The sequence below is a fragment of the Onychomys torridus genome, chromosome 23 (assembly GCF_903995425.1).
Source record: "Onychomys torridus chromosome 23, mOncTor1.1, whole genome shotgun sequence".
NCBI lineage: Eukaryota > Metazoa > Chordata > Mammalia > Rodentia > Cricetidae > Onychomys > Onychomys torridus.
The window spans coordinates 31,502,077-31,646,255 of record NC_050465.1 but is presented as its reverse complement, the minus strand read 5'-3'; the positions used below and the strand labels follow the sequence as shown (position 1 = coordinate 31,646,255).

Genomic DNA, 144,179 nt, shown 5'->3' with positions numbered 1-144,179 from the left:
TTAAGGGATTATTTTCATTTCCTCCTTATGGACCTCTACCATCTTCATAAAGTTAGTTTTAAGGTCATGTTCTTATGCTTCAGCTGCGTTGGAATGTTCATGTCTTGTTGTTGTAGGTTAACTGGGTTCTGCTGGTGCCATATTGCCCTTTCTGTTATTATGTTCTGACACTGGCATTCAGGCATCTGATTTGGGGTGATTATAGGTCTAGGTACTGATTTCTGAGTTTTCTTTGTTGGATGGGTGTTTTTTCCTTGGTTTCTATTTCCCCTTCAGTCTTCTGGTCTTTATGGCCTGGATTTCTGACAGCTGGCATGACCTCTTATCCAATAGAGAGTCTCTGTCCAATTTGGGGCTAATTTAGCCTTTGGTGAAGCAAAAGGTCTCAGCCTAAGTTGGAAGGCAGGATACAGTGATGAGAAGGGAATTGGGGAGGGCACTGAGTGGGTGAAGGAGGTCTACTAGTGAACCACCTATCTGTGCTTCTGGAAGCAAGTGTGGTCTCTAGTCCAGCAGTGAGTCTTTGCCTGAGTTCATCTATCTGTTTTCCTGCCTTGCTTGGCCTGCACCCATTCTTCAAACTTTTTTGGCCTGCACCAGCTCTTCTGACTGGTGTAGCCTGCAACTGGGAAGTGGAAGTCCACCAGAGATGGGGGCAAAAGCACAGCAGTTTAGTGGCTAGTGGGGCAGGATGGTGAGGGGAAGGCAGTGGAATGTTTTTTTGGCAACCAAATCTAGGATTTAGGGGCATTTGATGGGAGGCAGGTCACTCACCCGTTCTTCTGAGTGGTATGGCTTGCACCTGAGCAGTGGAAGTCCCCTGGAGTTAGAGGCAAGGTCCCCAAATTGTATTTTCCTATTTAATTGTTCTTCATTTTAAGTGATACAAGAACAGTTATTGTCAAAATGAGTCAAATTCCTGTGTCTTAGAATTCAACTGAAATATATGGAATTTCATTGTTTTTGTCACGATAATTTTGGCTTAAAATACTTTAAACATCTCTTTAGTAATATCTTATTTAGATTTACATGCAAAGTAATTATAATCCCTATGAGAAAACATAGGATTTTATATAATCATATGCAGAGGGCAATATTGAAAAACTAAACAACTTTTGATAAAATAACACTTCAACCCCTTGAATTATGTCACAAGACCCACAACTAGAAGACAGTTCTCTGATTCACAGTCATGAAATTTCACTGACAATATATTTCCTGTTCCACTGAAAAAGGCATGCCTATGAAAAGTCCTTAATTTGAAGCTTAAAGTTCTCAAATTTTAAGATAATTTTTTGAAAAGTTATCATATATTTTAATTTAAACTTGAGTTTTCAGCATTTGATTTTTTGTTTAAAAAAACCTGAATAATGTTTACAATAAAAACAGTAAAATTAATTGCAAGGGCAATTTGCATTTTAAGTAATTTATCAAAGAGCAAAAAATAGGCATTATTGGGTGATACTAAAAAAATCACTTTGAAAATAGAGTTTTCTTAAACTTCAAAAACTATAAAATATTTCCTAAAATGCATCTTTGGTTTGCCAGGAAGAAAAATTATAGAAATCACATCAAGTCATAGACATATACAAGAACTTTCAGAGTATGAATCTAGTTTCACAAGAAATAAGGCAGATAACTGACAAATAGGATCTCATGAAATAATCTAAAGAAAAGACAAGTATACAGAATGGGAAAAAGTTTTCAAGCTATACATATGAGAAAGGATTAATATCTAGTTTATGCCAAGAGTTCAAAAGGTAACAAGAAATCAAACAGAATTGACTTATATACAAATAATTTTCAATATATGAAATAAAAATAACTCACTGGCCATCAGAGAATTGCCATTTAAAAATACATTGTGATTCTATCTCATTCCAGTCATAATAGAATTTGGAGGGATAAAAACTTTTAAAAAGTACTGATGAGGGTATAGACAAAGGAAACATTTCCCCCCTTGGATTTTTTTTCTTTAATGAATATACTTTATTTTTTTATTTTACATGCCAACCACAGTTTCTCTTCCCTCCTCTCCCCCATTCCCTCGCCCCATCTCCCTTCTACCCCCTCCCATCCACTCCTCCTCCCTCTCCCTTGGGAATCCACAAAGCATGGCATATCAAGTTGTGGCAGGACCAAGCTCCTCCCCCTGCGTCAAGGCTGAGTGAGGCATCCCATCATAGGGAATAGGTTCCACAAAGCCAGCTCATGCATCAGGGACAGGTCCTGGCCCCATTGCTAGAGGCCAAGCTACACAACTGTAACCCATATGCAGAATTAAACTGCCCTGTTCTTAATTCACAAGTACAGATTGCTGTCCCAGTTTTCTCACTTGTAATAACATGAAGTCATCTATGAAGAATATGATGGCATTCGTCAGGCATCCTTCATCCTTCCCCTTTTAGGGAAATGGTTTTGTTTCCCTGGAGACACATATTAGATGTCATGATGAAAGGTAAGTGAGAAGAAGAAGAGAAGTGGTGTGGGTTGTGATTCACAGGGGTTAATGCAATGTGGGACCCCTTCAGTTAGAGGGAATGATTTTGACTACTCACGCAATAGGATCAGACATTAGCCCCCAACAGTGGAACATCAACAGTTCCACCAACAGCATAAAAACTGGTGCCTAGTATACAAGTTCTGAACTTTCGTTATTTAATGTCCTAAGTAAAGAGTTTATCCTGAAGTACTCAGACTCATACCAACTAGAAACTGGTGTATGAAGAAGGTAGCCTCTTCATACTTGCATTAAAATTAAAAATGAATATAAAAAAATCTAGTAAAATGACAAGGCTACTTTAATAAAATTATAAATGTTTATACATGACAAAAAGCTTTCCCCTCTCCTAGAATAAATGCATTACAAAATGAGATTAGAAACTACTGCAGACAACAATAACTTCATTAAAATGACTTTGTCATTGTCATCACATTTTTAATAAAATAACTTTGCAGGCTACCACGTATCACTTATAGGCACTTTGCTGTATCCTAGCTTTTGTTTGTATGTACAGAGGAGAAGCGGAAGCAGCTATTGGTGCTCTTGTGCTCACTGCTGAGATTCCTGACTCTCACTCCATCAAGCTACAGGGATTCTATAGTACTCTATGTGGACAAGCAGTCTGTATGCACCTTAGAGTTCCATATGTTGCACAAAAATGAATGTTTTAAATTTGCTAACAAAATAGGAGTTATTTATCTTTTTTGTTGTAACCCAAGCCTTTAATGGCTGAGCCACCTCTCCAGCCTTTTGTGAGTTATTTCTAGTGCATCTATGTATTCTTGTCATGAATAAATCTATGCTTCCCTATTGCTAGGGCATTAAACTTTAGATCTTCTCCAGTGAGACAAAGAGGGAAATAAGTATGGTTGCAGCACTTAGAAATTGTAGGCTCAGATATACTAATAAATGAATAGGAGCCAGTTTAAGATGTGACCTAACCCTAGAGACAAGGCAAGTTTTCTCTGATGAGAGAGTGGGTGTGTTCCAAGAATGAAATTAAAGTTAACTCAAGGGTAGTTACCATTGCAGTGCTTAAAGCCTATTACTGACAGGTATTGTGTATCCCTTCTTCCCTCCCATACCATTTCTTCAGGTTATATTAGTTAGTGTACTAATTCCATTTTATCTATATCTCTCTTTAGTGTAATATTTAATGACGCTTTCAAACCAATAGAAACATTGTTATTGATTTTCTGTGATTTGTTCTATTTTTTAGGTTCTTTAATATAAAAAATTATTTTTTATTTTATGTGTATATGGGAGTGCCTGCATATGTGTGATGTGTAACACCATTTCTGGGCAAATACTGACAAACATCCACTCACCCCAGATAGGGTGATTAAAAAATTAATAATATTGAAGTAAGGGATAAGATGAAATAGTCAGCTAGAGAAAAATGATGCAAAAATCTACAATTTCTTTTGAACACCATAACTTATAGGACCTCTTATGATCTTTTATTATTTTTACTTGAACTGTGTGTGTGTGTGTGTGTGTGTGTGTGTGTGTGTGTGTAGATACACATATTCAACAGCACTCATATAAAGATCAGAAGACAACTGAATCAGTTCTCACTTCCTACCTCATGGAATCAGGAGCTCAAACTCATGTCATTGGGACTTCACACCCACTTCAAGACCCCCCCCCCCCCGCCGTGCGCTCCCAGAGATGGAGTTCATGCAGAGATGGAGTTCATGTGAGGTCAGGCACACTTGGCAGCAGTCATGTTTGCTTGCTGAGACACACTAGTTTTGTCTTATATATTTTCAAATGCTGAATATTTTTTATAAAGTTCTGCTCAGAAATATAAAAGAAAAATTGTATCATTATTCTATGTAAGTTAAACTGGAAACATTGAAAACCCTTAGATGCTTTTTAGATTTGCCTGGGGAAACTAAAATTGTAAATGTCATGTAGCTTAACCTAAAGCTATAATGTCACCCTACTTTCCAGTCTTTGTGTAATGAATTTTGACCCTCAGAAACTCTTCCAACCTCATCTATACAGTTTTAACTATCACATCAACAGGAAAAAATATCTTGAAAACTTTAATTCACAACAAAACTTTAAAAGTCATCGATCAGGTTTTGTCCACTGTATGTCCCTTAGAAATGATCTCAGCTACCCTTTGAAGTGTTGGTGGATAGATGTAGGCTGTTTCTGAAGCCACTGTGAGCTTTGCCAAAACAGAGCACGTACCCTTTTCCCCTGGTAACAATTGAACATGAGTGCCCTTGCTGAGACACCTCAATGCAACCTACACATTTTTTTCTTACTAAAGACGCTAATAAAAGGAAGGGGGTTGGGGGGAGTCTGTCAATAGAGTTCAGGATGTCATGACAAAGATGTTTATAGCTATTCTCCTGGTGAGTAGCTAGCAAATAGAAGGCAGCAAAGATATAACTATAGAAGTCCTAAAGGAGAATAGATTATTTTCATTGTTATTGCCTCTGATTTTCTTCTAATTATAAGGGAAATATATATGCATATACATAATTTCTTTAGTTTGATGGAATTTAGTTTCTGATACATTATAAATAAATGGATCATCTATCGAGACCATAATTGGAAAAAATACAGAAACAACTAGCCAAACTAGTGGAAACACATAAACTATGAACCAATAGCTGAGGAGCCCCCATGGTACTGGACTAGGCCCTCTGGACAAGTAAGACAGTTTTTTAGCTTGAACTGTTTAGGGGACCCCCAGGCAGTGAGACTGGGACCTGTCCTTAGTGCATGAGCCTGCTGTTTGGAACCTAGTGCCTATACTGAGAAACTTTGTTCAGCCTTGGTGTAGGGAGGAGGGGCTTGGACCTGCCTCAACTGAATGTACCAGGCTCTGCTGACTCCCGTTGCCTTGGAGGAGGTGGGAATGGGGGGTGTGTTGGGGGAGGACAGGGGAATCCGTGGGTTGATATGTAAAACAAATAGAAAAATCTCTTAATTTAAAAAAACACAAAAAATAAAATAAAATAATAAATGGATCATCAAGTTTCATTTTAATAATTTGTTCATTTATACTTAAATATATACATTTAAAAAGTCAAAAATTTTTTTCCCTGGAAAAATCCAGTATCTTCCCTTTTGTAGTTGGAGTTTTCCTGCCTGGCCCACAGTCAGGACAAATCTCTCTCACCCGCCAGTCCTATAGTTGCTCAGACCCAACCAAGTAAGCACACAGAGACTTATATTATTTACAAACTGTATGGCCATGGCAGGCTTCTTGTTATCTACTTCTTCTATCTTAAATTAACCCATTTCTATAAATCTATACTTTGTCACGTGGCTTGTGGCTTACCAGTTCCTTACATCTTGTCATGGCTGTGGCTGGCAGTCTCTCTCTCCTCAGCCTTCCTGTTCCCAGCCTTCTCCTCTTCCTTGTCCCCCCTACCCTATCCTCCCTGACTGACTACTGGCCAATCAGCACTTTATTTATTTTAACCAATCGGAGCAACACATTTGACATACAGAACATACCACAGCACCCTTTTCTGGTTTTTTGTTTTGTTTTGTTTTTTGAGTAGAATGGAGATTGCTACAGTCTGGGAACAGTAGAAAGAAGGTAGGAGGGACAGCAATGACTGATCTGATCAAAAGGTACTATTAAGATAGATAGGAACAGGAATAGTGCTCTGCCACAGTAGTGACTATAAATGATAATAATGCACAGCACACTTCAAAAATCCAAAGAAGAAAGGATTTGGAATATGTTCACCACAGAAAAATCAAAGATGTTTAAGGGTATAGACACGCCTAACCTCATGACTCATTTGAACATGATACAATATATACATGCATTTAACCTAACACAGTATCCTATTAGTATATATAATTTTTATGATTTTATGTACCATTTTAAAATATTAAGTTAAATTCTAAAATTCATCATAGGAGTGTGGAGATGGGTCATTACATAAATTCCTTGGGCCTGAGTTTGGATCTCTAGCACCTAAGAAATCCAGGAGTGTCAGTGAATGTCTCTAACTCTAGTGAGAAGGTAGAGACAGATGAGTCCTGGAGCTCACTGGCCAGCCAGTCTAGTCATGATGTCAGATTCTATGTTTAGTGAGAGACATCTTTCCAAACTGTAATGTAGATGACATTAAAGTCAACCTCTAGCCTCCACATATACACACACAGGCAAACACACACACACACACACACACACACACACACACACACACACACACACACACGGCAGGGGTGGAAGAAAGGGAGGGGAAATATCACACTTGCTGGTAAATATTTGAGAAATACAGCAGTAAGAAAATGAAATCTGGGCAAGCCTGAAAACCATTTGCCTCACTTCCCACACACCTCTGCTATCTCTGCCACCAGCACAACTGCTGCTTTATGCACAGAGGTTTGGTCTCATGGTGCCATCCAGTGGCAATAATAAGAACTGTTGGATTCATAGTCTGCAGTCTCCACCCCATACTCAGTCCCTAATCAAATTCTTCAAGCTCATTTTAAAGTATATTTAAGTGAATTCTATTATTTTCTATTTGTTTTATAAATAATAAATTTGTTCCTTGTGTTATTATAACTTAAAATCTAGACTAGGCCGGCTAGATCAAGTTATAATCTTATGAGTGAAATTTATTCTCAGTCATACTCAATTTAAGGAAAAATGATCAGCAAGTTATCCATCGTTTAAACACTTCCAGATCTTTCTAAGATGTAATCAAGGAGTAAATATGATCATTTGTGATGTTACTTTAGGGAAAAGCTTGTATACCATGCTCCTGGATGTTCTATTTTAGCTCAGAATCTGGAGCAGCTAGTGAGAGTTAAGGGAAGTCTGAGGCTTTGGGTTGTTTGTGTATTATCTTAAAAGTAATAATTTGAAGGAGTAGTCTTTGCCTCAAAAGGAAAGCTAACTTATTTTATATTTTGGTTTTAGTTTTTGGTTTTTCAAGACAGGGTTTCTCTATGTATTCCTAGCTTTCCCAGAACTCACTCTGTAGGCCTGGCTGACCTACTTAGAGATCTGCCTGCCTCTGCCACTTTAATCCAAGTGCTGGGATTAAAGGTGTGTACCACCACACAGGCTGGGAAAGCTATTTATAATGTCAGTTGTCAATTTTTGAAGCTTGCTCTGGCAATCTGTACATGAAACACCTGTTTCAAGACTCTAATGGTTAACTATAATGGTGACTGCAAGGCAGCTCCTTTTTAATTAATGTGTGACATAAGGATACCAATCCTGCTATGCAAGTTTCTAAAAGATATACTCTTTACCCATTGCTTCTTGCCCATCAGATTGAAAGATCTTAAAGGCAATGTTTACCCACCCAACTTTATTCATCAAACTTTGATACACTATGTTTTTAAAAAGTTTTTCTTTTTTCATTAAGAAAATTTTACACACCAATCAAAGATCCCCCTTTTCCTTCCTCCCATCCCCCCAGCCTCCTCCTCTCAACCTACCCCCCACTCCCATCCACAAGAAGGCAAGGCCTCCCATGGAGAGGCACATTCAGTAGAGGCAAGTCCAGTCCCTTCCCCCTGCACGAGGTGTTGTGTATCCTATCATAGGTAGTGGGCTGCACAAAGCCTGCTCATTCACCAGAGAGGATGGATTCTGTTCCTACCACCAGGGGTCCTCCCAAGCAGATTAAGGTACACAACTGTCTTGCCATTCAAAGGGCCATGTCCAGTCCCATGTAGGCTCCACAGCCATTGATCCAACTTTCATGAGATCCCTCTAGTTTGGTTTAGTTATCTCTGCATGTTTCCCCATTATGTTCCTGATGCAATTGCTCATAGAATCCCTCTTCTCTCTCTTTGACTGGACTCCTGGAGCTCTGTCTAGAGTTTGGCTGTGGATCTCTGGATCTGTTTCCATTAGTCATTGGAGAAAAGTTCTTTGACGACAGTTAGTCTATTCACTGGTCTGATTACTAGGATAAGCCAGTTCAATTCAGGTACCCTCTCCAATATTGATAGTAGCCCAGGCTGGGGACATCCTTGGGAATTCCTGGCAACTTCCTAGCACCAGATTTCTCTCTATCTCCATGATGTCTCTATCTTTCATTGCACTCCCCCTCTCTCCCTGTTTCAGCTCAACCATCCCATTCCCTTATGTTCTCATCCCTATTCCCTATCCTCCATTGCCCACCCCTCATCCCCAGTTTACTCATGGAGATCTCATCTATTTCCCCTTCCCAGGGTGGTCCATGCATTCCCTCTTTGGGTCTTCCCTATTCCTTAGCTTCTCTGGAGTTGTGGGTTGTTGCCTGATTACCCTTTACTTTATATCTAGTATCCACTTATGAGTGAGTACATACCATGTTTGTCCTTCTGAGTCTGGGTTACCTCACTCAGGATAATATTGTCTAGATCCATCCATTTGCCTGCAAATTTCATGATGCCATTGTTTTTCTCTGCTGAGTGGTACTCCATTATGTATATGTACCACATTTTCTTAACCCATTCTTCAGTTGAGGGGCATCTAGGTTGTTTCCAGGTTCTGGCTATTACAAGTAATGCTGCTATGAAGATAGCTGAGCATGTGTCCTTGCGGTATGATTGAGTACTCCTTGGGTATATGCCCAAGAGCTGGGTCTTAAGGTAGATTGATTCCAATTTTCCTAGAAACTACTATACTAATTAAAATTTTTATTTCATTGGATATAACTCTTTCCTGATGCTCTGCTGAGCAAGGCAGAAGCAGTAAAAATTTTCCCATATGTAATTAGGGTGACCCTTATTTGGGGGACACTTTTGAGTCCTCCCATATTAAAGTGAATTCTGGAAAAGCAACGATGAAATTCCTCTTTCTGGGAAAATGATTATAATGTGGTTTTCTGTAGTGTAGCACACCCTGATGAGACAGACCCTGCCCCTCCTAACTATTGTCTCTCGTCCAACTCTGCCATGTGTTGTATTACCCTAAAGTGCCCAGTCTACATGAAGTGAGTGAAGGTCATTAACACTCTTCTTTGCAGTCTTGTATCATAGTCTTTCACCACCACCACCAGCAATTGTCACAATTAGTGCCCTGGGTACCTATTGAACTGTGAGCTCACTGAGGAAGGGAACAGGAGAATGCATTATTCTTCTGCCTCTGTAAATGAACTCTGGTTCTGTATGAACTTCTCCATTCCTGCTGCTTGGGCTGGGCTGAGGTGGATTAAGGAGGAATTATCCTCTAAGGCTGTCAAATGTGATCATCATACAGGCAAAGCAGAACCTCTGAGTATGAACACAATGGCCACGGCAGGCCTTGCATCACCACCCCCACGTTATCTCACCCCTTCCTATCTTCCTATTACACATCAGCTTTCCCCCTCTCTAATTTATAAATCAAATCAAAATCTCTGTCAGTGTTTTTATCTCCTTTGCCTCAGACTACAAACTGTTTATATTCAAATACTTTGCAACCCAATCACCCAGTGGCTGCAAATGGATGTCATTTGTCTTTGTCTTAAATCCAGCCTACCTACTTCACAAAAGATGAGGAAGTACCATGGAAATAAGTTTTTTTAAAAGACCAGTGTGAGTTTTCTTTCTTTTTTCCTTTTTTTTTTCCGGCGGGGGGTTGGGGGAGTTCGAGACAGGGTTTCTCTGCATAGCTTTAGAGCCTGTCCTGCAACTTGCTTTGTAGACCAGGCTGGTCTCGAACTCACAGAGATCCATGTGGTTCTGCCTCCTGAGTGCTAGATTAAAGGCATGCGCCACCACCAGCCAGCTTCAAGGGAAGTTTTCTAACTAGGCACACCTTCAGGTAGGACAGTGTGCCCCTTTGGCAGCATTTTCCATTACAGCATCATGCAGCGTGAGAGACAGTTTTGTCTCTAGTGGTTAATATTTACATCTGGTAAAGTCTGGGTTCTCACAATCAACTCAACAGCCAAATCAATTCATTCTACATTCTGTACTACTCTATCTCTTCCAGGTTTTTCCTTTTATAAGGAAACATAACTTAGAAATTTACTCTTAATGGTTGGCAGTGTTTATCCCTTGTTCTCATGTCCTCTCTTAACTTCTTAAGGTATTGACACAGTTATTAGAAATGAGAGAACTGTGGGCTTCTATGATTCTACTTCATTCCTTGTCTTTAGACTGTTCCCATTAACTCCTGATACCATCTATTTATTAGCATTTCTTCTAGACTCTTGTGATTAAAATCATTCTTTCCAGAACAGTTATGCAAATATATAATGTCAAACTTTATGTGACTGTGATTCTTTGAGGCTGTTTTCAGGGTACATTGGAAAGGCAACATCCTGTTTTTAAGAAGCCTGAATTAACATCAAAGGCTTTAGAGGTTGAATCAGGTCCACTGTATATTTTTAACAACATTCCCTCTGGCTCACTCAGAAAAGAGTCCTCAGGTGGAAGTTTTCTTTTTATAATAGCTATTTTATCTGTGAGAATGTGAATCTAAAGGCAGCCAGCAATACAGATACCACAGTGAAAGCAAGGAGAGCAGGTAGCACATATACTCCTGGGGTCACACCCAGAATTATGCAGTGAACTGTCAACAGGCTTTATCAAAATGGGTCAGGGTCTCCAGGGCCTTGCCACAAGGAGAGCTTGCCTGAGCTATTCTCAAGCCTTGATTCCCCAAAGAAGTCACATGGCTCCTGACACATACATCTTCAACATGTCATGGTCTCACCTAGGTGCTTATGAATGGCAAACTTTCAGCAGGTCAGAGAAACTGAAGAGGAGATACAGAGCAGGCAAACTACTAGACAGACAAATAGACACATGAGGACTCCTATGAGGCCAAAGCTTAGTTGTTTATTTTATTATTCTTTCTGTTGCTTGTTCTACTCTATTCTTTTTCTATTCAGTTCTTTTACCCTGATGTTTCTTTCCCTTTTGTCTTTCTTGATGTCTTCTTTCTAGCTAACTATTTTTTCCTGTATAGCTTATATACCCTAGAAAAAAATTTTCAAACAGTATAAAAATTACAATGTGGTTACATTCTATTAAGTGAATGATTACAATGAATACAAACAAAAACAACATGTTTACCATATCCTTTACATGATTAAACATTTTACGTATTACAGATGAAAAGGAAATTGTGCCCAAATCTCATACATTCATACCCAAGCAACTTGTTATAGATTAACAGAGTGTGAGCAAGCACAGTATTTTTCTCAGCCAGTTCTTTTGCTGTCAGGCTACATTTTGCAGTTACAAAGAAAGGTTCAATCACTTTATTATTTATCTCAAAAGGTAATCTTATTTAAAAAAAAAAAACTTAAAAGAATCACAAATCTAAACTTTTTTCCCCTTTTTTTAAATTATATTTGTGTTTTAATTTTACACATCAGCCATGGGTTCCCCTGTCCTTCCCCCTCCTGCCCCCGCCCCCATCTTCCCCCCAGCCCCCCCCCCTCCATTCCCATCTCCTCCAGGGCCAAGACTCCCCTGGGAATTCATTTAAACCTGGTGGATTCAGTACAGGCAGGTCCAGTCCCCTCCTTCCAGGCTGAGCAAAGTGTCCCTGTGTAAGCCCCAGGTTCCAAACAGCCATGCACTAAGGACAGGTCCAGGTCCCACAGACTGGATGCCTCCCAAACAGATCAAGCTATTCAATTGTCTCACTTATCCAGAAGGCCTGATCCAGCTGGGGGCTCCACAGCCTTTGGTTCACAATTCATGTGCTTCCATTCGTCTGGCCTTTCGTCCCCGTGCTTTTTCCAATCCTGGGCTCAACAATTCATGTTCCCACAGTCCCTCCTCCTTCTCGACAACTGGACACACGGAGCTCCACCTGGGGCCTGGCTGAGGATCTCGGCATCCACTTCCATCAGTCACTGGATGAGAGTTACAGCCTGACCATCAGGGTGTTTGGCCATCTGATCACCAGACTAGGTCAGATCAGGCTTTCTCTCGACCACTGCCAGCAGTCTACAGAGGATGCATCACTGTGGACCTCAGGGGACCTCTCCAGCACTCTGCCCACTCCTGTTCTCAACTCAGAAGAACAAACATGGTATGTACTCACTCATAGGAGGATACTAGATGTAAAACAAAGATGACTAGACTACTACACAACTCCAGGGAGGCTACCTAGAAAACGGGACCCTAGGAAAGACACAGGGATCACCCAATGACAGAGAAATGGATGAGATCTACATGAACAACCTGGATGAGAGTGGGAGAAATGAAGGGCAAGGTTTGAGGGAAGGGAGGCTTGGGGGAGCAGGAGATGCCAGCTGGATCAAGAACAGAAAGGGAGAACAAGGAATGATAGACCATGATGGATGAGGACCAAATCTAAACTTTTATATATGGAAAAACAACCAGTCAGCTCTACTTTAAATCCTCAGGGTGCACACCCACTCATCAACAGTTATATATATATATATATATATATATATATATATATATATATATGTGTGTGTGTGTGTGTGTGTGTGTGTGTGTGTGTGTGTGTGTGTATCAGGAAGCTAAGAGCAGAAATGGGTACAAGGAATTAATCATCATCCTTGATCACCATCCCATCCTAGCAAGAAAGGTATATCAGCCAGCAATAGCCAGGCTGTCACTGCTCTTGTTCTCTGACCTCAATGAATCTCTTGTTCAACTATTAAAGTGTGTCTTTATAAACTGTAAATTGTTCCCCAAGATTTTCTACTTCAAAGCCATTAACAAAAACATCTTCACTTAACCTTACTAACAATTCTTTGTCTAAATTCTAAAGGTGGTGGTTGAATCACTAATCTGCTCCAGCAGCAATGCTTGGAAAAAGCCAATCACTTTTTACCAGTAACACTGCCCAGTGAGGGCCTGGAAACTCCCTGAGAATTTTCATACAACCCACAGATTATGAGGGATGTGGTGACCATGATGAGGTCCTCAGGACATGTAGTGCCTCAGGAGTGGCTTTGCCAACCACCCAGCTGTGTTTCATGAGTTCCACTGCTGCCTGTTGGTACTCTCGCATGACCTCCAATATAAGTGTGCAGAAAATGTTGTGATTAATATATTCTGGCCTTCATGAAAAAGCTGCATTTCATTTGTACTTCCTGATATCCTCCAGGGAAGTCAATAACTCTTTCAACTAATGCATTTGTGATTCATTCTATTAATAATTTTGTTCCATTTATTTGCTTTCTTAGTTTCATTGTTTTCTTGGTACTTTGATTTTGACATTACTGCATTTAAAATGAGTAATTGCCTTGATGTAGTGCAGATCTTTGGCTTATATGATCGAGTTGAATTAGAGATACAACTGTAGATATCAGTGTACCTACTTAAGAGGGTGGTCTTAGAAGAAGATAATAAAAATGAGAAGCTATTTTGGTGTGGGAAGGAATATCATGTCCTACATACTTGCAGAATTGATTATGTAAAAGGATGCTTTAAAAACACAAAATTGAAGGTTTTACAATATCTGAGGAAAACATGTCAGTTTTTAAAAATCTGAATAAACCTGGGGGGGGAAGAAGAGACCCCCTGGGTAAACACTTTTGGTGTATTTTTGTCATGTTTTGAGTCTCTTAACCACCTCATTGTAACAGTCCTTTGAGAACTGACAGTACTGTCACTATAATCTGGATAGTGCTGGTAAATCAAGGATCTGTGGAAGCTGTGATCTGTGTCCTGCAGAGATATGCATGACCCTGATCATGATTACCTTATGAATACAGGGGGAAACATGAAGTAAATCTAGGTTGTCAAACACCCTGTAAGTTGTTCAGGAAATGTTATCAAGTATCAGCTGAATTAAAAAAAGAAATGTTACATGTTAAGTTGCATAAGTCTCATAGCATTGGGGAAGGGGTATCCCATGTACAGTTTCCCTCTTTCATATATCACCCAAATATAATTCTCTTAGGCATAGTTGTTGTCCAGTTCTGATCCATCCCATTTCAACAAGTAAAGCTATGCTGAAACAGAACTGTAACTTACTATAATTTAAACTGTTAATAATACTTTAGAGTCACTTTGTAAAACTTGATATAGTATAACCAACTTATGTAAAGAACATTCTTTATGCACACTGTACATTTTAACTTATTTAAAAGGCTTAACCAAAGCAATAATTCTAGGAACAAAAGAATTTAAGAAACAAAAGAATAGAAAATTGTAAAATGACAGTCTCCTGCTTCACGTCTCTTCATCCAGCATCACTTGCCCTACAGACAACTATGTTTTGCCATTTCTAAATTAAAAATATGTATTATTTTTGTTTATGTGTGCATTCCTATATGAGTTTATGTGCATCACTTTCATGCAAAGATTATATTCTATATCTTTACTGTCTCTTTCTTCTCACCGACCCAGGAAATTAAGGACAAAATATGTATTAACAACATTATGCTATAAATGTAAACACAGGGAAATTTAGAAAAATTTTAATAAGGTCCTCATACATATTGTGATTTATCCATGCTGTTCTCCTGCAAAATCCCTACACATGTGTGTTGTTTCTCACATCTATGTATTAGTGAGAATTGGATATATCTGCTGTGAAATAATCTTTTTGTACACTGTGAAGATGTGTCTGCCAAGGCACCTTCTGATTGGTTTAATAAAGAGCTGAACAGCTAATAGTTAGGCAGGACAGGATAGTCAGGACTTCCAGGCAGAGATAGGAACTCTGGGAAGGAATCAGAGATTCACCAGCCAGACACAGAAGAAATGGATCCATGGTACTGAGCAGAGGTAACAAGCCATGTGGCAGAACATAGATTAATATAAATGGGTTGGTTTAAATTATAAGAACTAGGTGGGAACAAACCTAAGCTAAGGCCAAGCTTTTATAAATAACAAGAAGCCTCCATGTCATTATATGAGAACTGGAAGTCCAAAGAAAGTCTGACTATATATGTCTCCAAAAATTCTTGTTTACAAAGAGAATCTTCATGTTTACCTTTGCTGACATAAATCTATAACCCAAATAAAGCAAATTACTCATTGTTTCCTGTGGTGGGATTGTGTTCCCCAAAATATTGTGCACCCTAATAAATTTATCTGGGGTCAGAGAACAGAACAGCCACTAGATACAGAGCCAAAAATGGTGGCTAGAAAATGGGTCAGAGCAAGCCATAGCAGAAGCTGGGTGGTGGTGGTGCATGCCTTTAATCCCAGCACTTGGGAGGCAGAGATAGGCGGATCTCTGAGTGTTCAAGGATACAGCCAACGTGGAGACACAAGCCTTTAATCCCAGGGAGTGATGGCAGAAAGAGGAAGTTATATAAGGCATGAAGACTAGAAGCATTTGGCTGGTTAAGCTTTTAGGCTTTGGAGCAGCACAGTTCAGCTGAGATCGATTTGGATGAGGTCTCAGAAGCTTGCAGTCTGAGGAAACAAGACCAGCTAAGGAACTGGTGAGGTGGGGAAGCTGTGGCTTATGTGTCTCTCTGATCTTCCAGTATTCATCCCAATAACGGGCCTCAGGTTTGATTTTATTAATAAGACCTGTTAAGATTCCTGTTACAGTCTCCCATGTAACCTACCCACAGAGAAGAGTTTAATTTTCCTCTTGTATTATTTTCTTTTTTAATAGTAACTTTACTTATTTGTTTATTTTGGTTTTCTGAGACAGGGTCTCTCTACATATCCCTGGCTGTCCTGGAACTCACTACATAGACCAATGTCTTAGGGTTTCCATTGTTGTGAAGAGACACCATGACCACAGCAACTCTTTTTTTTTTTTTCATTTTTCTTTATTAAGAAATTTTCTACTCACTCCACATACCATCCACAGATCCCCCCTCCTCCCTCCTCTCTCCTCCCACCCCCCAGCCCTCTTTCCCAAGCCACCCTGAATCCCCACATCCCCCAAATCAAGGTCTCCCATGGGGAGTCAGCAGAGCCCAGCACACTGAACCTAGGCAGGTCCAAGCCCCTTCCCATTGCACCAAGGCTGTGCAAGGCATCACACCACAGGCACAGGATTCCCAGCAGCCTGCCCATAGACCAGGGACAGCTCCCAATCCCCCTGCCTGGGTGCCCCCCAAACAGTTTGAGCCAAACATCTAGCACCTAATGTTCATGGTATGAATTCATGAAAAAGCCACTTGCCTGTGGCCTTTCAGGCCCCAGGTCAGATCCGAGCTACCCTCAGCCAGTTTTGATGGCTCACACCTGTAGGATTTGCTGAAGGAGGTAGAGGCAGGAGGATCCCCAGTTTGAGGCCAACCTAGGAGAAGCTTTGGCTGGGGCCTAGCCACAAACAGTGGTGGGACCATGAAGGCTGTGGCTGCTGCTCCAAGTTGCTGGCTTCTTCTCATCATGTTGGTGACTATGGTGATGCTGCTACCTGGGACAAAGGGCTTACTACTGCTTGTTCAGAGAATTGCCAGGACCATCATGTTACAAGAAAGCACTGGCAAAGGTCAGTTTGGAAAAGTTTGGCAAGACAAATGGTGGGGAGAAATTGCTGTGAAGATTTTCTCTTCTAGGGAAGAATGTTCATGGTTCCAAGAGACAGACATTTTTCAGACTGTGATTGCTCCAAACCACAGAGGAGGCACACAAAAAAAAAAATCTGCAGGGAACCATGACCATACCTAACAGCAACTTTGAAATCTTCAAAAGAATGATGGGACACTACAACGATGATTCCACAAGGACTATGGTAAAGCCATTAAGCTGATTAACACCACAGAAAGATCGACTTTGGACTATAAACTGGTCAGGACAATTTTGAGATGGCTAGCTGAGATGATCTAGCCTGACAGACTACCTGAACAAGGACTTGAAACAAGCCCTGCACTCTCCCATTATGCAGAGACTGGAAAAATGATACAGGACTTGACAATTAACCCCCAAATTTTCTTTTCAGGATCCCCTAAAGATGTCTTCACTCCCAGAAAGCAGGAACTAAGAAAACTATGGCCATATTCCCAAGAGGTGGGGTGGGTGTTTTTTAGTTGTTTAATGAGTTATGGATATTGTCATTGTTTATGATAGTTATAAATTGTTAATTGTTAATGGTCAGGAAAAAAAGCTGAACAAGGAGATTACATTCAGAGATTTTGTTTAAAAAAAAGAAAAAGAAAAAGAAAAAAGAGAATATAGATATGAGGTAGATCACTGAATCTACTCTGAGAAAAAAGATAAATAATAAGATAAATGGGTAGATAATTGAATCTACTCTAAAAAGAAAAAGGGGGAGATATAAAAATGACAAAAGGTAGATTACTGAATCTATTATGTAAAGAAAAAATACTTTTAAAAAGGAACTACTTGTTTCAAATAGGATAAGTAATGAATTTTTTTTGTCTGAGTTTATCAAATGTTATTGGACTGGATATTGTTAATATATATAATGGAGTTTTTATCTGAATCTGTCAAATGTTAATGGACTAGACATCATTAAGGTATACTTGGCTGTATATATTACATATACTTATTAGATAGTTTTTCTTGTATTATTTATAAGCTTTTTTAATTTTAGACAAAAAAGGGGGAAATGTAGTACTGTGTTCCTTGAAATATTGTACACCCTAATAAACTTATCTGGGGTCAGAGACAGAACAGCCACAATATTAAACATAGAGGTTAGGCAGTGGTAGCACACGCCTTTAATCCCAGCACTCAGGAGTCAGAACCAGGTGGATCTCTGTGAGTTCAAGGTCACATTGGAAATATCCAGGCATGGTGACTCACACCTTTAATCCCAGAAAATTAGCCTTTAATCCCAGGTAGTGATGGCAGAAAGCAAAAAGGTATATAAGGCATGAAGACCAGAAACTAGAAGCATTTGGCTGGTTAAGCTTCTAGGCTTTGGAGCAGCAGTTCAGCTGAGATTCATTCCGGATGAGGACTCAGAGGCTTCCAGTCTGAGGAAATAGGATCAGCTGAGGAACTGGCAAGGTGAGGTTGCTGTGGCTTGCTCTGCTGCTCTGATCTTCCAGCGTTCACTCCAATACCTGGCTCAGGTTTGACTTTATTAATAAATACCTGTAAGATTCATGATACATCTTCCATATCCAGAGGGCCTAGTCCAGTCCCATGGGGGCTCCACAGCCACCAGTCCACAGTTCATGGGCTTCCACTAGTGTGGCTGGTCATCTCTGCACTTCTTCCCATCATGATCTCAAGGTCCCTCTCCTGCAGAATCTCTCCTCTCTCTCATCAGTTGGATTTCTGGAGCTGAGCCTGGTGCCTGGCCTCTGCATCTGCCTTCATCAGTCATTGGACAAAGGTTCATGATGACAGCTAGGTTATTTGCTAGGCCGGTCATCAGAGTAGACCAGTCCAGGCACCCTCTAGACCACTGCCAACAGACCAAGGTATGATCATCCTTGTGGGTTCCTGAGAGCCTCCTCAGCATCCTGCCTCTTCTTATTCCCATGATGTCCTCATCTATCATCATATTTTCCTCCCCCTCCCACTCTGTCCGTTCCAGCTTGACCCTCCCATTTCCCTATGTTCTCATCCCCCTCTCCTCGCCCTCTGCCACCCCCCCACCCAGTCCACTTATGTAGATCTCATCTACTTCTCCTTCACAGGATCATCCATGTGTCCTTCCTAGGGTCTTTCCCTGTTAGATAGCCTCTCTGGAGTTGTGGGTTGCAGTCTGGCCATCCCTTTCCTCACATGTAGTATCCACGTATGAGTGAGTACATACCATGTTTGTCCTTCTGAGTCTGAGTTACCTCACTCAAGATGATATTTTCTAGTTCCATCCATTTGCCTGCAAATTTCATGATATCATTGTTTTTTACTGCTGCATAGTACCTTATTGTGTATATGTGCCACATTTTCTTTATCCATTCTTCAGTTGAGGGGCATCTAGGTTGTTTCCAAGTTCTGGCTATTATGAATAATGCTGCTGTGAAGATAGTTGAGCATGTGTCCTTGTGGTAAGAGTGAGTATTGCTTAGGTATATGCCCAAGAGAACCATAGCAACTCTTATAAAAGAAAACATTTAATTGGGGCTTGCTTAAAGTTCAGAGGTTTAGTCCATTGTCATCATGGCAGGAAGCATGGCAGCACATAGGCACACATGGTGCTGGAGAAGGAGCCAAGAGTTCTACATCTGGATACAGTAAGAGAAAGAGACACTAGGCTTGAGGAGCTGAAACCTCAAATCCCGTCCCCAGTGACACACTTCCTCCAGCAAAGACCCACCTATTCCAATAAGGCCACACCTCCTAATTGTACCACTCCTGATGGGCCTATGGGAGTCATTTTAATTCAACCCACTAGAACTAAGCTAACCTCAAACTCACAACCACCTACCTGTCTCTGCCTCCTGAGTATTGGGATCAAGGGTGTGCACTATCATCTCTGACCCTCTTGTATTTCTTGCTAACACATCCCAGGGCATCCCAGCAGGTTTCAAACATGCACTTTGTGTCCACAAAGCTAAGTTTTTGTTTTTGTTTTTTAATTCCTTTCCATTTATTAGATGATCTGGGAGTGGTAACAGATGCCTATGATGCCTACATATAGGAGAGTGAGGCTGGAAAATTACCATGAGAGCCAGGCCAACCTGGACTCCATACATACTAAATTCTAGGCCAGCAAACTACAGCTGCCTGTATCGATAATTGTCTTTAAAATTCCACAGCAGCTTATTAGTGTCTTGTATTTTTTCAGTGAATTAAAACAAGATTCCACCAAAATCTCCTTTTTTAGACAGTTACAAAGGAAACACAAAAATGATAAGGGGGAAAAAAAACTAGAGAATTGATCTTTATAGTGCTTTCAGAGGAGAGAAAAACCAAAGGGAGGGGATCATTCCAATCCATTCAGTAACAATCTCTTTCACAATAAAAATAAAACATCAGCTAAGCATGATGACACACATCTTTAATCCCAGTATTTGAGAGGCAGAGGCAGAGGCAGGTGGATCTCTGTGTTGTCAAGGCTAGCCTGTTTTACACAGTGGGTTCAAGAATAGCCAGAAGTGTATAAAAACAAAAATTAATTAATTAAACACCATGATTATAGATATCAGCCAATGGAAATCAGAAAGCCGTGCCTCTTAAAGATTTTTCACATAAGTGATTACTTTCACTTGACAAGATTTAATGTTGTAGGAAACAAGTAAATTTGGGGTCTCACACCTCTATGTGTCTGCTTCCATGAAGAACTTGAAATAGTTTAAGAGACACTATAATGACATGATCTATCAAGACAATTCACTTCTATCCATGGGCTTGAAGTAAAAAAATAAAAGCAGTGTTTAAATTTTTAAGAAATCCTGTCTTCCTGAAGAAATGCTGTGGGGCCCAGCCTCCACTTGAGTTACACTGTCTGTAGCAATGCTGTCCAACCATTTGTTAGGGCTGGAATACAGAGCGCCACCTCCACCCTACTCTGTCTTAAATCCTGTTCCCCAGCTCCCCTGGTGCTATTCTGAAGGCTGGGGAGCCTTTAGGATGTAAGACCTGGCTGGTGGATGTATATACCACTAGAGACAGGTCTTTCAAGGTCATGCCTTCTCTGGTTTCTGTCTAGTTCTTTTTTCTTCCAGTTGCACAGTATATGAGATCCTTATAAAAAGCTCTCCCCTCCCCAAGTTTATATAAGAGAATGAACAATTGCCTGTGATGGGATTCTTCTTTTATACAGGCCTCCATAACTCCATAATGCATGCCCATCATGATCTCCACCATGCCTCCCCTGATTTGCTGGTGTCTGCCCTCAGAAACCATGAGACAAACTAAATCCTCCCTTATGTCAGGCATTTTGTCACATTGATGGGGAAATTATTAACATACTAGGTTCATGAATCATAAGACACAGCCCCTGAGAACCTTGGTAAGGGCTCCATAACCCCACAGGTAACATTTCCCTCGGTCCATTAGGAGAATCAGAGCTTGAACAAAATGAAATGACAATACCTCCTGCCAAATGCTCTATATAAAGAATTCTCTGGAATATTTTGAAGACGAAGTCTTCAGAGCTCTTGAAGAGAGTGCGGCCCTGCTAACCTGGAAAAAAAATATATACTTTCTCTGAATCTTTAACTCTTTTTTTACATAAACATGTGGTTCACATATGTCCCAATGGTCAAGTATAAACAAAATGAGGAAATTCAACTCAGATTTAAAAAAAAAAAAAGGTGCATATAAAAATGCCAGCTCTGAAGGTCAACACAGCTGTGCTATTTTGAAGTAATCGGTCTGAGCTGATGGAAAGATTTCTTTTAGAAAGCAAAATTCCAAAGTAAGTTTTTGATAATAACAAGTTATTATCAAACTTTCTGGAGAAAATATAAGTGGCTTTTAAAAAATAATTGGCTATAGCTTTCAAATTCCCTAGGTAAATCTATGTACACAGAAAAAAAAATGTCTAATGCAAAAGATAAAGCCCCAGCCCCATTCGGACCTTCACTAGAGGCCAAGGTCAGATGGGTACCTAGAATTCCCCAGCAGCTTGTGAAGAACCACTCCTCCTACCTATTGCTTCACTGTTGCATGGCTTTGAGTAATTTCAGCAATCATAAAAGTGAAACATTGGACTCTGAACTTGCCACACAAATAGTTTTTTTAATTTAGAGAAAACAAGAATTCAATGGAAATTCCACTGGTTGTCTTTAGGGGGAGCCATATACATTGATATGACCAAATATTCCATTTCCAAGTGACCAAAGACAGTCAGAATTCTATGAAATATGTCCCTTGATTGTTAGTGTGTTGATGGTACTTTGGAAAAGGGTAGTAGCATGACTCATTGGGTAGAGGATACAGTTTATGCTTAACACATAATATTCTAATTTCTATTGAATAGACTGATTAATATTTCAGTACTGGGGAAAGTAAATGTTTGTTTTCTTTCCAAAAACAATTGCTTGGCGTTGACTGAGCTTCAGGGATCTTGCATCTGACAATGTGGCCAAGTTTGGTTTCAACATAGTTGAAGTCTTTCATGTGGAAAATTCTCTACTTAGCAATTACATGCAAAGAGAAAACTTGGAATTCATAAGTTGTTCAGTAAATCACCAGTCGTGTAGAGTGCAGTAAGAACAAGAAGAAAGCCTGTGCGTGATTAGTTGTGTACACTAAGGAAATATTCCTCTGAAAATGGCCAATCAAGAGAATCTGTGGGGAGCTTAAAAAAATACAGATAAAAAAAAACTACAGATTTCTACACTGGAATGCACCCATTTAACCCCTTTATCAAGTTCTACGGGACAGCCCAGATAGAGGATTGTTTCTTCTGTGTTAAACATGGACATCACCATCTTGAAGAAAAGCAGCTGTGAGGACCTTAGTGAGACCTTAACATGATCAGGACTGTTAATATTGTCTGGGAAGAGGTGGAACAGGATCAGGAGACTCATGATTAGTCCCTCATGAGATCCTTATGAAAGCCCTTCCTCCCCAAATTTATATAAGAGATGAGCAATCCTTGGGATGGGATTCTTCAGTTGTACAGTTTACTGTGGGTGGGATTCTTCCATTGTATCACTGCCTGTAGGTTGCCTAGGGGACTTTCTACTAGTGTAGTGGCTTATGAGTCCCCTGAGCTTCTATAACTAACCCCAATAAACTCATTGGTTCACTAAACTGAATGTGGGTGGAATTTTCCCTTGGGCCTGCTGATACCCTCTCAATCAGGGGTGAATAAGCATTTCTTTATGTCTCCCTAGGAAAAGTCATGCAGTGAAAACCAACCCCAGCCACTATAATTCAATGTGCTAACCACATGTTTATATATGAAAAGCAAAAATTAACACCCTGTCCCATCCCACCTCCAGTTTCCTCCAGCTCTTAATGTTAAAATGGCTTTCTACAATGATGATGGATTTGAGTTTTTCAAATTGCATCACTGGAATGAGTTGGACATATTATAAAGACATTTCATGGAAAAACATGGCTCAAATTCACCACAAATTTGAAAAAGAAAACATATAGTAGCCCGATACCAAACTGATAGGGGAATGTCTTTCTGTACTCTGCAAATATGTGTTGCTCTGATTGGCTTAGTGGTTAAGAGCACCGACTGCTCTTCCAGAGGTCCTGAGTTCAATTCCCAGCATCCACATGGAGGCTCACGACCATCTGTAATGAGATCTGGTACCCTCTTCTGGCCTACAGGGGCACATGCATGCAGAATACTGTATGCATAATAATAAAATAAATAACTTTTTAAAAAGTAATGTATTTCCTTAAAAATAAATAAATAAATAAAGCCATTTGGCCTATGGCAAGGCAGCTTAGAGGCAGGCAGGAAAGTCAAAAAGAGACATAAATAGAACAAAAACATAAGAGACTATTAAATACAAACAAAAAAAAATAAGGTCAGCCTGTGTGATGTGCGATGTGCAACTTGGAAAAGGTGGATGGAGTCTCAAGGCATTAATTACTCAGGAGTTCAGGAATGTCTTTGGGTAAAAATATTCATTCTTCTCCAGATTTATCATTCAGTGCATCCTAGGGAGAAGGATGCACAGTAAGAGGTTTAGCTTCACAGGCAGCAGACTTGATAAATAAGGGGCTGAGCAGAGTGGCAACTTGGAGGCACATCCACATCTACGTCTTTACCAAAATGCCCAGACTGTAGTGCTTCCTGCTTCAGATTGATGTGAGATGCATGAGAATAGCGGGGGCTCAGAGTTAGCTCTGTGGCTGGCAGGATCAGCATCACATATGAACCTACCACACACACCACACACATCACACCACACACACGCACACACACACACACACACCACACCACACACACACACCACACCACACCACGCACACGCACACGCACACGCACACGCACACGCACACGCACACGCACACACACACCACACCACACACACACACACACACACACACCACACACACCACACCACACCACACCACACCACACACACCACACCACACCACACACACCACACACACCACACCACACACACGCACACACACACACCACACCACACACACACACACACACACACACACACACACACACACACACGTCACTCACATGCAGTCAAATACCTGTGTGTTGTTCAAAGAACTGGAAACCAGCCTTTACTTTCTCTTTACTTGCAGCATCTATTCCATAGCATGTGCATGGCACTACGAAGAGCAGGAGAATTTAACAATCTCTAAAGATTACACTGTTATCAAACAGTATATTTATCAAATGTATCAATAGTATAAGTATTGAATTATACTGTTCAGTATTTAATCTTTATTGGGATATATTTACATAAAATCTTTCATAATTCAAATCACTTATTTACGTCGTGGCTTGAATTTTTTTCCATTGGTTTATTTGGAAGAAAATTTCATTCCACAGGTCACTGGGGCCTCACTGTGATAAGTGTATGCAATTCTAATTCGGCTTATCTTCAGTGCTATCTTTGGGAGAATGGTAACCAAATTCTTTGTTTTCAAATAGTCGGTAGAAGCAAAAAAAAAAAAGTGAATAAAAACAAGAATGTTCTAAACATATGCAATAGCCACATCCAAGCTGAAATCTTTCTAGATATTGGCTTCAACCTCTTACATTATTCAAACTCCATATGCAGTTCTGGCTCGGTAGAGGCAATAGTCCACAGGCTTCAAGTACTACTGGCCAACTTAAAAACTGATCCAGAACAGGCACAATAAGAATATTGTCAGAAGCATTAGGTTCTTCCCATCTTATCTTGGTATCTAGGGAAGCCATTAGCAGGTTTTTTTAAAAAAAAAAAATCACCTTTTCTCAATTCTAGAACAGTTTGTAGCTATGTGGCCTGGCCACTGCTCTGCATAGACATTGGCACTATCCCCTGAACCTGCATCTCACAGGACAGCTTCTCTGACATCACGGAAGCACACAGAGTAACATATTGCTGCATCAGCTGGCAACTGGCACCTGTCAGAGGGTTTCAGGCAGCAAGTGAGGCTGACTGAGCAATTTCACCTTCCAGAAGCAACCTGCCTGACATCAGCTGGATCTCAGGCTCACAGACACTGAGGGCCATTTCCATGTAAACCATTTCACTGCAGCAGGTTCCAATCTGCTCTGCAGAGCATCTCTGTCCTTATCCTTGACTGCCTAAATGGCCGGGAAAGCTTATGGGAAGGTGGTTTCCAAGAGCTGCTGTCCTTACCTCACCCCCCCCCCACCAGCTCTCTTCTGTTCAGCTGATACAGTAAGTGTCCTCTCCTAGTAACCAGGCAACAAACACTAGCATCACACCCTGAGCCTAGTCACTAACATATCAGATGATGTTTAAAGTTCAGCCCTGCCCCACTGGCCTTCTCTGCTGAAAGCCACCTGAGGTCACAGTACACTTCGTCCTCATCACTTTTCCCCAGCCATCTCCCAGATTCAGCTCATTCTCAGAGCCTCTTTATACAAAAATGATTTTATTTCTTTGAATGGCTGCATTAAGATCATCATATGTCTTTGGTTATTCCAATGTGCATCTAATATTCCTTTGTAAACAAAAATGAATTTTCTATTTATACCCTTTGCTACGTCTATATACCTATGTCATATGCTTGCTGTTATTACTAGGTGCTCATCTTTCCAGGTATGTCTCAAGAGTACCCCATTTATGCCAATTTGTTCTCAGGAGACAAACAATACTCTTCAGTTAACTGGTAGCCCATTAATATGAAGACAAGTCAAATTCATATTTTCTTGTAGAGCTTAAAAAAAGAGCATAGGCTTTATGACAGAAGAGATCAGAGTTCTCATCCCAGTGACCACATCTGTGTCATCTCAGAGAAGACACCCATGTCTACTGAGTCTCAATGTCTTTCCTTGTAAACTGGACAAATCCTTTTATGGGTCCTGGGGAAAGATAGTATGTGAATAGTCTCTACCTAGACCCTAAAGCAGTGTGCATTCCACTAACAACAGTTATCAGCACAAGTTAGCAGAAGTGACAATTCTTCAAGCAGGTCACTGGACTCTGCTTCTCCAGCTCAGCACACACTGTTCATGTGCTGGAATCTGTCCTTTACTCCTTATGCCCTTGTCCTCTTTTGCCCAGTGACAGGCTGCTGCTCAGTCACCTTCACACTTTCCTGGCCATGGATTTCATTCCATTTTGCTGCTATTCGGGCTACCCACCCCTTTGCTTGCACTTCTCCCTCTTCCCTGCCAATGGCATCTCTGCCTCAGCCCATTTGCACCAATCTAATAGTCTCCAGGGGAACCAGCCCTGTCCACTTTGACCCCTGCTATGTCTGCAGGCTTAGATTGGCATAGTGTGAGTTTTTAGTAAGTAGTGAATTAGTAGTAAATAGATGAGTGAATGAATGAATGACAATCATGAGACCACTGTCTGAGGATTAAAAACCAAACTCCAAAGAAAGTGGGAGATAGTTACATTTATTATTTGGCATTCTTGTAATCACCTTTAAGTCTCCTTGAATTGCTTATTTTAAATAATGAAGCCTGTTCCCAAAAGTTCTTAGTCTTTGCTTCTTCATCCCAAAGATGCTGTATGGAATTTTTCCTCAACCCTTCTTTCCAATGTATAGCTGTAAAATCATGTTTGAAATCCTAATTCTTAAATCAACTGCCTACTATTCACTAAAATACTAAGGGAATCTTTGGTTGAAAAACATTAATAATTTACTGGTAGCAAAGTATACTTTTATCCTACCTTGTTCTGATTTTTAAAAAAAGGTACAAAGAATATATATCATTAAATTCTAAATCAGGATTTTATATTAAAACTTGTCTAGAAAGCCACTTTCATGATTGCAAATATGACATTTTAAGCTGTCAAAGAACATTACTTACAGGTCAGTTTGTCATCTCTGAAGCAATAATTATTCTGCAACCATCTGAATTAAAACCTTAATAGCTAGCTCTCCATTCAATTAGAATTTCAAAGAGTTACTGAGAAATTTATATCATTAAAAACATAATCTTGGGTTGGGGATTTAGCTCAGTGGTAGAGCGCTTGACTAGCAAGCGCAAGGCCCTGGGTTCTATCCTCAGCTCAAAAAGAAAAAAAAAAAGCAAAAACATATCCTCACTTGTCTCAAACTTCACAACAGGAGTTGTTCAGATTGAAGTCGACAAATGGAGTCCTACAAATTTTTTAAAGAAGAACTGTGAGATAGAAAAGGCTCTTCAAATTACATCTTTTGAAACTGAATTACTGTAAAAACATGGAGAGATTGCAAGAAAAACCAAAAACAAAACAGGAAGAAGACCAGACAAAACACAGTGAAATAGGACAGAGGCACCATGTGAGGGTGGTGTTAGAATTCTCAAGTAAAATCTATGAACAGAGTAAGACAGTGGGTATGGATGTGTCTGAAAAAGAATAATTTTAAGGAACCAAATGGTTGGTTTGGTCCCAACAGTCTTTGAGAGGACACTTTATCTTCCCTACTTCAAAATTACTTCACAATGATATTCAAACACTTTTTTTTAAATCAAGAATCAAGGTGGGGTCCCCCCCGACCCGCCCAACTTATTACACCAAGTTCTTTGCTGCAGACCTATGATATTCAGCCCTTTAGATTCCTCTGAGGCAACTTTTAGAAATTTAGCAAGTCCAGTGACAGGTTCTAGAAGGCTGTGCCATTAAACTCATATTTTTCAGGATCACATATTCAGCTACAACTGAAGAAAGGCACATAGCCTCCAAAAAATTCTGAAAATGTCTGTATGATCCCTAATGCCAGTGAACTTCAGGGCTCAGTCTTTGGATTCCCTCTCACTCTGTAAAAAGGCTTCACAAGCCTTCTCTGAACCGAAAGCTAAGTTCATATTCTAGAGCTCACAGGGATATTTCAGTCAGCCCTGGCTTTCTTGCTCACATTCCACACCCCACCTGGTAGAACACTCTGCTGCCTCTGACTTCAGAGTACAGCTAGAACAGCTGATCTCACCTCCCCCGTGTAGACTTTGCTTGGATGGCTGCCACAGCTCCCAGTTCATCCCTTGACTTTGAGATTCCATTCTCAGAACACCAGGCCAAGAAGTCTTCACAGGCTATAACATTATTCCACTCCTTCACTTAGAATCATCCAGTGGCTCTCTATTTCAGCAGAAAAAAAAAGCTAGAATTCTTTGAGGAGCCTGAAATGATGTGGTGGACACAGTAACAAACTGCTCAGATAAGTTCAGAATAACTTTTTCACCAGGCAACTGTAAATGCTGCAGCCAGACAGATCACAGCCACCACCATCCTCAAAACAGTCTTCCCAGGACAGATACAGGAACATAGAAAGACCCAAATGCCTTACTCCAATCAGAAATACCCTAAAACAGGCCAGTCAAAGTCTAGTACTGAATGGGTCAGCTAGACTGGCCTTCATTCTTTTCTTCAATTCTCCATGGCAACCATACAGCTTAAGCAATCACCACACAGTGTAACCAATGGCTGCACAACTTAACCAATGGTTGCACAGCCTAACTAATGATTACATGAAGTATTCACTCCCAGAACTGGTATTTGGAGATCCTAGGCCATGGAACAGGACCTCCATGATCTACTTCCTGGTGTGTCTCTTACTTCAGACCTCACCAGTCTCTGTCTGTTCCTTTACCACACCACAGGTGTAACTCCCACCACAGCCTTCTGTGATGTCTCCTCCATGGGTAGAAAGTCTAGGGACAGTGTTAAGAGGAATAGGTCTCATTTTTAAATATATTTATTATTCTTTCTGAGTATCTATTCCTTTTGAAGAACTGACCTCAGTTGTTTAAAGTGTTTGAAAGTTACTTTTCTTTCAATGCATAAAGACAGCTCTGGAATTATAAATGCAGATTCTGTGCTCAAACAGACCTGGGTTTGACTGTCTCTATATTTAACCCCACAGCTGTGTAACCTGGGCCTTTGTTCTTATCTGTGAAGAGAGAATAATGATATCACTGTCCTGTGCATGCTGAACACTAAATAAACATGGGAAAGACAAATAGCCATGCAGATAGAAAACTGATGAGATATGACCTTATAAAACCCACGCACCAAGAGTTATACTGAAGTGTGCCTAACTTACAGTGCAGGGTCCAGGAGATAATCGCAGATGTGTTTGACCATGACAATGTTCAGAAAGTGCTAACCCTGGAGGAGCATGTATCACCAAGAGCACATAACAGCCTAGCTGAGGCCACTACAGTGTGTTGTCAGCCACACAGTCCAGGCAGTCACATGGCATAAAGGCCTAATTATTTACTCTTTCCACACTGACTTTAATTACTTTAAACCTATTTTTATTCTAATTTCTAAGGGCCACGTGAAAAAATTTGAGATGATTTTGAGAGGACCAAGTAGTCACCGTAACAGGTTGCTCAGTCTCCTCTCAGATATCAGGCCTCAATTTCAGTTCCCTGAGACTGAACAAGGAAATACTGAAAGAGCCACAGACAAGTACAATCAATCTCCAACACTCCCCCACCCCAACCCCCCAAGACCAAGGGCAAGGAGGCCTGCCTGGTACATGGAGTAGCAGGTCAGGCCAGGCCTGAGCCACAGTCAGCAAGCTCAAGGAGATAATCAAATAAGGACAAAGCCTGGAACTTGTCCAGGCCTGCCCCAAAACCGGAATGGTTGTAAACCTGACCACCCATCAGCCCTAGCCAATTAGAAGGTACTAAAATGATTGCCACTTGCTTAAGCCAATCATAGCTAAAGTGACCTAACTGCCCTAGGACCTTCCCTTGGCTATGCTTAAAAAGAGCCTCTCTCAGGGTCATTTCCATTTTGCCTTTGTGTGGGATACTCAGCCCCAGTATACTGGACTCTTTCTCAAGAATAAACACTCTTGCTAATTGCATACATGGATGATGGTCTTTTGTGGGATTTCTCCAAGACCCTAACAACTTCAAATATCTAGGTGTATCTGTTAAACCATGTCTACTTATTTGAGATAAGGAAGCTAAATCTTTTTATGTACTTCTAACCCAAAGTTCTTATAATTATTTCTATTTCTGTGAAAAAACTGAATTTTACTTTGCTTACAAAAACAAGTACTAATCTCAGGTATTCTTATGCTCTTTCCACTCATAAACAGAGGGAAATCCATATGTTTGGTTGATTCAGTAGTTATGCTAGAGGTCCAAACTGCCAAGCAGAAATGACAGCCACCCTCTAAACTGGCACTGGTGGGAACCACAGACACCTAGCACTGAGCATTACATCATATATCTGCCTTTTTAAATTTATTTGCAAATTTACTATATTCAGTTTCTTGACCTCTAAAGATAAAACCTTTTAAGCCTATATTTAAAAGTATTAACAACATGTATGGGTGTGGTGGTTACACACATGGAGTGCTAGCACTCAGGATGTTGAGGTAAGAAGACCTCAAGTTCAAGGCCAATCTAAAATACATTCTCAAAAAGAAGTGAAATTAATAACATTCTGTTAGAGATATCATTATTGAAAATTACCATTTTGCTCTGATGACACAGCACTGTGTTACCGAAAGTTTGTTACAATGTAATTAGAGTACTGAGCAGACAGACTTGGGAACAAATTATCCTAATCTTACAAATGCACCTACCATGTGTGTAAAAATTCTTGCTTAAAATAAGAAAAGTTTAGAGTTAATTTTTATTCTTACAGTGGTGGTGTGTGTGTGTGTTTTCCTTGAAGTAATGATCTACTAGAAACTGTTTGGCATGCCCATGCCCTAATTAACAGACAATATGCACTATGCACTCCTCCGATTTTTCTTCATAGCTTTGTACAACTTAATATTCAGGCTGGGGAAACTAGAAATTTCCTCCAGGTCAAACAGTTCGTTAAACCTATCTACAAATGTATTTTCTTTCTCCAGCCTGAATCTCATGGCCCAGAGGATGATGGTAGTTTCTCTGCAGAGATGGTCAAAGGTCATGAGAAGCTCCTCCAAGAAAGGATGGGCATAGACAACATCTGCTGCCAGGATGTAGTCGTAGTTATTGGAAGACCTGGGGAAGTTCCTGTCTAATGCTACTCCCCAGCAGAGCTCTTTAACCTGGGGCAAATGCTTGCATTTCATTTTGGTGTTTCTGGAAATATTATATTGCAGGTTTCCAAGTAATTCAGGTAAGTCTGTAGCAGTCACTCGAGCACCTATGAAAAAAGAATGGCAGGAAAAGCTCTTGTAATAAGATCAGTCAGGTTTCAACTAACATGCACTCAAATTCTCTACAACTGCTAGACCCAAAGAAAAGACTAGGCAACACATACAGAAGGAGAGTGATTTTCAGAATGGACACTAATACACTTTTCTGCCCCTCCTTTTAAAAAAGAACAAAACAGAATCTTGTGGTATTTCTGTATCCTGCTGACCCCCTGGGTTCTTTTCTAACTCATCATTGTTCTCTAGCTCATCATTGTTGTTCTCCATTTAGGAGAAAAAATGACCACAAGAAAAACAAACAAACAAAAACACCTCATTGCAATGATCCAAGGTCAATAATGAAGATTAAACAAGTACTTTCCAAAAAGAGTCCCAAGTATGCGCATGCTTTGAAATTTGGTGAATAACATAGATTAGCAACAAACTATCAATACCATGCTGGCTAGCTTTCTGTCAACTTAACATAGATGTTTCCAAACTGTTCTGTGGCCAAGTCTGTAGGGGCATTTTCTTGATTAATGATTGATGTAGGAGGGTCCAGTTCACTGCAGATAGAGCAAGTGGTCCTTAGTTATATAAGAAAGCAGGCTAAGCAAACCATGACAACCAAGCCAAGAAGCAGCACTCCTTTACAGCCTCTGTATCAATTTCTGACTCCAGTTTCCTGCCTGGAGTTCCTGCCTTTACTTCCCTCAGTGATAAAATGTGACCTGAGAGTTGTAGATGAAATAAACCCTTTCCTTAGCACATTGATTTGGGTCCTGGTATTTATCATAGTAACAGGACCAATGAGGATAAGTACCACAAAGAAGCTCCTGGATTTCACCGGTGTAATCAAGATAAGCACATCTAGGTGGAGAAATGGCCCAGGACTTACAGGCAGATCACCCATTAATAAATACCATTGGAATACGACACCAGATGGCATATAAAGAACTGTGGCTACTACAGAAGTCCATGCAAAGACACATGAAAAGGTGCATAAGTGAACAAAGTGGAGTATTCCAATACTCTTTGTGTGCAGATATGGTATTCTATTAGTCATCCTTCCATCAAAAGTTGGCCGAAGCACAGGATTTATCCCATGCAGAAAATAGAAGATTGTACAGTCACCTCTTTAAATGTATAAGACATCTGAAGGGATGCATCATGGTATTAATAACCTGATTCTTCCAACCCTGAGAAAAAGTTGATTTACACTTTTATTTTTCTCCAACCCAAGAATAAACATGATCATCAAGGGTCAGAAAAAAGAATTCTGAGCCTTATACGTAGAACCAAATGAGAATGGAAATGAAAAAACAAATCCAGGGACAAACCCCTAAAAATCAAAGCTAAGGTGTGTGTTTCATGTCATTTCTAATACTTCTTCCCTATTTTAACAGATGTATGTTCATAAAAGTATGGCACTCCAAAACCCCAAAGGAATCTAACAAGATGAATAATTTCACCTCCTACCTAGGCTCTCATTCCACAGGAAGATTTAAAACTACGGTACATGGAAATTTTTGGAAAGAAACCAGCAAAGCGATATTAACATTGGTAGAATTTTTTGATGAAGTTTGTTTTAAACAATTAAGGAGGGGCTATGAGATGGCTCAGCAATTAAGAGCACCTTAACTGCTCTTCCAGAGGACCTAAGTTTAATTCCCAATAACCACATGGTGGCTCACAACCATAGATAGTGGGATCTGATGCCCTCTTCTCGCATAAAGTCATACATGAAGATAGAGCACTCAGATACATAAAATAAATAAATAAATAAATCTTAAAATAGAATTAAGGAGTTACATATAAGCCCAGATCATAATATACTGGAAAGCAAAAAATAACTAATGATATTTGGTCATTAGTTTCCTGATGAACTACATTCAATTAAAAAATACTTCCTTACCAAGTAAACTTGCCACAATGGAGACAAGCCCTGTCCCAGCTCCAATTTCAATCACATTTTTATCAACCATGTTATATTGCTTGGCATGTGTTTCCAGGAAATAGCATAGAACAAGGGCCTATGGAAATTGAGAGGAAAGGGTGTTTGAAATATTAATAGTTAAAATCAAACCCTATTTGGTAAATATGCCATAGATATTATGATCTGCACATGTGCACATCTGCATATGAGTAAATTTGGGGGTGTTCATGTACATAATTCCAGAAAATTATGATAGAAGTACATCCTCTCATAGGCTTAACATTTTGGTCAGCTAGAAAAAGTCCTTGTTGAAAAGAAAGAGAGAAATGAGTGACAATACAGGGCGTAGTTGTTTAAATTTTACCTTATTCAAACTTCTAACAATACCAGATGATTCCAAGTAAAGTGTGCAGTTGGGGTGGGGAGTAGTGGTGGTCTGCCACCCTTCCTGAGATAATGGGTAAAGGAGTGGGGCCTTTGAGTATCCTGCTTGTGAGTCTCAAATAGACATCCTTTATGCTTGCTTAACTCAGAGTCAATAAAATGGGGAGTGAAAACATTTACTCTTTTCAATTCTCATAGTTATAAAAACTGAAGGTATTCACATCTTTATTTAGGTACAAATGTCAATAAATTCATAAACAAATTTAACTGTTAGAAGCAATTTCCCATTGCATAATGTCTAACTTTTAGTGTTGTCTGAAATCATAAAATACAATCTTGTAATCTGTTGCCTTCGTCTGAGAAAAATGTAACAATGAATAATGGAGAGTAATTGGGTGCAGCAAATTTTAATAAGTTATACCGATGGCCAGACAACAGCACCATAACAATCTTTGGCTTCAGTAATCCGAATCTCATGACCAGCAAAGTGAAAGCCTTCCCAAGAAATAGTTGTTATCAGAGTCGGAATAAAACTTCTTGCCATGATCTCTGCGACCACCTGCCTGTCATCATCACCTTCTCTGATCTCTGCAAGGAAACAAACAAACAAACAAACAGCACTGGTTTTAATCATGCTAAATGAAATACGCCAGGACCATGAGGTAAATATTGCATGCTTTTCCTCATGTGAGGAATCTAGATTTAAGATTTAATCAAGATTTCCTAGATTGTTAGATATGAAAGTAGAAGGGAGACTGTGTGAAAGGAGGATAGACTAATGGAAGAGGAAAAGAATGAAAAGGAAGGCAAGTATTTTACGTTATATTCTATATGTGAACTCTAGATATGGGACTACTTGGGAATATGAAAGGAAAGAAGTGCAAAGAAGGGAGCCAAGGAAAGGTGATATGGAAGGATATGAGTTGAATATGGTGCAGGCATGAGAATATAAAAAAGAAACTCATTATTTTGCATACTTACAGAAAATTATATATATATATTTATATATATATATATTTAAGTCCTAAAAAAAGGAAAACCTGATGGAAATACAGCCCTTCTCAAGGTATTGTTGAATACTCATTGACTTTAGATGAAATAAACTAGAAAACTATTTAAAAATACTTCACAGGGACAAGATGGTTCAGTGGGTAAAGGAGCTTGCTGCCAAATTGAGGATTCAAATTCAGTCTCTAGACTGAATATGGTAGAAGAAAAGAGCTGACTCCCCCAAGTTGTCCTCTGACCTTCACTCATTCCACACCTAGACTGTGGCATACTCATTTCACTCCTAACCTCACTTTAAAAAATGTAAGAACAGAAGTATTTTATAGTTTAACTTAACTCTTCATATGTCATGCCTTCACCATCTCTTTGGTGTTTACTGAAGTTGATACCACCACCATCTATTTCTGCAACACTAAATGAAGCACAAAATAATTGAAATGGCTTTTATAAACAAGTCTTGCTGGGTGGTGGTGGCGCATGCCTTTAATTCCAGCACTCGGGAGGCAGAGTCAGGCAGATCTCTGTGAATTCCAGGCCAGCCTGGTCTACAGAGCAAGATCCAGGAAAGGCACAAAGCTACACAGAGAAACCCTGTATCAAAAAAAAAGAAAAAAAAAAGTCTTGAGGGCCATCACTGGGTTCAACTGGATTAAAAGGAAGATTGGTGGGAGTATATGCTATGGATATCGCTCTGTATAAATAAAATACTGAATGGTCAGTAACCAGGCAGGAAGTATAGGCGGAACAAGCAGAGAAGAGAATTCTGGGAAGTGGAAGGCTGAGGCAGAGAGACGCTGCCAGCCGCCACCATGACAAGCAAGCCATGTGGCAACTTATGGACTAATAGATATGGGTTAATTTAAGATGTAAGAACTAGATAATAAGAAGCCTGCTGTGGCCATACAATTTGTAAGCAATATAAGTCTCTGTGTGTTTACTTGGTTGGGTCTGAGTGGCTGCAGGACTGGTGGGTGAGAGAGATTTGTCCTGACTGTGGCCCAGGCAGGAAAACTCTAGCTACAAGTATAAGATCTTGATTCTTCAGCAACTTCACAGTACAACTCCAAGTGTCTTGGTAATGTATAGTAACCTATACTTTATGACCTCTGGTTATTCATAAAAACAAGAATACTTAATTCTACTCAATAATATACTCCTGCACTGTTTATCATCATGTGTCTTTATGTTGTTATTTTGGTACTAGACATAGCATCGTAATATCAACCACCCCACTCTCCTTCTCCCACAAACATTGGTCCTTAGAGATGCAGAGAAAGCAGAAAGATGAACAATGGGTTCTTCAGGAAGAGCAGTGCCCTTCAAAACGTTTATCTGAAACTCTCCTTAAGCAGCCATAAGCATTTGCATTCAGGAACCAAATAATACTGGTAATATGTTTTATTTGAACTCTAACTTTCATCTCACTGTATGCACTTGGTGTGCTGAGACTGACAGGGTGATGGTGTCAACATTTGCTGCAGAAATTCTTTAGGAAAAAGCAGGCATTAATTGCTTCCTTGACCTTTAGCTGAATAGCTCCTCATGGGCCTCCTTGCCTACTCCTTTGACAATAACCTAAGGCACCAGGGATCAATAGATGGTAGAGTATACCAAACCCTAGGAGAGTCTCTAAGAGCTCCAGTCTTTGCTATAAAAACTTTACTTGTGAGTATTTGCTGGTAGAGTCTGATGTATCTGACTTTGCATGTTATTATAATTTTAAAGATTAGTTTGACAATATCTGTGTCTAACAAGTGGGTGATAGCAAATGTGTCTTTGACTTTTCAGTTTGTCTTTCTGAATAAACAGAGCAGATAATTTCTTTTTGATAGTGAAAACAATTTTATTTCCATAAGGGAATGAAATTTCAACAACACATATGAATGTTCTATTATAATTGAAAATTAAACTCCCAAAATAAAGACCTTCAAAGAGAAGTTTATAACAAACAACTATAAGCATTCCTGATTGCTTAAAGACTCTAAGAGAGTCTATCCATCATATATGGCAATTTAAAATATGGACTAGGGAGATAGAACAGCGAATAAAGTGTGTGCTACAAAAGCATGAGGAGCACATGCAATCTTAATGCTAAGAAGCAGAGACAGAGGATCCCTAGAGCACACTGGCTAGCCAGAATAGCAAAGTCATTAAAAAATAATGAAGAAATTGTTTTGCAATTATGTTGTTCTCCTGTGTTTATCTATTTCAAAACTTTTTCATATAAAATAGTCAGTGTCATTTTACAGCTACTAATATTTGCTGATAGGGATTTAAAATCTACCAGGTGTTCTTGTTCTCCTGAGAACAAAAGTGATTTCAAGTGTGAAGTGAAAATTAGCAAAATTTTGCCACATTTCTTTCAATAATGCTTTCCTTGAGAAGAATTCAGCAGTGAATCTTCTCTGTTGCTGGACTGCAGCCTTCAGAAGCAAAGGTCTGTCAATATTCTTTTTTGTATCTTTAGGTTCAACAGGAGATATAAAATGTGAAAAGGAGAGAGAGACAGAGAGAGAGAGACAGACAGAGAGAGAGAGACAGAGAGAGACACAGAGACAGAGACAGAGAGAGACAGAGAGACAGAGAGAGACAGAGACTGACTTTAAAAGCTGTGAAAAGAGAATTCAAGCTTCCATTTGAGGGCTGTCATGAAAACCTGTCAGCACAATTTAAAGTACAAACTACCCCACTAAGTGAAAGAAACTGTCCTTCAATTGAATCTTCTATTCAAAGACAAATGATAAGTGCTTTTGAGGAAAACCTGAAGATTTTTTTGAAAAGATATTTTCAGATTCATAAACTGTCACAGGCTAGCATAAAAGATATGGTTCTGAACACTTTGGCAGCTCAGAATCTTGGGGTTTGTTTTTTGTTTTTGTTTTTTGTTGTTGTTGTTGTCGTTGTTTGAAACTGACTTCTGAGAAGATTCCACAAATATTTCCAGTCTCTTGGTCTGCTTAGTTTCAATCAAACAGTCCAAACAATACTATATTTTATATTTTTAAAGAAGAAAAAAATCTTTTCTTATTGGGATTGTTCAAGATGCAAGTGGAAAACAAAAAGAATGGAAATTGTTGCACAGAGAAATTGAGACTTGGATCAAAAAAGGGAAGGTGCTAAATAAACATCAATGAAATTTGGTGATTATTACAAAAAAGAAAGGCATTTTTGAAGTACCCTGGTGTACCCTGGTTGGTTGGCTGAATCAAAAGAAGCATCCTAAAGAAAATGACATTTGCAATCAGATAATCCTTGCACAAGATTGGCCCAAGGACTAACATTGAGATCAGGCTTGGGTGCAGTGCTGCAGCCTAGAGCAATATGTTTGCTATACTAACTGGAGACATACAATGATAACATGAGACTCACCCATTCATACATACTGAAGGTTTAAAAAGGCAACCTCAATAAATATATGCTAAACAAACCAATTTTATACATGTCAAATAAAAAGAACTTAAATATACCAATCCAATCCACCTCAGATGTCTCCAAAACTTTGTTTTGGATGTCACTATTTAATGCCAATTGCTGTCCCCAATGGGTGACATACACCACTTCATAAGCACAGGCTTCCTAGTTGACTTCTCTGCTGGCTGCTGCCTTTATCCAGGCTCTTACTGCCTTTTCTAGCAGTCAACTTTTGCTCAAGGAATCCTGTTATCAGCCCACTCTGATCTATATTGCAGCTGACACAATTGACAGGTCTTCCTACCCTCTATCCATCTCCCTCTACCCCCATGTGAGCACTTACGGTGTGATCTAAAAGCTTTCCCACTTCTGTTCCTTTCTTGATCCCCCACCACAACCATTTATCCTACATAAGTCCAGAGCAATAGATTTGGGAATCACTGTGCACTGGGATTGTGGAGTATTGGGTGGGGATGTGGAGTTTGCTCCACAGCTGAAGATTCTAAGGAGCTGCTATCTTACAACACTCTGCTAAATGTACTAGCAGCTCTGGGGGCTATGGCAAGGAGCAGGCAACACGATATATTTAGAAAAATTAAGATAAATGAAGCTTTAGAGAAGTTAGATTACTAGACATACACAGGGAGGAATTTTCAGCCCTCATCCTAGTCCTGCTTTCAATCTGTGTATAGATAAGTGTCATCTTATAATTCTCAGATGTTCCTGCAAGTACTGAAATACGAGGACTGAACTATGGCCTTATTCCATCTTTTCCAAGCCCACGATACTAAAAGGACAGGACAGATAAAGATTCTTCAGTACTTGAGAACCCAGTGTTCCTCTACTTGGTGGAAGCCTTGCCAACAAAACATCATCTGGCTTGGCTACAGCAGCACACACTTCATCTCCTTAGCACTCTGCATCTAAATGTACTTTTGCATTTGTAATTAGCTACTCAGATGATTATGGGGTGTGTCTGCTCCTATTATAAAATATTTCAACATTTGCTCTATCTCAAACTCATCTTGAACTACTCCCACTTCAGTTGTAATTTGCCAAATCATCATGTGCACATCTGAAACCAAAAATTGTTGGCTATGAAAATGACACGACTCTATTTATATAACACAGAAATTACATCTGCATTCAAATTATATGAAGAGTTGGGTTCTCTATGAGATTACAACCTAAACCTTTAGGTTTGCAAAGCATTGGCATTTAATTTAGGTAGGCTGCACCCAACTCTGTTGGCAAATATGCTCACCTAGGTAAGAACCACCTGTTAAACCTGGTGTGGCCCAAAGAAAGAACTTATTTGAAAACATCTACAGTATGTATAGAGAAGAGGTACAGAAAGAAAATGGAAGAGAATTTCATCTGTGTTAAAATGCTCCACAAAATGCAATTTTTCTAGTCTATGTAAGAATTAATACCTTTATTTCAATGAAGATCATTATACTTAGTAGCCTATGAAAAGCAATATGTCATATTCAAGAAAGACTGAAAATGGTAGGCCAGTTTCAGATACTCAAGTTTAAATTCTTACCTCTAGGACCCAAATTACATTATGTATTTTTGCCTCAAATCAATATCAAGATGATAAATACATGTTGCAGATACTTTGTAGCCTAAATTCATCTTTAATCCAAACATGATCAAAATATTTAGTTTTTATATAGAATTATTTTGCTCTCTCTCAAACTTTTAACAAATAATCACAATAATGTGCTTGGTGTATAGCATCTGTTTTAAAATGTCAATTTTTGCAGATGAAAGAAAAACTCTAAAAATCTTTCTATGTCTTCTATAGATTAATATTGCCAGTCAAAATTATCCATAATATATCATCAGGACCACTGGTGTTTAACAGTATTCATTGAAAATTACTGAAGGTATTTTTAGGTTAGCAAACATAAGTCAGGATATAATATGCAATTAATAAATCCAAGTTCCCTTTAAAGTATTAATGAAGACTAAAAAAGTAAGGTTTTAGATTCTATTAATGGTTTCAGAATTGGTCAAATTAAAAGAAAAAACAAAATTATTTACCTTTTTGAGATCCTGAATCCATCACCTGCTGAATTAATTAATATGTTGATGTTTTCTTGATCATTTGCTGAACAATAAGCACATAATTCACTAAAATATCAAATGCTAGTAATTGCTTCAAAGTGTGTAGTAATGTACTTATACTTATGTAGCAGTTTAACTTCTGATGTAGCTGAGAAATTTGTAGTAAAATATCATATATTATAGTATGATTTAAGAGAGGTCATAGACACTACTTAGTATCCATCAGAATCAGAGCAATGGCTTCATGGTCAGAAACTAAAAACTGTTATAGAAAAAGAACGTTATCCTCAGCAGAGATGACCTCAGCCATCACAAGGAAAGATATCAATTCTAAATAAGTACTTTCAACACAGGAAGAAATAGGTTGGTTTGGTATAGTATAAACCATGCTATTAACTGAAAATAAATCTATCAATGAGTACACAATCCACTCATTCCCACCAATGTGACATTAACAAATTAGAATGCCAACTAACTGAACCATCAGGTGGTGTTTTGGGTAAGCTTCTACCTTTATGAGTCCACATCACCCCAGTTTACAACAATGGGCTGTTGGTCTCTGAAAACAATTAGCTGTTTTCTACTTCTCAGTTTGACTTCACATGCCAAACAATCCCAGTATTTCCATAAACTAATAAAACACTCCTTTCTTCCAAAGATCTCAAGTAATTTTCCCAGCTACCATCTTTTTCTTTGTAGCATGCCCCTGTAAGTTAGAAGCCAAATTATTTCCCTACAGTTATACCCAATAAAAAACAAATTTAAATAAAATCGTGATCACACAGCTAAAAGAATAGCAAGACATTTTCCCCCAAGTTTTCCATTTCTCTCATTAAAGGAGTATTTATTATACCTGTCTGCCTAGAGTATTTGGTCAATGGTAAGGCTGGACATACCTAAAAGTGTTAGCTGAGTTTATAGAAGGTGAATAGTACCATCCACAAGTTGTGATTTGCTGCTGAAGCCTCTGGTAATGCCTGCAAGGCTGTCTCCAGAGCTGGTAATTCACTACTGTATACCCTGGCAACAAATCCAAGCAGAAGGGATTAGGGTCCAACAGCTGCAGCTTCTGTGCCTCTGGTTGCGCAGCAGTGACATTGCAAAGCCCAGAAAGCAAAGGCTGAAGAACAGTAGGAATGTTCCATGATTGCCTGGGAACACAGCTAGATCGTGAATACACACCACTCCTACAGTGAGAATGTAGGCTACACAAGAGAAAGCAAACTAAGTTTTCAATTCTGATGCCAAGAGTTATTCTAAGACTCTGTGGCTATGATGTCCTATGAAATAGAGACCATGCAGTTTTATGTCACCTATCTGGATATGAAAACAGATTTTAGAATCTAACAACTACACCAACATGTATGTAGCATTGTTCTGTACCCAAGAATCAAATGACCACTATTCCTTCTCACTGAGGCTGAATGAGCAAGCTGGGATATGGTTCTCTGAGCATCTACACACCAGCATATAGGCATGTACCTCAGGGCACACATAAATTCCCTTTCACTGATACTAGCTTTAATGTCACAGGAAAAATCAAAGCCAAGCAAGACTACACGGTTAGGAATGTGAGTACAACATCTAAGAAATACTTCTATACCATGATGTACACAGAGCTGAACTGAGACCATTTCATGTACAGGACAGACCAAGGCATCATGAAGTCTAGTTTTCATTTTTCATGGTAATAACTGCTTATGACTTGGGGCCATCTACATTTCTTAGCTTATCTCATTTATAAAACAGGAATATAAAAAGTACATGGTATGTACTTGGAGAATAAGTATTATATGTAAAACATTCCTGGAATTCCAAAATCCTGAAGAATTCACACTGCTATGCAAAGGCAGTTAATTTTTCTCAGTTAACACTCCCTTTTTGACTATTTAAAACAAGAATGAATAATGACTTGATAAATAAAAATTATTTACCTCTTTCAGGGAGGTATTTGAAAGATCATGAAATCCCCAGTGCTAGATTTATAATATGCAGAACTCCCAAATCAATTATACTAACCAATATGACAATAATCATTTGTTACACTGAAGAGTACATGGAGACTGATGCCTCCAGCTATGCCTTACATAAGGATTCTGTCTCTATTAAGAAAGCAAAATTAAACACATACTCAGATACACTCTCACCCACACAGATGCACACACTTCTGTTTCATGATATCACAGAGCTATCAAAGCAGCCAAGAATTCTAGATATTACTGATTATTGGTTGCTAAAATTTGGATATGTGTTCTCTCACAGACTCATGTTTGAACACTTGGCCCCCAGCTGTTTGGTGGGTCCCCAATGGAGAAAGAAAGTAGGTTGCTGACAGGTAGGACTTGAAGTTTCAGCCCAACCTGAATTCCAGCTTGTTCACTAGCCCAGATGTGAGCAAACTTGCCACCAGGCCTACCCTACCACGATAGACTGTATCTCCTCAAAATCTGTTAAAGTAAATCCTTTCTGTAGCAGAAGAAACCATTCATCAATGACCATGACCAGGTCTTGCAGATGTTTAGCTCACAGTACCCACAGCCAACTATATCTCCTGTTTTGGTGCCCTCTAATGGCTTCCTTGGGCTCCTGCACTCACATAAACTCACAAAGTCAAACATGCATACCAATAAGTGAAATGTGTCCTCCCGCTTCCTTTAAGCATTTACCAAAGCAGTAAGAAACATTAAATCCTACTCTGGTGAAACAAAAAGGCTGAGAAACCAGAAAAAGGACCACACACAAATATCCCCAGACAACTCTGGGCAACCTCACAGAACTGGAGATTAGACAAAGTAACATTTTGGGCTGGCAAAGAAGCCAGGAACTGAAAGCCCAAAACAATGAGTGGCCACAGAAGTCTTCAGTGTTGACTTTACACTCAGAGTTTGCTAACTAAACTGTTTCAGGGAACATGGTTTATTACTGAAGCAAAAGGATACGAAAAGCAAAAATTAGAAACACCCAAGCCTCTCATGGTCCTCCTGAAAGCCATTCCTAGGAATGAGGGGAAAACAGAAGCACACGTGTTAGCAAGACTACAAACCAGACCTGAACCATGGAAGACTCACCTCTGCCCAGCTGCTCCTCCACAGACCTTCTGGACAGACAGCCAGAAAAATTTCTCCAGTTTTTCACACACAGTCCAGCTGCCAAAGTTCACCAGGCAAACTAAGAAACAGCATGAACTCATAGGTGACCGAAACATAGACTTTAAAAGAACTGTGTTTAAGATGATACAAATAAAGAACTGAATATATTGCTTTCACAGCAAAATGAAGATAAAGCTAAAGAAAAAAAAAATTAATGAGCTGAAAGGTTACTTTATAAAGTACATGATGGTCATAATCCTAAGTAAACTACAGATGTGCCAATTCATCCTAAATAATAAATTGCTTTTGCTATTATCTCAAACATATTAACTTATTTCATAAGGAAAAAAGAACCATTGAAATTTTTTTAGTATTAACTTGCTAGATCATACAATGTCCCTCCATGATCCAAGCATGAAGCACTCTCCTATCTGCCTTGGAACAACACTGAGACACAGAGAATCACTGAGTTGCTGGAACTGCCAGATTGTGGACTGAAAAGTAAGGATATTTTTCTTCTCGTCTAGGTCTGAGTCAGAGGGAATGCATATTGAGAGAGCACTCATTGATACAAACCCTTTCCTTTTCCTTAATGTGGTCTCAAAGCTTCAGACATGGTAAGACAATAGGAACAATGATAAAGTAGAAAATGCTATACAAATTGTAGCACTGTCCATCTTAGCATCCATGTTTTAAAACCATACACTTTGCCCCTCACTGTCGCCAGGCCTGTTGTGGCGCTGTTGACTCTGGGAGGCATTCCAGAGCAGAGCAACACCCAGGGTCTGTAGTTCATGAGGATTTGAATCATCCAAAATACTTAAAACTATTTAAGTCGTGAACCTGTTACTAAAGAATATTTGTAAAATAAAAGTAAGTCAAAAAGCAAGGAATATTTATGAACATTGATTCATAGGTGTACTATTCTCTACACAGTAGCAATATTGACTGTATCTTCATTAAGGACCATGCTGGGGCTGGCCCAAGTGATCTACAAACGTGCATTTTAAAGTTTATTCCACAGGTACAGGAACATGTCTATCCCTGTAATGGTGAACCAGATTAATTGGTCTGGCTACAGCTGTAACTATGCTACAGTTTGACCAAAACATATCATGTTTCAATTTTGTTTGTGGATAATAATATAGACACTAAAACAGACATATTTTCATGTAAGGTTTTTCTGTTCTTTGATTTTTAATAAACTTTAGTAACCAAAAATAAAATAAAAATAAAAACCACACATTCAAAATGGAGACTGTACAAATAGATTTAATCTTATGCTCTCAATACATTACAAACATTATTCTTACACATCACTGGCTTTTTAAATTTTGACTTTCCTTTTCCTTTTCCTCATACTCCTTAGCTTCCCTTTTTTCTTCCCAAACACAGGTCTAGCAGTCACTAGCACAGCCTTGGCTTTGTCACCATCGCTCTCACTGGAGCTGCTAGTAGACATATAACCATCCCTTCCGTGAGCATCTCTCACTATGTCAGGCAAATCTGAGCAGCTGACTTTTGACAACTCAGCTGTTCTTCTCCGTCGTGTGCACATCACAGATGAACCTTCTGCATCCTCACTTGAATCCCCAGGTGATTCTGAGAGGTGGATGTCCCCCAAAAACCCACCACTTCCTGAAGACCTCCTTCTTTGGGGAACTGATGTCTTTCTTGGGCTCATTAGGCTTCTTTTTGAGGTTTTCCCTTTAGTCTTATCCAGGGCCTCAACCTCTTTGTCCAGCTCACTATTTGCCTCTTCCCTTCCTTTCCTTAGCATACATGTCACGGCTCTGTTCAGCCTCTGGCTTTTTATGTGTTTGACATCTTGTTTTTCCTGTTGAGCTAATCTAAAAAAGGAATCAATCCGTAGTTGGGTCTAAAAATAAAACAAAATAATAAACCAGATTAGTGAGTAGTTTCTAGACCAAATCAATAAAGTTCAACTCTGATCACTCGCATTGGATTACTTACTAGTTTTGAGAATTTGGATTCATGACCTCCCAGAAGGCAGGTCTAGTTCTATTTTGGGGGGGGAGGGGTGTTAACAATTGTATCCTCTTCTTTGGCAGCAACAGAGTTTCACAGAGTCTATGTCTAAGTCATTCAATGCCCTTCTTTTAAGAGCATTACCATCACACAGTGCCTTCAAGGGACAAGTTCCCTGATGCATTAGGAGCCAGTAAGAGTCACACAGGAAACAAAAGTCAAGACTCTAGTTCAGCAAATCCACTGTTGAGAAGATACTCTTTTTTTATTGTTGTTTTGTTTTTTTGAGACAGTTTTTCTGTGTAACAGCCCTGGCTGTACTGGAACTCACTTTGTAGATCAGGCTGGCCTGGAACTCACAGAGATCCACCTGCTTCTGCCACCCCAGTGCTAGGATTAAAGGTGTGCACCACCACACCCTGCTGAGAAGATACTCTTAAACCTAGTGTGTATAACAGCATTATTCATAACTACCTGAAAACTAAAATCCCAAAAAGAAACAGAGCCAATGTGAACTCTTTTATGAACATAAGCTGGTCCTCTGAAACTATAAAAAGCAATGCAATCCACAGAAGATGAAGTACGTTGATGAGCCAAGAGAAAGAGGAGACCTACTCTATCAAGAGGCATTTATGTAGAAAAACAAATTAACATGGGAAACAAGGGAAAATAAATGCATGTCAACAACTATTAGGAAGGAGGTGGCAGGTTTTTTTTGGTTTTTTTTTTTAAGAGTTATTATTTATTTATTATGTATACAGAAGAGGGCGCCAGATCTCATTACAGATGGTTGTGAGCCACCATGTGGTTGCTGGGAATTGAACTCAGGACCTCTGGAAGAGCAGTCAGTGCTCTTAACCTCTGAGCCATCTCTCCAGCCCCTGAGGTAGCAGTTTTAATCTACTATCTTGACTTTCTAATTTTAGAGAAAAATGCATAATGGGGAGAGAAAATAATTACGATGGCATTTATCTGAAATTAAGGAATAACCAGTCACTAGAAAATATTTTCATTCTACTTCTTGGCAAAAGTCATCAGAAAAACAGGAGGGAACCCCTGGGAATAGTCTTAAAATCAGTTGTACTGGACTTTTTCCCTAAATTACCCAAACTTAATGAGAACTGATTTCATTGTCTTAAAAACTATAGTCTCATTTCTTTTTACATGTATGTTTTATGAGTGGCTTCTGAGATGGAAGGATGTTCTGTATGTTAAATGTGCTGCTCTGATTGGTTAATGAATAAAACACTGATTGGCCAGTAGCCAGGCAGGAAGTATAGGCGGGACAAGCAGAGAAGAGAATTCTGGGAAGTGGAAGGCTGAGGCAGAGAGACGCTGTCAGCCGCCACCATGACAAGCAACATGTTAAGATACCGGTAAACCACAAGCCATGTGGCCACTTATAGATTAATAGAAATGGGCTAATTTAAGATATAAGAAAAGTTAGCAAGAAGCCTGCTACGGCCATACAGTTTATAATCAATATAAGTCTCTGTGTGTTTACGTGGTTGGGTCTGAGTGGCTGCGGGTGAGAGAGATTTGTCCTCTACAGGAGGAAGGCTTATCTGATGTGAGCAGGAGAACACAGATAAGACAAGCATAAACACCCATTTAGAAGAACTGAAGGCAACACAAAAGGCCATTTTCCTCCTAAAAAAAAAAACCCTCTTTTACAGAAATGTTAATATAAAGACCAGACCATAAGTTGTAACTTGAAATGTTAATGTTTGAAGAAACATGAATGATTAAAATTGTTTTGGAGTGACTACTTCCTGGGTTTTTAAAAATTGAAGATAGCTCCAGAGTATAATACATTGCATTTCAAACATCTTACTATGAAACCATTTATTAGACTAGAATATTTTCAAAGTCAGCAGAAATAAGAACACTGCAGCACTAACTGTAATATTAAAAAATGGACTCAGGGCCCAATTTCCCCCTTCTATTTTAGTCTATTCTTTAAGGTGTCATCATTTCAAACCTTCAGTTGCTTGCCTTGAAATAAGAGTTAACTCAACATTATCAGCAACCATCCTACTAACTACAGTCAACACTCTGCACATAAAGAAAATCTAGTTACCTGCTGGACATTCAGTTGCTTTAGGACTGGAAAAAGGGACTCATCTGTCTTTGTCCTGTTCCAGCCAAAATACCTCTGACAAAAAGTGTTGTAGTTAAGATTTACAGACTTTTTTTTTTTAAAGAGACTTAACAAGTAATAAACAAAAAGATCTAAGAGTCAACCACTGATGCCATTCCCTGTATCCCCAGGAAAAATTATATTTATAATGACTGAAGTGGTCAGATAAAAGGCTGGCAAAACAAGCCACTCTAACATGATCATTTTGCAGCATGTTCTAGTCACTCTCCTAAGGCAGAAGACATTTAAAAATTCATACTAGGACACCAAAGACTCATTATTACAAAGCATAGCTAACCTAGAATAAATGCAAGGCGCAGATATCCTACATACTTGTTTAAGAAAATAAGTTGTACTGGAGAGATGGCTCAGTGGTTAAGAGCACTGACTGCTTTTCCAGAGGACCTGAGTTCAAGTCCCAGCATCTACATGGCAGCTCACTACTGTGTGTACTTCCAAGATCTGACAACTTCACACAGACATATAAGCAGGCAAAACAACAATGCATATATATATATATATATATATTGCCAGGTGGTGGTGCACACCTTTGATCCCAGTACTCGGGAGGCAGAGGCAGGCGGATCTCTGTGAGTTTGAGGCCAGCCTGGTCTACAGAGTGAGTGCCAGGACAGGCTCTAAAGCTACACAGAGAAACCCTATCTCAAAAAAAAAAAAAAAAAAGAAAGAAAAGAAAAGAAAGAAAGAAAGAAAAGTTATATCTGGGTTAAATCTCTTGTAGGTACTGAAACCACCATCCAAATTATTATTTAAATGCATATAATGGAAAGCCACTAATCTTCCATATTCTTTCAGAATAATTAATCTTAAACATATGTCATGTCATGCATGCTGTAGCTCTTGTTTCAAGTTAAGATTCTTACTGAAGGATACTTGCCTCATATGCATGAAGCTAGCATGAAAAAGAAAGAAAGAGAGAGAAAGGGAGAGAGAGAGAGAGAGAGAGAGAGAGAGAGAGAGAGAGAGAGAGAGAGCTCAGTAAAACTAAAGAGGAAAAGACAGGGTCTCAGATAAATGGAACATTGGAGAAAAAAAACAAAGCTAGGTTCCTGTCCCATAAGTTTTAAACCCAACAAATCTATGGCTTAATACTCCCATAAATTTTAAGAAAGGATATTCTCTAATCTTGTCAACATCAGGTTTGCCCCACAGAAACGATCCCCTGGAGTCATCCACCACAGGCCTAAGGTAGGCATCTGCAACCGCAGGGTTGGGGAAGCCAGGTGTCAGCTGCAACTTCCGTAACTTCTTTTTTACTTTGGTATCCTGGGGATTGGCTGCAACCTTCTTGCTGTTTTGAGCTTCATGCCACCACTCTCTGTAAGATAACAGAAGCAATGACTTACAAGGCAGGGAGATGTTACAGTTGCCACACTGAAGGGAAAGATATAAAGTAAAAGTTCAGTTAAGTCTGGATTCTAGCACAAATGTATGTGATATGTAATACTAAGCTACAGGGTACAGACCTTATACTGTGTCAAGTATTTCATGTGTCATGTCATTACCCTCACTTCTCAGAAGAGGAAATAACTCCCACAAAAGTACTTTGCTCAAGATTTCACAAGTGAGGATGGACTGTCAGATAACAAACCCCAGAATGCCCACTCAAACCACAGTAGCACAAAGCCACAACTCTCCAGGCCTCTTGTCAGTGAAATGAATTCAAAAATGGATCCAAAAAATGTCAAGAACAGAGACACAGCCCACCAGCACCAACCGGACTAAGAGGTGAGTCTTTGTCCTCATACCCAAACACCCCAGTCTCTAGGCTTTGGGCCCAAGGGCACAACCCTGTGCCCCCACACCACCATCCACTGCAGGATATGGCTCCATCAGAACCTGCATCAGCAAGACCCAAACATCCCAATGCAGAAGAAACAGAAGAAATTGACCTTAAAAATGACATTAAGAAGATGATAGTGGTCCTTAAAGAGGAAATGAATAATTCCCTTAAAGAAATCGGGAAAAGACAAACAAAAAATTGGAAGAAATCAGTAAATCCCTGGTGTTGAAGACACAATAGAGGAAATAGATTCATCAGTCAAAGAAAACAATAAAACCAGCAAAGTCATAACACAAAATGTTCAGAACTGAGACTTCATCTTGATGGATTTTCCCTGTGATAAATATGTAATGTCCTTCCTGATCTCTTTTGATTGATTCTAGTTTGAAGTCTATTTTATTAGATATTAGGATAGCTACACCAGCTTGCTTCTTTTGATTGGAAAGTCTTTTCCCAGCCTTTCATTCTGAGGTGTGTCTGAAATGTCTTTGAAGTTGAGGTGTGTTTCTTGTACACAGCCGAAGAATGGATCTTGTTTTCGTATCCATTCTGTTAGCCTGTGTCTATTTATAGGTGAATTGAAACCATTGATATTAATGGATATTAATGACCAGTGAATGTTAATTCCTGTTATATTTTGGTGGTAGTTTTGTGTGTTTCTCTTCTTTGGTATTTGTTGGTGTGGGATAATCTATTGCCTGTATTTTCTTGGGTGTATCTAACTTCCTTAGGTTGGATTTTTCCTTCTAGTGCTTTCTGCAGGGCTGGATTTGTGGAAAGATATTGTTTAAATCTGGTTTTATCATGGAATATTTTGTTTATTCCGTCTATGGTGATTGAGAGTTTTGCTGGGTATAATAGTCTGGGTTGGCATCCATGGTCTATTAGTATCCAGGACCTTCTGGCTTTTAGTGTCTCCATTGAGAAGTCAGGTGTTATTATTATGGATCTGCCTTTATATGTTACTTGGCCTTTTTCCTTTGCAGCTCTTAATATTTTTTCTTTATTTTGTATGTTTAGTGGTTTGATTATTATGTGGAGAAGGGACCTTTATTTTGGATCCAATCTATTTGGTGATCTGTCAGCTTCTTGTATATTTATAGGCATTTACTTCTTTAGGTTGGGAAAGTTTTCTTCTATGATTTTGTTGAATATATTTTCTGTGTCTTTGAGTTGGTATTCTTCTCCTTCTTCAATCCCTATTATTCTTAGGTTTGGCCTTTTCATGGTGTCCCAGATTTCTCCACAAAATTGGAAAAACTAAAAGAAATGGACAATTTTCTGGATAGACGCAACATACCAAAGTTAAACCAAGACCAAACAAACTACTTAAATAGACCAATAACCCCTAAGGAAATAGAAACAGTCATTAAAAGTCTCCCAAGCAAAAAAAAGCCCAGGGCCAGATGGTTTCAGCACAGAATTCTACACATTTTCAAAGAAGAGCTAATACCAATACTCTCCAAATTGTTCCATACAATAGAAACAGAAGGAACATTACCAAATTCTTTATGAGGCTACAGTTACCCTGATACCCAAACCACATAAAGATGCAACAAAGAAAGAGAATTACAAACCAATCTCCCTCATGAACATTGATGTAAAAATACTCAATAAAATACTGGCTAACCGAATCCAAGAACACATCAAAAAAATTATCCCCCATAACCAAGTAGGCTTCATCCCAGGAATACAAGGATGGTTCAACATGTGAAAATATGTCAATTTTCAATGTAATGCACCATATAAACAAACTGAAAGAAAAAAAAACAACATGATCATCTCATTAGATGCTGAAAAGCCTTTGACAAAATCCAACACCCCTTCATGATAAAGGTCTTGGAGAGATCAGGAATACAAGGAATATACCTAAACATAATAAAGACAATTTACAGCAAGCCAACAGCCAACACCAAATTAAATGGAGAGAAACACAAAGCGATTCCTCTAAAATCAGGAACACTTTCCCCATATTTACTCAAGATAGTACTTGAATTCTAGCTAGAGCAATAAGACAACAAAAGGAGATCAAGGGGGTACAAATTGGAAAGGAAGAAGTCAAACTTTCACTATTTGCAGACGATATGACAGTATACATAAGTGACCCCAAAAGTTCTACCAGGGGACTCCTACAGCTGATAAACACCTTCAGTAAAGTAGCAGGATACAAGATTAACTCAAAAATATTAGTAGCCCTTCTTTATACAAATGATAAATGGGCCGAGAAAGAAATCAGAGAAACAGCACCCTTTACAATAGCCACAAAAATATATATACCTTGGGGTAACTCTAACTTAAAAAGTGAAGGACCTGTATGATAAGAACTTGAAGTCTCTGAAGAAAGAAATTGAAGAAGATGTCAGAAAATGGAAAGATTTCTCATGCTCATGGATATGTAGTATTAATATAGTAAAAATGGCAATCTTACCAAAAGCAGTCTACAGATTCAATGCCAATACCCATCAAAATCCCAACACAATTCTTCACAGACCTGGAAAGAACAATGCTCAACTTCATATGGAAAAACAAAAAACCCAGGATAGTTAAAAGAATCCTATATAATAAAGCAACTTCTAGAGGCATGACGATCCCTGACCTCAAGCTCTACTATAGAGCTATAGCAATAAAAATAGCTTAGTACTGGCATAAAAACCAACACTTGAACCAAGATTGCAAATAGATCCTGATCTGTCACCATGCACAAAACACAAGTCCAAGTGGATCAAAAACCTCAATATAAATCTAGTTTACACTCAACTTGATAGAAGAGAAAGTAGGAAGAAGTCTTGAACTTCTAAATATAACACCACTTCCTAAATATAACACCAGTAGCACAGACACTGAGAGCAATAATTAATAAATGGGACCTCCTGAAACTGAGAAGCTTTTGTAGGGCAAAGTACATGGTCAATAAGACAAAACTACAGCTTACAGAATGGAAAAAGATCTTCACCAACCCTACATCTGACAGAGGGCTGCTCTCCAAAATATATAAAGAACTCATGACTAGACATCAAAATAATGAACAATCCAATTAAAAAATGAGCTACAGAGCTTAACAGAGAATTCTCAACCAAAGAATCTCAAATAGCTGAAAGACATTTAAAGAATTGCTCAATATCCTTAGTCATCAGGGAAATGCAAATCAAAATGACTCTGAAATACCACCTTACACCTGTCAGAATGGCTAGGATCAAAAACACTGAAGACAGCCTATGCTGGAGAGGATATAGAGCAAGGGGAACACTTCTCCACTGTTGGTGGAAATGCAAACTTATACAGCCACTCTGGAAATCAGTATGGCAGGTTCCCAGAAAATTGGGAATCAATCTACTTCAAGACCCCATGACACCACTCTTGGACATATAACCAAAGAATGCTCAATCTTACCTCTAGGACACATGCTCAACTATGTTCATAGCAGCATTATTCGTAATAGCCAGAAACGGGAAACCACCTAGATGGCCCTCAAGGGAAGAATGGATAAAGAAAATGTGGCACAAATACACAAATACACTCAGCAGTAAAAAACAATGACATGAAATTTGCAGGCAAATGGATGGAACTAGAAAATATCATCCTGAGTGAGGTAACCCAGACTCAGAAGGACAAACATGGTATGTACTCACTCATAAGTAGATTCTAGATTTAAGGCAAAGGATAACCAGACTACAACCCACAGCTCCAGAGAAGCTAGCTAACAAGGAGGGCCCTAAAACGGACACATAGATAGCCCAGCAAAGAAGAAATAGATGAGATCTACGTGAGCAAACTGGGAGTGGGGGTGGGGGTAACGAAGGGCAACGAATGGGAGATGAGAACATAAGGAAATGGGACAGTCGAGCTGGAACAGGGAAAGAGATACCATGATAAATGAAGACATCATGGAAATAGGAAGAGGCAGGGTGCCGGGGAAGTTCTCAGGAATCCACAAGGATGACCCCACCTTAGACTACTGGCAATGGTCAAGAGGGTGCCTGGACTGGTCTACTCTGGTGACCAGACTAGTGAATACCCTAACTGTCATCATAGAGCCTTCATCCAGTGACTGATGCAAGCAGATGCAGAGATCCATGGCTGAGCCCCAGGCTGAGCTCCAGGAATCCAATCGATGAGAAAGAGGAGGGGTTTTGTGGGCAGGGGATGTTGAGATCATGATGGGAATACGTGCAGAGATGATGAGCCACACTAGTGGAAGCCCATGAACTGTGGACTAATAGCTGTGGAGCCCCCATAGGACTGGACTAGGCAGGATACAGGAGACAGTTATTTAGCTTGTTTGGCTTGAACTGTTTGGGGAGCATCCAGGGAGGAGGATTGGGATCCGTCCCTGGTGTATGGGTGGGCTTTTTGAAGACCAGGGTTTAACACCTTGCACAGCCTTAGTGCAGGGGGAGGGGCTTGAGTCTGCCTCAGCTGAGTGTCCCAGGCTCTGCTGACTCCTCATAGAAGACCTTGACTTGGGAAATGTGGGGATGGAGGATGGGTTGGGGGGCAAGGCTAGGGTTTGGGAAGAGGGAGGATCTGTGGTTGGTATGTAAAGTGAATAGAAAATTTCCTAATAATAAAAAAAATAAAAAATAGAAAAAGAATGACAAGAATACAATGGTCACTTTAGCGCAGGTATCATTCAACACAAAGTAGGGCATGACAAACAGAAGGTATACGTGCAGAAAGAGAGACAGTAAGTAGGTCTTTTAAATTATAAATAGTAGCAAGAACTATTGTTCTCTGGTGTGTTGGGCAATGTTCTAAGCAAAAATAGACAGTTTTGATTTTTTTATATTAAGTCCATTTTAAATTTTTTCCCATCTTAATGATAATTTAGTATGGCAATTTAAAGAAAGCCATGCTTTTTCTTTTTCCCTTTTAACCCCTATCAAGAAGTGAGATTACTCGTTCCTATTGTTAGAATTCTGCCCTTACTTCAGCTACACATGCGCAGTTCAAGGTCTTGCGTTTTACATCATGAATGTGCACTGGAGACTATATGTGCATGGCATGGTCATACAATCTGTGCCTTAAAAAAGCTGGACGCAGACCCCATCCTCTCTCTCTCTGCTCTGCTGCCTCTCCGCCCCCCTACCCCCCCATCTTTCTCTCTCTCTTTCCTCCCCAGGCCTGGTCCTTTTATCCCTCCTCCCTTCCTCCTAATAAAGCTCCGCTATTAAGTAACCGGGTTCTGTCATGACCGTGACCTTTCCGCCAGTAACCAGTGCCATTCTTTCACCTGTGACTTAGATAATGATCAGGAAGTGATAACCTCAGAGCCTGAGACAAGCCTGTCTCTGGAAAAAGCTACCACTGGAAGCATCCACCACAGCTTGAGGAGCCTGTGCCCAGGCAGAGGTCTAGATGGAGAGGATCCAAGGCCTGCTGGCATTCTATCTGTCTCTTAACTGACAGTACCTACTGCCTTATATGTGAAACATTCAGCAGGTCCTTGAGCTTTGAACTGTTCAAAGACAGGGAACAGGAACAAAAAACTCCCAACCCTGAGCAAGCTTCAGAGTCAGAAACAAACCACGACATGCTACTGGGGGAGGTTACAGAGGTTTAAGGTAGGGAACTACAATGTGACAACAGAAAACTGGTAGGAAATATGATGGAAGTTAAAACATCTCCTCACCTACCCAATCATTCAGTGGATCCTAAAGAACACCTACCCTTCAGTTCTACTTCTTTACATATAACTAGTACCAGGACCTAGGTTCCAGCCTGCAGTCCACCTCAATAAGTGACTTGGGAATCCAATCTGGAGTTCAGAAGCCTAACAGTAGTCTTCATCAATACCAAAATGCAAGGGAAAAATAATGCTTTCTTTCCAAGTTTTTTTTGAGTATGTTCATGTCTGTCACATATGTTTAGGTGCCCCCAGAGGCCAACTGATGTAGGTAGGTACTGAGAAATGCAAATCAAAACTACTTTGAGATTGCATCTTACACCTGTCAGAATGGCTAAGATCAAAAACAAAAATGACAGCTTATGCTGGCAAGGATGTGGAATAAGGGAACACTCATCCATTGCTCTGCTCTGTGAGTGCGAATTTGTACTGACAGAATGTTAATCAATGCGGTGGCTCATCAGAAAGATGAGAACTTGTAGATGAATTGCTAAATGGTCTTATAAAAAAACAAAAAAAAAAAAAAAAAAAACCTCAGAGCCAGATATAGGGGTGAAAACCTGAGAGATCAGGAAAATAGGAAAAGCCACAACACTGCAGCTTCCAAAGGTAAGCTACTTCCTGTCTACCTACACCTATATGCCTTTCTATTCTGTTCTCTCATTTGCTCTCTCAGCCCAGCTATATCACTTCCTCTTCCTGCCCAGCTCTGTCACTTCCTGTCTGTCTGTACAGACCGCCAGACCTCTATGGTTGGTGCTGGGATTAAAGGTGTGTGTCACCATGCCTGGCTCTGTTCCCCAGTGTGGCCTTGAACTGAGAGATCCAGACAGCTCCCTGCCTGTAAAGTGATAGGACTTAAGGCGTGTGCTACTACTACCTGACTTCTATATAGTGGCTGGCTTTTTCCTCTCATCTCCAGGCAAATTTTATTAGGAAACACAGTATATTGGGGGGCACAATTCATCACCACATTCCTTCTGTGGTCTTTGATAGAGCTGAAGACTAGATAGTTATAATTTTGCTTAGTTATGATAAAAGAGAAATTAGATATGAAACTTTAGACTCACAAATATAAAATAGAATATTTTCTTTAATTTTGCCAAATACAAATAGACTAGACATTGTAATTGTAATTCTTGCTTGATAACTGTTCTATAATATGTAATTTTACTATGTTAAAGTTAAAACCTTCCTTTTTGTTTAGACAGAAAAGGGGAAATGCTGTGGGAGAATGTTTTTGTACATAGGTTTAATAAAACACAGATTGGTCAGTAGCCAGGCAGGAAGTATAGGTGGGAGAGCAGACTAAAGGAATGCTGGGAAGAGGAAAAGCAGAGTCAGGAGTCACCAGCCAGACACAGAGGAAGCAAGATGACAAGGCAGAACTGAGAAAAGGTACCAAGCCACATGGCTAAACTTAGATAAGAATTATGGGTTAATTTAAGTGTAAGAGCTAGTCAGTAATAAGCCTGAGCTAATGACCAAGCAGTTATAATTAATATAAGCTTCAGAGTGATTATTTTATAAGCAGCTGCAGGACCGCAGGTCTAGGCAGGACTGGAAAAACATTCCAACTACAGGAACCGATCTACCTCAAGATCTAGTTATAACACTTTGGGGCATATATCCAAAGGTCCTACCACAAGGATACTTGCTCAACCATGTTCTCTGCTCTTCTATTCATCATAGCCAGAAATTGGAAATAACCTATATGTCCCTCAACAGAAGAATACACACATAAAGAAAATGTGGTACATTTACACAATGGAGTATTACATTGCCATTAAAAAAAAATGGAATCATGAAATTTGCAGGTAAATGAATGGAACTAGAAAAAAAATCATTCTGGTGAGTTAACGCAAACCTGGAAGGACAAATATGGTTACGTATTCACTGATATGTGAATTAGCTGTTGTCAGTGGTAACCAAGCTACAATCCATAGAATCACAGAGATGAGGTATAGAGTAAGGAACAAAGGGGGAATAGAAATATCTCTCCAGGAAAGGGAAATAAAATAGATAGTTATAGATGGAGGTTTAGCTGGAACAGGACAATCAAGTGTGGAGAAGGAAGAGAGAGGCAGATGATAGAGGAAATATGGGGAGAGATAGCTAAATTTAAGAGCCATTTGAAGTTTCTACAGTAGAAACTTCCTAAAATATATACATATATGAAGGTGATCTAAATAAAATTGCCAAATGATGGAAGAGACAGAGCCCCAAACAGACATCTCTTGTCATCAATTGAAACTTTCAGCTCTAGGATTGGGTTACATCTAGTTGAGTTGTTGGTTACCATGGGAACCCCAAACAACCCAGATGTCATCAAGACTATAGATAGCTCTCCACAGACTGACAGCAAAAACCCATTGCTGAAGACAACACCTACACAACTCATTGAACATGGAGAGGTTGAACTGGTGCCTACATGACCTTCACCCCTATGTGCTGTTGTCTTCTATACAGGAAGGTACTCCACATGCTACTAAAAGATAAATGTAAATACCAACCCAGGAACAAATCCTTTTAACTATAATGGTATCATGGTTGCAAGACATGTAAGAGCAATGGTGGTACAAAGCTTGTAGAAATAACCAAACAATATCTGATTTGACTTAAGGCCCACACCAGAAGATGGAAGCTACACCTGACCCTGTTTGGGTGACCAAGAACCTGAGACTCGGCCGGGCCATAGTGGCGCACTCCTGTAATCCCAGCACTCGGGAGGCAGAGCCAGGTGGATCTCTGTGAGTTCGAGGCCAGCCTGGGCTACCAAGTGAGTTCCGGGAAAGGCGCAAAGCTACACAGAGAAATCCTGTCTCGAAAAAAAAAAAAAAAAAAAAAAAAAAATAGCCCAGGGACCAAGGGTAAAACCAAATACTAATAGTCTTTAAAAAAAAAAAAAAATGTAGCAATAAAATGAATCATGATGACATTCTGCTATACTCAGCCATAATCAGAGAAGCTTCCTCTTGAAGCACATGGAAACAAACACAGAGAACCACAGCCAGATATTATGCAGAGAGTGAGAGATCTTAGAACACCCAGCCCTAAATGGGATGTGTCTATCAAGTCCCTCCCCTCAGGGTTCAAGGAACCCAGAAGAGTATCCTTTGCCTATATATATTGGCTTCCAATTTACTGTTTTTATGAATTCCTGCACATTCGAATAGTGGGTCTCTGTTTCTTGTGCCTTCCCTTAGGCTCTTTTCGTTCTGTTTGTTTGTTTTTCACAATTCTAATGTGTTAGTGTTTATTTTAACTTATTTTACTTTATTATTATCCCATAGAAACCTATTTATTTTCTAATGAGAGACAGAAAGGGGGTGGATCCAAATGGAAGTTGAAGTGGAAAGGAGCTGGGAGCAGAGGGAGGAGAAACCACAATCAGGATATATTATATAAGGGAAAAAAAAATCTATTTTCAGTAAAAGGAAAAACAATGTAAAAAAAAAAAACTATATCAAACAATACTCCAGCTAGCACACATGTGTGCATGTATGTGCATGTTTAATGGGTGTAATGTGCATGTAATTGTAGCTTCTAATTAATTGCAATTACATAAACCAAAGTGTTAAGTATAATCATTTTGATGCATACTATGTAATATTTCTATGACATATTTATGCATTTGTGGAAGAATGTTATTTGTAGCTACATAGTTATTTACCAACCATGTTTGGTGAGCTATGTAATAACTTAGCCCCAGTATGACAATTTTTCAAAAAGAAAAGTACAATAAAAGAAAGGAAGCATTAGATGAGTGTGCCGCATGTGCCCTGAGGCTGTATGGAGCCAGCAATCACTGCAATTTCACATTGCATCTAAGTATTCACTCTTCAGACCATAAGGTCCCTGCATTTTTTCAAACACAGGAGATTCAACTACAGAGAACACAATCGAATTAAACTGATTTCCTGTGAATAAACTAGTGAATAAACTAGACAACAATGAATTGTACCTTTTAAAGGGATGAATTTATGGGAGTCATATTTCAAGGTTTTTTTTTTTTAAAGCAAAAAACAAAAAACAAGCCACTGAGGGAAAACTTATGAAAAAGCTACTTTCTGAGTCAGCAAGATGGTTTAACAGGTAAAAGTGCTTGCTGCCAAGCCAGATGACCTAAGTTCAATCACTAGGACCCATAGGTGGAAAGAGTACTAACCCTCATAAGTTGTTCTGACTTTCCACACTGAGATGGCTCAAAGATTAAGAGCACCTGCTGCTCTTCCAGAGGACTCAGGTTCAATTCTCAACACCTACATTGTGGCTAATAACTATCTGTAAATCCAGTCCCAGGGGATCTGACACCCTCTTCTGGCCTCTGCAGGCACTGTACGCTTGTGATAGACTTACATGTAGGCAAAACACCCGTATACATAAAAATAAATAAATCTTTAAAAATAAGTATATAAACACAATTTTTAAAACTACTTTCAGAGACACAGCTCCTACCAATCTTTGGGATTGGGAGTCTCTGACAATTAATACTGACTGCAAAATGGACAGCATCTAGATTCACTATAGAGACAAACCTCTGGGCATGTCTGTGACAGGGTTTTTAGGCTGAATTAATTTAGGTATGAAGTCTGTCCTCCTAAATATGAGCAGCAGCCATCTCATAGACTGGGGTCCAGACTGAATGAAAAGGAGAAAGTGAGCTGAGTACAGTATATATTTCTCTCTGCTTCTGACTGTCATGCTTGCCTGGCCATGACAGACTATACCCTGAACCATCAGCCAAATCAATAAAATTAACCTTCCTTAAGTGGCTTAAGATACTTGTCACAGCCATGGTGAAGGAATACATAATTGGTCTCCTAAGTCAGATGTTGCAGCTCAAGCACAGTGCTCGTCTGCTTCAGCACATGCATTTTCATGGGCAGTGACTTATGTTCCTGGCCCTGGACCCCCAAGCACTTTTCTGGTCAACTTCTTTCATAACACTGAACATGTGGTGAATAATTTCCCTAGCAACACTGAATGATTTCATTTGCTTTTCCATTACCCAATCCCCACAAGGAACCTTGAGGATGTAGATTGCAACTACTTACATTTCCCATTGCTGAAGCCTGCAGATAACTCATATCAGCTACTTTACAAACATCTAAATGAACTCAGAGGCAGCTCACACACTAATGAACACTGCATAACGGGCTCTGTGTCCTTGGAATAGGATAAACCAGGCATGACTAAGAAGAAAACAGACTCACAAGGGCCCTAGAAACCAGAGCTGCTGTTTCCCACTGTTCCTTCAATGAACAGTGGCTTGGGACATCATGATTTTAGAAACAGATCCTCCAGTGTGGTGGCACACACCAACAGTAGCAACTATGTAGGAAGCTAAGGCTGGAGGACTGCAAGTTTGAGCTCAGCATAGGCAATACAGTAAGAACTCAGTGTATTTAAATTTTTTTCTTTTAATCTGAGTATTTATATAAATACCTGAATTAAAGGCATGAAGAAAAAGCCTTACGAGAATTTTAGGAGTGGGTCCAGGCCTCGTCCAGGGAATTCGTTGAGAATCTCCATGGCTGTTACACAGCCAACAGTTGGGATCCCTTCAGTATAATCGCTGCCCAGTAGATAAGCCAAGTTGATTAATTTGTTCCGGTCCAATCCTGTATGAATAGCAACAATTAGATTAAATATTTTTATAAAAGTTATATAACGTAAGTATTTTTGTTATATAAACTGTGTATGATAAACCAACATCCAAAGAGACATGTTGCATTTAAAAATAGGTTCTGGTTGGGGATTTAGCTCAGTGGTAGAGCGCTTGCCTAAGCGCAAGGCCCTGGGTGTGATCCTCAGCTCCACATTAAAAAAAAAAAAAAATAGGTTCTTTTGGTAAGTATCATTATATTGAGATTTTAAGTTTTAAACTTTTTTCTTTTTCTGTTTTTTTTTTTTTTTTTTTTTTTTGAGACAGGGTTTCTCTGTAGCCTTGGAGCCTGTCCTGGAACTCACTTTGTAGACCAGGCTGGCCTTGAACTCACAAAGATCTGCCTGTCTCTGCCTCCTGAGTGCTGAAATTAAAGGCGTGCACCACCACCAACAGGCTCCATTCTCATTTTGAATTCTTTATACATGCTGACCTCTACATTTAGCTATCTAATCTGCTCCTCCTGACCACAGGCACATGCATTCCCTTACTAACTGTCTGTAGATCTAATGAGCCTCTCAAACTGAACTTACCCCAACTCAATTCTGTTCCGCTGCTGTGTTCTACCATTAGCCCAGAAACAGGAAGCTAGAAGCCCTCCTCCCATATCCCACATCCAGGACACGGGCACTGTTTTCTCTGGTGTACCAGACACTATGAGGCTTCAGTTTCTTCTCTCTGGTGTAACTATTGATATCCTCCTCCTCCCATATCCCACATCCAGGACACGGGCACTGTTCTCTCAGGTGTACCAGACAATATGAGGCTTCTGTTTCTTCTCTCTGTGTAACTACTGATATCCTCCTCCTCCCACATTGTCACTGGCCTTCTTATTTCTCTAGAACATGTACATAAGCAATCTTCTGCCTCGAGGCCTTGAAAATCTTTAAGTCCCTCTGACATGATCTTTGTTGAGTATTTATTTATAGTTTTGCTTACTATTTCCTTAGGGAGTCTGCCCTATGCTGCCATAAACAAAGCCTTCCCTAAGGACACCTCTGTGAGGAACATCATGTGCTCTCCTACAGTTGGTCCTCATTCTTGTTCTGCTTCTTTTTTTTCCCCCATGGTGCACACCAAGTATTACATCATAACTTGTAAACATAGCCAGCATCTTTTCCTTCCATTAGATTATTTAATTGTCTGCTATTTTTCCACTGTCAAGAATGACTGGCATGAGAGCCACTCAGTGTGCATTTCCCAGCTGAACGAATGGATGAATGTGTGGTCAACATCAGGAGCACCAATGGCTCCATTCCCTACCCTATGAGAGCATCTCTGATTCAATGTAAGGTAACTCAACTAACCTTGTAGACGAGTGAACTGCAAGAAAAACACTAAGGTTTTATCTTCTTAAATCCAACTTTTAAAATCCTATGACCTCCCATTTCCATTCATGTATCAAATTAGATCCTTCAGAAGAAAAATCACAAGGCAAATCAGGAGGGTGAACTGTGGGAAGTGACCACAATCTGAGTCTTACCTAATTGGTTGTGAAAGTCCACATATTGGTAGTACTCTACAAATTTGTTTTTGTTAAAAAAATTCTTATAGACATGCCGGGCTCCAAACAGCCAGATATCACTATCATCAGTGATGGTCCCAGAAGTCTGATCAGTGAGGTCCAGGATGGCACACTGCGCCTCTGCCTCCATGGGAGCCTGGATATAGGGAATGCCAAACAGGCGCAAGAGTTCCTGTAGTTAAGAGAAACCACCCGAAAGGAAATGCACTGATGACCTTGACCACAAAGGGTGTGACAATATCATACAGCCCTTCTTACAGTAAGGACAATTCTACTGAAGCCCAAGCTAAAGTCACACTCACCTGACTTTCCAGAAACATCTGGCCCGTTACAGAGACAGCAATCCGTTCTTGCTGTTGTTTTTGAGCTTCCAGTGAATTCTGCTCTGCTAAGAGGTTACTCTCTAGGATGTCTAGTTCCTCCTATAAAACATGTTCCCATTCACAGATCATTATAGTCATGATCCAATTATGTTCATTTGTTACAAAAATAAAAATAAAAAATAAAAAGCCTGCATTTCCTCGACTGAAATAACCATTAAGTTGTTTCTCCTTACAATGTTTTCCTCTTGAGATTTCCAGGCAAGTCTGTCTCTTTCAGTCACTTCATTACATCATATGAGAAACCTATCTACCCCAAAAGTAACTTACATTTCAAAAGGGAACTATGAGTAACAAGAAGATGAATTAAAAACAGCTAATAAATATTTATCCAACAATTCTTAAAATCTCAAAAGCCACAGGCTTGGTTTCCTCGGCACTAAATTAAAACATGGTATTACATTATTACCAAATCAACATCTTGCCATTCATCAGGTGAGTCCTCAGCATATCCATCAGTTTTTTTGTGCTCTTCCTTGACCAAGTCCTCACTGTCAGAGCTGTCCTGTAGGAGGTGTTCTGTGTCCCTAGGGATTCCTTCCTCCAGAGTTCCTCTTGGTTCCTCTTTATCTTGTTCAGAGGGAGGTTTAGAAGGCTCTGATGACACTGTTTGAAGTTCACCATCACTGACCACACTCTGTACCTCAATGAAACTTCCTGTCCAAAATATAATGATGTCACTTCATCTACACTGAGAACATTAGAAACACTCTGAAGTCATCAAAACTTTCTGAACAGTCCTGAAAATGTCAGACTCCAAAGGAAAGGATTTGACTATAACCTCAAACATGCAACTAACGTGTTATCCTTTTTTTTTTTAAGATTTATTTATTTATTTTGTATACAGTATACTGTTTTCATGTATCCCTGCCCACTAGAAGAGGGCACCAGATCTTATTATAGATGGTGTGAATCACCATGTGGTTGCTGGGATTTGAACTCAGAATCTCTAGAAGAGCAGCCAGTGCTCTTAACCTCTGAGCCATTGCTCCAGCCCCTAACTTGTTATTCTTAAACACACTGCATTACAAATGCTCACCTAGCACTTCCAAACAAGCCTTCTCAATTAGACAAACTGAACTGCTAGGCTTTTGGTCACTGAAAGTGGGAACCAAATTCTCAAAGATTTGCATATTAGCTTTTTAAAAATTTTGTTCCGTCAACTAATCTTGTTTTTTAAAACCCAGAAAGGAAGCCGGGGAAGCAGACAGGCACACAGAATGGGAGAGAGGTAAAAGCCACGTGGTAGAATGCAGATTAGTAAAAATATGGGTTAAGTTATAAGAGCTAGTTGAAAACAAGTCTAAGCTAAAGACCAATCTTTTATAAATAATAAGAAGTTTCAGTGTCACTATTTGTGAGTTGGCAGCCCAAAGAAAATTCTTACTATAAAAATACTTGCAAACCAAATCCAAGAACACATCGAAAAGATCATCTACCATAATCAGGTACATTTCATCCAGAAATGCAGGAATCATTCAATATATGAACATCAGTAAATGTAGTCCCTCATATAAACAAACTTAAAGAAAAAAATCATATGATCATCTCATTAGATGCAGAAAATGTCTTTGACAAAATCCAACACCCCTTCATGATTAATAGTCCTGGAGAGATCAGGGATATAAGGGACATACATACCTAGACATAATGAAGGCAGTTTACAGCTAACCTATAGCCAACATCAAATTAATCAGAGAGAAACTCAAAGCAATTCCACTAAAATTAGGAATAAGACAGGGCTATCCACTCTCTCCAGGCCTATTCAATATAGTACCTGAAGCCTTTTTTTTTTTTTAAAGATTTATTTATTATATATACAGTGTGCCTACATATATGCCTGCACGCCAGAAGAGGGGACAAGATTGAATTATAGATGGTTGTGAGCCACCATGTGATTGCTAGGAATTGAACTCAGAACCTCTGGAAGAGCAACCAGTGCTTTTAACCTCTGAGCCATCTCTCCAGCCTAGTGCTTGAAGTCTTACGTAGTACAATAAGACAATTGAAGGAAATCAATGGGATACAAATTGGAAAGGAAGAAGTCAAAGTATCTTTAGTTGCAGATTATATGATAGCATATATACATGACCATAAAAATTCCACCTGGGAACTCCTACAGCTGATACACACTTTTCAGCAAAATGGCTGGATACAAGATTAACTTAAAAAAAAATAATAAGTAGCCCTCCTATATACAAATGACAAATAGACTGAGAAAGAAATAATGGAAACAACACCTTCCACAATAGCCTCAAATAATAGAAAAATATCTTGGGGTAACAAGCAAGTGAACGATTTGTATGATAAAATGTCATCTTTGAAGAAATAGAAGAAGACATAGGAGATGGAAAGATCTCCCATGCTCATCAATTGGTAGAATTAACATAGTAAAAATGCCATCCTACCAAAAGCAACCTACAGATTCAATGCAATCCTATTAGAAATTCCAACACAACTCTCCACAGATCTTAGATGGACAATTTTGAGCTTCTAATAGAAACACACACACACACACACACACACACACACACACACACACAAACCTAGTGTGGTGGTTTGAAAGGAAGTGGCCTCTGAAGGGAGTGGCACTATTAGGAGATGTGATCTTGTAGTTATGGTCTTGTGGGAGGAAATATGTCACTGTGGAAGTGGTCTTGGAGGTCTCATATATGCTCAAGATACCACCCAGTGTCTTAGACCACTTCCTGTCACCTGTAAGATGTAGAACTCTCAGCTACCTCTCCAGCACCCTGTCTGCCTGCACACTACCATCTCCTACCATGATGATAATGGGCAGAACCTCTGACTACCCCAATTAAATGTTTTCCCTTATAACATTTGCCATGGTCATGGTATCTCTTCACAGCAATCGAAACCCTAACTAAGATACCCAGGAAGCAAAAACTATTCTGAACAATAAAAGTACTGTGGGAGGTCTCACCATCCTGGATTTCAAGTTGTACTACAGAGCTGCAGTAATAAAAACCACATGTTATAGGCATAAAAACAGACACATTGATCAATGGATACAAACTGAAGACTCAGGCATAAATCCACACACCTATAGACACCTGATTTTTTATAAACAGCCACAAATACATACTAGAAAAAAGAAAGCACCTTCAACAAATGATTCTGATCAAACTGGATGTCTACATAAAGAAGAATACAAATAGATTCATACTAATCACCTAGCACAAAACTCAAGTCCAAATGGGTCAAAGGCTTTAACATAAAACCAGATACACTGAACATGATAGAAAAAGTGGTGAATAGACTTGAATGCATTGGGATAGGAGTCAACTTTCTGAACAGAACACTCATACATAGTACAGGCAGTAAGATCAATAATTAATAAATGTGACTGTCTTACTTAGGGTTTCTATTGCTCTGAAGAGACACCATGACCACTGCAACTCTTACAAAGAAAAACATTTAATTGGTGTGGCTTACAGTTCAGAGGTTTAGTCCATTATCATCATGGCAGGAAATGGCAGTATGTAGACAGACATGGTACTGGAGAAGGAGCTGAAAGTCCTACATCTTGATCCGCAGGCAACAGGAAGCAAACCAAACGAGGTGTAGCATGAGCATTGGAGGCCTCAAGCCCATCCCACAGTGATACACTTCCTCCAACAACTCCACACCTACTTCAACAAGGTGGACCTCTATATAGTGCCACTCCCTATGAGCTTATTGGGGTCAATGACATTCAAACTATCACATTCCACTCCTGGCCTCCATAAGCTTCCAACCATACCTATCTTAGTTAAGATTTTTATTGCTGTGAAGAGACACTATGACCACAGTAACTCTTACAAAGAAAACATTTAATTAGGATGGCTCACTTACCACTGTATGGATGGCACTCAGGTGGTAGAGGCAAGAGGGTCAGAAGTTCAAGACAAGCCTCAGCTCCATAAAAAGTATAAGGCTAGCCTAGGTTATATGAATCTCAAATAAATAACAGAAATCTGACCAGTAACAGGACACAAATTACGTGTAAACATATACACAGTTATCTACATTATTTGAAGTGTGGTTTATAAAGTCATTTCAAATACTAAATTAGCAAATACATGCTTCATACACACATATATGTATATATGCACAAATGTGTATGTGTGTATGTACATTCTTTCATTACGTAAGAAATAATGTTCAGAGTGTTATGTGACTTGCCTGAGGGTAGCCTACTACCAGGGTGCCATAATGGAGAGGCTCCCTAGCTGCAGATTCCTGCTCTAGACTCTACTACCCTGCCAATAGTCCCCGGTTATCTCTGCGGGCACACTGAAAACAGGCAGAACATCTCCATGACAAATGCCCATAAAGAAACCAAAGTATCTTTGATTCTGGAGTCAAATTTTAACAAGCTGGTGACTGCACAAATAAATAAGCTATAAACAATGAGGATCATTGGCATATGTGTACACAAAAATACAGAGATAGAGAAGAGAGGTGTACATGGAGAGAATGCATGGGAAAGAGTGAGGGAGACATGAAGAGGAAGAGGTGAAAGAGAGGAAGAGTCAGAATGAGCAGGAATAAAGAGAGAATCAGAGAATATAAAACAAATGAGGCAAAATACTGGCCTCTAAGGTTAGGTGTGAATCAGTCAGTACTCTAAGATAGCTTTCCAATCTTATAATTTTTGTATGTCAAAGTAAGAAGTTAACAAAAGTTAAAGGAAATTCATCTTTCTTTCACAAAGCACAGCATTCCCTTCCTTCAACGATACCAAGGACAGAGGCTGCCAAGATGGCTCAGCAGTTAACAACATTTGCTCCTCTTGCAGAAGCCCTGCATTAAGTACCCAGTGCCCAGGGCAATGCAAAACCATTTATAACTCCAGCTGCAGAAGGTCTGCTGCCCACTTCTGGCCTTCATGGACACTGTATGCATATGTGCACAGACATACATGCAGGCAAAACACCCACACATATAAAATAAAATGAAATCTTAAAGATACCAAAAACAGTCCAATAAAGCAGGGCATTCCCCAACCTAGCTGTGTGACCCTAGAAAGCCCATTCTTCCTTTCTCCCTGGTTCCTCTGCTGTAAACAGGGTTCTACTACAGGTTCTCCTAGTCCCTATAGACATCAAGTCCACCCATTCCATTCCCTTAAAGAAGTACCTACCATCAGACTCGCTTTCTCCAGACTCCATCCCCTCTGGTACCATGGGCTTTGGGACTGAAATCAATTCTCTGGCAGTGGCTTCAGGCATTTCCCATTGCTGGATGGTTTTCAGGGAATCTCCATGCTCATCAGCATTAGAAGACAATGCCTTTTCTAAGTTACCCATTGCCTCTGAAGGGATGTGAACTGTGCTCCATGCTTTGGAGGCAGTATTTTGTACACTTTCTGTTTCATCATCACTTGAAAAAAGAGAGGAAACACATTTCCTCTCAGGTGGGTAGAGACCTTTCTGCAGCTCAGGCTCTTCAGGGTATGTGTCCATCCTCTGATCGGAATGTGTTCTAATTGGAGGTTCCCCGCGGAGTCCAGAGGCATCACTGCACAGAAGTTCTGTGCCTGCTGGTGGAAGGGGAACTTGCTTCCTCTCAACCTCATGCTCACTGCTCATCTGAGACGCTTCCTTCACCACATGAATAAGTGACATTTGTTCTTTTGGAGCGTAACATTCACCAGCTTCATGACAAGCAGTGTTCAATGAATGAGCTGAGGCTGTCTGTTCTTTTTCACTACTGGAGCTGACCACGCCCTCCTTTACGGCAGTCATGGTGGGTACAGGAGGAACTGTGGCAAACGGCACGCCTCCACCTCTCACTTCAACTCCATCGCTGTGCTCCTGGTTTGGCCTGTTTCCAGCCTGTGCTCTCACGGCCCGCTCACCACTCCTGGCACAAGCTTCCCCATCTTCATCCTCACCCAACACTCTCATCACTGCCCTTCCTGTTGGCTCACCATCATCGCCCTCACACACTTTCCCATCTTCATCATCATCCAGAGCTCTCTGAATAGCTGCAAGCGTCTGTGGTGAAATGGAGCCTGCATCTGCAGTGGCCCACAAATTCCTCTCCCTAGACTGCCTTCCCTCTCCACTCTCTGGCTCCTCTTCTGAGCTACTTCCCAGCATGGCTGCCTGTATAGCCAGTAATGTTCTTGGAGAAGGAGGTGCAGCCTCTGGCTCTTTCTCTGGCTTCACTTTCTCATGGGGTGACGACTTTAGGTCGAAGGATATGCTGTGCGTTTTGCTGGAAGAAGAAGCCTCTGAATCCACATCCATGACTTTCTTAGTTTGAATACCTGAGAGAAATTAAAACATTTCTCACCATGCAATTCACAGTGTGACAACTGTATTTCTGGGAAGATGAACAGAGAATCTTAGATCATAAATATAGTGACACATTTTTACTAAATCCGTTCACTAGTTATAAAGCGGTTGGTTCTGTAGCAGCTAATCTATTAGTGACTAAATATAACTGTTACTACCTAACCAAGAGTCTACTGGCTTTATCATAGCTATCTTTTCCCAGAACTCAGAGTCACAAAGTACCCTAGGTTCTATTTTGTAATTTAAAATTTTATTTTGTCACACTACACAGCCAAAAGTAAAACAAGTACTTTTATCTACCTCATAAAACATAATTCCACTTTAGATTATTTCATATTTGTTTCTATAGAAAAAATAAATTAAATCCTGGTGTTAGTGCTCACACATGTGAATTTAAATTTATAAAATGATCTTTCTCCCTATTATTTTAATTACTAGCAAATTCAAAAATAAATTTGAAACTAAGTTCTTTATCATAAAATCTGAAATGAAAAAACTCCAATACCCCCTAAGGAAAAACAACAATAAAGAAAATAGAAATATATTTGATAGAGTTGCTGAGAGTACTAAAGTACTAATGGTGTGAGTAATGAGGCAGTGTGAGATGGCCTTCTGATTCAAATATGGCTTCATAGGTTGTGACTTTATTTTTTTTTGTGTGTTTGTTTGTTTGTTTTAGTGTGTATGTGTGTTTGTGTTTGTGTAAATGAATGCCCTATGTGTGTGGGTGCCTGGGGAAGCCAGAAGAGAATGTTGGATCCCTTGGAGTTGGAGTTACAGGCACTTGTACTGCTGCTATTTTGCTAACTGAACATGTAGTCCAACTGCTCCCCAAATCCCTACTTTTGTACCTCAAAACTAGTGCCACTGCCAGCCTGGACCAGAGAAGCTCCTCCCTGAAGAGGATGACAGTCAATGCTCAGCCATAAATGAGACTTTCATACAACATACATACATACATACATACATAGCACACACACACACACACACACACACACACACACACACACACACACATACAAATACCCAGGGAACATCACAAAATGGGGGAGGGTGGGGACAGAAAGAATGCTGGAGCCTGAAAGTGGAAAGAAACACTACAGAATTCTGTGTTCTAGATATGGGATGGCCATCAGAATCATAAGACACAGCCTCTGTGGCTACCTGCATAAGCCCTAACAAGAGCCTGAAGAGCACAGATCTCTTTTCTGATGCTCTGTCTCGGCTTTGGCTGGTGCAGGGAAGGCATGGTGGCAGGAGCAAACTGCATCCCTATCCTATGGCTTGTAACTGTCAAATCAATGACAGTGCCTGGTACCTTTTATCAAGATGTAATGTGAGGTGTCTTCAGAGACCACTCTCCTTGACTCCACCTCCTTCAGAAAGCCTCCCTCATCTTCGTATTGCCTCTGGATTTGTCCTGAGTGCTGCTGGTTCATTTCCTTTTGGACATTTTCTATGTGCTGGTTTAAGTAGTTTTTCTTAAGCAAGCCTTTCAGCTGGTACTGTGAAAAATCATTAGACTCCTAGGAACAAAATAAACAAAATTGTTGCTTTACACTAACACAGATAATACCACCGCTCACCAACCCATCCCTAAAAGGTATAGTTTCATAGCATAAATATAAAATTTGAAAACTAAGGGGGGGGGGTCCAGTGCTAACTTCCTTTTTTGTTTTTTGTTTTTCTTTGTTGTTATTGTTCATTTGTCTTTGAGACAGTCTCTCAATAAGTAGCCAAACTAGCCTGGAACTCACTATATAGAACCAAGCTGGCCTTGAAATTGTTGAAATACTCCTGCTCTGCCTCCCAAGTACTTTGATTAGCACACATGGCATTTTAACAGCCTTTAAAAAAATATCTTTGAAACAAAAAGAATTATGCAACAGAAATTATGAAGGATCTTTTTATTATTTAATCATTCATTCAAAAACCATTTGCTGAGCTAGACTACATGGCTGTGGTATGACATGTGATGGTAATTCAGCAAAATGCAACCTTCTAGATATAGGTGAAGTGCCTAGCGCTGTCCTTGGTCCACATATGACCTAGAATAAAGCAACCAGAGGTATTAATAATCATAATTAACAAGTACAAAGCCTTTCCCACTGAGGGCATTCTAAGCACTTTTATATAAACTACCTTGATTTATCCAATAAAACATTTTTCTATCTCCAGTCTGCAAATGATGGACTTGAGACTTCCATACCAGACTCACATGGGAGTCCTCAGACAGATGGCTTACACAACTGAGTCTATTGCTAGTCTCACGATTATCCCTGCAACTAGGGCATGGATCTTCTCTTATGCACACCATATGTGCACAATGGATAAGTCATACCAAGGATCCCCCTGGACTACTGGGAACTTCTCTTCTCATAGAACCACCCTAGCCTTCCGAGCCTTCCAGCTCTAGCAACACCAAGGCTGCAAAGAGAAAACCACTGGGGCTGTCTCCTTTCCTTCTCACTCTACCACTCATACTCAAGAGATTCTTCACAACCCCTCCCTTCCCCCACCACACACACCAAAAACATGCCTGAAATATAAATGGAGCCTGGACTACTTTCCCTTTGAAATAAAAATAAAATTTCCTTTTTTTTGATCTTTCGAGACAGGGTTTCTCTGTGTAACAGTCTTGGCTGTCCTGGAACTCACTCTGTAGACCAGGCTGGCCTCCAACTCACTGAGATCCGCCTGCCTCTGCCTCCCAAGTTCTGGGATTAAAGGCGTGCGCCACCACTGCTCAGCCCAATAAATTTATTTCTTGTACCCAAAAACCTAGGAATATCACTTCTATGTACCTTATTATTTTCTTATCTACATTAACTACTATAGGAAATCAGAAATAAGCCAGGCGGTGGTGGCCCACGCCTTTAATCCCAGCACTCAGGAGGCAGAGCCTGGTGGATCTCTGTGAGTTCAAGGCCAACCTGGTCTATAGAGCGAGATCCAGGACAGGCACCAAAACTACACAGAGAACCCTTGTCTAAAAAAAAAGAGAGAAAAGAAAGAAAGAAAAAAATCAGAAATAAAGAGATAAATCCATTTTTTAAATCTTTCTGGTAACAAAGTAAAAAGTATTCTAAAATCTATAGCAAGTTAAAAAAAAAAAAAAAAAAACTACATCAATTTCTATAAATTCACATTCCAACTCAGTGTTTGAGAAAACTACTGGAAATAGCATGTGGTAGCAAATGGAAGGAAAACGGAACTCAAACATCAGGAACTAAAGACAGCAAGTGCTCGATGGGGGCATAAACTAAGTAATCAACAGCAATATTATCAGTTCAAAACAATACACAACCATGCACACCACACCTGCTTCAGCTTCCTGGGACTTTGAAGTCATCATACTCAGGCCACCCTATTCCCACTTTTCACAAAGAAGGAGAGGAACACACTCAATCCTGTATTTGGAATTTCACTTCAGAAGTATTTTCCATGTTACGGTTACTTTTTGAAGGCAATGTAAGTTGTGGTTTAAATATGTTGTGGTTTAAAGTAACTTCTAAGAACTATCCCAAGAACCATAGCATGCTGGGCGCTTACTATGTCAGACACTGAGGTACCTTTTGAGAGTGTAGCCATGATCAGGACAGGCATGTTCTGTGCTGAGAACTAGAATACCATGTTACAAGGTGCTGAGAACACACAGAAGAAAAGGCCTAGTCTTAGACAGAAAGTCCAAAAGATTTCTCTGAACATACATGGGTTGTACTGAACAAATAAATAAACTATGGCTTATGGGATGTAACACATACAAATTCTGTGTCCTTGCACCTGGGCTACTGTCCAAAGTGGAGACTTAGACTCTAAGTACCATCTCTTTTTTCCTTTCTCTGAGCTTTGCTGAAGTTCAGTTCTAAGCACTGGTGTGCGACTGTGCACTGCTGGGTGTTTTACCTCTGGCATTGCTTCAAACAGTGTTCGTCTTCGCTTGGTAAACTCCTTCATGTCAGTCAAGATCTCATGCTTTACTTCAGGTGGCAGGCTGCTGAAATCCTCAGACTCGATATCGATGGCATGAGGATTATGAAAGAATTCTTCCTGTGGGAAGTAAAATGTTAACATCATTAAATTTATATTTACCCATTTAGGTCTATTCACTGTTACAAACACTTGCTGTGTGTATATCATAAATACAGCTCTATATAATCTACACATAGAAGTATACATTTTGCAACAGGCATCACAGTGAAAAAACAGGTAAGTCCCTTCACTTGTTCACTCACTCCAAAGCAAACCACTTACCAGGCACTTATGTACCACGAAGGCCTGCTCTAAGACTCTGGGTACTGTGGTGACTGTGTACATAAGTGCCCTAATCTTAGGAACGGAGCAAGGCATGTAAGCAAGTAAATAAATAAGCAAGATAACTATTAGAACATCCAACAGGCTGATCTGATGCGAGTAATCAGGAAAACAAAAAGGGACAAAATCTTACATGGTAGATGGAGAAAATCCATCAAGACAGATGTCCTGGGCAGGGATTTTAAAAATACCAAGAACCTGATGAGAGTGGGAAGCCCAAACTGAGGAAAAACAAATGTAAGGGGTCTGAAATGTGGATAAGAACTACTTTTATGGTCACATTAGATTTTTTTTAAAAGAAAATAATGTCTTAAAGAAATTAATTTGGGGGCTGGAGAGATGGCTCAGCAGTTAAGAGCACTGGCTGTTCTTCCAGAAGACCTGGGTTCAATTCCCAGCACCCACATGGCAGCTTAAGACTGTTTGTGAGGTTGGGGATTTAGCTCAGTGGTAGAGTGCTTGCCTAGCAAGCACAAGGCCCTGGGTTCGGTCCTCAGCCCTGGGGGGGAAAAAAAAAAGACTAACTCCAGTTCCAGGGGATCGGACACCCTCACATAGACATAGACACAGGCAAAACACCAGTGCCCATAAAATAAAAATAAATTAAAAAAAAAGATTAAAATAAAAAGAAATTAACTTGTTTACATCACACAGCCTGTGAACACTGAATCCTAACCATAAGAGTCTTAGTTTTAACCACCACCACCTGCTAATGCCTGATGCACAGATAATGCAGAGCCTCGGGAAGATGAAAGAACTTGAGGTTTTAGCTTAAAAGTCTTCTACCAGACATACCAAAACAATAGACATTGGAAGTCAAAGATTATTATCTAGTACCTTAATAAGCTTGAGAAAAATATTCATTCAAAAAACTGTACAATGGGATCTCAGGAGATGGCTCAGTGATTAAGAACAATAGCTGCTCTTCCAAAGTACTTAGGTTCGATTCCTAGCACCCCACATGATGGTTCACAAACATCTGTTCCAAGGAATCTGATACCCTCTTCTTACCTCCATCGACTCTGCATATATGTGGTGCAGATATACATGCAGGAAAAACACCCATACACATAATAAAAAAAAAAGAAGAAGAAGAAGAAAAAAGAAAAGAAAAAGTAAATAAATCTTTAAAAAAAAATCTTGTTAAGAAGCCAGGAGTAGTAGTACTTTATACTGTAATTCCAACATTTGAGAGACTGAGGAAACTTCATTGTTTAAAGGCAGCCCTCACTGACATGGTGATAGCTTTACCATGTGAGCAGAGTCTTTGACTCTCTTCTTGACATTCTTCCCTTGTAGGCACTGCCCTGAAAACATGTAGCCAAGAACGTGGTGGACTATACAACTCCAAAGCAAGGCAGCATGGTTTCTGCCTAGAATCTCCCTTAGGATGCTTCCCCTTGGAACAGCCCCAGTGGTAGGGAATAGCACAGGCCACATGAGGCTACAGGAAATTGTAGCCACTGGCCTCATTGAAGTCTAGCTAATACCAGAGTCAACCACCAGACAAGCAAGTGAGGGAGCCCATGAAGTGACTTCAGTCCAAGCAACATTATGACAGCATCTACATGGAAGACTCCAAGAGACAAGCACCTCCCTTTACTTATCAATCCCAAGAATCATGGCAGAGGATGATAAAAATGGCTACTTTTATACCACTGCTCTACATTGCAAAAGATAATTAAAACATCTACACAGGAATGAATATACAAAAATATATGCACACATATCCATCCTACTCAGGGGATGGTCTTAAATATGCCAATTTTTTTTAAGTTTTTTATAAACATAAAGACAGACTGTTATTTTTGTATGCATTTGTGGCACTGGGGATTGAATCTAGGGCCTTATGCATACAAAGCAAACACTCTATCACCAAGTTATGTTCTTGGCCCCAAGAAAGTGTTCTTATATTCTACAGAAGCCTGTATTACTATTTACTTCTTGAGTGGCCAGTTGTTTCTAAAAGAAAACAGATTATTTTGGATACACAGAAATGCATAATGAAGCTGGACATAGTAGTTCACAATTTTAATCCTAGCACTCAGGAGGCAGAGGCAGGCAAAACTCTGTGAGTTCAAGACCACCCTGGTGTACAACAGTAAGGTCCAGGACAGTTAGGACTACACAGAGAAACCCTGTCTCAAAAAAACAAAAACAAAAACAAAAAAACCCCTCTCAAAAAAGGAAGATGGAAAGACGTACATAATGCCAAATCCAATATACAAGTGCATGGAATGCATGGGTAAGTGTAGATTTTACAAATACATATATACATAAACATACATATAAGTACACATACATACAATAAGAAACACATACAGTAAAAGGAGCAGCTATCTTTACTTCTTATTGGGAACTTCCACAAACCCATCCTACCACATAAGGATTACTCATTTTCATCATTGCAAATAATGAAATACCTTCTGAATTCCCATGTTATGTGAGTACCTGCAAAGCTTGCTTTTGATCCATTCTTGCTTGCCACTGCTTTTCATCTTCCTCTTCTGAACTGTAGTCAAGAAAATACTTTCAACATCTATGATTTTTAACAAATACTTAAAACATCGTTCTTGAGCTCAAGGTCTGTAATAGTGAGTAGGATAGGTTATGACTCCAGATCTCACTGTCTGGTGGGGGACACATGCAAGTAAGCAATTGACTATGAACTCCTAACTCCCTCCACAAGAAAATGAGGGTTGCTAAAGGTAAGTTAAGGAGTAAGACACCTAAAAAACTTTGGACAGTACGGTGGATTGAATAAGATTAACCCTCACAGGCTCATAAGTTTGAACACTTGGTACCTAGCAGGTGCAACTATTTGGGAAGGATTAGGTGGTATGGCCTTGTGGGAGGAAGCATGTCACAAGAGTCAGGCTTTGAGGCCTCAAATCCTCCCACCATCTCTAGTGCACTGTACGCTGTCCACTTAGGGTTCCAGATGTGAGTTCCCAGATGTTCCTGCTGCCATGCCTTCACTCTGCAACAACAGACTCTAACCCTCCAGAACCATATGCCCAATTAAACAGCTTCTTTTATCAGTTGTCTTGGTCAGGATGTTTTATTACAGCAATAGAAAAGGAACTAATACAGACAGTCATAGAAGCTTTCCAGAATCTCCTACAATTACATTGGTGGATTACACACACACACACACACACACACACACACACACGACTCAAATGCAGGATATAAGGGAAATACATGCCAGGAAGTGTTCTAGGTACATGCAATTCTACAGTCATCTGGAAACAAGGAAAGGAAAATCTGCCCATGACAGTGAAGAAACCAGGCGATGAGGGTGGAGAAGAGTGGTTAAAAGGCTGAAAGTTTATCCTGAAGAAATGACGAACTAGGTCAGGCATGGTAAAGTAGGCCTGGAATCCCAGCACTAATGAGGCTATAGCAGGAAGATTGTAAGTTCAAGGTCAGTCTGAACTACAGAGCAAGTTCCAGGCCAGACTAAGATACATACTGAGAATCAGTCATTTTTAAAAAAATGCAGAAAAATACATTATGAGGTTTTGTAAAGAAGAAAATGACAATATCAGAATTTAAACAGATTGTAGAGGACAAAGCAGACTGTGCTGGGAGTGGTTAGTTGAGGCAAAAGCATGAGATCAACGATGAGACAGAACTAAGTCTGGGTGCTACTGAGGTTTCTGAGAGCAGGAGGAGACAGAACTAAGTCTGGTGCTACTGAGGTTTCTGAGAGGAGGCGGTGAAGCCAACAGTGCAGACACAGAAACAGGATACTGACAGTAAAAGGTTTAAGCCTGCGTAGGAGTAGAGTAAGGGGAGAGGTCAGGACGGGTGGGATAACCAAAAGTATATTCAAAAAATCATATGAAAACCCAGTACCTCGTGAGTTCATTTCAATATATATTATTTTTTTAAAAGGACTTTGAACACAGATATTCTGCATAGATATACACTGATCCTAGAAGATGGAGATAATAAATGAAACTCTCAGTGCCAGGTATGGGGTAACTCCCTGTAAATTATTGGTCAAGGAAGCCCCAATGCTGAGGTGACAGGCATTTGCTGCCAGTTGCCCAGGTTTTTATGTGGGTGTGACAGACAGACTTCGGGTTCTCATACTTGAGGGGCAACCCTTTACAAACTGAGCCACTGCCCCAGCCCCTGAAGTGACGCTCCTTAGCAGACAAACATTTACCTGTGCTTTTCTTCCTCTTGTAAAGGTGGTAAAACGTAGATGTCATCCTTTCTCTGAACTTGAGTAAGACTGGGTAGAGCTTCATTTCTGAAAAACACATAACAGCTTTTAACAAAATCTTACAAAATATATATTTTTTTTTGTTTTTCAAGACAGGGTTTCTCTGTGTAGTTTTGGTGCCTGTCCTAGAACTCACTCTGTAGACCAGGTTGGCCTCGAGCTCACAGAGATCCGCCTGGCTCTGCCTCCCGAGTGCTGGGATTAAAGGCGTGCGCCACTACTGCCCGGCACAAAATGCATTTTTAGTCAATCATCTCCTCCCATGGGTTGCACAAACCCTGCTCGAGGGCAGTGGCTGCCTCCTCCTCATCTGGCTGTCTTCTCTAGGCCTGCATCTCCCCAAAGCTTTTGTCGTCACAACTAAGAACCATGCAGAGGGAATGGGGAACTCGCTAGGGCTCCTCAGAGCCTCTGCCTCAGCTACAATCAGGAAGCGGTCTATCAAAGTAAAAAGTCAGGCTGCAGTGAACCCCATGGCAGAGCACCTGCCCAGCACATGTGAGGCCCTGTGTTCCATTCCATGCAACTCTTAAAAAAAGCAAATCAGTAAACTAGTTAATTAAAGGAGGGAGCAATGTGATAGCTTTTCTTTCACATTAGCCACAATTCTGCATCCCCAAGTCTGATGCTATCCACTCACTCCTCTCCTGACTCTTCCTATTAAAAGAGGCAAGGAGAGAACAGTGAGATCCAGAGAGTGTCCACAGCACAGTGCTCTTGCCTTTTCCTTCTGAAGGCAGTTTGCAGAGCCTGTCTCTTCAGAAAGGTTTTCAGAAGCTTCTCTGTGGTTCTTCTAGAGTCAATGGATGCAGAATCCCTCTTCTGCCTTCTCTTTGCCTGTTAAAATGAAGCATGCAGGATTTCACCTCAGGTGCTGGTCTACTAAAACATCTCATCTGAATTTAGGGACGACAGCTGTTCTAGTTCTTCCTCCTAACTGCTGTCCATAAGCATCTTCAGGTTCTGTGTTGCACAGGACACACAGAGCACTTGCCTAGAGATCACTTATATAGCATATCTGGGAAGTTATTAGCTTATTGTCAGTTCCTTGTAAATAAACTTCAATACCACCAAGAATCTAAAACTTTATTCAAATTGTTACAAAACCGATTTGATACTATTTCAAGAAATGTATTATTTGTAATGTACCTCTGTGCCTCCAAATTCAACACTATGTTAGAAGAAGTCCTTAGCACATATGAAAAGACATTCTAGGGCTGGAGAGATGGCTCAGTGATTAAGAGCATTGACTGCTCTTCCAGAGGTCCTGAGTTCAATTCCCAGCAACCACATCGTGGCTCACAACCATCTGTAATGAGATCTGGTGCCATCTTCTGGCCTGCAAGGACACATGCAGGCAGAACACTGTATATATAATAAATAAATAAATCTTTTTTAAAAAAGATATTCTAATAAACGTCAAGCTAAGTAGATAATTTTACTGAGACAGTGCTGCCTTGAAGAAGGCATTCTAGGGTTGGGGATTTAGCTCAGTGGTAGAGTGCCTGCCTAGCAAGCGCAAGGCCCTGGGTTAGGTACTCAGCTCTGGGGGAAAAAAAAAAGGAAGAAAGCATTCTAGAGGATAGCCCAGACCAGTGCAGTTTTATTGGTGTTATTCTGAAAGTAGGTTTTTTGTTTGCTTGCTTGCTTGCTTGTTTGTTGTGTTTCCCTGTCACCAAGGACACTCAATCGCACTCTCAAGGAGGCATCTCTTGAGTAGGGGCTCCACAATGAGAAATAGTAGTAGACCAGCCAGACAAACTGTGGACCACCTAAACAGATACTGTAAAGAAACTATTTTAAGAATTGTAGTTTCAGTTAATAGTTAAATTTGATCATTAAATATATAATAGACTCTCATAAGTTTTTTAAAGGACAAACTGTTACAAGTCTGGCGTAGTGTTGCATGCCTTTAATCCCATCACTCAGGAGGCAAAGTCAGGTCTCTATGAGTTCAAGGCAAGCCTGATTATATATATGGAGCTCCAGGCCAGCTGGGGCTACATAGAGAGATCCTGTCTCAAAAAAGAAAAGAGAAAAAAAACAAAAACAAAAACAAACAAAATTGTTGAAGATAAATTTTTTAAAATAACTGAAATTAAATTGATTACATGTCAAAACTGCTCATTGAAAACATACATATGCTGGGTGGTGGTGGCACACACCTTTAATCCCAGCACTCGGGAGGCAGAGCCAGTCGGATTCAAATTCTATGAGTTGGAGGCCAGCCTGGTCTACAGAGCAAGATCCAGGACAGGCACCAAAACTACACAGAGAAACCATTTCTCAAAAAAAAAAAAAAAAGAAAGAAAGAAAGAAAGAGAGAGAGGGAGGGAGGGAGGGAGGGAGGGAGGGAGGGAGGAAGAAAATAAAATAAAACATACATACAAACTGGGCAGTGGTGACATACACTTTTAACCCCGATCAGAAGCAAATGGATCTCTGAGTTCAAGAACAGCCAGGGCTATACAGAGAACCCCTGTCTCGAAAAACCAAACAAACAAAAACAACAACAAAAATACAGGCAGCCTTATACAGAGTAAACAGGTTGCTACAGTTAGGAATAGATATGCATAAATGCATGCAATAATAACTAGGGGGAAAAGAAGGCCATGAATTTGAAGGCGATTGGCGAGGAATACATAAGAGGGTTTGGAAGGAGGAAGGGGAAGCAAAAAATTGCTAATGGTGCCTAAAGAGAAAATAAAGTAAGATGATATTTACCAAGGTCTGTTTCTTTAGCAGTGGAGCATCTCCATCAAATACAAAAATAGGGCGAATACGAAAAAACAGGAGTTTGCAGAGCCGGTGGAACAATGTGAGGAGATGAGCATTTTCTATCATATTCCCATGGCGATCTCGGACTCCTTTAAGTGCTTGGTTTAGCCAAATGCTAATATCTGGGAGAGCCAGTAAAGGAAAATAGTTTGGGATTTCCAACTTCATCCTCAAAATTTCAATATCCAGGGCTGGAGAGATGGCTCAGTGGTTAGGAGCACTGACTGTTCTTCCAGAGGATCCAGGTTCAAGTCCTAGCACCTACATGGTAGCTCATAACTGTCTGTAACTCCACACCCTCACACAGACATATACACTGGCAAAATACCAATGCATATAAAAGTAAAAAAAGAAAAAAGAAACCCTGTCTTGAAACCTCCCCCCTACCCCCCAAAAAATTAAAATTTCAACATCCAAGACATGATTCCAACAAACAGAGAACATTAAACATATACCACCACTTGTGTGATGTTGAAAGACACCTGGCCATGATGGAATCTACCCAAAGTCTGCTAGACTTTCTTTTGCTCCTTACTACTTTCCACACACTGAACATTAAAATCACAGGCAGAGCCACCCCTCCACATAGCGAAGACAGCTTCTTTAGATGTCCAATTCAAATTTAACATGTAACATGAGTACACACACACACACACACACACACGTGCGACAATATGGAAGCAGAAGGGAAGCATGAGAGGGAAGGATGGCTAGACGGTGGGAAAAGGGATGGGGAAGAATAATTATGAACAAAGTACGATGATACACATGTATGATATGTCAGAGAAACCTACTATTTTGAATACTAACTAAAAACAAAAATTTTTAAAGGATTGAAAATGTCTGTTTTGAAAAGAAAGTCCTCCCACTAAGCCTGCAGATAGAGCAGAGTACTTATATAGTATGCACAAAGCTAGGCAAGTGTAGCAACACACAACTGTAATCCCACAACTGTGGGAGGACTGTGGGCTACAGGCCAGTCTAGACTACAGAACAAGTAAGGTTCTGTCTAAAAACAAGACAAAAAGAACAAAAAGCTAATGTTCTTTATAGTTTTCTCACTTTCTGAATTGTTTTTAAAGATGCCTAAGCATGAACCAGCATTCTGCTGGATTTCTTGCTCTTTGCCAGTTCCTGTAACTCACCATTAGAGAGCTTTCCTACCACGATCTTTCCTTCCCTCCAATATGCACCACTTGCAGAGGCTACCTCAAACAACCCACTACACCCTGCACATGTGTCTCCAAGACTAGAGCAGCACTCTGTCCTAGATAACCTGGCTGAAATCTACCTGACTGCTTGAAGTCATTTCAAATTCAAATGCCATGCCTTCTCCACTGAGCCCCACCTCAGTAAATCACTGTTTCATGTGGGCCTGAGTTCTGGGTATCAGTTCTTGTATCCTCCCCATCCAACCAGTATGAGACCCTACCAGTACTACCTTGCAGGCACATTCAACCTTTAATATTGCACCCCTATGTTATTGTCTACAAAGTTCATGCCTAAAACCTGTGTAATCAAGTTACAAAAAAAAAAAAAAAAAAAAATTACAAAACACTTTCAAAATGTTTTAAATAATTTTAAGATTTTTGTTTGGCCATACTCATCAGCTATTATACGTACATGTGGCCTGTAGGCTGCAGGTTTGCTATACCTGGAAGCACACTGAGGTTTGCCAATAAATCTTTTTGGTTTTTTGTTGTTGTTCTTTTGGTTTTTTTTTTTTTCTTTCTGTTATTATTGTTGTTGTTTTTGAGCTGAGGATAGAAACCAGGACCTTGCGCTGCCAATAAATCTTTTAACAAGAGCCTTTTGATGTTTCAAAATCTATAAATGATCTGGCCTGTGCCCCTCTCTGTCACATTTTAGACTACTACACTCCTAATATTAGAAACCACTCAGCTCCTTCCTATCACCAAGGACTTCTCCCATGCCAACCTCACTGTGTCCTACTGAGTCTCAAACTATGTGACATTTTTCTGGCCTCAATTAACACTTCCAGATATACACCTCTAAGAGATGTATAATTATATGGCAGAAATATGGGCATCTAACATTGAGCAAAAGTTTGTACCTTTATGGAGTATACTGTCCATCTAGTAGGGGGAACACCAAGCCTATAAGCAACCTTGTTTGTGTAAACTGCTTCTGGTAAAGTCTAACATAGTGTAGTGTGCATTATTTTTTTTTAATTGGACATTTTAAAATTAATGTACATTGTCTATCGTTCACTACCACCAAAGTTACTAGTAAATTTTATGTACTAGGGCAATATGCTATTGTCTTAATTTGGGTTTCTACTAGAGTGATAAAATACCATGACCAAAAGCAAGTTGGGGAGGAAAGGCTGTATTTGGCTTATGCTTCCACATCAGTCCATCACCAAGGGCCGTCAGGGCAGTAACTCGAACAGGGTAGGAACCTGGAGGGAAGAGCTGATGCAGAGGCCACAAAAGGGTGCTGCTTACTGGCTTGTTCCTCATGGCTTGCTCAACCTGCAACCCAGGACCACCAACCCAGGGGCGGTACCAACCCCACAATAGGCTGGGTCCTCTCCCATTAATCACTAATTAAGAAAATGCCCTTCAGTCTTGTTTGATCTTTTTCTTTAGGGGGAAGGGGAGTTCAGACAGGGTTTCTCTGTGTAGCCCTGGCTCTCCTGGAACTCACTCTGTAGTAAGTACAGGCTGGCTTTGAACTCAAGAGATCTGTCTGCCCAAGTGCTGGAATTAAAGGTGTACACCACCACCACTGGCTAGTCTTACATGATTTTATGGAGATTTTTTTCTCAATTGAAGTTCACTCCACTCAGATAACTCTAGATGACTGCCATGCCAAGGTGACAAAAAAGGGTATTAGTATATTTATCCCTATATTCTAGAGTGCTCTTTTGTACCAAGCATATCCAAGACCCTAGAGAGATGCATCAAATAAGACATTTGTGAACAAGACAGATACACCCCCTTGTCTGAGGATGCACACATTCTAACAGGACAAAGATAATAAAATAATTGACACATTCATTAAGTGCCAAGAAATAATTGGACAGAAGAGTGGCTGAGATTTGGCACTTTAGTTACAAAAGAACCATCTCAAGAATAGGGACGGCATGAACAAAAGGTACAGGGAGAAACCTGGAGAGAAAAAGAGTAGCAAATACAAATGGCCCAGGGCAAATATCACTTCTATATAATGTGGTGGGATGGGGGTGGAAGGTGATATATGAGGTACAATATACACATCTAAGCAGTTTCCATACTTTGACTTAAGACCTTAGGAGACATGTAGAGAATCAACTACAAAGAAAGTAGTTTTAACTAAGTTACAACAGCCCACATGAAAGGAGATGATAAGGATGGCATGTCTCAGACATAAGTGATCAGGTCCCAGATATATCTTAGAGGAAGAATTCCACATGTTCTGTATTGCTCTGGAGAACTGCCTCTGCTTGATCTGTTTCTGCTTGCTATACTGCCATACAGGGCTAAAGAAGTTTCTACACAGCAGATCACTTTTGACTTGAAAATTGAGAAAACCCAATATTGGAGTTAAAATAGCTCTTAACTCTCCTATCTATGAGTCTAGGACCTACATACAGCCTGAGAAAAGATTAAACCTTTGATTCCTGAAACACTAAATCACATGGAGGTGATTCCTTTCCACGTGTAAATTAGCTGGGGCTTACCGCTTCTCATGGAAGGCTGAGTCCCAACATGAAATCCTTAGACAGGCTGAAAGTATTTACAAAATTTGATTGGTCAAACTTCAACACACATGGAACAAAATCAAATTCTTCAAGGGCTAGAACTTTAAGTCTGAAGCAAAGCCAAAACTTGCTTTAGAGTTGAAACTTAAGACCCAATAACATTTGAGAACAAAAGGAAATTCTCCTTAGCCCTGAAGTGACTTAGTCCTAGGTGACTAAAGGCTAAGTTAATCCATATCAGCATGTGTTCAGAGAGAGTATTAGCTCCCTAAACAAGTAATGCATTAACAGATAAGGTCTGTAATGGAAAAAAAAAAACTGAACTGTTATTTCTTAATTTTTAACAGACATAAACTGTTTAAATCAGACACACAGCTATCCATGTGGTCCAAAACACAATTTATTTGGAATTTACAAACCTGAGATAATCATGGATGAGCAAACAAAACAATGACACTAAAATTTCAGATATTAGAATTCTCAGGATGAAATACAGAAAACTGCAGAAGTAATCAGATTATGACATGACACATATATTATTGTATGCAGAATCTTTCTCAATTTTCTTTAGATAAATGACCCATTCTTCCAGAAAAGCTTAATGACCTCACAAAAATAACTTCACACCCTAAGTGGGACTCAGTCGTTTACAGGTAATCTCCATAGCTTACTTTTGGTCTGACATACCTGAATGTTAGGATGCTGAACTTCCTAATTCTTTATAGAGGCTGGAACAGAAAATAACCTAAATCCTTGACAGCATTATCAGCAGTACGTTTTCTCAGTGATGGGGATGGAACTCTGGTGCCTCACACATCCTAAGAAAGCTCTCTACCCTTGATGAGAATTTAAGAATCTCCTCATTGCAAACTGTCCTTTCCTTCACATATAATTCAGAAATCCTTAAACTGTAGTGATACCGAAAAACCACTAGAGTGCGACACAGTACAAAGCTCTTCGGGTTACCCAACTTACTGTACCCTGGCTAAAAACTTATAAAACTATTTTTTAAATTTTTGTCATTGCTGTATTTGATATAAAACGTTATCTTTCCAATATTACATGTTCTCCATTAATTATAATTCTTCACACAATGAAGAATTAACTCATCAGATAATGGCTTCTTTGCTGTACTTTATACAGAATGACCCTGGGTAAAAAATTTGTAAAACTATTTTTTAAATTTTTGTCATTGGTGTATTTGATATAAGACGTTATCTTTCCAATATTACATGTTCTCCATTAATTATAATTCTTCACACAGTGAAGAATTAACTCATCAGATAATGGCTTCTTTGCTCTACTTTATTCAGAATGACTTGGCATGCCCCCTCTACACACACACACACACACACACACACACACACGCACACACGCACGCACGCACGCACGCACGTACCCAGCAATTATTTACAAGTCTTTTCAGTTATCATTAAGAAAATGGTGTAAGTGCCTCTTTTACCTCCAGCTTCTGAAATAAAAGAGGCACTTGTAAAAGGGGTCATAGAACAGACAAATGAAAACTTCAAAACTAGTATCACATTTTCAAAGTGGGGGAAAAACCATTACAGTAGCTGAAGGAAACCAATTCACAACACAAATTTATTTTGCATTTCAAAAACCGAGTTAACGATGCAAAAAAAAGAGAGATCGGAATTCTCTATCTTGTTCTCTCCACGCTGATCTCCCACACAAAATAACTTCTAAAACTGACAGCGCTATTCCAGCTTTATCATTTAAATATCCTTATTCTCCAAGGCAACTGTGCACCTACTCTGCAGTGAGAACTGATGCACAAGAGATACAAAGTGGTCCTAAAATGAGTGGAGCAGGGCTGCAAGCTGGATAGGCAGACCCCCAAGTAATGCCGACTCCGGGTCTCCCAGGCAGCCTAGCTATCCCGCGAAGGCCTATCCCGCCTCTCGTGCCGCGTTAAGGATACCCACGGCCAGCACCTTGCCCTCCAGCGACTCCGGGCTGACCTGGCGGCCGGAGCACTCCAGCAGCTTCCACAGCCCCTGGACTCCCATGGCGCAGGCGCGCTGCGCTGGCTTGGCAGGCCTGCTTCAAGTTAGATAAGGACGCGCCAGCCAAGCGGACCGCGCTGTTCCTCTCTCGCAGAGCCCACCTCTCTCCAGCCGGAGTTCGCCGCGTCGCGGGCCGGAGAAAGAGAAACACCGCGCAGAAGCACTTCCGGCGAGGACCTGGCCCTCAAGAAGAAAAGCACAACTTAAACGGAGCGGAGGTGGGAGGAGCAGGGACCCTTCTGCCCAGATGTGGGCACGTTTAAGAGAAGTGAGCAACGGCGCGGGCGACACAAGTAGCCAAACGTCCCTCCTGCTGAGCTCGAACCCTCCCGAGGACCTGTAAAACCACAGGAACTTCTCGGCTTCCGTCTAAGTGAACGCAGAGTTGACAGTCCCGCCTTGATGCGTGACGTATAAATTCTGCGCCAGAGTACTACGAATGTCAGTGAAGGGTTACAGCCAAGTGTTAATTCGGTACTTCTGTTCTTTTGTCTGTTAGGCATAAAGATATTTGTACGTTGCCTCTTTTAGTTGAAGTGAGATCCCCTTTGTGCGTTTTCAGTTTCAGGTTCAACATTGTCCCTCCAGCAGACTTGATGCTAAGTATTGGGTTAGCCTAGAAAAGAACAGCAAGATAAATGTTTCTTTGTTGTTTTTAAAGGTATTTGCACGACAACATGCAGTAACTAGGTGTCAGTACAACGCAGTGCTTACCATTGAATTACCCCCAAGAGTGCCACAAACAAAGGCCATATGAGGACAAAAGGAGTGAACACCTACAAGTCTAAGAGACAAGAAACTAAACTTGCCAAGACACTGTCTTGATCTACAGAACTGTGAGGAAAGAAACTTGTTTTTAAGAAATTCAGTTTCTAGTAACTTATTATGACAATTTTAGCAAATCTAGATTCTCTATAACCCTAGGGAAGTTGCTTCACCAGTGAGAGCCTGCTTTTAACTGGCACATGTCAGCACCACCAACTTCTTGGGGGTGGTTCTCAGCTTTTATATGAAGGATGGCATTAAAATTAGGGATTATTATTACTATTTATTAAGTGGAAGATTGGCAAAGTAGAAATGCAAAGAATGAAACTGTGTTAAATAATATTATAGAGCTCATCCCATGTCTGCAACAAAGCAATGTGGAAAACAGGAAAAGTTTATGTATTGCACACTGATCATATGCTTTATAAAAACACTGACACATCACCACTTAAAACTTCAGCTTACACATTTGGAAGTTACACATCTGGAACAAAGCAACGTAAGAAACATTGCAGTTGCTACACCAGCTTCATGTGATGGAATATAGCACTGTAACTGGTGTAGTAGTGGATAGAGGAATAGTTACTGGGTTTTAATTTTTGAAAGCTGGATAAGAACAAAGAGCCAGTGGGCCCATTTGAATATTAGGCATGGTTTGAAAGCCAGAGGAATACATTTTGAATATGAAATGCTTTTGAAAGAATAGCAACCAAGGAGTGTATTTTGACATAAAAGGTATTTGCTCTTTTCAAGGTCTAATGGGCTCTAAAGTACTCAATTAAAACATTTTCAAAATAATAATTTTAACAAACACTTAATAAAGCTTTCCTATCGTCCAACCACTATTTAAATACTATACATAGTAGCATTTTTGTTCTCAAAAAACCACTATCAAAGAGGACGTAATCTCACAAGTGGACAATAGCAGTTTCAGAGCCAATCATTGACATTCATTAGAAGACATATGAAGATTCCTAAGGGCTGACTAAGAAATCAGATAGGGCAGGAATATTATGAGTTTGCAAGGAGAAGCATGAAGGAACTCTTACCTACATACCCTGAAAAAACTCTCCAAACATTACTGTGCTCTAAGTAACTGAAGTTTTAAGTGGCGATGTGTCAGTGTTTTTATAAAGCATGTGATCAGTGTGCAAGAAATAAACTTTTCCTGTTTTCCAGTTCTCACTTTGTTCCTAAGGTTTGTCTTCTATTTTGCATTTGTATCCTTTCCTCTAGGTTCTTCAAACCCATTTCTTTGAAATACTCAACTGAACTATTTAAAAAAAACAGCTTATATTGAAAACACTTGATCCACAAAAAATGCAACCTCATTTTGTTCAAACTAATATAAGAAATTTTCTATTCTATTATGAAGTAGAGAAATAGTGCCCAGATACTTAAGAAACAGCAAGTATGGAGAAGTCATCACCTTCCACGCTGTTTCACTTATTATGAAAATTGCAAGGTGTTTCTTATAATACTAGTTACATGGAATTGACAAATTATTACCTGCTTCACATAGATACAAGGATATGGCCTAACTAAAACACAGACTCATTAACACTCACATGATTGAAAGTAGAAAACAAAACTTTATTTGATGAAAACATTTTAAAAGTTCCAGTATGAAGTAACAAAACCAACAACCTACAAATCTTTCAGTCCTTTGCATTTCAAGCTAAATAATCTCTTCAGAAATATGACCATTTTGTTATATATATCCCTTTCTGTAGGCTAGACATGTATGAGTGGGTAAATGGATATAAAATTCAAGAGAAAAAAATGAAAATTTTTGAAAAATAAAAATCTGAAATCTCCCCTTGAGGTGTATTGCAATATGGTTCCAACATACTCAGCACCTTGTAGTCACCAAGTTACTGATTTGAGTCCAGGAATGAGCCTATTACATGAAGAAACAAGATCTTAGAAATCTGTGAGTCACACATTGGCAGCAAAAGAAAAATGACAGCAGCTAAAGAGAAGCTCAAGTATTGAATTCACACTTCTGAAATATTTAACACACTGAAAAACCAAACTGTTTGGATGCTTCACAAAAGGAAACAGCTCAGAGTTGATAAACAGAGTGTTGTCCTCAGAGTGAGCTGGACAATGCCAGTGTGTCTTTAGTGCTGTTGTTAACACATGACTCTATTAAGAGATCAAACATCAGATCTCACTGCATATATTACATGGATATAGAAACTCTGGATTCCAAGTACTCTTTTACTGTGTCTCTAAAACAAGGTTTGTTCTTTCTAGACCTGAAGACATCATTCATGACCTATGCTTCTTGTAACTATTTCACAGTCATGTGCCAGATCAAGAGTATCAGAATCAATGTCATACATCACCTGTGTATGACATTGTCTGCACCTGGAGAAAGGCCAGTTTCTTGAGTATTTTCTGTTTCTTTGTTGAGGATCCTGAGACAGTTATTCAGGAAAGCTAAGAGGTGAGGTGGACACTGCTAGCATTGAAAGAACAATTAGACTGGAAAGATAATTTTAAATGAGCTTTAGCATGAGCAAAGCTAGAACTTAACAGCCCCCATTTTTTAAGGGCAGACAGTGCCTTGTAAATTGGTCTTAGGAATATCTGTAATAAATGACTAGGGATCAAGTTTCAAGAAATGACTTCATGCTTAGTAGTTCAAGTTTTGATGCTGTTAAATACATTTCTATTTTTATTTTGAAGCAGTTGTGATTTTATTGGATTTTGTGAAACCCTTTGTTCCAGATTGCTTATCTACTTTTAACTTTAAAAGGGCAGTAACCTGTGCTTATCTGCCTATATATTTGAAGCCACCTGTTGTAACACTATGTAAGTTTGTTTACTGGAGAACTACAGGTTATGCTTTGTACCACAAGATCTGTTCCTATTGATAGACTTAATAAAACCAGCTTCTGCCTTAATACAGTCCTGTACATAACAGCTATATGGGTGATACCAGTGGTTCAGTTCTTGGCATGGTCAGTCATTGCCATTGTAATCGCTGTAGCTGTGGTAGCCACTGTTCCTTCTCTCGTGGATGCTAGACATCTTCTTCCATGCTGAGTCCTGGTGGAAACTAGCACTAAAGGACCTTCCCAGACGTCCATGCTGCTTCTTGGAGATATTGTCTTCACTCTCAGATTTGGCAATTCCCTGGGCATGTGTGGGAGGCTGTGATTCTTGTCTAATGGTTCCAAATGGAAAGTTCCAAAAGCCAAATCTTTGCCAACTGAGTCTCTGGAATGCTATGATGCAATGCAAATTTCCTCCAACCTAAGAAGGACAAAAAAAGATTAAGACAATAAAGAGAACATATGTATAAGTCTGTGGGGTCCTTACTGATTCTCTTAGAGTAAGGCTGTTATTCTTTCACATGTCTGAAAACACTTCTATTCTGCACTCATCAGAGCACACTAACATACTCACTTTTCCTGACAGCTGCCTTTACAATATAACAAATCCCTTAAGGACCAGAGCACTCCTCTCCACAGCCTAGACTCGGCATAGTCATGGCCTCATACACCTAACTCACACACTAAGATCATGCCTTATTCTTTTCTCTATGTGTAGTCTTTCTCCTTTCCTTCCCTCCTCTCCTCTCCTGAAAACTCATCCTATTCTCTCCCCTACATATGTGTATGTGTACACAAAGATTTTTGAGACATAATATCTATAGCTCAGGCTGGTGTGGAAAGCATTATCCTCCTATCTAAGAACTGAGATTACTGGGGTTGGGGATTTAGCTCAGTGGTAGAGTGCTTGCCTAGCAAGCGCAAGGCCCTGGATTCAGTCCTCAGCTCTGGAAAAAAAAAACAAAAAAACTGAGATTACAAACATGTGCCACCACACCCAGCTGCATTTATTCTTTTATCAACAGGTTTATAGCAAAAGGATGCCTACTTCTTTCTGCAGTCATGTTTGTACATATGGCTCTGCCTCGTGACAATTTATCCAAGTTGGGCCAAGACTATCAAACTCAACCAAGACAGGTAAGTCTCAAGCTAGACCTGAAAATAAGTCATAAATTGAAATTCTGCCAGAAGTGCATATTCAAATAAGCATTGTGAACACAACATCACCTACATAAGAATGACTGATAGATATTCTGAGCCACTTGGCTTCTAGCATTACTACAGAACTAGGTGTCATTTGCTTATGACTGTCCTCCTTGTTAGCCTGTGTCCTTAAAATTAGACTTTTCTAATTCACATAGTTTGAGCTTGGTTTCTGTTATTTACCACTTTAAGAATATTAATAAAATACTGCATTTTGGTCATTTGGGAAGTGGCTTCCAATGTAGTGGTGTTCTTACCTTTTTAGTTTTCCGGAACTGCAGCCCTCTCTCTAGATGTCGGATATCTAAGAATTCTGGATTTTGAGTGTTTAGATCAGTGACAATATCTGCCCATCTACAGTAAAAAAAAGAAAAGAAAAGAACAGTTTTCTTTAGGCCCAAAGTACCATTGTAATAAAGCTTTCTCCAAGAGCAAGTTACCACAATATATCACAGCAGTAATTGGTGATTATTCTCTTAGATCAGCATTGTTCCACCTACTAGCTTTTAAAAGCTTTTTTTCTGACAGTTGTGGTTATCCAATTCCTGTCAATATTCTCAGTTTATAATTGGTTTTTATTCTTATATGTCAACATACCAGATAATATCTTGTAGGCTAAAGCAGTGGCATGCCACATTTTCTATTATAATAAAGTCAATTTATTTTCTTATGGTGAGACATGGGATGGGATATGTTGTATAAGCTGGCCTTGAACCCTTTGATTCACATAATCCTTTTGCCTCATTTACCAATGTGCCACTATGTATCTAGCTAAATTTCTGAAAGAATTAAAAAATAACATGTCTCTACTAATATACAAAATGGTTGTAGAGAAAAATCAAAGAAAGTTATACAATAATAAGTGAATTTGTTAAAGACGTGAAAATCAAGGACTAAATAGGAAAATTGGGTTTTTTTTATATGACCAGCAATAACTTAAAAAATGAAAATTTTAAATCAATTTACAATAGGAAGGACAACTTAAAGGACACGTGTGAGTTTATATTGAAAAATCAAAACCACTGCTAAAGGAAATTAAAGTTCTGATTGTGTAGTCTTTGATGTTTGTAAGATTCCATGCCATTATGATGTCAACTCTCCCTAAACTAAACCATGAATTCTAGAGATTCATTTAGGGGCAGGTGGGCAGGACATAGCATGCACACGCCCTAGTGGATGTATGGAGTTTGGAAAATGACTATCAGTAGTTGGTTCTCTCTTTCCACCCTGTGGATTCCAGGGATCAAACTCAGATTATCAGGTCTGCATGCAAGTACCCATACCCACCAGTCCAAAAGATTTTATTTTATCAAATATGCATCAGGACTTTTAGCAGAAATGATCCAATTATATATATATATATATATATTGGTTTTCAAGACAGGGTTTCTCTGTGTAGTCTTGTGCCTTTCCTGGAAGTCACTCTGTAACCCAGGCTGGCCTCGAACTCGCGGAGATGTGCCTGGCTCTGTCTCCCAAGTGCTGGGATTAAAGGCATGTGCCAGCACCACCCCCTGGACCAATTCTAAATTTTTAGAGAAAAATTTTTGTTGTTGTTCAAGACAGAGTTTCTCTGTGTAGCTCTGGCTATCCTAGAACTCGCTCTGTAGACCAGATTGGCTTTGCTTCTGCTAGGATTAAAGGAATGCACTATCATGGCCAGTTAGGAAAAAAAAAAAATCTTAACATGTTACTTAAATGGAAAAGCAAGGCAAAAAAAGGATAGAATTTCATTTGCATAAATTCCCAAACAAGGAAAGTACATCCATGGTGATGGGAAGCAGAACTGGCTGGCTGTGGGGCTAGAGAGAAATAAAGCATAGCAGAATTTTTTGTGGCAGGGTTGCACTGTGACTGGTTAATGACCACACAGGTGTGCACATGTATCTACATGCATCTAGTTACACAATTTTGATCTGTGCTTTCAGTGAAGGAAGTAAAAGCTACTAAAACATACCTTTTACAGTGAATGGCAGGATGTTTTCTACTTGACTCTCCAATTAAAATCCAATATTCTACTTCCTGTGGTGAGAGAGGACCCCTGCTAAACAGAAAATAGATTGACAGTCAGCTTGATAAATGGCATTCACTCCCCAAAGTATGCTGATCCAATTATGTATTGGTAAAAAACAAACGAACAAAAACCCCAAAACATTAAAACTCAAAAATGGCTTTTGTTATTTGAGAATGAATACCAGCACTTTTGTTCAGGCCATTCAAGAAATACTTAAATTAGATTTAAGCCTTAGCCACTTCCATATTCAAAATCGAGAGTTCAAAGTGTTTTAGCATATTACCCCCTTGGCCCAGAAGGGAAGAACATCCTAAGCCACTCTCTTTAACTACTACTTTTTTCAGGATGCATCTAAGTTTGTAGCAGGAGGTAGAAGCTGATGGTTTTGAACAATGTTCCAGTCCCACCCCTGGAAATTCTAATTCAATTTTGAAAAGGAGCCTGGAAATTTGCATAATTTTAAGATTAAAAATTAATGTGGTTCATAGACACAAGCATTGACTTATGAAGAACTCCAGCTATTTTTTGTTTGTTTGGTTGGTTGGTTTTTGTTTTTCAAGACAGGTTTCTCTGTGTAGTTTTGGTGCCTGTCCTGGATCTCCCTCTGTAGACCAGGCTGGCCTCCAACTCACAGAGATCCGCCTGGCTCTGCCTCCCCAGTGCTGGGGTTAAAGGCGTGCGCCACCGCCGCCCTGCAGAACTCCAGCTATTGACAGAACAAATCAGTAAAAGTCAAAGCCTGATTTACATTTGGTAGGTGCCTGAAGGGAGGTAAAGGCATAGGCTGGAATCATGAAAGAAGCGCAACAGCCAAGCTGCTCGCTCAGCTTGGGTTCCCTGCTGCACCACATCCAAGGACCTTTGAGTGGGACATTAGGGACCCATGGCCTCTAGAACAAAACCCCTCCTATCCTAAAGACCAAGCCATGTTCTCTAGCCAGACTCTGGGCCCTCACTGAAGAGGTAACATCCAAGGTCCACCTCATCTCTTCCTCCTTCTCAGTCAGCAAGCCCACAAAGCCAAGTGTGAATCAGTGGGGCGAGACAGTCATACATGGCTTCCATTTTCACCTGTCCTCACGCATAGCCTCTGCTTTCTGGTTGGTCCCTCAGGAAGGAACTTGCTAAGAAGAAAGAGTAACATTCAAACTCAGCACCCTTAGACTATATCTCCTTCAAAGAGACAGAAGTTCGTGTGTGTGTGTGTGTGTGTGTGTGTGTGTGTGTGTGTGTGTGTGTGTGAAAACGTGTTGTTCATGAAACAGAAACAAGATGAAGAAAAGGGAGAGGCAAATATAACCATGAAAGGTAGATATGAAACTGGTCCTAAGCTTCCTTGTGCCAAAACAGACAAACCCTGACAAATTCCACGTTCTTCATATTGAGTGCAGAAGGTGCTTTTTAATGTACTCAGTTATGCACTCTTGGCGCATGGCATGTAGGACAATGGCAGGGATACTGGGGATTGCTGCTTTTAACAAAATCTAAATTATTTGATTTTTCAATAAAGACTGGGGAGCCAGATGCTGGGGTCAAAGCCTGCTAGCTCAGAGAGGCAGAGAAAGCACCCAGCTGACCTTCCTCCTGACCCATCATTCCAGAAGCCTCTCCTCTCTCCTCTCCAACAAATCTCCAACTGAATGTCCCTTCCTTCTACTTCCTGTGTGCCAATCCATCCTCAAGAGTCCTTACTCTCTATGGTTTACACCCTGTCAACTGGTTATTTTCTTTCTTTCTTTTTTTTTTTTTTTTTTTTTGATTTTTCAAGACAGGGTTTCTCTGTGTAGCTGTGTGCCTTTCCCGGAATTCACTTGGTAGCCCAGGCTGGCCTCGAACTCACAAAGATCCACCTGCCTCTGCCTCCCGAGTGCTGGGATTAAAGGCACGCCTTTAATCTCAACTGGTTATTTACTCTGCCTCTTCACCTATGAAATGTTTTTATTTAATCAGAAAGCTCTTAGATTAAAAATATGTGCTAGGGCTGGGCCACACAACTAGAAACAGATTTTTCCAGTAAATAACACAACACAGTGTGATTGAATATCCTGTAACAGGGGATAGCATGTGAATGCCCCTGCACCTCTGTATATAGTCATAAAAGTGGTACTTCAGGTGGCTTTCTCTTATAGTATCTAAGCAACAGCTTCTAAGTACATTCAGTCTGGTAAAACATATGTACACTTGGTGTGAACAAAACATACTACCAAATTCCCAGTTTCTAAGAGACTCAAATCTTTTTTATTCCTGAAAACACCCTGTATAACATATTTTCCTAGTTGAGTGCCCTTATTAAGTATGAAAATGCTTACCTGAATGCCTTGCTTGCTTTAACAGGGGTTGCTTCAAAGCCAATTGGACAAAAATAATGATTTTGGCAATGATAGATATAAGCCAGTGATTCATCTTTCAATCCTCGGGTCAACTTTGACAAGGCCCCTGGAGCTACAAAGACAAAAACAGGCAAACTGAGGGCCATAAAGCAATGTCTGTATTTTACACAGAGGACTAGTTAATACACAGTTTTGAACACACTGACATTCTGAGTTTCAGTAAGGGAATGAGAAACTACCAATGTGGGTAAAAATATAAATGAATTTACTTTTAGTTTTAGATAAACTCAGTAGCAAAACAAGTGAAACATGTCCTTGCTTACCAGAACTTTCTAATAATACACCAAGTTGTCTAAGAAATTCAGTGAGTGTGTAAAACCCACAATCATGGTCTCAACTTTCTGATGATGAACATCTGCCACTACAAGCTTCTGAATCAGCATGCCTATGCAAAGCACATCTGTCTATAAATGCTACACATATAAACTAAGTCTACAAAAGATTTACAAAAGAAACTTGAAATTAGATTAAATTATAGACATCCTAATGTCTAGATGTAGTGTATATCCCAACTTAAAACTTACTAATACATATAAATAAATACAAACTCCAAGTAAAAACAAGCTACAATAATGGTGTGCAAGCACATGCATGCAGGCGCGCGCGCACACACACACACATACACACCTGCCACACAGTAACACTCATACCCGCCACACAAAAACACACATTATCATTGTGTTGGCTAGTTTCATGTCACCTTGACACAGCTATAGTCATCCAAGTGGAGGGAACTTTGATTTAGGAAATGCCTCCATAAATTTTGGCTGTAGGCAAGCAGGTAAAGCATATTTTTTTAATTAGTGATTGATGTAGGAGGTGTCAGCCCATTGTGGGTGGTGCTATGTTTGGGCTGGTAGTTCTGGGTTCTATTAAAAGGCAGTCTGATCATTAGGAGCAGGCCAGTAAGCAGCATCCTTCATCAGCGCTTGCCTCCAGGTTCCTGCCCTTTTTGAGTTCCTGCCTTGGCTTCCCTCAATAGACTGTGATTCAGACATACCAGCCAAATACTCCCCAAGTTGCTCTGGTCATGGTTTTCATCAGAGCAGTAGACACCCTAACTAAGACAATTGTCTTTCTACATACATCACACAGATCAAAGGCATCAACTTTGCAGTCAGTCTGAAGTTCCAAGACAACTGTTTCTCCTGATCTGTTGCCCATCCCTGTGATAGTTGCCTAGTGATTTCAAAAGTATTAGTATAAGAAACAAATTTTTATCAGCACTTAGTACTCAAAGCCATTAACTGGGGTTTCTTTAACTTGCATTCCTGGAAGATATTAAATTATTCATTAACCAATAGCTCATTAAAGCTAGAAACTCTAAAAAGAGCAAGCTGAAAGCCCACATAGTATGCTCACAGTGATGGACTTTCTGGGCACGGAATAGCTGCTGACCACAAAGAACTGCCAGTCAGTATCTGCAGGAGCTCCTTGACTGCCTCACATGAGCCAGGAGGGGCAGGGCTCTTCCTATGTACATGTTAACATTTCTGGCTTCTATTCTGAAGTTCCATCAAGGCATGCCACATAGACTTTCGCTTCCTAGCAGATCAGCACAGACAAGGAGTCCTCTCTAATAAAATTCCTACTTCACAAAGACTAATAATGATTAGCCATTCTATAGGTTTGAGTTGTATTCGATCACACTTTAAAAACTGACCCACGGGTAGTTTAGATGAAGAATTTTTAAAAATAAATTCAGTGAAGTCTTTCATTTTGTTTCCATAAACAAACATGATTGTACATAACTTCCAGATAATGAATTAAGATAAAATGTATAACTTTACTCTTCAAATATTCAAGCATTGTAAAAGATGTCTATAATTGCCATTGCTTTAGAAAAACTAAAATGTTTTTAAATTGTAAAAATGTACAAAGAGAAGTTTTCTCGGATAACTGAAACTATTGTTTTACAATGAGACCTGAACTTGAAGCCTTTGGACATAACAGGCAAGCTCTCTACTGCTGAGTAGGCTCTGATAATTTGCTGTATTTCTTGAGACAGAGTCTCACTCTGTGTCCCAAGTACTAACCAGGCCAGACAGGGCTTAACTTCTAAGATGAGACAAAAGCAGGCTCATCGAGGGAGGTATGGTCATAGACAGGGTCTTACTTTGTAATTCAGTTTAGCCTGAAACACGAAGCCCCAGGCTGGCCTTGTATGCAGAGTAATCCTGTTGCCTCAGAACCTCCTGAGTGTTGGGACAACAGGCATTGAGCCAATATGCCTGAAAGCCCAGACATATTCAATAAACGAGCTTTTGCCAGCAGTGGTGGCATGTGCCTTCAATCTCAGCACTCAGAAGGCAGAGGCAGGTAAATGTCTGTGAGTTCAAGGCTAGCCTGATCTACAAAGCAAGTTCCAGGACAGCCACAGCTACACAGAGAATCCCTGTCTCAAACAAAATAGAACAAGTGGAAAACAACAACAACAACAAACAAACAAACAAAAAGAAAAGAACTTTCATTATAAATGTAATACAAAACTTCATTAGTGTTGTTGTAACTACTTTAATGCTCTGGATTATACCCGGGATTCCATGGACAGAGGAGATGGATAAGAAAGTTTGTTCTCCTTGGCACTCACATCATTTTGTCTGCTCTAAGCACTCTTTTACCATGTCCTAGCTTTCCAGAAGCCATAAGGTGAGTTTTCTTCTGTGGAATAATGTTTGTAGGGTTATTAAATATGATATATAGCATCTATATACATGATTTCTAATAATAGGATGTTTTTCTTCTTTCTCCAAGGTATATAACATTCTTCTAATGATTTCAAGATCAGCAAACTTATTCTTAATGCAGGGTTTCTGTGGCCAAAACAGGGCATGAGGAATTCTGCTGCACCCTCTCCCTTTCCTGCCAAGGCTCTTCCACAGAAGCGTCTGAGCACAATTGGAAAATGACTGCATCTTGCCAGGCAGTGGGTGGTGGGTTTTGTTGTTGTTGTTGTTGTTGTTGTTGTTGTTGTTGTTGTTGTTTTTCCAATGACATAGTTCCTCTAGTTCTTCATGAAATATTTGTAGAATGACTGGAATGTTTATGAATATTCTTGTCCAGTTTCCTGATGAATATGTTAGGATGCCTGGCACTGGGTCCCTCTGATTTCTTTTACTTCGGTTTAAATTTCCTTTAACATATACCCAGTCTTTTATTTGTACAGTGGAATAAATCTTTGAAATTGAGGCAATTCTTTAATCCTTATCACAGTACCCCATTGCAACAATCTTGAATAAATTTTCCAATTTCAAAGAGGGTCAGAAAAGTTTCTTCTTTAACAGTACCTTACAGTTGTCTGCTCCACAAAATTCAAAGTTTATTATGACAACTGAAATGTCAAAATCATTAAACAATACAAATAATTCAACTACTATACAATAAATAATCATCAAGATCAACTTCATTAATACATCTGTTAAAACCAAGACTGTTTTACAACAGTGTTGTCACTTCACAGTTTGTTACCCATAGTTCTGTGTTATCATTTGATGCCAGTCCAGCATCAAAAGTCTCCAGTGCCTTCACTGTTTGAAAATGAACTGCAGATTCTGTGCTTTGTCTTAGAAGTTTTACTGTCAAGCACACACATACAGAACAATGTCCTAAACAATACACGCAATGTGTCAAGAGCAGTGTTTATAACACGTCTTAAAGTTCTAAAGTGCCCTACATATTACTACCATGATATTCCTCTTAGACAAAGAGGAATAAAAGCACCAGACTGTTGAGATGTTACTTGATGTCCTAGGAAACAATATAGCCAATTTCTGAGATGTACTCAGTCTGAAAGCTTGGACTCGTGTGTGTGTGTGTGTGTGTGTGTGTGTGTGTGTGTGTGTGTGTTCATTTTTACCTACCAGTTTCTCCAGCTGTTTTGTTCTTCCCATGGGGCTTATACAGAACATAAGAACATCCTTTTACATGGAAGTGGTCATTAATTTGTCTAAACCATCTGAAAATAAGAAAATGATTTACTCATAGCAATAATTTCATAACAAGAAAGGGCACTGTTCTAATTGTACAGAAACCCAAGCACAGCCCACACATGGCATATCTAAGGGAGCCTGGGACCCAGAACCAAAGTATCTTTTACTGTCCACATATACTACAGCATTATCAGTTCATAAAATTAGAAATAAGTTATTGTCCCTAAGGGGCAGCTCCGTACCTCATGAGTGTTGTATTTCCAGTGAAAGGGCCAAACCTAATATCTTCAAATGGGGGTTGGAAGCCCAAAATATGTAATGCATCTTCTTGGGTAATAGGTGGGAGACTACAAAAGAAATACTTCCTTTCATTTCATTGTTCCAGTCATACACAAATACAATCTGCCTCAGTGTTAATATATAGGTTTAGCTAGCAAAGAGTTTTAGCAATATTTTTCATATTTTTATTTTACTGAAAATACATGCAAGTATTTTAAGATGAAAGGTTTATAGCAATATGTACATTTTTCTCAGTTTGTGAAAAATCTACTCTCAGAGTTTTCCATTATATTTAAAAAAAAAAAAAAAACTTCAAATTAATTTTTTTTTTCTTCTTGAGGCAGGGTCTATGTAGCCCTGGCTATCCTGGAACTCACTCTGTAGACCAGACCAGCCTCGAACTCACAGAGATCCACCTGCCTCTGCTCCCAAGTGCTGGGATTAAAGGTGTGTGCTACCACACCAGGTTTCCTTCAAACTACTTTCAAAGATGGAGTTTGGTGATAGCAATAACCTGGCATACTTACTTTCCAGCTCCCAGTGTGCTATATAAGAAATTCCAACAAGAAATTAATGAGGAGATACCACACGAAGTCTTGTATTGTGGCCGACTTATGCAGTACCTAAGAAATTAAACAGTTTCTTCACTTGAATGAATATAAAATATGCAGAACAGAAGTATACATCTTATGAGTGATTTAAAATGTGATCATAAGGCAAATTTTAATGCAGTGTAAAATCATTATTCATTTTAAATATTTCCTACTTACAAAGAATACATGACAGTAAAAATCATCTGTTTTATCAAGAAGAACTACATTATGGCAGCAACCTATTAAAGCACATCTTATTCAAACCAAGAAAGGAATTATTGGTATATAAATTCTGATACCAACTACTCAATTTCTATGTGAATGCCCAGCTGGTGTGGGTACAGGATCATTTGTAACTTCTGAAGTACTGAAGAAAGAAAGCAAATCACTGTCCCATTGTGTCAAGAGGTTCAGAGATTTTTCTACTCAGACCAAAGAACATTCCTTTATCACCCACTATGTCCACATGAACCCCTGGAGAACTGTCGCAGGATCTAAAAGGAAAACACAAAATCCCCCAGACAGAGACAGAGACAAAAGGAGAAATATAGAGATTCTAAATTGAGACTAATGGGCCATGACAAGCAAGCATGTATATGGGTAACTTTTAGAACACTCTAGAAAATGTTAATTTAGTCTGGAATTTACATGAAAAAGAATTATTGCTAGTTTTATTAGGTGTGGCAGTAACTACTCCAAGCTAAAAAGCCATTTTTAGAAATGCATACTTAAATAATTGGATATAAAATATGGTATCAGTCACTTCCTTGAAAATTCTTCAACAAACAACAACCAGGCAAACAACTACACCAAAATTTAAGTATCATCCAAAATAGCTTACCATTAGGAGGATTCACAAAATGAGACTGATGGCCAGGTGAGTCTAGAAAATACTGGCCCAGCTCAATTAGTCTACTTCCCAAATCTGAGATATACTTAAAATATTTAGACACAATCTTAGAACTAAAGGTGTTCAAATAAATGCAGTTTATCAACTTATACCTGGCAAGATTAATGTCAAATTATATATTTTTAAGAATAGAAAGTAAAAACTGGCATGGCCACGTACCATCGTCTGAGATCTAACACTTTTCGCTGTTTGACATCTTCAAGAGGAGAATGCTGGGAACACTCCCTCTGATGCCGCCCTTTTTTATCTGAAGTTCTTTTCTTAGAAAGTTGTTTCTTTGTATTGCCTACAGTACAAAGGAATATAATAGGAAAATCCTCAGATGAATTAAACCACCACCCCAGAAGGTACGACAGAATTAGAGAGGAACTGCTATGCATCCTGAAAATGGTATTTGCAAACATCTTGAAGTAATTCCTGTGCTTTCTACAATAGTCCTCTTCACTAGAAAGAAAGCAAGAAGCAAATTAAAGATAACTTGAGCCACCAAGAATGGTATTTCCTATCAAGACTGTATCCAAGTCCAGAGCTAGTGTCTTAGAGATGGTAAAATAACCAGGCCAAAAGTCTTTAGCCACATCTACAAGTTACTAACAGGAAAGAATTAAACTACACCACTTTCCTGAAAATGAATCCTTTCTATAAAACAAGAAAAACCACATTAACATAATTCTATTAAGACACTGGATCTGGTGTGATGACTTTCTGTCCAATGTGCTATATTATTAAAATAAAATGCTGCACTAGTAACCAGAATGCAAAACATGGTGTCCTCTGTGTGACACACCACACACACACACACACACACACACAATCTTCCCAAAGATATGAATCACTGCCTACTGGGGAGGGAGAGATATGGAAAATGGACAAAAGAGACAAAAGTGAGAGAGAGTTTACCTTGTTTAATTTTGACACATTTATTTATTTCTGAACCATGTTGATATTTTATCCACTCAAAATAGTATATATATTAAAATATTAATCATAACCAAGGCTGATTTTGTTAAAATGTTAACATTCCTTTCAGCTATACTCAGATACATTAATATCTTCCTGATATCTATTTTAAATAAAATAAATCTCATATGAAAATTAATTGACACCAATATTTTATTTTTGTATTATCAAACAGATTATGTAGACATAATACATGCTTATAGACTCATGGCAGGAGATCTATTTCAGTACCATACACAATAACCATGTAGCTCCTATAACCAGCCAGGACTCAGGAAATACTGCCACACAAGGGATATCTGTAAACCATTATACAATGAACACTATACAATCAAAACACAATTTCCTCTCCTATTTAATTATTCTTTCTGTGTCTTCACAGACACAGAATATACAAAATGTTTCCAAGCTCAACAACCACTTGCAAATGTAAACTAAATCTCACTGGGCCAGATTCTCTCATTGATTAAAATGAATCTCAGAGAGAAGACAGAAAAGTGACTTTCCTTGGGACTCCCTCCTCTGCCTCTTGATGACTTAATTTCCTTGGTAATTTTGGCAGGCCCTCAAACTTGTGAGGCTAATGAAACACCAAGTCTGCGACTCAGTGAGCAAAGACTGCCCTGTCATTCTTTCCTCACTGGGTTCTGTGAGTATGTCCCCGTGCTGCTGTTGGGGTGTGTGTGTATGTGTGTGTGTGTTGTGAATCTTCCAGGGATAAATGAACATACACATTGCAAGTAAGAGATCTCCATACCGCCACAAGGAGATTTGGTTCTAGAGGCAATGTTTCACTGAACTTGCAGGAAGAAAGCAATGTCAAAGTAGTACTTAAAGCATAACATACAAAATGACCTTTATCCACTGCTCTGTACCATAATCCTGTCCTTTCTTCTCAATCCTACACCCACATAGCCCTCTCCCACTACAATTAACTACCCTGGAATTTAGAGAAAAGTATGAGGAAAGAAAAATGAAAATCCAGAGCAGTGTGTAGTGGCACCCACCTGTAATCCCAGTACTCAAAAATATTGAAGCAGGAAATTTAAGAATTATAGGCCAGAGCCTGGAGAGCTGGTGCAGCAGTTAAAAGCACTGGCTGCTCTTGCAGAGGACCTGGGTTCAGTCCCACATGATGGCTAACAACCATTTATAACTCTAATTCCAGGATCCAGCATGCTCTTCCGGCCTCTGAAAGTATCAGTCACACACATAGGGCACAGACATCATGCAGGCAAAACACCCATACACATCAAGTAGAAATAGAATAAACTTAAATGAAAAGAATTACAGGCCCCGATGGCATACAGAGCCAGACCACTCTCTCTCCAGGAAATGGAGAAGGGGTGGGGAGAGCAAAGGAAGGAAGATCCACCATTGTTTTTTCTTACAGAAGCATAAGACAGAGCTCTGGGCAATCACCACCAAATGAGGTAGAAAGGAAGCTGAAAACAGGAAGAGTTATCAAAGAAACAGAGGCCCAAATTCTGTGTATAAATGTAGACCAAACCTTGTTCTAAGACCTGGACCACACATGCACAGAGTGAACCCCAAGCAAGACAGCCAGGGATAATGGCCCAATCCAAGAACAGAACTGTCTTTAAAAGACAGAGTTGGCAGTTTCAGTTCAATCAGAGAGAGACAAAGAGACAGAGACAGACAGAAAGACAGAGAGAGACAGAAAGACAGAGAGTGATACAGAGAGAGAGATCAAGAGAAACAGACAGAGGCACACACAAAGAGATGGGGAGGAGGAAAGAACGGAGGGAGGGAGGGAGAGAGGAAAGAGAGATTACTAGATTGATTGACTGCTTATTTGCTTGCTTGCTTGCTTGCTTGATGGGTTATGTACCAGAGTTGATACAACAGGACATCCAGGACACAATCCAAAATGATATAGTGTGTGAGAAAACTAAGAAATGGTTCACTCTTAAGGAAAAGTTAAGGCCAACTCTAACCTAACCCAGATTTTGAAATCTGCAAAGAATTTGAAGTATGCACTGTACTAGATGATATAGATAAGATGTTCCAGTAATAAATGAAGATTCCAAGGCCCTGCAAGTAAGAAACAGAAGCTGTAAACCAATGTAACTTCTAACTCTAAAAGTAAAGAATGGAAGAGGATGTACCAACAAACGTCAATCAAAAGAAAGCTGGGACAACCATGTCAATATCAAAGCAGTTTTCATAACAAGACAGTCCTGAAACACATGCCATATTAGAAAAGGAACATTTGTCTGCTGATGGAAGGTATTGCCATGTGTCCTGGATAGGCTTACTCAATATGTATCCCAAGCTATCTTCAAACTCACGATCCTTCTGTTTCAGCCTTCATAGTGTTGGAAATACAAACAAGCGCCACCATGCCTGGCTAAAGAGGGTCAATTCTTGAAGCATAAAGATTACACATATGAGTTTTCCTAGTAACAGAACTTCAAATCACACTTTAAAAATCTCAACAGTGTAGAGAGCATCAAGAAGCTGTCTTCTACCTAGGCAACAACTGCAATGACAGGTGCTATTCTGGAACTCTGGAGTCTTCTGGAAATGTGGCACATTTTAAGGGAAGGCCAGAAAGGAAACTTTACTTAAATAATACACAGCAAGGTAACTAACACTCATTGCCCAGTCCAGTGACCAGCAACTGTAAGTGTTGCTGGGTCACCTAGGGGTTCAAGTGGGGCAAAAGGGACCAGGAGTGAAGAGTGAGTCATCACTAAAGGCCCTGCAAATTCTAGAGGGAAAGTACGCTTTCAGGCTCCCAAATGGGACAACAAAATTATCAATAAGGCAATTCCATAATTATAGTTAGAAATTTTTATATCCCACTACAAACTCAGAGAAAACAGGAGAAAGCACTCCCCAGCTTGTTGTAAGGGGCCCGCATAGCACTAATTATAAACCCTAAAGCAAAATATTACAAAAAAAAGACATACTGTACATAAATACAGGCACCAACAAAGCATGTCAGTCCCCTGAGGATTACAGATTTACAAAATAATCTCTGGAACAACTGATTTCAAAATTCACAAACATAAATAGAGGTTTTATAAAACCATCAGAGTGACTAGAAACAAAATAAAAATCCTAGTTCCATCTGGCTATGCAACTTTGAGCAGATTTATCCCATCTAAGCCTCAATTTCTTCACCTATACAATTAGAACAGCAGAACCTAGTTCATTTAATCCTTGCATTCCTGTTAACTCAAGGAAAGTGAAAAGGCATTAATATCCGAAGAGCCCTCCAGTGCAAGGGTGAAGACTGTACACAGCACCCTGAGTGATGTCATCCGCCTACACTGTTCACACACAGCCTATTCTGTGTAGAGACAGAGGATTTCCCAGGTGCTCAGATTTTACTGTTGTCATTTTTTTTTTATGTGCATTGGTGTTTTGTCCACATCCATGTCTCTGTGAGGGTGTCAGATCCCCTGGAATTGTAGTTACAGTTGTGAGCTGCCATGTGGGTGCTGGGATTTGAACCCAGGTCCTCTGGAAAAGCAGCCAGTGCTCTTAACCTCTGAGCCATCTCTCTAGCCCCTCCTGTTGTCATTTTTAAAGTAGATCCTAAAAGATGATGTTTGTTTTTAATTCCCAGTGATTTAGAATTTCTGTTCCTATTTCAGTAATAGTAATGATTACGTATTTCCATATCTTATATAACCATTCTTATTTCTTCCTCTATCTATATTACATACAATATATAATAGTATAAACTGTGCTAGCTACCAAGTGAGTTCCAGGAAAGGTGCAAAGCTACACAGAGAAACCCTGTCTCGCTCTTCCAGAGGTCCTGAGTTCAATTCCCAGCAACCACATGGTGGTTCACAACCATCTGTAATGAGATCTGGTGCCGTCTTCTGGCCTGCAGGGGCACATGCAGGCAGAATACTGTATAATCAATCAATCAATCAATCAATCAATCAATCTAAAAAAAAAAAGAAAAAGAAAAGCCAAAAAAAAAAGTATAAAATAGTAAACTTAATAGTATAGTATAGAAATATATAGTAAATCTTAGATACAGATTGTTTGATTATATATTTAATTCTTATGTAATCCTGCTAAAATTTTGGTATGACAAAGAATTCTATAGTTATAGGTTCACTGTTATCTAAAATTTAAAAGCAATTTGATTGCTTTATGGCCCTGTTCATATTATCAACCAATTTAAGACAAGTATTTCTTTAGTTTGACTTCAGAAAAATACATCAATACCAGGTCTGACTGAAGAAAGAACTTCCCTATCAGCAGGAAGTTTTAGAGCTATCACTGAAAAGGAGAGAAGATGTCAAACAGAATCTTCTTTTTTTTTTTTAAGATTTATTTATTTATTATGTATACAGAAGAGGGCACTAGACCTCATTACAGATGGTTGTGAGCCACCATGTGGTTGCTGGGAATTGAGCTCAGGACCTCTGGAGGAGCAGTCGGTGATCTTAACCTCTGAGCCATCTCTCCAGCCCCAGAATCTTCTTTTAACATTTGGAACAAGTAGTGAATGGAAAGAAATGTGAACAGGCCCTTACAATCATACATACAGACATGTGAGAAATAAAATGGATTTTAAAATATGGTAGCTAAAAAAAAAAAAAAAAATCAAGACTTTGATCAAAACAGATGTTCTTTTTACATTCAAAAAAATTTCAAATCAGAAGTGTCTTAATATGTCCTATATTAGGAAATACAAGCATATCCCTGCAAAGCTACAAAATAATAGTATTAATCTAGCTGTGTCATTAGCCTTTTCTAAGCTATTATGTACTTACTTTAATACTTACATTTTATTCTTTTTTATTTTCAATGCTTCAAAAATGTACACATAATGTTGGAAGTTTCCATGGGCAACACATTCAGGGACTAACTATGCCCAGGGTAACTCAAAAAAAAGAAAAAAAAAAAAAAACTGCAATGACAGACAGGATGGTTAGTGATGCTACCTGTTCAGCAACAGAAAATATTTCATTGCGAGATTTAGAAATACTTGGCATTGTTTTCACTTGTGGACTTCATGTCTCCTTCTTACCTGATTTGTGTTTCAAATTTGTGGTCACTCCATCAAATTCAGATTTATCAATTTCCCATGCAAGAGGTAGCTTGCCCAGGCTGGTGGATAAGTTTTCCAAGCTATTTTCTTCATTATAGATTATTTCTGATGTACTAGCTGAAATACCAATGTATCTTGAACTATTTTCAGCAGAAATCGAGGTATTATCAGGGAGACAAGAAGAGCGGGCTGGGTTGGGAGTTTTGTAGATTGAGGTTGCCTGGTTGAGGAAGGCATAATCTGAACATATGGCATAAATTTTTTCCCTAGTATGAGTCACTGGACAACTTGAAGGATAATGACTATCTCCTCTGGGGCCCACAGGTACTCCTGAGGCACTTGAGCAAAAAGATTGTACAGCACCTTGTAGATCCTCTTCTGGGGACTTGTTCTCAGATTTGTGCTCACCATGTCCAGAATCAGTGGATCTTCCAGCTTCTGCAACGTTAGGCATCGAAAGCAACTGCAGATGTCTCTGTTCCTAGGAAGAAGTCGCAACCCTCTCACTTTTGAAAAACAACTTTGGCAAAATTTTACAGCATTCTATAAAAGCTTCAGAGTTGACAGATGGGATCCTAAGAAAAGACAGAAAGGAAAGATTGTTTGGCTATCCAGCAGATATGATGAATGGTAATAAACTTTATAATGAGTATGTTTCCTATACCTGCACTCAACGCAAATTGATTTTATGACCATAAACCTTGAGTTATGATGACTAACCATCTATCTTATATTAATGATTAGGGGTTAGGAACACAGCTTAGTTGGCTAAGTGTTTGCCATGCAAATATGAGGACCTGAATTGGATCTTCAGCACCCACATTAAAAAATAAATAAATAAAAAGCTGGCTGTCCCATAATGCCAGCTCTGGGTAAGAAGAGGCAGGAGTATCCCCAGGGTTTGCTGGCCAACAGTTTAGCCAAATCAGTGAGGCTCTGGTACAGTGAGGGACCCTGTTTTAAAAAATAAGATTGAGTAATGTGGAACATAGTCAGCATTGACCTCTGACATCCACACACGTACACACATGCATGTGCACCTGCACACACACACACACACACACACACACACACACACACACACACAAACACACACACAAGCTTAAAGCAAAATATGAGAATAAAATACAAATAACTCAGTTACAAGGGGAAAGTCACATCTGTAAAGACATTACAGAAATGAACAATGAGTTCATGAAAAAAAAGCTCATTATCATTAGTTGCTATGGAAACACAAATCAAAACCACAATGGTTTACCAACTCATACCCACCAAAATGGCTATAATAAAAAGACACAGGCAACAGTGAATGTTGGGAAGTATGTGGAAAAATCAGATCCCTCAAATGCTGCTATTAGAGATAAAAAATGGTCTGGTGGGCTTACCTAACAGTTATTCATACACTTCAACACTTACTGTGTAGTCCAAAAATTTCCCTCTCAACACAGATAGTAAACATTAACCAATGCCCCTGAATAGCAGCATTACTCATAATGGCAAAAAATGAAAACAACCCAAAGCCTCCTAACTGACTAATGGGTAAAGGTGGCACATCAATCTGGTGAAACACTACTCTGCAATAAAAAGAACTACTGATCCTGATACAAGATAAATGGACTTTGAAAACATTATGCTAATGAAAAAGCCAGTCACAAAAGAACTGATCCCTTAAGAGTTAAATTTATACAAAACCTCCAGGAGCGGCAAGTCTACAAAGCAGAGTGTACCTTAGCAGTTGCCTTGGGATGGAAGGTTCAGCATGATGAGCCTTTCTTTGAAATAATGAAGATATTCCATAACTAACACAAGTACATAGTAAAGGTCCAACTTGGAGAATATTCTAAAATGCCACTGAAGTGTACATTGTAATGAGTGGATTGTATGGCATATGAATTAAGTCTAAATAATACTGTCTAAAGTAGTACACTGACCAGATAATAAAAAATGTATATAAGGATAAAACATACATGATGATAATGATCATGTTCAACAAATAAAATTACAATTTAAAGTTATTCTCACTAACTTCTGATCATTCCCAGGGAAAATTGGGCTTCAAGTCTAACCTGATTCCTCTGAGGAAGAAAATAGTGAAGTTCAAATAGCCACTGAGGGCATTCAAAGAAGCTACAGCCTTACAAAGGAACAAGTCCCTAGTGAGGCACAGCATCATAGGAAATCAAAGGCAGGTGCCTTGTAGAGCAAGACAGGCCTTTCCAGGCTCCAGTGACCAAGCAATGCATGAAAAATTAAATCCATCCATAGGGGTCATTGTGCCTTTTTACTATTGATATATTGTCTCATTTGCTTATGGTAAACACTAGAAATGAAAATAACCACAGATTATGATTTGCTTAATAGCCATCACACAAGTCTTAAATGGTACAAGCCTGGCTGAGTCTCTAAGAAACAGATGTGATAAAGAACAGAGGACCCTCCAGCATCTTCTGAATGAAGAGGGTAAAGGTCACAAACACCATTAATGGAATTTAAGGAAATACACTCCTAGGAAGGAGACTCCGCCTGTACCAAGTAAGCTTCCCCTTCTATAAGACACGACTTCGCCTCACAACTTCAGGCAGTCTTTTTTCTCATTTGCAGTTAACAGTAGCTCACAAGACAGAAGTACATTATCACCAAAGTGGTACCTGCTGTGGTTTCACTGAGAATACTTTTTAGTAAAGAAGTCTTAATGTGTCTACAGATAGTGTCTGAGCTTTCTCCTTTTTCTTTGTTCTGTGGTGTGATGGTGATAGTGCCGGAAGATGCAAAGGGAAACATAATGCATGAGGTTTGCAGACCATGCTGATCTTCTCTGATGATTGGATTTCTACAAGTCCTGATTTCCAACTTCGTATCTGTGATTCTCATTGTTGGTTGTTTTCTTTACTTTTTTGCTTTTAGCTCTTTTGGGGGCCCACCACCCAGCTCCCAAATAAATCACACACAGAGGCTTATTCTTAATTATAAATGTCCAGCCTTAGCTTGGCTTGTTTCTTACCAGCTTTTCTTAACTTTAAATTATCCCGTCTACCTTTTGCCTCTGGGGCTTTTCCTTTTCTTACTTCTGTAACTCTTACTATCACTGTTACTCCATGGCTGGCCGTGTGGCCGTGTGGCTGTGTGGCCGGGTGGCCGTGTGGCTGTGTGGCTGTGTGGATGGTCCCTAGCATCCTCCTCTCCTTGATCTCTTGCTCCTTCTTCCTTTCCTCCCAGATTTCCCTTTCTATTTATTCTCTCTTCCTGCCAGCCCTGCCTATCCTTTCTCCTACCTCACTATTGACCATTCAGCTCTTTATTAGACCAGCAGGTGTTTTAGACAAGCAAAGTAGCACAGCTTCATAGAATTAAACAACTGCAACATAAAAGAAGGCAACAGATCTTTGCATCACTAAACAAATGTTCCACAGCATAAACAAATGTAACACATTTTAAAATAATATTCTATGCCACCTCATGTCCTTTAAAAGCTGTGTGGTGGAGGGGCACAAATGTGTCTGTGGTTGGGTGAGAAAGAATAACAGACAACAGATGGTCAGCTGGAGCAATGGACAGAGGTTATTGAGTCAGTGCATCACACACCCCCAGGCACTTAACTCTATCCTGCCATCACTACCTTCCTCAAGGCAAATAAAATTCTGACTATGGGAACAGCAATATATATCAGTTTGGTGATTTTATGCTCATTTGGAACATACAGAAAGGAAAAAAAAGTGTGGGCAAAATTGAATGTGGTAGCCCATTTCTATAATCCCAGGACTCAAGAGGCAGAAACAAGAGGCTGCTTCAAGATTGAGTCTAGACTAAACTGCACAGCTAGTTCTAAGCCAGCCAGCAGTCCACACTGGGCAGGACCCTAGCTCAAATAACCAAAACCAAATAAACAAAATAGGCAAAGGAAACAGCTCCACTTAAGAATGAAAGATATGACTGAACTGCTAGAAGATGAAGGTTTAAGAACACAGCACTTGATTAATAAAACATGTGGCCATCTGTTTTGGTTTGTTGGCTTTAAGCAATAGTCACTGAACAAGAACCATCTCTTTGGTCTCATTTTATCTTAGAAAAATTAACTGCAATCTATCTGAAGATATATTTTACATACATTGTCCCAGAAAATGAAAAGTATTACTATTTCCTCCTTTGAACAACTGTTTTATGTGAATATCTCTGAAAATATGTATATTTATAGGTTTGGCGACACAAGTAAAATATATTGCAGAAAAAGTTATGAAGCATCAGAAGGTATTTCACAGAAAATGATAGCAAAATGACGCAGAGCCCATGCTAGTGTTTTTATTTCCACACCATGACTGATACACATCTGTGCCCTGTGCAGTTGAACTCAGAAGGGCTTCTGCTTTGGTATCCTCAGGACTTTACTAAGAACCTGCTTTCTTAAAATGAAGACAGCACAGTTGCTGGAAACAAAACAATTACAGACACAGATCGCTCTAATAAGCTGCAATCATAGTCTCAGGGAAAACTGAGGTATGAAGGGCTGACTGCCCACCACTTAGCCTGCAGATGTCGGGATTTGTATCTCCTCCCATCTCTATGTTTATAACTCCATGCCACCCAGCCTTTGAGCTATTCTTTCTACCCTAGTCCCTACAGCAGATAATAAAGTCGGCTACACATACATGCTCATAGAACTCCCCTGCCTAAAGCCTTCAGCTCTTGGAGCAAAAGGCTGACTCTGAAATTGGCCCGAAATCTATCTCTTTAGAGCCACCTTACCCCACATACCCTCCTCTGTCCTTCCACAGTACTTTTTGGTTTTCTGAAATCTGTCTTCTAGCCCCCACCTTCTTATTCATTCTCATCCACTTTTAAAGGTGCACTCAAATGCCACTTTGATGTTCTAACTAGGCCAGGTTTCCTGTTCATACAGTGGAACCTTTCTTTCCAGAATATGATTTTACTTGTGTGTGTGTGTGTGTGTGTGTGTGTGTGTGTGTGTGTGTGTGTACAAACAGCTGCCTCCTGAAAGTCTGGTTGTCCTGACAATTGTATCCCAGGGCCTAGGCTTTGTAGAAGCTAGGTCCAACAAATACTTTTTAGGTGCCTACATTGTACCAGACATTATTGTAATTGTTTCCCCCTCATTTTGATTAACATATTAAGACTTGGTAATGAGAACGATTGCAGGAATACAGTTCAATTCCGCAATTTATTCACAGTATCTCCCAAGCAGTAGGAACCCCAAACTTTCAGGACAGCGCTAGAGAAATGATTTGTGAAAGTCATTGAAATGGACAGTTCTATCAAGTAAACATACATCGCCTGAGTTATATTCAAGTTATGTGCTTTTAGTGTCGACATGCCTAAGTATCACCTAGTATCATCTAGTTGAGTAGAGAACTAGATATCTTATAAAATCTCAATAAAGCTGTCCACGTGTCGCAAATAGTACAATCAATATTCTGTATAGAAAACAACTGAGACGCAGAACAGAAAGGTGTTTTGCTGAGGACTGTTGAGAACGCAAAGACACCTACCTGGTCCCCCTTCTCCATCAGCGTCCTGCGCACAATTTCCTGTCTCCTAGCCCCGACCATCAGACCAGAATACACTCCGGACAGCCTACCTGCGAGAACCAGATTCCTGCAGCGAATGGTGCCCCCTTGGAGCCCAGGTTCTGGGAAGCCAGGAGACTTCACACCGCCCCTCTTTGAGGCTCCGAGGCAACCTGAGGTGACAAGAGTGCTGGCAGAGCAGACTCGGGAGCGCCAGGGCGTCAGAGGTGCAAGTGCAGCAGCGGAGCTGTGCCGGGTTCCCACTCCCCGCTCACAGTGGCCAACCGAGAGCCCGGTGTCCCCAGTCCCCACTGGCCGAGGTTACACTAAAGCCTACTAGGCTCCTCGGGGCCTGCTCCCTCACACCCAGCCGGAAGACAAGGTTCACCAAGAGGGGGAGCGCGCGCAGGCCCGTAGGGTGCCGCTTCCAACCTGCAGCGGACTGGAGGGGCGGGAAGCAAGCGGGCAGTGACAACCCTGAAGCTGGTAGGGGAGGCCGTGATGGATAAGCTGATATCACCAATAATTACAATGGCGGAAAAATAAATAAATAATCCCCAAGTCTTGGCTCGCAACCCGGCCGGCTTTAGCTCACCGAGCAACCGGGGGTCTGAGTTTTCTACGCCCCTTGCCCGCTGGAGTGAGGGACCCAGCCTGCGACTTCTCTTACTCTCTGGCCCAGATGCAGGAGTGCATAGAGAGAGGATGACCACTGCAGACCGGGTGCCCGCGACCCGTTAGCTCAGCGTGGAAACCCGCTCCTGGAGAGGGTAAACCAGTACCCACGGATGCACCCCAAAGCCGAGCTTTGTTTCCGTGATTTCTATCCCCTGAACCTCTCCCTCCTTAGAGACCCAGCTCGACCCAGATCCTTTCAGGAAGGGCCGGCATCGAGGCAATGGCGGCGCTGCGCAGAGGCGGAGCGCATGGCTGACCAGTCCCTGGGACCGGCCCACCACTGGGGAATACCTCTGTTTTCCTTGGGTCGCGGAACTCCGGTGCTGGAAGGCAAAAACATGTGCATCCTCGAGCCTCCTACCCTAGGCCCGGAGTCTTTCGTGTCATTCCAGCGCACAGGGACAGCGCCAGGACCTTGGAGCCGGGTGGTTGAATATCATTGAGAACACCTGCCTTCCTTTCATCGTTTAATATATAACAGCCATTTGCAGGTGCAGTAGACAAAATTTTTGTTGGGAAATCTTAGCTGTGACTCCAGACATGCAAGTCCCCTGTTGCGCAACTGTAGTATTTAAGGTTTCCCCGAAAGATGTGATCCAAAATTTTTAAGGGGGGATAGGGGGTTAAGGAGAGAGTAGTGGGGGGAGGGTACCCTGGCAGGATTTCCGCTAGTCTTATGATGGACTACATATCCCAGGGAGCCGAGGGCCTGGGACGCGTGTCCACTTTGACCCTTTCATCCACTAGCAGAAGACCTTACTAAGCCGGGCCACTGCGCAGTCCAATCCTTCGCCTCCCACCTTGGCTGGAACGTGCGACGGATTCGTCCCCAAAATAATGATGCTTTAGTGGCAGGAGTAACACAAGTTTGTCATTGTCCAGAGAAAGAGGATCCTGTGTGCGGTTCTTACCCGGTTCAGCAGAACGAGTGGCGTCCTTCTGACCATGCTAGCGCTCAGGTTGTGACATTTTCTGGCACAGTGGGAGACCCGCGCTCTGACCCCGCACATCAAGCGACACTTTAGGGACCTACTGCTTTTTTGGCTGCTGCTGCTGCTTCTAGAACTGGCCGCAGTGCCCCTACCCACCCAGGCTAGCTCCATCCACTTAGCACGTTTGACTTTGTCTGCGGATCATCTGAGAGTCGGTCTTGTAAATGTTCAGCATTTCGCTGCTTTCCTGCCTTTTTCTGGGGACTGTGCCAGCACTTGCCCAGACCGGCGGAGAGAGGAGGCTGAGCCCAGAAAAGTGCGAAATATGGGGGCCAGGGCTAAAAGCAGACGTGGTCCTTCCAGCCCGCTATTTCTACATTCGGGCAATGGATACCTCAGGAGAACAGTAAGTGGAGAAATGACTCCTCAACCGTTTGGAATCGCGGTTTAAAATCACTGGGGTTTTGTTGTTGTTGTTGTTTGTTTGTTTGTTTTGTTTTGTTTTTGTCCTTCATTTTTATCAGCCCCAACTCTTCTTTTCTCCAAACAGTTTACATTCCAGAATATTTTAGTATAACAGGCTCCCCCTTCAAAATCATTTTTTTCTGTAACTTTGGAAATAATTCCGAAATATGTATTAAATATAGTATAAAATGTTGCTATAATGACAGCTCTTTTCATAGTTGTTCAGATGGGAATCGAGGCTAAACAGATCTCCCTTTGGTTTTGGTTTTTCGAGACAGGGTTTCTCTGCGCAGCTTTGGAGCCTAACCTGGAACTCATTTTGTAGACCAGGCTGGCCTCGAACTCACAGATCCACCTACCTCTGCCTCCCAAGTGCTGGGATTAAAGGCGTGCGCCACCACTGCCCGGATCTATCTCCCTTACTTTTAAGTGCTTTACCACAAGCTGTTTTTAGAAAAATAGTACACCTGGGGACACTACTGAAAACTAAACACCCCCCCAAATGCAGGAATATGTAGTCCTTGTGTTACTAATACAATAGACAGTTATTTTGATTTTTCACATAACTAAACATAATTGGAATACTAGTATATTTATTAGACTTTCATTAGTAGTATTTTAATTACGAGAATGTGGGTAGTGGTATATACACACACGAGTCCAGGGGCTGGAGAAAGCCACAGAGGCCATGGATCTCCTTGAGCTGGAACTGCCTGTAGTTGTGAGCCTTGGGGGCCATGGAACCTGAGGTAAGTCTTTTATATGACACTAAGTGCTCTTAACAATTGAGTTATATCTCCAGACCCAAGAATACTGGTTGTTTTTGTTTTTAGTTTTTTGTTTTGGTTTTTGGGTTTTTTTTTTTTTTTTGAGTCATTAAAGCAATTCTTCAAAATAAGGTCATCTTGAAGTAACCATTTAACAAAAGACAAACTGCCAGATGTGCTGAGCAGGCTGATAGAAACATTGTTCTTTATTTGTTTGTAAATAGCTTGGAAGTCTTAATGTATCCCCTGTCAACTGTCTAATGAAAGTATTTTATATTATTGTTTTCTTTTTTGTCTTTGATCCATCATATTGGTTCTGGTACCAAAAGCCTAAGAGATAAGCAAGCAAGTATATCTTAGAAGGATGTAGCAGAATACTCAACCTTTACAGATTGAAGAGAGTAGTGTGCATTTGCTCTTAAAATAACCCTCATATCTCATCTGTCTTCCCATCACAGGTTCACATCTTCTCCAGGTGAAACGGTGTTCCAGGTTAAAATCTCAGCACCTGATGAGCAATTCACTAGAGTTGGTGTCCAGGTTTTAGACCGAAAAGATGGGTCCTTCATAGTGAGATACAGAATGTATGCAAGCTACAAAAGTCTGAAGATAGAAGTCAAACACAACGGTCAGCATGTGGCTCAGTCTCCTTATGTTTTAAGAGGTATTTTGATACAAAATTTAATGATAAGATTTGAACACAAAAATATATGTCATTCCATCAATAAGAATTCCTTCAAAAAACTTAGCATACTTTTTTCACTGAAAGAAAAAAACTAGATGTTTCTTTAACTGAAAGCTAAATTAGGAGGCCCAGCAAAAGAGAGACATTAATTATAATTCACTAAAGACCAAGAAACACCCTACAGATGCATCAGTGAGAATAATCAAGAAAAAAGCTGGAGGGTGGTGGTGCACGCCTTTAATCCAAGCACTCAGGAGACAGAGGCAGGCTGATCTCTGAGTTTGAGGCCAGCCTGGGCTACCAAGTGAGTTCCAGGAAAGGCGCAAAGCTACACAGGGAAACCCTGTCTCGAAAAAACAACAACAAAAAAAAAAAAGGCTGGAGGGATGGCTCAGCAGTGAGGATCACATACTGCTCTTGCAAAGGACCAGAGTTTGGGTCCCAGCACCCATGTATGGTGGCTCATAGCCACCTGGAACTCCAGCTTCAGGGAAGAGGATGTCTGTCCAAAGGCACCTACATTCACATGTGCGTAGATACATGATTCATAATATTAAGTATTTTGACATTTGAGAGGTTTTTAATGCATAATTTATAACAAGGTTTTATAAATCTTTTGAAACAGCTTACAATAAGAGATGGCGTACATTTATGTATATAAATTAAAATTGACATGTGTATATGAACATATGAAATTAAAGAAAAGTCTCAGAAAACCATACCATTGTAACCATTCCCTCTTCTATGCTGTACTACTTTAAACATTTTACTTATTTTGTGTGCATGTGTGTGCAAATCTTAGCTATAAAAAAGAATTATCAGGGCTGAAGAGATACTCAGTGGTTAAGAACACTAGCTGCTTTTCCAAAGGACCTGGGTTTTTTTCCCAGCATACACAATGGCAGCTCATGTAACTCCAGGCCCAAGGGTCTGATATACTCTTCTCACCTCCAAAGGCACTGCAGGATGTACATGCAAACAAAACACCTGTACACATAAAATAAAAATAATGGAAAAATAAATTTTAAAAAAGAATAATCAAGTTAGATGTATAGTCATGAATGAATGAATGAATGAAGTAACTAATAATCATCACTAAAATTGCTAGGTGTGGTGGCATACACCTTTAATACTAGTGCTTGGAGGAATGAAGAGGCAAGTAACCTCTATGAGTTTGAGGCCAGCCAGGTGGCTTGAAGCAGAAAAAGGGAGTGGTCACTGGTTTGGTTGTCATGCCAGGCCACCATTATAAAGAAATTCTCTGCTGTTTTCTCTCATAGGATCAGAAAAAACTTGTTCATTTTCCCTTTCTGTGGGAGACAGGACCACAAGAAAAATCAAAGATCTTTTTTAACTGTCTAAATTCTTCTCTTATGTTCTACTGGGACTCCATGGTAGAGTCCAACTTGCAAAGCATTAAAATGTGTGTGAATTGCCTTGTCACCTATTGACTAGATCAGGTTTGAAGCTGAGGATTTCAGAAAGGAATAACACAGTGCTAGTTCAGATTCTTATGTTAGCATTATTGTATAATGAATTCACTGTGATATTAGTGAGACCACATGTTTTTAGGATTTTTACTTCTTTATATTTCTTTCTTTTAAAAAAAAGGGGGGGGGGTTGGGGATTTAGCTCAGTGGTAGAGCACTTGCCTAGCAAGCACAAGGCTCTGGGTTCGGTCCTCAGCTCCAGGAAAAAAAAATTTTTTTAAAGGGAGAGGGGGAGTAGGAGTCCTTTGTTTACTTCTGTTGCTACTGGCAACGGTTTACCCATTGAGAACAGTACTTTGGACACTCTAAGAACCTGTTTGTATAATAAACTAGTAAAACTGCAATTCATTTCACTTTTATACTTCAGAACACAGAATCTTCATTCTTTTGCCAATATTTGGTTATTCTTTAAAAAAAAAAAAACAAAAAAATACCACCTTATTTATATACGTATGTGTGTCTATAATGGGGGTATGTTCACACATGTGCAGGTATCACAGAGGCCAGAGTGGTATCAGTTCCTCTAGGACCAAATAGGTGGTTGTGGGTACTGAGAACCTAACTCAGGCCCTCTGCCAGAGCAGCAAGCACTCTTAAACTACTAAGTCATTTCTCCAACCCCATGATTATTCTTAGGTATTGTTTTTATAAAGAGTAATGAATTGTATCTACATAGAGCAAGAATTACTACCCGTTGGCTTAATTTGCACCTGTGCAAAGTGAGCCAGAATAGAAAGATATAGGAAGAATAGCTGTGAAAAGCCGGTAGGATAGAAGGCTGATGAAAGTTCATAGAGCATGTGTTTACTATGCTTCCTTTGCTAAGTGAAATGTTCATCACTGTTATTTGTATGTGAACAGGGCCAGTTTACCATGAGAACTGTGACTGCCCTTTGGAAGACAGTGCAGCCTGGCTACGGGAGATGAACTGTCCAGAAACCATCGCTCAGATTCAGAAAGATCTGGCACATTTCCCTACTGTTGATCCTGAAAAGATTGCAGCAGAAATCCCAAAACGATTTGGACAAAGGCAGAGCCTGTGTCATTATACCTTAAAGGACAACAAGGTACAATATGATCAAAGTCTGCTTGTTTCTTGCACTCTGTAGTGTTTTGACCATTTGATTGCATACGGCTACTTTCTTTTTTTTTTTTTTTTAAGATTTATTTATTTATTATGTACATAGAAGAGGGCACCAGATCTCATTACAGATGGTTGTGAGCCACCATGTGGGTACTGGGAATTGAACTCAGTTCCTCTGGTAGAACAGTCGGTGCTCTTAACCTCTGAGCCATCTCTCCAGCCCGCATACAGCTACTTTTGTTAAACATCATCCTATGTTCCTCGGCAACATCTGCCAGGACTTTTATACTCACATAGTAAATATTAAATTCTCTTCTAGGTTTATATCAAGACTCATGGTGAGCATGTTGGCTTTCGGATTTTCATGGATGCCATACTACTTTCATTGACTAGAAAGGTTAGTATGTTACAATCAATGTCAATCTATATTTTACAACTTAATTTTTCAAGACATCATTAACATCAATATTATGGGTATTCTGTTCTGGTGCCTTCCATATTGCTATCCTAAAATTTTGTTGTGGTTTTTTTTTTTTTCCTGGTACATATATTAGTCATTAAGGGCTGCTGTAGTTGCTTAAAACAGCAGAGAATGGCTCCTTAGGCCACTAGTCTGAAATCAAAGTATTGAAGGGTCACACTCATAAGACTATGACAGTCCTTCCCTGCCTCTTCCCAGCTTCTAGTGGTCCTCCATTCTTGATGCTCCCTTGTTCACAGCTTTGTGACTCTAATATCTGCCTCTTGTCACATGACTTTCTGCCCTCAAGAATCTGAGTCTCTGGTTTCCTCCCACCCCATTCCCTCTCCTCTCCCTAAGATGCCAATCATATTGGATTAACAGCCCACTTCACATTCCTGTGCAGCCTCATCTTAACTAATTAAATCAGCAATGACTTATTCCAAATAAGGTCACTCTAAGACACTGGGGTTTAGGACTGAAGTATATCTTTTGGGGGTAAATAACTCAATCTATAACAATACCACGTGGAAAGAAAATGCCTCCAGCTCATTAACAAGACCCCAGGGCTAACGCCCTAAGTGTTGTATTTCCCTACCTCTCTCCACTCCCCTCTCTCTCATTCCTCTTTCTCTGATCTCATTGGAGTCTCTTGGTAGTATTAGAACCATAGAAATTAACTTGGCCAGCTTCTTGGTTTTAATAGTAAGTCTACTGGCCAAGTTGGACACCACAGAAAACAAACTGAGGATATTTATTCACATGACTATATTCTGAACAGTTTCTAAACCTAAAGTAACTGTCATTGCCTTGAAGTTGGAGAGATTGGCCTTTTATCTGTGCAATGGCTAATTTTGTTAAATTAACATACTGAATGATGGGTTTCATTGTGACATTTATATATATACACACACACACATCATGTGCTTATATTTACACACAGTTCCTTTTTCCCCCATATTCTGAGGCAGTGTCTTGCCCAGGCTGGCCCTGAACTCTGTGTAGCCCAGACTAGCCTTATGCAGCACGCTGGCATCCAACTCATAATCATCCTGCCTCAGCCTCACAACCGCTAGGATTACAGATAAGCACCACCATTCCTAGTTCCAACTACTAATTTTAACTGTTAAGTATATGGTTGTGTGCAATGCAAAGACTGTGAATAAGCTCTTGCCTCCCTACAACCAGGTGAGGATGCCAGATGTGGAGTTTTTTGTCAATTTGGGAGACTGGCCTTTGGAAAAAAAGAAATCAAAGCCAAACATCCAGCCGATCTTTTCCTGGTGTGGCTCCACAGATTCCAGGGATATTGTGATGCCTACCTATGACCTGACTGACTCTGTTCTAGAAACCATGGGCCGGTGAGAGATGGTCAGGGTTGACCCAGAGCCTTGGTTTGCTCTCTTTGGTGAGTCCTTTTCTATCTGATTTCATGAGTTGATGGTTTGGGAGGAAGACATGTTCCGCTTCCTGTCTTCTAGAGTAAGTCTGGATATGATGTCGGTACAAGCTAACACAGGGCCTCCCTGGGAAAGGAAGAACTCCACAGCTGTCTGGAGGGGCCGTGACAGCCGCAAAGAGAGACTAGAGCTGGTAAAACTTAGCAGAAAACACCCAGAGCTCATCGATGCTGCTTTCACCAATTTCTTCTTCTTCAAACACGACGAGAGCTTGTATGGGCCCATCGTGAAACACATTTCATTTTTCGATTTCTTCAAGGTATGATGTCACCTATGGCCATTCCTTTCTGCTTTCCAGTGTGTATAAATAACATTTTGGGGAAGGGAACTAAAGTCTACAAGTTACAGAGGATGGTAAGGTATCACAAAACTGAGTACTGAGGCATGGAAATGCAGCCCAATTCTGGATTCACCACACAGCACTGATGTTGAATAAGCGTTAATGGAATGTAGTTCCTAGAAAAAGCTATTTTCCTAGTTAACCCTTAATATAAATGTATGTTTGGTCAAATCCTTTTTTTTTTAGTAAGTGTGTGCAAGTCACTTTAGAAATACTACTCCCCCGAATCACAGCATCACATGAAGATATCAGACAGATAACTGGGGCTGGAGAGATGGCTCAGTGGTTAAGAGCACTGTCTGCTCTTCCAGAGGTCCTGAGTTCAAATCCCAGAAACCACATGGTGGCTGACAACCACCTGAAATGAGATCTGGTGCCCTCTTCTGGTCAGCAGGGATACATGCAGACAGAATACTGTACACATAATAAATAAATAAATCTTTAAAAAAAAAAAAAAAAGACAGGTAACAAGGAGAAACCCATTCAAATGTTCTGGGCATTCTGGGGATGGTGGATGGTTTTCTGTACCTTGCGTATTGATTCCTAAAGTTTCCCAGGGAGTAATCATTTCTGACAACTCCTTTTCAAGCAGTGGGTATTGCCCCACTCTTGGGCCCCCCAGGTGGTTTCTCAAATACTTTGGGTCAACAAAAAAGTGGGAGAAAACAAGAAACTGATGTGCTCTTCTGATCTGTGGATGATGAATATTCATTTGATGTGTCTGTGGCAGTAGGCAGACCTGAGAGGTGCCATTAATTCATATATTGGTATTTTTCATATATGTGTATTGGAAACAATTTTTTTAATTTATTTATTTTTATTTTATGTACATTGGTATTTTGCCTGCATGTATGTCTGTGTGAGGGTGTCATGTCCCCTAGAACTGGAGTTACAGACAGCTGTGAGCAGCCGTGTGGGTACTGGGAGTTGAACCTGGGTCCTCAGGAAGAGCAGTCAGTGCTCTTAACCACTGAGCCATCCCTGAAATAGTTTTTTAAGTGTAACAACAAAAAAACAATTAGCCATCCCTTCTCAGAAGGTGTGAAGTGTATGTGTGTGTGTTCATAGGTACACACGTGTGTAAAGGCCAAAAGAGCCTTGGGTGTCGTTGCTTAGGAGCCATACACCTTGGTTTTAATACAGGGTTTTTCGCTTTGCCTGGACATGTCAAGTAAGCTAGACTGACTGGCCTGCAAGTTTCAGGGGCCTCCCTGTCTCCCACTCCCTAGAGTGCACATGCCACCATACCCAGCTTTTGTACAAAGGTCGTTACATTTGCAAGGCAAGCACTTTACAACCTGAGCATCTTCCAGGTCCAAGGGCAGTATTTCATCACTTGGGGTTTTTTTGTTGTTGTTTGGTTGGGTGGGTGGTTTTGGTTTTTCGAGACAGGATTTCTCTGTGAAACAGTCCTGGCTGTCCTGAAACTCACTTTGTAGACCAGGCTGGCCTCGAACTCACTGAGATCCACCTGCCTCTGCCTCTTGAGTGCTGAGATTAAAGGCATGTGCCACCACAGCAGAGCTCATCACTTGGTTTTATTCTTACCTGTTAAATTTTCCTCAAGTAGGGCTATTGATTTCCATAGTTCTCTGGATAGTATTATTCATAAATGTTCTTACCCCATGACTATTAAGTCCTTTAAGACATGTGTGTAGCCATGTCATATTTTAAAATACTATTGGCATAGCACAGAATGTGCTGCCCTAGATGCACGTGTAGATCAACAAAGAATCAGAGTCAAATTTACAAAATCAAAGCTCTACCTTTCCTTATGGTATACCCTTGGGACATCCATATTATTAATTTGCTAGCTGCTTCAGTGTTAGATGTGTAGCTGTGTTTAGGAAATTTGAGGCCATATCAAATGAACCTTTAGCTCTGGGTGTGATACTTTATTTGTAAAATGTGATTTTATTTGTATATTAATAAAGTTGTCTTGGGGTCAGAACAAGCCAGAGCAGAAGCTGGGCAGTGATGGTGCAGGCCTTTAATCCCAGCACTTGGGAGGCAGAGCTAGGTAGATCTCTGTGTGTTCAAGGATACAGCCAGCATGGCAACACACGCCTTTGATCTCAATACCAACCACAGAAGACCTGGAGGTCTGTATAATAGGCAGTGACGAGGAGGTCATGTGGCTGGGTTTACAACCAATGAGAAGGCAGGACAGAAAGTCTATATAAAAGACAGGACACACAGAAGTAGGTCTCTTGCGGAGAGGAAAGACAGCAGAAGCAGTGAAGGGTAAGGTTTTCAGCTCTCAGCTATTGCTCTGACCTCTTGGCTTTTAACTCTGCAATTGGATCTGTGTTTCTTATTTAACAAGATGGTTACATCTACATTTAGGTCAACATAGTATATAATAAGAACACTTATTAAATGTTAATGGAGAGGGAAAGTCTGTCTGAGAGTGGAAAAATGGTGCATAGAAGGGGAAGAAAAAAGAGTAGAATGGGAATTTAGTGAAGACTGTTAATCTCCTGCTTTGCAGCACAAGTACCAAATAAATATTGATGGTACTGTGGCAGCGTACCGCTTGCCATATCTACTGGTAGGCGACAGCGTGGTTCTAAAGCAGGACTCCATCTACTATGAACACTTCTACAATGAGCTGCAGCCTTGGAAACACTACATTCCAGTCAAAAGCAACCTGAGCGATCTGCTGGAAAAGCTTCAGTGGGCAAAAGATCATGATGCAGAGGTAAGGTCATTCTCCTAGAAGCCCGCTCCTACTTACACCACTGCATCACAGGAGTGTTGGAAACATGCCTGGACACTGGGATGTTCAGATACAGCTTTTACTTATACATGGGATGCTGCCTGACCAGGGGTAGCTCACAGTTCCCCTCAAAGTGAGCATCACCACAACACTTTAGATTAGCTGACCACTCTGCTAAACTCTAGCCTTGATTATATTTTCTTTTTCAGTCAGGTTGGTTGGGGGCATAAGCAGTGCCTGTCTGGCAATAGATGTCAGTAACTACTGTAGAGTAAAATGAGGAATTATTACTACTAATAAGCTTGAAGTTGAGTGTCTGCTGAAAATGAAGAGAACATGCAAGGCTTATACTCTGTACTTGATAAGCTTTCGTTACTTTGCTTGGGTCTAACTCCTCTCTCCAAGGGAGGCTTATCTCTAAGACATCCCACATGGCAACTTGGACTTTGAAATCTTGCAAACCTCTCTAGGCTGAACAAATATACTCTGAAATGCTACATAAGCTACTCCCAAAGATATGTTTTCTGTCTTATTTCACGTTGTAGTCTGAAGGTCTGTTTGCATATGTCTGCAAGAGAAAGAGTACCATTAAAGGGTGTTTTTTTTAATTCCCATAGGCAAAGAAGATAGCAAAAGCAGGACAAGAATTTGCAAGAAATAATCTAATGGGTGATGATATATTCTGTTATTACTTCAAACTTTTCCAGGTTAGTATTTTCACACACACACACACACACACACACACACACACCTTTCATATTGCTTGTGACTAGACATGTTATAGTCAAACAACAGTTAGTATAAAATTTTCTAAACGTATACTAATATAAAGACATATACCACTTTAGTAAAAATTAGACACAAATACTAATAATTAGAGGCTTGGAGTGTAGCTTATGAAAAAGCACATATCTATCATGCATGAGGCTTTGGGTTCAGTTCTAGGTACAATAAGGAAAAAAAAATGTTGAATACCAAGAATGTAACAACATCAAGTGAAAAGCTTTCATATTAGGCCTCAGGACCTAGGCTTGGGGGGTGGGGCTGTATATATGGAAAGCAAGTCCTTGGGTATGAAAAGACCCATGGACTAATAGGTTGAGAGTTCAAGGGGTCTATGGCTGTATTCCCTCAAACAAGTCCAGGCTCATCTAATCTAGGAATTAAACAGGGTTGGACCTATTTAGTACTTGCATGGGAAACTGCTTGGCAATACTGGGTACTGTAGGCAATCAATCGGTAAAACTATGAAAAAAAAAAGTGTTAATTAAATAAAATGCAAAGTATAATCAGCCTCTTGGCCCCAAATAACTCATACCTTTTCTTGAAAATTATTTTCAGCCGGGCGGTGGTGGCGCGCGCCTGTAATCCCAACACTTGGGAGGCAGAGGCGGGTGGATCTCTGTGAGTTCGAGGACAGCCTGGTCTACAAAGCTAGTCCAGGACAAGCTCCAAAGCTACAGAGAAACCCTGTCTCAAAAAACCAAAAGAAAAAAGAAAATTATTTTCAAGGACCAAGAATTTGTAAATTGTAATCCCAACATATCTGATGATTTAAATCCTTAAAAAGGAATGCAGAAGTAAACAAATTATTTGTTAGTAATAATAGTAGAGCTAAATTAAGATTCTTGTCTCGGAGTTCCAGATATCGAACACAATATCTTAGGTCCTGCTACAGAGCAAAGATGGTCTGTCTCTGGTCTATTTTATAACCTTCCCTAGAAGGTGGTGAAGGGATACAGAGAGTGAGCTATGTAAAAAAGATGAATTAGACCAGGGGGCTACAGCCTGGACATCTAAAGATCCATTGTGTCATGCCACTTATTTAGCTAATGTTCGGCATCCATTTCCAGCACCGTGCCCATTGCAGAGTAAGAATATAATCAAGGACTCAGACTCATGAAGCCTTAGCGAGGAAGAAAGAAATAGGCTCTGTTCTCCTTCTAGGAAGGATTTCGTGCAGCATTATTTCCACTTAAAGCAGAAGGTAGTTACAAAGAAATATTTAGTCATATAAATTTGGGATTTTGGGCTGGCAAGATAGCTCAGCAGTTAAGAGCACATACTATTCTTGCAGAGAACAGTTCCCATCATCTATGTTGGGTAGTTCACAATTGCCTGTAACTCTAGCTTCAGGACATCTGATTCCTTGGCCCCTGTTGGCATCCACTCATGCACATGTCCACATTCAGACACATAATTAAAAACAAAACAATGTTTTTAAAATGTGGATATGCTAGATGTAGCACACACACCTGTAATCCTAGCACTAAGGAGATAAAGACAGAGGATTGCTGCAAGTTTGACATTCAGTAGGCCAACTATAGTGATATCCTGTCTCTAAAAACACAAGATAGGACTGAGTGATAACTCAATGAGTAAAGTACTTGCTGCACACACATAAGGGGACCAAGTTAGGACCCCCAGCACCCCTGTGAAGATCTTTGTGGCAGAACTTATCTGTAATCCCAGCATTGGGAAGCAGAGACAAGAGGATCCCTGGAACTTATGGCTAGCCAGTCTAGTCCATCAGTGAGCTCCAGGTTCAGTGACCCTGCCTCTAAAAATAATGTGGAGAGAGACTAAGAATGCATTTGATGCCCTCCTTTGGCCTCTACACATCTACGTACACATCACACACACATACATACACACAAGGGGTCTACTAGGAATTGGTAGCCAATGTTCACAGCACAATCAGGAACTCTGTATTGAGCATTTAAGATGGATTTAGAGGACACTTCAGGTAACAGTTTAGTGCACATGCATTAAAAGAATGCTGTACTTGTAAGTTCCAGTGTGTCTCATTTGGTGATTATGCTTAAGAAGAGTTGCTTAAGGAATGCTTTTGTATTGATGCTTAACAGGGCTATGCCAACTTACAAGTGAGCAAGCCACAAATTCGAGAGGGTATGAAGAGGGTAGAGCCACATTCTGAGGATGACCTCTTTCCTTGCACGTGCCATAGGAGAAAGGTAACAAGACTAACCTGGCTCTAGTGATGTGAAAGAACCAGTCCATGTGCTTGCTCACTGTCTGTGAAAATGCAGAAATTCTGAATGCCAGTTAAATTTTTGGTAGCTAATTATTAGCCTGGTGGACTCTGTACACCATGACAATCTAGAAGTAGGAGTTTTGGTCCTTCGCAGTTTTGTGTGTCTCTTTTGAGAAATAATTTGCCACTAATTCACTGGCCCCTCAGTGGCACATCATTTATGCTAATCCCTTTCTGTGCTGTATGAGTCACTAGAGCTGATAATGAAACAGATTAAATGTCACAAAGTTTCTTTTGGCTCTGCATGAGATTGGGCAATTTCATTTCCTTTTTATCTCTTATGTGATTTAGATAGAATTGGTATCAGATCAGTAACTTCTACCAACTAGTTGGCACTTTGAATGACAGTGGCATGTTTTGCTCTCTGTCTGTGCCATCTCTTTACACTTACTATCTGTAACACAGAGTGTAATGGTGCTACAGATCCCTGGGTATTTAAGATCTCCATCACTCACTCCCATGAAGCTGAGTGTGATTTTATACCTGGGTGATTCTGGTCCTCCAGAAATAGTCCTGGGCCCTTAAAACACCTAAAAGAAACTTGATTTTTTATTTTTTTTTTCCTCCTCTCATCATATTTAGGAGAAAATAGTTGTCTGGTATGAGTATTCTTGATTCCTAGGATTTCTTAGTGGCTCTTAATTTTTTTTCTTCTTAATTACAGACCAAAGATGAACTCTGATATGCAAAGTATCTTCTATCCAAATGATGGTGCTCTGAAGACTCTTCTTACTGTAGAGAAGATCTTTTTAAGTATTAGTTCCAAAAACAATGTAAAGTCTAGTGGTGACTGTTTGCATGCTCAGAGTGTTTCTTCCTATGCAGTATTCCCATGACTGTCTTTTACAGAACATTTTTAAATTTTTATAATAAAACCACCTTTAAGGGACTATTTTGTACCAATTATTAGCTATGAATAGAAAAAGGAAAGTCTGGGTCCTTGATTCTGGCCTGCTGACTGCTTGCTCTGAATCAAATAGACCTCCAAAAACAAAACAAAACCCAGCCAATTATGGTTGTTCATGCCTGTAATTCCAGCACTCCAGAGGCTGAGACAAGAGGATTGTTGTGAGTTCAAGGCCAGATTGAACTACATAGTGAGTTTCAAGCCAGCCTTATATATGTCAGGCTGGCTTGGAAGACAATAAGATGTTATGCCCAAATCGCGGGGACCCCCAGAAGACCACCACGGAGACCGAATCCTGCGTGTAAAAGCAAAAGAGCCTTTATTTCAAGCTCTAGAGCTTGGTCCCTCTGTCTGTCTGACACAGCAGTGAGAGCAGAGAGCCCTGAGCTCAGGATGGGCAGAGTTTTTTATCATAGCAGAGGGGGTATCTGTAAACAAAAATAGGTGTGTGCTAGACTCCAGGGCATCTGGCCACCTTATTTAATGGTTAGAATGTTTGGGATATCAGGTACTTCCTCATCCCTGGGTGCATCCCTGAGTGGATCCCTGGAAGGTATCAGCTTAAGGCTTTCATGTATCTGGTTGTTGCCTGCCAGTAAGCTTGTCACAGAAGCTGTGTCTAGGCCCCTAAGCCTGTCATGGCTGCTGTGTGGTCAGGCTGTTTTGGGACCCTTCACAAAGACTCTGTCTTAAAATACAAATAACTATCTCTTTTAAGCTGTTTTTAATCTTAGAATGGCTATTCATTCAATCCCAGCCAAACCTCACTCTAATAAAACATGCAAGAGCTGCCTTTATCTGGCCTCTGTCTCTATTGTAATCAAATCTGTTACCACTTACTAACAGCCCTATCACGGTCTACCCAATGCGTGTTTCCTTCCTGCCCTGGTATTTGCGTTTCCCTTGGTATGGAAGCCAGGATCCATTCTTCTTTGTTCAGCTCATTTCAGGGAAGTAGCACCTCTGAGTCTTTGTTATATACTCACCATACTTTGCAGTAGTTGCCTGTAGACTCTCCACCCCAGACTTTCAGCATCTTCAGTACAGAGACCATTCTTTTTAGGGTCTAACAGGCTTAGCCTGAACCTGGAAGGGGCAACAGATTTTAAATGGGTAAATGAGTAATTACTTTAAAAATGCAAAGCAAGTACTAGCTGGGGGCCAGGCATGCTGGTAATATGCCTTCAGGCCTACCACTCATGTTTCTCCTCCAGTTAGACAAGTCTCAGAGTCAGTCTTCTGGAAAAAATGCCTTGGAAGAATATCCAGAATGTTTGACCTTATGTTAGGGAATAGCCCAACCAAAGTTAACCATCACTAATTGAAATTCATACAATGAATATTATTGAGTACCTAATATGCATTCAGATACTGTATTAAGTTCCAAAGATAGATCAGGGAATAGTTATTGTCTCTTGAAAAAGAATGGAAACTTACAATCAATAAATAATTATGGGTTGTGGCTGAAAATGGCATCACAGGGGTGAGTAGTGGTGCCTACTTAACCCTAATCTAAATATGCTAATTGGACATTGACTGTTGCTATAGCTTATGATAAGCCACTGTTAAAATATTAAAAATTTACTAATTTATTAAAGCTTATCAATCAGAAGAACTTTAAATAGCAGTTGTTTTTTTCAGATAGCTATTGGAACTGTTTGTATTCTATTTTTCTGGTTTTGTTGCCTTCACTTATAGTGAATTACAGAAATAGCATTTTAATTTTGAAACAGTGTAAAAAGCTATGCTTATTGTATTATTTGGTCATGCTGAATTAATTGGTATGGTAATTGATTTAGACATTGTTTTTTTCTCTTTTTTACTTCTTGAGACTTATATCGTGGTTATTTATATTTTAATTTCTTTCTTTTTTCTTTTTCTTTTCTCTTTTTATTTTAAGACATGGTCTTACTAGGTAATTATGGTTGGCTTGGAACTCTATGTACAGCAAAATGGCTTCAAACTCATAGAGTTCCTTTTACCTGTTCAGCCTCCTAACTGCTGGGATTAAAGGAGTAGGCCACCATGCCTGATCTTGCCTTAGGACATTTTAAACTATTCACAGAGCAAATCTGGCCCACCACGCATGTTTGTATAGCTTCTAAGCTAAGAATAATTTTAACGTCTTTAGTGGTTGAAATCAAAACAAATTATATTCCAGTACATGCAGAACTCAAATTTCGTTTCATAAATAAATAAATATTAGTTTCTTATTACTTCTGTGACAACAACTTGTGTTGTTACAATTCTGGAAGTCACAGTCTGAGACCCGGAGTGGGGCACTTGCCTTTTTTTCTTCTAATGCTGCATTCCTAACATTTCTTGCCTTGAGAACTCTCTCTCCATCTTCCTAGCCTCCAGCCTAATGTCTTAAAGTCTTGCCCTGCTTCTTTGACCACAGCAATCTCTGAATACTATAGCAGTATGATTCACGGGCTGGTAAGTGGATACATAAAACTGTGTAATGGGATTCAGCAATAGAAATGAGTTGGTGAGAAGAAACAGAGTATACTTGCACATTCTAAGTGCAAGATGACAGATCAAAGCTATCAGCCCATGACTCCATTTACATGAACTATCCAGAAAAGGTAAATCTGTAAACACAAATCAGGTTGGGGGTTGTCTGGTGTTAAAGGTAGGAAGAGTAGCAGGTTTCTTTTAGAAATGATATGTGCTTAGCATTTCATGATGGCTGCAAATAATTGTGTAATTACTGAAAATCATCAGATTGTATACTTTAATTGAAACTTGGGATATGCAAATAGAGTAAATAAAGCATAAGTAGAATAGCAGACAAGAACTAGCAATGTAGCGCAGTGGTAGAATGTGTGCACAGACAAAGGCTGGGGTTCCATCCCCAACAATCCAAAGAAGTGAGCAGAGAGACTGAGGGAAGAAGGGGGAGGGAAGGAAGGGAGGAAGATTAGCAGACAATAAGGAAGTATTAATTAAAAGTATTAAGACTGTAACTTGAGAAAGCACTTGTGATAAATGGCTTTTAGCTAATTGCATTTTAGTATGTACTGTGCCAGAAAAGAGGGCAGTGAGGAACCTGCCTGACTCCATTTAAAGGCAGGAGCCATTATGCTGTATTTTTAAAACTAAATTTCTACTTACTGTGAGAGTTGAGTAGCTCTGTTTTCTGGAACCTGACCTTCCCCAGCCCATGACCTTGATTTGTTTTGGGGAATACCTTGACTCTCCCTGACCCCTCCTAATCACATGGTGGGTGATCACATGATTTTTTTAATTTTTTTTTTTTTTTAATTTCCTTATTGCCCCATTGTCTCCCTTCGGTAAGACTGCTTGTGATTTTACTCCGTAAAAGGGGCCCAAGAGATGAACTCCAGGCGTAACCTGACTTAGGAGGCAGTTGTTGGACAGCTCTTGGGTGCACCCGGATAAAAATCAAGCTTGCTTTAAATTCGTCTCAAACTGTGGTAGTGGTCTTATTCTCGAAGTTGGGATTAACATAGGTACCAGAGGGGGATGCATTCATTCAGGAAACATTTGCTAGACTTTATCCTATACCAGGAGATTCAGTCAATACACATACACATTCTCTGTCTGTCTCGCCCCCCAACCTTTTCTTCATTAAGGGAAGTTTAAACTTTGAAAAGCCTCCCTGATAACACACACACACACACACACACACACCCCAAACAAACAAACAAAAAACAGGAAAAGACATATGAGTGAAGTCCTAAGTAAAAGTAATCTGATGAGCTGAACAGTAAAAGCTCTGCAGTGGGGCCAGCTTGTTAGGTTTGGGGTGAGATGTCAAAGCCCAGAAGCCTGGGATCTTTTGACCCACGGAAAGAACCGGATTCGGTTTGGCTCTGAAGAGGGAGGTACAGATGGACTTTGGGAGGGTCTGGGTCCTGTAACCTCAGGGCCATCCAGCTGCTGTGATGGCACATTAAGTGATGGGCACAAAGGTGGTAGCAACACACCCTTCAAGTGACCAGTACATAAGGCAGTGTTAATGATGGAGCCTTAGCCTAGCCTGGCACAGCCAACCTTTTGACACTGTGTTCTGACTTTGCCCTATACAGAGCACCCACCGAGCCACACAGTACAGTTGCCAAAAGGAAATTAAGTCGCAAGAAATTTGATTAATTAATTAATTAGAAAATAAGTTTAAGTGCACGATTTTGTGTTGGCTCGCATGCACAGCTGTCTTGTGCGCATGCAGCAGCGGGGTAGGCGCGCCTGAAAACCAAAAGGATAAGGAATCCATGGCGGGTTGAGAGGAAGGCGCTAGCAGGGCTGACTCCCTGTCTTCTGAAGGGAAGATCTGACCGGAAGAGGCCAAGGTGGTGACCGGAGCGGCTTTCCCGCGCTGCTCCGCTGCACCAGCGCACTGACACGCATTTCAGGATGACCGCCCGGGAGAGGCGGGGCCGAGCTCAAGCGAGCAGAAAACTCTCCTTCCCGGCGTGCCGAGCGGCGCGCCCCACGAGCCGGGGGGCGGAGCCCGCGGGCGCGTGCGCAGTAGCGGACCGCGCTGACGGGGGCGGCGAGGCGGTCGCTTCGAGCGTGTTAGTTCGCTCCCTGAAGAGGCTGAGGACGGTTGGGCTCCGGCGGGCTCGTGCGTTCGCTGGTAAGCGCGGCGGCCGCGGCGGGAAGCGGGGCCGCGGGGCCACGCCAGGCGGGCGGCTCCTCGGCGGCTGTCGGTCGCCGCCTAAGGCGGCTGAGGAAGCTTGCCGCCGTCGGGCAGCCGCGGACCGTCTGCCCTGCCCGGAGGGCGGACACCGGGTTGGAATGGCAGGCAGGCGGGCGGGCGGGCGGGCGGGCGGGCGGGCCGCGGAGACTCGCCGTGGGCTGTCGCGGGTGACGGGCGAGAAGCCGCCTTCCAGACGTGAGGCTCGCCCACGGCGTGGCGGCTGCCCGGCCCCGGGCTCCCGCGCTCGCTGAGCGAATAAACGACGATCCCGTTGACCCCTGACCTCGGGCTTGGATTTTTGCTGGTTTAGTGGGTAAGACTAGAACTCAGTTTTGTTCGCCCGGTGACAGCCCACGTAGTGCTGCAGACGTAACAGACAATACATGTGTTTTTTTTAAACTGGAAGTCAGGTGGCCCTGGCGTTTTGACGGCTCACTGGAAGGGATGACCATAAAATACTACCTTCTGAATAGTGGCCCCCTCCTCCCGAACTCAGCTCTCGATTGAAGCAACTGCATTTATTTTGTGTGTCAGCATTCAGTTGTCACCTTGCTTCTCCCGGGTTGGTGCTGTTTTTCCCCATCTGCTGTGTAAGACACGCTTCAGTACTCCCTTATCTTTCAAAAAAAAAAAAAGGCTAGAGGTAAAATCGACACTGTCACTTGCTTTGGGCTTTTACCCTATGGGACATTTTCAGGGTTGCTCAAACAGTCTAGAACAAGTGTGTGCAACAGTCGTGAAGAACAAGTTCCTCATGAAGTTGGGAGAACAGTTTTCCTTAAAAGCAAAACCCCAGGTTAATCTGGAAGAGCTTTCTAGGTTGATGGTAATTTAAAAACATGCATGTAATTTTACTACTTTCTGAAATCTCACTAAAATTACAGGGAAGGATGTTTTGGGGCTTGGGGGGGGGGTTGTTTGTTTTTGAGGGTTTTGGTGTGTTGTTTGGTTTGGTTTGGTTTTTCGAGACAGTTTTTCTGTGTATCTTTGGAGCCTATCCTGGCACTCACTCTGTAGACCAGGCTGGCCTCGAACTCAGAAAGAGCCACCTGCCTCCCAAGTGCTGGGGTTAAAGGCTGTGCCACCAGCACCTGGGTGGTTTTTTTTTTTTTTTTTTTTTTTGAGACAGGGTCTTGCTCAGACTGGTCTCAAACTTGCAGTGATTCTCCTATCTCCTCTGTCTTTCGAATCCTGAGATTATAGGCAAGCCCCACCCAACCTGCCTCCCCTCCCCTTCCCCCCCCCCCCCCCCACTGGAATAAAGACCTTGGGAAATATTAACAGTTGAATAATAAATTCTAAAAAGCAGTGGCTAAAACAGCAGTTAGGAACACAATAAAACTAGTCTGAATAAATCATAGCCTCCAAAACACATAGAAACTGGCAGCATTAGATATAGTTGGAAGTGCATTGATGTGAGTACAGGTGGAAGACTTTAAATGTTAGGTTAAATCTCTTTAAGGAGCAGTAGGATATTTAGATTCCTTTTCTCCTTTCACACTCTTGAGTGATTACATTTCCCATAATTAGACTAGAAGAAGGCTTATTTTGACAAAGAATTTTTTTTTTAAACTGGAGAACTCAAGACAAGTAATTGTAAGGATATATTTATGAAAATAAGGGCCCCAAAGCCATAATTTCTTTATCCACTTCTCTTTCAACTTCCAAAGCTTTAGTAGCCAGATTAATAACTTCCAGGCCCAAGAGAGTGGGGGTGAGATGAACAGAACAATGAGGAAACATCATTCATACATACATATATACATATACACATAAATTAAATGTGAAAAGACCTCACGATTTACATTTTCATTTTAAAGTTTTGTGTTGGAAGCTTGGGAAATGGTGCAGCTGATCTAAAGTACCTGTTGTAAAAGCTGAGAATCTTGTTTTTCACATCCCCAGCATCCTTTAAAATCCAGGCCCAAACTGGGGGAACCCAGATAGGCAGATACCTAAAGCTTATTGGCTAGCTTGCCAGCTTATCCAAGTTGATGAGCTCCAAATTCAGTGAGAGGCCTTGTCTTAAGAATGGTAGAGGAAGACACCTGATGTTCTCTTCTGGCTTCCACATATAGGTACACACATATATGCACTTCTACACACATGCGTACAACACAAAAAAATGGATAAATGTATGTGCTACCTATTTTTTGGTTTTGGTTTTGTTTTTTTGGTTTTGGTTTTGTTTTATTTTTCGTGACAGGGTTTCTCTGTGTAGCTTTGCACCTTTCCTGGCTCTCGATCTGTAGACCAGGCTGGCCTCGAACTCACAAAGATCCTCCTGTCTCTGCCTCCCAAGTGCTAGGATTAAAGGCATGAGATACCACCCAGCATGTGCTGCCTATTTTTAAAAGTAGTTTTTTAATTATGAACAGATTATTTGATGTGACATTTCCTCTTCTGTGAATTTTTCGTACAAGTATACCTGTACACCTGTAAGTATAATATCACCTAGAAACTAGAATCACAAGAAACAAATAACACTGGTTTCCTTGAGAGTTCTGAGTGAAAGGCAAGGTGGAATAAGACAATATATTCTTTGTATCTTTTGAGCTTTGAGCCATGTTAATGTTACCTAGTTAATAAACAAATGCCAATGAAGGCATAAACATATGCAATGAAGGGTGATAATGGAAATTGTGGTGCTAATGATATGCTGAAAAATGAAAGCTCTCTTAAAATAAAAAGAATGAATACTGAACAACAATCACAAAAATTGCAGTGGCTTATACCCATTCATGTTTATGGTTCTTCAGGTCAGTTGTGATTTAAACTGGGTTCAGGCTTTAATTTGGCTTCAAATTTGCTCAAACTGTCTTCATTATGGGATTCTAGCTGAAAATGAAAAACTTCCTGGGATAGTTTTTCTCTGTTATTCAGGGTGAAATTTGGTTCAAGATTTCTAGGAATTTGCCATACCTCAACTCAGAAGTGGCACTTTGAAATGTTCCAGTAGCCAACCCCAGATTCAATAGGATCACATGACAAAGACTGTGGTTACATACTTCTGTTACATGGAAAGGGAGAAATGAAATGATGAAAATATTTTAATAGCTATAGGGAAAGTAAATTAATGATTTATATTATATGGAAAAAGGAATGATGAAAATTATTTAGTAGACATATAGAAATTAAGTTGGGTGGTTAAGAATGAAGATTCTTATAAATATATTTCAAAAACATTTTTGTAAGGGTATAACATCCTAGTTTGGAATGAACTATTTTAAGGCCTCTGCATCAAACTATCCCATTTGCCTTATATAATAATATAAGCAGCTCCTGTTATTAGTTTTGAGTGCCCATAAATATCTTGAAAGTAATATAAGAGTAAGTAATAAATATAGAGAGAGATACCAGTTTGTAGAGAACTAGTTTCAGATTGTGTCTATTTCAGCTTTTGAATGTGCTCATTCATAGTTTTGGGGTCATATCCATGTCTGGCAACGCACTTTTCACAACAGAATCTTCTTTTCAGGGAGATGCCCTTTGCTTCTTGGATGTAATGCACTTTATGTTTATTATTCATCAGTGAAAATGAGTCATACAGAGGTAAGATATTGTTATGTGTTCTGTATCTTCAGATTATTCTTTTGGGGAAAATGGGGGGGATAGGTTAATCGTCACTTCTATATAGTAGTCTTATTTTCAGTTTGCATGGTGAGAGGCAGTACAGAATTAGAATTGGAGAGTAAATGCCAGAACAAGACTACTTTACTTTGATTCTTAGTTAATAGCTATATAACCTTGAGCAAGTTAATCTGCTGTGCCTTATCTGTAAAGTAGGAATAGTACTTGCCTCATAAAATTATAAAGAATGCTTGCAAGAGTTAATACTTTAGCACTTAAAGTACTAGACAGTAAACAGTTCTTAGAAACTATAAATATAATGACTTGTTTGGAGGCCATGCATTCAGGCGTGAGTCTTAGCAAAACAAATGCAAGTATTTATTCAGTTGTCTAAAAATAGTCAAGGAAATAATTTGATCCTTTTGTTCTCTTGAATTTTAGGTTAAATTAAAAATACCTTTTGGAAATAAATTACTGGATGCCGTTTGTTTGGTACCTAACAAGAACATAGCATATGGAATAATTCTTACACATGGAGCATCAGGAGATATGAATCTTCCTCATTTGATGTCACTAGCATCTCATCTTGCATCTCATGGGTTTTTCTGCCTAAGATTTACTTGCAAAGGCCTTAATATTGTACACAGGATCAAGGCATATAAAGCAGTTTTGGTAAGAAAAATGTATTTACTTATAATAAGGCTCTGCTTAAAATTCTTCCTGATTGTTAGATAAAAGTATTTTAATGAGTATCCTTAGAAACTTGGCAGTACACGTAGGGTATTTAGTGGTTGTGTTTCTCTTTTTTTTTGTCATTAGTTCATTTTCATAGAGATGAATGTTCATATCGTACATGTTCTTTCATGCTGCTGCCCAAGAAGCTACTTAGAATTTTCTCACTGGGATAATATAACTTTAGAATATAGTTATGCCGATCTAGATTTTTGTTTTGTTTTGTTTTGTTTTTCGAAACAGGGTTTTTCTGTAGCTTTGGAGGCTGTCCTGATGTCCTGGACTAGCTCTGTAGACCAGGCTGGCCACGAACTCACAGAGATCCTCCTGCCTCTGCCTCCCAAGTGCTGGGATTACAGGTGTGCGCCACCACCGCCCGGCTACCGATCTAGATTTTTAAACCTACTATAGAATTATGCATATCAAAATATACCACCCTTATATGCTAGTATTTTCACCAAATTTGAAACCACTAGCTTTTAAAAAATAATTGTCCTTTATCAAGTTTACTGTTTACCATCCTAGTTGGAAACATGAACCTAAAAGTGAGGTGGACTAAAGTCTCATGCAGTAGCTAACTTTATTTAGAATTTGAGGCATACTCTGAGAGTTAAGAATCACATGAGTAAGGTGTTCAATTACAAGGACAAGCCACATGTGGCAAAAATATGTTTTCCATTGAGGTATATAAATAACAGCTGAAGAAAACTCCCTCCTAGCTGATACACCTGGGAGAGCATGAAAACCCATTCCCAGAACAATTCTGTGTTTTGGAAAAACTAAGGTCATAGGACTCTAATCTTGTTTCCTTGGAGTTTTCTCACAAGCACTCAGAATTCTCACACAATTCCATTCTTGGAGTGTGTTCCAACCACCCCCTCCCCTTTCCCCCACCCCCAAGACAGGGTTTCTCTGTGTAGCTTTGCAGCTTTCCTAGAACTTACTCGGTAGCCTTTTTTGTTTTTTAATAGGATATGCAGAGTGGTTTTGATTTGAGATGTTTTAGGTAAATCTAATTGTTATTTGATTCATAAGTGTCCTGTAAACAAGCAAATTATATCATTAGAATAGTGGAAGCACTGGGATTCTCTGCCACCAACGGCAGAGATCCAAACTGTCCAATACTATTAGTTACATTATTACATTGATAGGAAATTCTAGAGAATAGCTTGAAAAGAGACCTATATGATTAATTGTTGACATTATTTACTAATTGAACCAGAAAAAATAAGATAAGCAATATTTTATGACCCTTATGGTGCAAATAAATTCATTCCAAATGTTTATTATCTTGTGCTATAATACCTATAGGAGACAGTTTAGTGGGAAAAATAAGTTTAAAGGCAGTGAAAGAATCCACTTTGTACCCAAATGCTTCTTTTGGTCTGGATTCAAATAGCTGTAGTTCTTTCTTTGCCTCTGGAAGTAATGTATGAGGACTGTCCAACACCATCTTAACTTCTAGAGTTTTAAATAGATTGGTTAGTGTGTAATTAGGTAGACATTTTGATTTTGCTGAAATTGCACTGGAAATGCCAAGCACAGCTCATGAGGCCAAGGAGAAATCAGTAGATGAATTACTTTTTCCAACAATGCTCTAGCTTACCCGGGTTGTAAAATTAGGATCTTCTAAGTCCTCATCAAAAAGTAGAGAGAATTCAAGATTAGATCAATTATCAAATTCTTCACCCCATGCTTCAAGGTCATTTTTTGACAATGGAGGGAGGGTATTTAAAGAAAGCTCCAGCCATGCGGTAGTGGTACACGCCTTTAATCCCAGCACTTGGGAGGCAGAGGCAGGCGGATCTCTGAGTTCGAGGCCAGCCTGGTCTACAGAGCGAAATCCAGGAAAGGCACAAAGCTACACAGAGAAACCCTGTCTCGAAACCCCCCCCCCCCAAAAAAAAGCTCCAGTTAGGGAGCTGAGGGAACCATTCCTGGCATAGATGTCACCATTTTTACTTTTGATTTTTGCCTGCACAGGGAAACTCCCTTCTTTGCCTCTATCAATTTTAAGGTTTAACCATTCAGTTTATATACAAGTCATTAGTCATCTCTTTATCATGATTAGTATCCTACTTATCTTCCTTAAATATTTTTAATAACAATTCGAATTGATGCCCAAGTGACCCAAAATTGAACAAGGAACTTTCCTCCCTTGTTCATATGCCTTTTTAATATTCTTTCAGACTCTGTCCCATACTTCTTTATCTAAAGTTCCTTCTTCTAAACACCAGGGATTATAATCATAACCAACTTGCAAACAATCTAGTAGTTGTGATTTTGATACTGTGGCCCTTTAAGAAATGATGTACAAGCTCAACATACAGCAAAGTTTTTATTGATTTCTATACCATTTTGCTCATTCATCTTCTGTGAGGGTCCCCATTCTTTATCTCATAGGCGATTTCAGGTCCCTGTTTGGGTACCACTTGTTTACCACTCTGTAGATGGTGGGACCTGGAAGAAAAGAACCAGCAAATTTAGGCAGACCAAAGTCCCATGCAATAACCAACTTTATTTAGAGTATTAGGTAATTTATATTTTGTGGGTTAAGAAAAATCGAATCACATGGCTAAGGTGTTCAATCACAAGGACAAGAAACATGTTGCAAAAACATGTTTTTCAGAAGAGGCATATGAATAACAGCCACTGAAGTAAATTCACTCTTATCTGCTATACCTGGAAAGCCCATGAAAACCTATTCCAAGAACAATTCTGTGTTTTGAAGAAGCTGAGGTCACAGGACTCTTGTCTTATTTTCTTGACATTTTCTCACAGGCACTCAGATTTCTCACAGGACTCTGTTCTTGGACTTTGTCTGACAATTTACTGCATGAATATTTTTGTAAAGGCAAGTTGATTAATTAATTAATCAATTAATTAATTAATTAAGGATTAATAGTGAACACATGACCAAAGAGGAAAGAACTATATCTCGTATAAGAATCTGTAAATTATGTCTTTCATAAATTTTTGTATACATCAGTAATGGTAAGAATATCCAGTGAAGTATGACATGAGAGGAACTAATAATTTTTTGGTTGATTTACCTAGAATTACCTAAAGACCTCAGGAGAATACAAACTTGCTGGTGTTTTTCTTGGAGGTAAGCTTCAGTATTAGCTGCATTATAATATTAAAATTAATTGTTTTGATATGTAACTTTGATACTTATTATAAAGTACTTTATTTGTTTAAAGCAAATTTTAAACCTTTATGTGTTAAAACAGCAGGCTTTCTACCTTTATTCATAGCATTTTATCACTCTTGCAAATGATTCATTGAGAAATAATTTCTTCACCTTTGTAAGTATTGAGAAAAATAATTGCTTTTTAAAAATTGGGATAAGAAAGATCAGTTTTTAAGCTTTTCATAAAGCTGTAGGTTTCCATTAAGACCATTGGAATTTGTTGCTTGCCACTCTTTTGAATTAAGTGATTTTTTTTCCCCCTCAATAAATACAAAGAACAGCAAATCTAACTTTACCATTCTATCGCTACTATTGTATGCAAATGTTTATATTTCTAATTGAACTTAATTGGTTTTAGGCCGTTCAATGGGCTCGAGAGCAGCTGCTTCTGTAATGTGTCACAATGAGCCAGATGACACTGATGATTTTGTTCGAGGTCTCATTTGTATTTCTTACCCACTGCACCATCCAAAGCAGCAACAGAAACTCAGAGATGAAGATCTCTTTCGTATAAAGGATCCTGTACTGTTTGTGTCTGGCTCAGCAGATGAAATGTGTGAAAAGGTGACTTGGAATTCTATTTTGTATGAGTGAAATATATTATGGGGACAATTATTACCTGCCATATTCAGCTTCTGGACATGGTGTCCCACACCTTTAATCCCAAACTCAAGAGACAGGCAGATGGATTGCTGTTACTTCAAGACCAGACTGGTTGTCAGCCAGGGCTACACCCACCCTGTCCAAAAAAAAAAAAAAAAAAAAAAAATGCTTATTTGTCTGTTAGTTGTTACCCTGTAGCTTTGTGGTACATAGAAGTAAAAACACATTGACAAAATGCATCTCCCCAGAAAGGGATTTGGTAAATAGATTTCATCTTTATTTGTAGAATTAATATCTGATTGTTATGATTTGGGAGATACTAGGGTATATATTTGGTTTACCATTTCAGCTTTGAGTAAGATTGTTATTGACTCTCAAGTAAGCATTGGCAGCATTTATATATTACTGAGTATTATGAACTACTGTTTCCCAGAGCACACAATTTCCTTAGGAAAAGATTTTTGGGGGAAAAAAATTTGAATAACTGTAATCTGCTTAAGTTTTTCGGGCCAAGAAATGCTTGGGTGTATTCTATTATGTGATTATTTGAGAGAAGTGGACTGACACTGCTGTAAAGATTTCATTATATACTCCAAGTTGCATATATAGCAGGTATTTAATGAATAGTTTTGAGTGAATGCCAGATCAGTATACATGAGGAAAAGATAATCTTTTACTAAATATTAATCGTAAATATTAATATTTACTAAATATTAATCCTCTTCCATTTCTTTAGAACTTGTTGGAGAAAGTGGCACAGAAAATGCAAGCTCCCAGTAAAATCCATTGGATTGAGAAGGCAAATCATTCTATGGCAGTGAAAGGACGGTCAACAAATGATGTTTTCAAGGAAATAAATACACAGATCTTGTTTTGGATCCAAGAAATCACTGAAATGGACAAGAAATGATTGTCATTAAAAGCCATGTTATTTTGAATAAAAGTACGGTTAATTCGATAAAGAACAATATACCTCTCAACGTTGTGAGATGTATTTCAGACTAATGTTCTTTAATGTTGCCCTATTTTTGAAACATGGTATTGTGAAAATATCCTTTACAAGATGTCTTTTGAAAGCACTGTTATAGTTATATGAAGATAATGTACAAATATTGAAGTTGTCTATAATTTATTTTCATTAGTATAGTTAAGTTTTGAAAAATTAAACATTTGCATTTTGTTACAATGGTGCTTTGTCTTACTCTGAAATGTAGCTAAGAAAATGCTTAGTTTTGAGAATCAGTGTCACCTTTTCAAAAGTGTAAAGGAAGTGCTGGCAAAATGGCTCAGTCATAAAGGGCTTGTTATACAAGCATGAGTACTTACATTTTTTTTTAAGTTTTCATTTATTTATCTTGGGAGGGGTGATGTGCAGAGGTCAACGGACAACTTGGGGTGGTTGGTTCTTTCATTCCAAGGTTGGTGGCCAGTGCCCTTTCCCTTAGCCATCTTGCCAGTCCCTGAATACAATTCCTAGTACCATTGTAAAGATGTGGGCACAAAAGCAGTGCGCCCTGTATAACTAGCATTGGGACTTGCTGGCCAGCCAGTCTGACCAAACCAGTGTGCTCCAAGTTCAGAGGCAATGTCTTTAAAAGTAAGGTGGAGCACAAATGCATCCACATGTGCACACATAGACAAAGTGAAAGGTTTTTGGAATGATGTTCAGTGATGGACTTGCAGCTTGAAACACAATCAAAAGAAGATCATAGAGGTGCATTTCAAACACAAATCTTCAGTAACAGCAAAAATGAGTAAATTTCCAACATAGTGTATGAAATCAATAGATGATGCATTAAAGAGAAAGTTAAACATAGCTAAATAGTTTGACTAGTGTATGCTATATCTACGCAGAATTAGAGGTTCTTAGAAGGTACACAAAATGAGACTAAAGTTAAATTTGTAAATAATTTTAAAATAAGGAATGGTTCTGTGCTAAATTCTATTAGTAGCTTGCCAACTGCCCTTAGGCACTAAGCCTCAAGTTGCCCAGGTCCCTCATTCCTTCTACCCTGGTAGAGTAGATCAATTTTAGTTATTTTTTCCACCTTAGATATGGCATAAGAAAATGAAAACCTAGGTAACTGTTCAGTTCATTTTATAGTTGAAACTCACGTATAACTACAATTGCAAATTTTCTATATCACCATACTACTTTTTGATTAACTCATTTCTTGAACAAGACTTAAGTTTTCTAAAAATGTGTAAGCAATGGATATTTAAATTTTTTAAATGCTACAGGTGTCAAAACATTATAAGCCAAGAAAGCATGCCCCAGGCTATCAGAAATATAACCATTGGTTCATTAACTATAAGTTCACTGACAATAACTACAATTTAAACTAATTAGAGCTAGGAATGTAGCTCAGTGGTAGAACTCTTGCCTAGCATGAATGAGGCCCTGGGTTCAATCTGTACCACAGAAAAAATTATAGTAGGGAAAGGATGGACAGTACAAAAGACAACTTAAGCAAACCATCAGAATATAGAAGATTAGAAGTGAGGCTGTGAAACTTTAAACTATAAGTAGAATATAGACTACTGACTAGTTTCATGTCAATTTTTTTTTCCAGTTTTTCAAGAACAGAGAGGGAGAACAAGGAATAAGAGACCATGATAAATGAAGACCACATGAGAATAGGAAGAAGTAAAGTGCTAGAGAGGTCTTCAGAAATCCACAAAGATACCTCCACTGTAGACTACTGGCAATGGTCAAGAGAAAGCCTGAACTGACCTAGTCTGGTGATCAGATGGCCAAACACCCTAACTGTGGTGCTAGAACTCTCATCCAATAACTGATGGAAGTGGATGCAGAGATCCTTGGCCAGGCCCCAGGTGGAACTCCAGCAGAAAGAGGAGGGATTGTATGAGCGAGAATTGTTGAGACCAAGATTGGAAAAGCACAGGGACAAATAGCCAAACTAATGGAAACACATGAACTATGAACCAAAAGCTGAGGAGCCCTCAACTGGATCAGGCCCTCTAGATAAGTAAGACAATTGAACAGCTTGAACTGTTTGGGAAGCACCCAGGCAGTGGGACTGGGACCTGTCCTTAGTGCATGAGCTGGCTGTTTGGAACCTGGGGCTTATGCAGGAACACTTTGCTCAGCCTGGGAGGAGGGGACTGGACCTGCCTGGACTGAATCTACCAGGTTAAGGTGAATCCCCAGGGGAGTCTTTGCCCTGGAGGAGATGGAAATGGGGGTAGCCAGGAGGGGGGAGGACAGGGGAACTCATGACTGATATATAAAATCAAATTAAATTATAAAAAAGAAATCAAACTTTAAAAAAAAAAAAGGAGTTCAAAACCTTGTTTGAATATTTTTAAAAGAGCCATCCTGCTGCCTCTGATAATTAGACACTTACTCACTAGTATTTATTTGTTTTAGTTAGTTAGTATATGAGATAATGGGTTTCATTGTAATGACTGGGCTTCTTACCTGAGTCAAACACAATTTGTCAGGACTGGATGGACTAGGTGTTACAAAGGTGTTCAATGGGAAAAACGTTAGGTCTAACAGGCCATTTTCAATTCTCACCTGACTAATTGCAGTATTTTAAATGATGCTCCCACTTAATTGTCTCCTTGCTTTGATCAGTTAGTATTTCAAGTTTAAAATATGAGCCTCCAAAGGTGGCCTCATGAGAGGACCCTATCAACATTCTGTCCTTGTCCTCCTTCATATTTTAAACCTGTAGCCCTAATGCATCCAACTTGAATTACAGTTTTGTGAAAAAGAAAACCTTTCTGTCTCATCCTGTGATTTTTCATTTTGTTGATCTTTATTTTCAAAATTCTATTCATTCTTCAAAACAGTCCCCCCACACTCCCACCACTCTTTGCAGGTTTCCTTGATTTCCAGAGTATCTTTTGTCAAAGACCAATGCATTGTGGTGGTTTGGAAAAAAAAAAAAAAAAAAAAAAAAGGGAGCTGGAGAGATGGCTCAGTGGTTAAGAGCACTGGCTGTTCTTCCAGAGGTCCTGAGTTCAATTCCCAGCAACCACATGTTGGCTCACAATATTCTGTAATGAGATCTGACGCCCTCTTCTGGTCTGCAGGCATACATGCAGGCAGAACATTGTATACATAATAAATAAATAAATCTTTAAAAAAAAAATGGCCCTCAA

At 39.8% G+C, this 144,179-nt stretch overlaps 5 protein-coding genes and 1 long non-coding RNA gene across 15 annotated transcripts; 3 read left to right on the top strand and 3 right to left on the bottom strand.

Moving 5' to 3' along the window:
• Positions 1-27,310: 27,310 nt before the first annotated feature.
• Positions 27,311-34,683, bottom strand: LOC118573099 (protein-lysine methyltransferase METTL21E). The gene is made up of 3 exons (XM_036173181.1): positions 34,138-34,683; positions 33,312-33,429; positions 27,311-31,407 (listed from the first exon to the last, which is right to left on the bottom strand). Exons 1-3 carry the CDS (start codon positions 34,348-34,350, stop codon positions 31,004-31,006), a joined length of 735 nt encoding a protein of 244 aa, XP_036029074.1. The 5' UTR covers positions 34,351-34,683; the 3' UTR covers positions 27,311-31,003.
• Positions 34,257-85,856, bottom strand: Ercc5 (ERCC excision repair 5, endonuclease). 4 transcript variants are annotated; one of them, XR_004943585.1, is made up of 16 exons: positions 85,709-85,856; positions 80,007-80,182; positions 78,004-78,119; positions 77,223-77,309; positions 75,497-75,557; positions 72,638-72,781; positions 70,050-70,257; positions 67,573-68,703; positions 62,836-63,083; positions 62,349-62,468; positions 62,005-62,218; positions 60,333-60,477; positions 48,565-48,765; positions 47,367-47,451; positions 41,105-45,176; positions 34,257-34,304 (listed from the first exon to the last, which is right to left on the bottom strand). XR_004943585.1 is itself a non-coding variant. In XM_036173170.1 (15 exons), exons 1-15 carry the CDS (start codon positions 85,794-85,796, stop codon positions 44,625-44,627), a joined length of 3,576 nt encoding a protein of 1,191 aa, XP_036029063.1. In that variant the 5' UTR covers positions 85,797-85,856; the 3' UTR covers positions 37,285-44,624. The 4 variants fall into 4 exon arrangements, 2 of the variants coding, with proteins under 2 accessions (XP_036029063.1, XP_036029065.1); XR_004943586.1 differs by lacking the exon at positions 34,257-34,304 and having other exon boundaries at positions 37,285-41,228; positions 43,277-45,176; XM_036173170.1 differs by lacking the exon at positions 34,257-34,304 and having other exon boundaries at positions 37,285-45,176.
• A 371-nt stretch (positions 85,857-86,227) lies between these two features.
• Positions 86,228-97,933, top strand: LOC118573100. The gene is made up of 3 exons (XR_004943587.1): positions 86,228-86,267; positions 90,427-90,538; positions 97,763-97,933. It is a non-coding gene; the product is annotated as an uncharacterized LOC118573100 (long non-coding RNA).
• On the bottom strand, positions 88,131-113,581 carry Bivm (basic, immunoglobulin-like variable motif containing). Of its 5 annotated transcripts, none has more exons than XM_036173173.1 (10): positions 113,212-113,581; positions 106,703-107,298; positions 100,879-101,005; positions 99,744-99,839; positions 99,180-99,284; positions 98,869-98,963; positions 94,928-95,060; positions 92,562-92,648; positions 90,862-90,958; positions 88,131-89,822 (listed from the first exon to the last, which is right to left on the bottom strand). In XM_036173173.1, the coding sequence occupies exons 2-10, from the start codon at positions 107,175-107,177 to the stop codon at positions 89,529-89,531; spliced, it is 1,509 nt and encodes a 502-aa protein (XP_036029066.1). In that variant the 5' UTR covers positions 107,178-107,298; positions 113,212-113,581; the 3' UTR covers positions 88,131-89,528. The 5 variants fall into 5 exon arrangements, with proteins under 5 accessions (XP_036029066.1, XP_036029070.1, XP_036029069.1 ...); XM_036173177.1 differs by having other exon boundaries at positions 92,562-92,645; XM_036173176.1 differs by having other exon boundaries at positions 113,282-113,581.
• Poglut2 (protein O-glucosyltransferase 2) lies at positions 113,367-127,408 on the top strand. 2 transcript variants are annotated; one of them, XM_036173179.1, is made up of 11 exons: positions 113,367-113,411; positions 113,671-114,258; positions 115,543-115,712; positions 118,121-118,326; positions 118,663-118,740; positions 119,992-120,164; positions 120,285-120,522; positions 123,095-123,304; positions 123,940-124,029; positions 126,190-126,297; positions 127,042-127,408. In XM_036173179.1, exons 2-11 carry the CDS (start codon positions 114,077-114,079, stop codon positions 127,057-127,059), a joined length of 1,473 nt encoding a protein of 490 aa, XP_036029072.1. In that variant the 5' UTR covers positions 113,367-113,411; positions 113,671-114,076; the 3' UTR covers positions 127,060-127,408. The 2 variants fall into 2 exon arrangements, with proteins under 2 accessions (XP_036029072.1, XP_036029071.1); XM_036173178.1 differs by having other exon boundaries at positions 115,543-115,748.
• Positions 127,409-129,280: 1,872 nt separating this feature from the next.
• On the top strand, positions 129,281-141,234 carry Tex30 (testis expressed 30). Of its 2 annotated transcripts, none has more exons than XM_036173331.1 (6): positions 129,281-129,723; positions 135,429-135,502; positions 135,962-136,192; positions 139,310-139,361; positions 139,804-140,009; positions 140,785-141,234. In XM_036173331.1, exons 2-6 carry the CDS (start codon positions 135,488-135,490, stop codon positions 140,956-140,958), a joined length of 678 nt encoding a protein of 225 aa, XP_036029224.1. In that variant the 5' UTR covers positions 129,281-129,723; positions 135,429-135,487; the 3' UTR covers positions 140,959-141,234. The 2 variants fall into 2 exon arrangements, with proteins under 2 accessions (XP_036029224.1, XP_036029223.1); XM_036173330.1 differs by lacking the exon at positions 129,281-129,723 and adding an exon at positions 131,726-131,887.
• Positions 141,235-144,179: the final 2,945 nt, after the last annotated feature.

What these genes read in the sequence shown, in the direction of transcription:
- LOC118573099 (XM_036173181.1), bottom strand. Translation starts at nt 34,350, where the DNA reads ATGATTAAAACCAGTGCTGTTTGTTTGTTTGTTTGTTTCCTTGCAGAG. An exon ending in GTGCTGTTGTCTGGCCATCG is followed by an intron (nt 33,430 to 34,137) that starts GTATAACTTATT and finishes CAATTTCCATAG; the next exon opens with GCCCTTGTTCTATGCTATTT. An exon ending in CATTGTGGCAAGTTTACTTG is followed by an intron (nt 31,408 to 33,311) that starts GTAAGGAAGTAT and finishes CTTTTTTCATAG; the next exon opens with GTGCTCGAGTGACTGCTACA.
- Ercc5 (XM_036173170.1), bottom strand. Translation starts at nt 85,796, where the DNA reads ATGGGAGTCCAGGGGCTGTGGAAGCTGCTGGAGTGCTCCGGCCGCCAG. An exon ending in TGTTTGAAGCAATGCCAGAG is followed by an intron (nt 70,258 to 72,637) that starts GTAAAACACCCA and finishes TTTTGTTCCTAG; the next exon opens with GAGTCTAATGATTTTTCACA. An exon ending in GATGTTGACAAGATTAGAGA is followed by an intron (nt 47,452 to 48,564) that starts ATATCCTTTCTT and finishes TAACTACAACAC; the next exon opens with TTTTTGTCAGAGGTATTTTG.
- Bivm (XM_036173173.1), bottom strand. Translation starts at nt 107,177, where the DNA reads ATGCCTAACGTTGCAGAAGCTGGAAGATCCACTGATTCTGGACATGGT. An exon ending in AGCACACTGGGAGCTGGAAA is followed by an intron (nt 99,285 to 99,743) that starts GTAAGTATGCCA and finishes TTTCTTTTGTAG; the next exon opens with TCTCCCACCTATTACCCAAG. An exon ending in CAAAACAGCTGGAGAAACTG is followed by an intron (nt 95,061 to 98,868) that starts GTAGGTAAAAAT and finishes TTGTCTTTGTAG; the next exon opens with CTCCAGGGGCCTTGTCAAAG.
- Poglut2 (XM_036173178.1), top strand. Translation starts at nt 114,077, where the DNA reads ATGTTCAGCATTTCGCTGCTTTCCTGCCTTTTTCTGGGGACTGTGCCA. An exon ending in GTCTCCTTATGTTTTAAGAG is followed by an intron (nt 115,749 to 118,120) that starts GTATTTTGATAC and finishes GTATGTGAACAG; the next exon opens with GGCCAGTTTACCATGAGAAC. An exon ending in CAAAAGATCATGATGCAGAG is followed by an intron (nt 123,305 to 123,939) that starts GTAAGGTCATTC and finishes TAATTCCCATAG; the next exon opens with GCAAAGAAGATAGCAAAAGC.
- Tex30 (XM_036173331.1), top strand. An exon ending in AGGCATATAAAGCAGTTTTG is followed by an intron (nt 136,193 to 139,309) that starts GTAAGAAAAATG and finishes TGATTTACCTAG; the next exon opens with AATTACCTAAAGACCTCAGG. An exon ending in TGCTGGTGTTTTTCTTGGAG is followed by an intron (nt 139,362 to 139,803) that starts GTAAGCTTCAGT and finishes AATTGGTTTTAG; the next exon opens with GCCGTTCAATGGGCTCGAGA.